This window comes from Mustela erminea, chromosome 17 (assembly GCF_009829155.1).
Source record: "Mustela erminea isolate mMusErm1 chromosome 17, mMusErm1.Pri, whole genome shotgun sequence".
NCBI lineage: Eukaryota > Metazoa > Chordata > Mammalia > Carnivora > Mustelidae > Mustela > Mustela erminea.
The window spans coordinates 46,873,520-47,009,754 of NC_045630.1; the positions used below are offsets into that span (position 1 = coordinate 46,873,520).

General features: G+C 36.5%; 2 protein-coding genes across 3 annotated transcripts; one reads left to right on the top strand and one right to left on the bottom strand.

Annotated features, from left to right (window-relative positions):
- Window positions 1-26,575: 26,575 nt before the first annotated feature.
- Window positions 26,576-28,364, top strand: LOC116576098 (syntenin-1). Its single transcript, XM_032317910.1, has one exon. The coding sequence runs from the start codon at window positions 26,727-26,729 to the stop codon at window positions 27,621-27,623; it is 897 nt and encodes a 298-aa protein (XP_032173801.1). The 5' UTR covers window positions 26,576-26,726; the 3' UTR covers window positions 27,624-28,364.
- Window positions 28,365-43,443: 15,079 nt separating this feature from the next.
- LOC116576095 (complement factor H-related protein 4-like) lies at window positions 43,444-97,931 on the bottom strand. 2 transcript variants are annotated; one of them, XM_032317908.1, is made up of 6 exons: window positions 97,744-97,931; window positions 68,549-68,743; window positions 52,636-52,818; window positions 49,821-49,994; window positions 44,500-44,682; window positions 43,444-43,834 (listed from the first exon to the last, which is right to left on the bottom strand). In XM_032317908.1, exons 1-6 carry the CDS (start codon window positions 97,823-97,825, stop codon window positions 43,638-43,640), a joined length of 1,014 nt encoding a protein of 337 aa, XP_032173799.1. In that variant the 5' UTR covers window positions 97,826-97,931; the 3' UTR covers window positions 43,444-43,637. The 2 variants fall into 2 exon arrangements, with proteins under 2 accessions (XP_032173799.1, XP_032173800.1); XM_032317909.1 differs by lacking the exon at window positions 68,549-68,743 and having other exon boundaries at window positions 97,744-97,929.
- Window positions 97,932-136,235: the final 38,304 nt, after the last annotated feature.

Below are 136,235 nucleotides of genomic sequence, written 5' to 3' on the forward strand. Positions count from 1 at the left end.
TCAGTAGAATCCTCCTTGGGTACTTTATTTGACTCTATTATATTCTTGCTTTTGCAGTTTCAGATGAAAATTCGGCCATAATTCTTACCCTTGTTCCTCTGATAGATAAGGTGATTTTCTCTATATAGTCTTTAACATTTTGTGTTTGTTGTGTCTTTGGTTGTCTGATGTTTGAATACAATAAGCTTAGGAGTACTTTTTGGAAGTTGTTCTGCTTGGTGTTATCTAAAGTCTCTGGTTTGGTCCCCAATTTTAATTTTTGAAAATCCTTGGCCATTATTATTTCAAGTATTTCTTCCGTTTCTTTCTATGTTTCTTCTCCTTCTGATATTCTAATTACACATATTTGACACCTTTCAAAATTTTCCTGTATTTCCCAGAGGTTCTTTTCTACTTAACTGTTAATATGATTTTCTCTTTGAATATTAGTTTGGAAAGTTTCTGTTGACCTATTTCCCACTCACTGGTTCTTTCCTTGGCCATGTTCAGTCTAGTGAAGAGAACACCAAAGGCATTTTTTTTTTTCATTTCAGTTACTATGTTTCTGATTTCTAATGTTTCCTTTAGATTCTTTCTCAGAATCTTTATCCCTTCATTCCCATATGTTTTTGCATGTTGCCTATTTTTTTCCCATTGAAGCTCTTAACATTTAACATTAAAAAAAAAAATGTTTGACAGCCTCCCAATCTCTGACCTGGAGGAGCTGAGAGCTGAGGACCCCACTCCTCACTGTACCCTCTGAGAAAAGCAGTCAATCCCTTCTGTCTCCCAGAAGAGACAGAAGGTGTCCAGCTTCTATGTCCAGCTGTGCTCTGAGCTCACCCAGCCTGAATGTGAGTCTCCCCGGATCTGCTGTGTGCTGTAGATCATGGTTGAGGGCAACCCCAGTTTATGGCATCCCTGAGCTGAGACTCCACTCCTCAGCTCATTCTTTGTGACAGGTTTTCTTGCTCCAATACCTAGATATCTGCAGCACTCAGGTACTTGTGGTCTTTCTGTGACCCTGAGGGTCTTGAGGCCACACTGTCCCAGTGAGGGTTTCATCCCTCTGCTAAGCCACTGAAACATTATCCCTCATGGAAGCAGATTTCTACAAGCTCTGATTTTTTGCACCCTGCTCTCTCTTGCTGGCAGCTGGCTGATGGAGGCTCCCTCTCCCCACTACCTTCCTGTAAATCACCTCAGATTAATTTCTCCACTGGTGTACCTTCCAGGAAGTGCTCATTTTTATGTTCCTAGAGTTGCTGCTATTCTTTTCTTCCATCTCGTATTAAGTTTGCAGGTGTTCAGAATGGTTTTATAACAATCTAGCTGAATTTCTGGGACCAGACAAAATTTAGGTCTCCTACTCCTCTGCCACCTTGGATCTCTTACTTTACGGCCTTTAATGTTGTGTATATAAACAATATTTACTAAAATATATTTTGTTTTGTCCCTGAGGAATAGGTAGAAAATTAACTGAGGCGTCTATAGTACATACGTGTAAATTGATTTTAAACATAGTTCTTCATTTATATTCATAATATTTAGGAAAATTAATTCTCTTACTTTATAATTTTAAATAATTATTTCCTTTTATAATATGGATTAAAATATTTTTTCCTATAATTAATAATCTCAATTACTTAATTATATGTATTAATGTGTTAGGAAATAGTATAGGTAAAAGCATGAACTGCTACATTAGTTCAATTTCATTTCTTCCTAGAACTCAATTAGAATTATCAGAAAGGGGGAGGAGTCAAGATGGCGGAGAAGTAGCAGGCTGAGACTACTTCAGCTAGCAGGAGATCCACTAGATAGCTTATCTAAAGATTGCAAACACCTACAAGTCCAAAGGCAGATTGAAGAGAATAAGAACAGCAATTCTAGAAACAGAAAATCAACCGCTTTCTGAAAGGTAGGACTGGTGGAGAAGTGAATCCAAGGCGATAGGAAGAGGGGCTGGGGCAGGGAGGGGCTGGCTCCTGGCAAGCGGCGGAGCAACGGAGCACAAAATCAGGACTTTTAAAAGTCTGTTCCGCTGAAGGACATTGCTCCAGAGGCTAAACCGGGGTGAAGCCCACGCAGGGTCAGCATGGCCTCAGGTCCCGCAGGGTCACAGAAGGATCGGGGGTGTCTGAGTGTCGCAGAGCTTGCGGGTATTGGAACGGGGAAACTGGCTACAGAGACAGAGCCGACAGTGAGCTCAGAGCTCGGGGTTACCTTGAACCGGTCACAGGCTTGGTGAGCTCGGAATGCGGCCAGAGGCCATGGAGACCAGAGTAATTGGGCGCTATTCTCTGAGTGTGCACTGAGGAGTGGGGCCCCGGGCTTTTGGCTCCTCTGGCCCAGAGACCAGGAGGCCGCCATTTTCATTCCCGCCCTCTGGAACTCTATGGAAAGTGCTCAGGGAACAAAAGCTTCTGAAAGCAAACCCGAGCAGATTACTCAGCCCGGCCCCTGGTAAGGGTGGTGCAATTCCGCCTGGGGCAAAGACACTTGAGAATCACTACACCAGGCCCCTCCCCCAGAAGATCAACAAGAAATCCAGCCAGGACCAAGTTCACCTACCAAGAAGTGCAGTTTCAATACCAAGGAGAGCAGCGGAATTCCAGAGGAGGAGAAAGCAAAGCATGGAACTCATGGCTTTCTCCCCGTGATTCTTTAGTCTTGCAGTTAATTTAATTTTTTTTCTTTTTCAATTTTTTTTCTCTTCTTCTGCTAATTTTTTTTAACTTTTACCCTTTTATTTTTTAAGGTTTTTTAACTAGTTTATCTAATATATATATATATATATATATATATATATATATATATATATTCCTTTTTTATACTTTTTCTTTATTCATTTTCTTTTAATTGCTTCTTTTCTTTATTTCTTTTTTTTTCCTTCTGAACCTCTTTTTATTCCCTTTCTCCCCCCTCACCATTTGGGATCTCTTCTGATTTGGTTAAAGCATATTTTCCTGGGGTCTTTGCCACCCTCTTAGTGTTTTACTTGCTCCTTCATATACTCTTATCTGGACAAAATGACAAGATGGAAAAACTCACCACAAAAAAAAAAAAAGAATAAGAGGCAGTACCGTAGCCTAGGGACCTAATCAATACAGACATTGGTAATATGTCAAGGTTCTAGCTGGGCTCGAAAAAGGCATGAAGATATTAGAGAAGCCTTCTTGGGAGATATAAAAGCCCTTTCTGGAAAAATAAAAGAAATAAATTCTAACCAAGTTGAAATAAAAAAAAAAAGCTATTAATGAGGTGCAGTCAAAAATGGAGGCTCTCACTGCTAGGATGAATGAGGCAGAAGAAAGAATTAGCAATATAGAAGACAAAATGACAGAGAATAAGGAAGCTGAGCAAAAGAGGGACAAACAACTACTGGACCATGAGGGGAGAATTCGAGAGATAAGTGACACCATAAGACGAAACAACATTAGAATAATTGGGATTCCAGAAGAAGAAGAAAGAGAGGGGAGCAGACGGTATACTGGAGAGAATTATTGGAGAGAATTTCCCCAATATGGCAAAGGGAACGAGCATCAAAATTCAGGAGGCTCAGAGAACGTCCCTCAAAATCAATAAGAATAGGCCCACATCCCGTCACCTAATAGTAAAATTTACAAGTCTTCGTGATAAAGAGAAAATCCTGAAAGCAGCCCAGGGAAAAAAGTCTGTAACATACAATGGTAAAAATATTAGATTGGCAGCTGACTTATCCACAGAGACCTGGCAGGCCAGAAAGAGCTGACATGATATATTCAGAGCACTAAACGAGAAAAACATGCAGCTAAGAATACTATATCCAGCTAGGCTATCATTGAAAATAGAAGGAGAGATTAAAAGCTTCCAGGACAAAAAAAAAAAAACAAAACTGAAAGAATTTGCAAACACCAAACCAGCTCTACAGGAAATATTGAAAGGGGTCCTCTAACTAAAGAGAGAGCCTAAAAGTAGTGGGTCAGAAAGGAATGAGACAATATACAGTAACAGTCACCTTACAGGCAATACAATGGCACTAAATTCATATCTCTCAATAGTTACCCTGAATGATAATGGGCTAAATGCCCAAATCAAAAGACACAGGGTATCAGAATGGACAAAAAAACAAAGCCCATCTATATGTTGCCTACAACGAACTTATTTTAAACCCAAAGACACCTCCAGATTTAAAGTGAGGGGGTAGAAAAGAATTTACCATGCTAATGGACATCAGAAGGAAGCAGGAGTGGCAATCCTTATATCAGATCAATTAGATTTTAAGCCAAAGACTATAATAAGAGAAGAGGAAGGACACCATATCATACTCAAAGGATCTGTCCAACAAGAAGATCTAACAATTTTAAATATCTATGCCCCCAATGTGGGAGCAGCCAACTATATAAACCAATTAATAACAAAATCCAAGAAACACATCAACAATAATAGTAGGGGACTTTAACACTCCCCTCACTAAAATGGACAGATCATCCAAGCAAAAGATCAACAAGGAAATAAAGGCCTTAAATGACACACCACATGGACATCACAGATATATTCAGAACATTTCATCCCAAAGCAACAGAATACACATTCTTCTCTAGTGCACATGGAACATTCTCCAGAATAGATCACATCCTTGGTCCTAAATCAGGTCTCAACTGGTATCAAAAGATTGGGATCATTCCCTACATATTTTCAGACCACAATGCTCTGAAGCTAGAACTCAATCACAAGAGGAAATTTGGAAAGAATATAAATACATGGAAACTAAACAGCATCCTTCTAAAGGATGAATGGGTCAACCAGGAAATTAAAGAAGAATTGAAAAAATTCATGGAAACAATGATAATGAAAACACAATGGTTCAAAATCTGTGGAACACAACAAAGGCAGTCCTGAGAGGAAAATATATAGCGGTACAAGCCTTTCTCAAGAAACAAGAAAGGTCTCAGGTACACAACCTAACCCTACACCTAAAGGAGCTGGAGAAAGAACAAGAAAGAAACCCTAAGCCCAGCAGGAGAAGAGAAATCATAAAGATCAGAGCAGAAATCAATGAAATAGAAACCAAAAAAACAATAGAACAAATCAATGAAACTAGGAGCTGGTTCTTTGAAAGAATTAATAAGATTGATAACCCCCTGGCCAGGCTTATCAAAAAGAAAAGAGAAAGGACCCAAATAAATAAAATCATGAATGAAAGTGGAGAGATCACAACTAAAACAAAAAAAAAAATACAAACAATTATAAGAACATACTATGAGCAACTCTACGCCAACAAATTTGACAATCTGGAAGAAATGGATGCATTCCTAGAGACATATAAACTACCACAACTGAACCAGGAAGAAATAGAAAGCCTGAACAGACCCATAGTAAGTAAGGAGAATGAAAGTCATCAAAAATCTCCAAACAAACAAAAGTCCAGGGCCAGATGGCTTCGCGGGGGAATTCTACCAAACATTTAAAGAAGAACTAATTCCTATTCTCCTGAAACTGTTCCAAAAAATAGAAATGGAAGGAAAACTTCCAAAATCATTTTATGAGGCCAGCATCACCTTGATCCCAAAACCAGACAAGGATCCCATCAAAAAAGAGAGCTATAGACCAATATCCTTGATGAACACAGATGCGAAAATTCTCACCAAAATACTAGCCAATAGGATTCAACAGTCCATCAGATCCTAGAGGAGAACATAGGCAGTAATCTCTTCGATATCAGCCACAGCAACTTCTTTCAAGATATGTCTCCAAAGGCAAAGGAAACAAAGGCGAAGATGAACTTTTGGGACTTCATCAAAATCAAAAGCTTCTGCACAGCAAGGAAACAGTCAAGAAAACAAAGAGGCAACTCACAGAATGGGAGAAGATATTTGCAAATGACAGTACAGACAAAAGGTTGATATCCAGGATCTATAATGAACTCCTCAAACTCAACACACACAAAACAGACAATAATATCAAAAGAAGATATGAACAGACACTTCTCCAATGAAGACATACAAATGACTATCAGACACATGAAAAAATGTTCATCATCACTAGCCATCAGGGAGATTCAAATTAAAACTACATTGAGATATCACCTTATACCAGTTAGAATGGCCAAAATTAGGAAGCCAGGAAACAACATGTGTTGGAGGGGATGTGGAGAAAGGGGAACCCTCTTCCACTGTTGGTGGGAATGCAAGTTGGTGCAGCCTCTTTGGAGAACAGCGTGGAGATTCCTCAAGAAATTAAATATAGAACTTCCCTATGACCCTGCCATTGCACTAAAGGTATTTACCCCAAAGATACAGATGTTGTGAAAAGAAGGGCCATCTGTACCCCATTGTTTATAGCAGCAATGACCACGGTTGCCAAACTGTGGAAAGAACCAAGATGCCCTTCAACGGACGAATGGATAAGGAAGATGTGATCCATATACACTATGGAGTATTATGCTTCCATCAGAAAAGGCGAATACTCAACTTTTGTAGCAACATGGATGGGACTGGAAGAGATTATGCTGAGTGAAATAAGTCAAGCAGAGAGAGTCAATTATCATATGGTTTCACTTATTTGTGGAGAATAACAAATAGCATGGAGGACATGGGGAGATAGAGAAGAGAAGGGAGTTGGGGGAAATTGGAAGGGGAGGTGAATCATGAGAGACTATGGACTCTGAAAAACAATCTGAGGGTTTTGAAGGGGCGGGGGTTGGAGGTTGGGGTACCAGGTGGTGGGTATTGGAGAGGGCACAGACTGCATGGAGCACTGGGTGTGGTGCAAAAATAATGAATACTGTTATGCTGAAAATAAAAAATAAGTTTAAAAAAAAAAAAGGATCAATCACCACAAACAAGTGGGATTTATTCCAGGGCTGCAAGGTTGGCTCAACATCCGCAAATCAAGCAATGTGATACAACACATCAATAAAAGAAAGAACAAGAACCATATGATACTCTCAATAGATGCTGAAAAAGCATTTGACAAAATACAGCATCCCAACCTCATCAAAACTCTTCAAACTGTCAGGATAGAGGGCACATACCTCAATATTATCAAAGCCATCTATGAAAAACCCACCGCAAATATCATTCTCAATGCAGAAAAACTGAAAGCTTTTCCGGTAAGGTCAGGAACACAGCACGGATGTCCATTGTCACCACTGCTATTCAACATAGTACTAGAAGTCCTAGCCTCAGCAATCAGACAACAAAAGGAAATTAAAGGCATCCAAATCGGCAAAGAAGAAGTCAAATTATCACTCTTCGCAGATGATATGATACTATATGTGGAAAACCCAAAAGACTCCACTCCAAAACTGCTAGAACTTGTACAGGAATTCAGTAAAGTGTCAGGATATAAAATCAATGCACAGAAATCAGTTGCATTTCTCTACACCAACAGCAAGACAGAAGAAAGAGAAATTAAGGAGTCAATCCTATTTCCAATTGCACCCCAAACCATAAGATACCTAGGAATAAACCTAACCAAAGAGGCACAGAATCTATACTCAGAAAAGTATAAAGGACTCATGAAAGAAATTGAGGAAGACACAAAGAAATGGAAAAATGTTCCATGCTCCTGGATGGGAAGAATAAATATTGTGAAAATGTCTATGCTACCTAAAGCAATCTACACATTTAATGCAATTCATATCAAAGTACCATCCATCTTTTTCAAAGAAATGGAACAAATAATCCTAAAATTTATATGGAACCAGAAAAGACCTCGACTAGCCAAAGGAATATTGAAAAAGAAAGCCAAAGTTGGTGGCATCACAATTCCGGACTTCAAGCTCTATTACAAAGCTGTCATAATCAAGACAGCATGGTACTGGCACAAAAACAGACACATAGATCAATGGAACAGAATAGAGAGGCCAGAAATAGACCCTCAACTCTATGGTTAACTAATCCTCGACAAAGCAGGAAAGAATGTCCAATGGAAAAAACCCAGCCTCTTCAATAAATGGTGCTGGGAAAATTGGACAGCCACATGCAGAAAAATGAAATTGGACCATTTCCTTACACCACACACAAAAATAGACTCAAAATGGATGAAGGACCTCAATGTGCGAAAGGAATCCATCAAAATCCTTGAGGAGAACACAGGCAGCAACCTCTTCGACCTTAGCCGCAGCATCTTCCTAGGAACATCAGCAAAGGCAAGGGAAGCAAGGGCAAAAATGAACTATTGGGACTTTATCAAGATCAAAAGCTTTTGCACAGCAAAGGAAACAGTTAACAAAATCAAAAGACAACTGACAGAATGGGAGAAGATATTTGCAAATGACATATCAGATAAAGGGCTAGTGTCCATAATCTATAAATAATTTAGCAAACTCAAAACCCAAAAAACAAATAATCCAATCAAGAAATGGGCAGAAGATTGGAACAGACATTTCTGCAAAGAAGACATCCAGATGGCCAACAGACACATGAAAAAGTGCTCCATATCACTCGGCATCAGGGAAACACAAATCAAAACCACAATGAGATATCACCTCACACCAGTCAGAATGGCTAAAATTAACAAGTCAGGAAATGACAGATGCTGGCGAGGATACGGAGAAAGGGGAACCCTCCTACACTGTTGGTGGGAATGCAAGCTGGTGCAACCACTCTGGAAAACAACACGGAAGTTCCTTAAAATGTTGAAAATAGAACTACCCTATGACCCAGCAATAGCACTACTGTGTATTTATCCTAAAGATACAAACGTAGTGATCCGAAGGGGCACGTGCACCCGAATGTTTATAGCAGCAATGTCTACAATAGCGAAACTATGGAAAGAACCTAGATGTCCATCAGCAGATGAATGGATAAAGAAGATGTGGTATATAAACACAATGGAATACTACACAGCCATCAAAAGAAATGAAATCTTGCCATTTGCGATGACGTGGATGGAACTAGAGGGTATCATGCTTAGCGAAATAAGTCAATCGGAGAAAGACAACTATTATATGATCTCCCTGATACGAGGAAGTGGTGATGCAACATGGAAGGTTAAGGGGGTAGGAGAAGAATAAATGAAACAAGATGGGATTGGGAGGGAGACAAACCATAAGTGACTCTTAATCTCATAAAACAAATTGAGGGTTGCTGGGGGGAGGGGGTTTGGGAGAAGGGGGGTGGGGTTATGGACATTGGGGAGGGTATGTGCTATGGTGAGTGCTGTGAAGTGTGTAAACCTGGCGATTCACAGACCTATATCCCTGGGGGGTAAAAATATATTATATGTTTATAAAAAATAAAAAATTAAAAAGAAAAAGAATTCATCAGAAAGAAGTAGACTGGACAATGTTTGTGGATTTTTCTGACCTGAATATTTGGTCTGAGTGTTAAAGGAAAGAGGCTGAAAAGATACAATTTGCATGAGAAAGGGAATATGATTATATTTCAAACCTCTTTTAAATATATTTGCATGATGATTTTAATTGATCATTAATATTCTGAGTATACAAAATTTATAGTAATTTCTCAATTAAATTTTAATTTTCAATAGTTATTATTTTGCTTTATTCTCCCCTTATTATATTATGAAAATCATCACCTTTTAACCTCTAGTGAATTTCAGCTTCAAACTTCCTTTGCCTTTTTTTATAGTGTGGCGTGAACAGGTGAACTAGGTTCACAGTTCAGACCCAATCTGAGATTCAATTTTTAATGTTACAAATTAAAGAAACAGTTATGTGGTTGATTCAATATTCTGAAAGGAATAGGAGTGGAGGCATTTGGTTTTCGAGGGCAGCAGTGGTCCTGAGTCAAATATCTAGCCCTGTTCTGACACATTAGACAGCATACTGGAAAGTGTCCTAGTGAAGACCAAGAACAAATATCTACACTAAAAGAAAAGCACATTCCTAGATATAGATGGTTTCAAATTCATCACTCCATGTTTCTCCTACTTATAAAACTTTTACATTCTTGTTCTAAAGCAATGTGGGTAATAGCTGGATATTTTAATACAGGAGTCCTTTTCTATTTCCTCACCTAAAGAAAAAACAGTATCAGTTAAAGTGCTGAGTGTTCTGTTTTGTATTGTTTTTAGTCTCAGCTGACCACATGGTATAATACCAAGGTGCTTTCTGTTTGCAAGAGATAACCATTAAATAAAATCAATTTTATAAATTTACCTTTGAGAACCTGATTTTAGAGACCTCATCACAGGGTTTTTTTTTACTCCATTAGAACACATTTTAATCCAGAGAATTTTTAGTCTAATGTTTAGAGCACTAGATACAGGGCAGTTCTTTTACTTACAGATAGTTAATGGAAGTCCTCTCAGCCAGGGGAGAGGAGAGGAAAGGAAGAGCAAGGTAGAAGATGAGTATAAGGAGATAATTGGAAATCTCAGAGATATTTCTGCTCCACTTTTCTCCTAAAACTTTGGAAGAAAACACCTTTCAATGGGTGCTTTTTTTTTTTTTTTTAAAGATTTTATTTATTTATTTGACAGAGAGAAATCACAAGTAGACGGAGAGGCAGGCAGAGAGAGAGAGAGGGAAGCAGGCTCCCTGCTGAGCAGAGAGCCCGATGCGGGGCTCGATCCCAGGACCCCGAGATCACGACCTGAGCTGAAGGCAGTGGCTTAACCCACTGAGCTACCCAGGCGCCCTCAATGGGTGCTTTACAGTAAAGATCACACTGTGGCATTTTAGAAAGAAAAGAAACCCCAAACAGTACCACCTTTTTTCTCATGTGTGTGATGGAGAATTATCCAAGTTTTCAAGAGGGAGATTGTTCTCAACAGCTGTTTTTACACCCAGTGAGCCCCGGGAGTAGGATCAGGTAAGTATAAAATGGGAATTCCTCTCAATATGATGGCCTTAGAAGGCGCATAACTGGAAATTTCTGCAAAGAGGTCAATTTGGCTGCAGGAGAGTGCTTATAAATACAGAAGTAACAGACTAGGGACAAAAGGAGGATGAAAAGTATATATATATATATATATATATGCTTAATAAATGTATACAAAAGGGCACATGTATATTGGAAGCCTCTTTACTTATATTATGAAATCTATATATGTATATTGACAAGGACACGTATTATGGTTCCCCCGTTACAATCTCATGGATCTATCTCTGCCCTGCATATACATGATTATAATATATTCTTCCATTGTTTACTGTTTAATGTCTGCTCCCTTTTTATAAGAAAACATGCTCTCTGTGTGCAAGACCCAGGCTGGTTTTATTCATTTATCACCACAAATGAGTGTCTGACACATAGTAAGAGTTCCAAAATATTTTCCACAACTTTGACTGAATGAATAACTTGAAGAAATTTTAAAAGCTTTGAAGTTACCAACATTCAGAAGAAACCACAATATTTTTTGGACAGTATCAAGAATATAATTATATGGAAATGCTGAGGTTTTAATGATCTTTGAAAGGCTAATGATAGATAATGCTACATACATTCTATAGAAAAGAAAACAAATATACTAACAGTTTTAATGCTGTTGAATTACAACCATATTTTCACAATTATTAGTATTTTTTACAAGATTTTATTTATTTATTTGACAGAGAGAGAGACACACAGCGAAAGAGGGAACAGAAGCAAAGGGAGAGGCAGAGGGAGAAGCAGGCTACCCCCGAGCAGGGAGCCTAACGTGGGGCTTGATCCCAGGACCCTGGTATCGTGACCTGAGCTGAAGGCAGATGTTTAATGACTGAGCCACCCAGGAGCCCCCAAAATTATTTTTAAAGGCCTGAATGCATGTGCCAAAATGGTAGGAGTCGTTTATTTTAATCTGTGGAGTAATGGGGATTATTTTCTTATGCATTAATACTTGTGTAAATTCCAGTAGAGTCAGCAGATATTGGTACTCAAAAGAAGGAAAAAAATAGAATATAAACACTAAATTTTATTTTGTCATTTACGGTTGTTCATAAAATTGAATAACTTCTTGCTCAGAATTCAGCTTTAACTCTGTATAAATGCATGGAATGGCCAGCAATCCCTGCACCCACTGATGGAAGATTATTCCTGACTTTGCTGTGAAAGACAGGAGGAGGGGGGTCAACAGTCAGAGACAAAGACCCTTTCCTCTTCTTTGCTCCCACCTTACTCATGCTTCTGGATAATCACAAATCTTTATTACTCTGTTTCTCAAGCAAGTGATGTGTAGCAAGGGGTCTTAAAGAAAACAGAAGAGTCTGATTACGGAAAGACACAAGGTGGGGTTCACTTGTTCTATGCTGCTAACCATAGCTTTAGGGGACAATGCATACATCTCTTGGATCACATGGCAGCTGTCTGGGCTAAGAAAGCTGCAGGGAAGGCAACTTCCTGCAGGCATCCTCAGGTAGAGGGGTTGCCAGGCCTGACATTCAAAAGGCCTATGCCCTTCTCTGGAACTGTCCATCTCCTGCAGCAGCCTCCGTGTTACATTTTAGTAAGCCAGGTACTATGGATGATTTCATACTCTACATTAACCCCAACAATAAATATGTATTTTACAGCCCCTACACATAAATCCGCATACCCAGCAGAAGGTTAAAAATCCCCTTTACTAAAAACTTTTGATGAGGAAGCAGAAGGATAGCTGAGGGCAAAGCAGAAGTTGGCATGCTACACTCCCCCCCTCCCTTTCCATGTGATGTGTGTGACATTCCTCAGGCATTCCAGGCTGCCCTAAGGGAAAAACAAATGGTTTCCAGAAATCACTGTGATAAAGATCACTGTCTCACAGGACTGGAGTCTCCCTCAGTTTGCAAATGTCTTCGTGACTTACAAGGAAAAAGTTTTCTTATCAAAAGCCAAACTTCCAGAGACCCATAGGTTTCCCAGAGCCCAAACATCACCCTCCCCTCCAAGAAATTGAGGGAGGCTGAGGCAGAAGATTTACAATAAGATGTAAATCTTATTTACATTTTACATTATGAAGGAAATGTAAATAAGGTTTACATTTTACATTACATGTTCAATTTATTTTGAACCTAAAGCCCATGGACAAGGATGTGTGATAGGAGGAATGTAACATCCTCTGGAAAACTCCCAACTCTTTTCATGTTAGTGCCTCATTAGAGGGAAAAAAAAGCCTTGGCTTGACAATCACTAGGCCTCCAGCATCCCAAAAGTCATAAGACATAGGACAGCCCTTCTGGACAACTCCTTTGTCCTCACCTCCCCAATTCCCAAGTATATAATTAGCCACACCTCACAGCAGCAGCTCTTTCTGCCCACGGGTCCTGTCCCTGTGCCTTAAGAAAACCATGATTTTGCACAAAAGATGTCTCAAGAATTCTTTCTTGGTTGTCGGCTCCAGACCTCACCCCACTAAACCTTACCAATATTCCAAACCTTCATCCCTTTCATATTCTTAGATATAATTGTCTATTTCCTTAGGTCATGTCTGGTATATAGTTATTAAAGTTTCTGTTACAATAAAACATTGGAATATTTTTATCTTAAATCAGTCATTAATTCATGCTTATTGTTATTTGACTACTATTAATTGTATTTTACTGTTAGCTAGAGAACATTACCACAATGGGAAAAAACAAAGACAAAAATGTCTTACCTTATGGAAACTATGGTCTAGTTGTGGGCATATTATTAAACAAATGAATAGGCATGTACATGTGTTGGATGTGTTAGGTGTTGTGAAGAGAAAACACAGCAGGGAAGATGGATAGGGTGTATATGTCTTTGTGTGTTGGAATCACGGTTTGAAAACTAAGTGGAAAAGAAAAAACTCATCAAATGGTCATATAGGAATCAAAGAAATTTTATATCATACCTCCAATCTGTTCTTCATAGAAATCCCATAGTAAACTTTGTGAAAATTACTTTTATTAATCCGGCAACCCATCAAAGGTAAAATTATAGCCTTACCTCCAATGCTTACAAATTTTGTCTATGTTATTTATTCAAGTTTCTCACATAGCCTGTCCTCTGGGTCCAGCCAGGCTGACTCTTGTGTCTTATGTTCATTCTAAATGTAAATTCTGCTCAGAAATTTCTTTATCTAACTGCCTTATTGTAGATTGTTTTCCAATGATTGTGACCCATTATTTTTATAGGAATGACATCAGGAAAACATTACAATCCTAGTCATTTCATATAAGAATTTTTAAAATAAAATTTAAAAATTACTCAGTCATATTTTAAAAAATCATGAAAGCACTGTATGGAGTTGCGGTAGGCATAATGTATGGAAACATGAAATGGTGCAGAAAGGCTATGAGAATCATAAAAGGTATGAAGAAAGTTTTATGTGAGGATCAATTGAGAATATTAGAAAGTTTGGAGATAAAAATTTCATGAAGACCAGAGATTATTGACAGAGTGATTTCTGGTCTCTTAAAATCCTAATCATTAACATATGCTCTTTATGTTGTGTGAGGTCTAGATAGACAGAAATGATATTTATGTACATAATCACATATACAACTAATTTCAAGAAATGGAGTGAAGATTTATGTCATAGGGAATGACATTTACTTTTCATAAAATATATCTTGCGACCATGCTTTATCACAGCTGGAGAATCCCCTTTTGTCCGACTGACATATAGTGATATATTTCTACATAAGAATGAATAAATTAATGTAGATGTTCATCTTCAGGATCATTTTTTTAAAGATTGCATCTTCAATAGTTCATGGGTCACAGATAGACTAAGGAACCTGTTGAAAGTCAGGGTTTTCCAAGAAGCCTAGTTGCATTTTATAGCACTTCAAATAGCAGTAAACAAAACATCTTGTCCAAATAATTTCTACTTTTCTTCATGAATTAGCTAGTCATGTCAGTTCCATCTAGCATGCAAAATAAGACATTTGTGACTTTAAACAAAGGACAATTATTGGGAATACATAAAAAAAATCTAGTGATTAGCAATTTATTGGATTAGGGTATGAGTAATTTTATTTCTAATGACAATTAGAGCAAGGTTAAAGGTTTGTGCACTTGTCAGTAGATCAGTTAGTACCAAGATGATATCTGCGGCATTCTTTTCATACTAAGTGAGAATCATGCAACTATTATATTTGCTAGAGTCATAAGGGCAGGAAACTAACACCTCTGCACTCGAGAGGTTTCAGTGAACAAGCTTGTTCTGACCTCTCTCTGGTAACTAAAATAGAAACCTTTAGATGCCTGGAAGGGCTGAACTCTCACTGGAAGCACCGTCTTTTGCTCACATCCTCGTTCAGACTCGGCAATCTGTACAACCTCAGCTGTCTTTGCTGGATCTTTGAACAAGATAGCTGATGCTACCTGAATAAGTGACAGGATTCGGGATGTTTTCCTTTCAAAGAATAATAAGATTTTTGCCAAGGATGATGGTTTGAAGACATTTTCAAAGATCAAAGGACTAAACTCATTTTTCTAAGTTAAAATTTATCAAGACCTAACACTTTAGTAAAGTTATGTGACCAATTCATAGATTAATTACACATAGTCTAGTGCTGACAGTGTAACTTGTTTCTATAAAATGAGTTTTTTTTTTAGAGATGGAAGAATCAGTCAATTTGGCTAATTCAGCATTACAAATAGAATGATTGCTGAATATTTGATTTTATTCTGTTCTTATGATGAAAGTAGGAAGTCTGATCTAACTGCACTTATTAATAGAGTTTTCTGCTTTGGGATCATTTCTTGGTCCGACAATCTCCAGCCTTTTTCACACATGTCATATATACCTGCTCAGGATGTACATTCAGGGACAGTAACAAGAAGACTGTTGAGAGAGTGTGACATGCTGAAACAACTGGAGATATAGTGGTGGCCAAATGATTGGCAGATGATGTCAACTCAATGGACTGGAGAATTAGAGCAGTTGTGCATGTCCATTGTTACTTTGAGACCCTAACACGTGCTCCTTCTTGAAGAGCTCCTGTTGCTGAGACATAGCTGCCTGCAGAACCATCTGTGTGCTTATTGAATCTTATTTAAGATTCATATATAGATTTATTTTAAAAATCTACTTTGGCCCATAAATTTGCTTTGCTTGTAAACATATTGTACCAATACAGCTGATATTTTAAAACCACTCAAGAGAAACAATTTGTTTTAAAAAAGAAAATGCTTTCAAATGACATTTCCATATTGACCTAGAAATATTTTTTTCATAGGGACTGTTTTATTCTAATAGTTTCAAAGGCTTATATTCTAGTAACTCACATTATGTTTCTGTTTCTTAATAAACATTGATTTCTTTACAGATTCATAGGAACCTAAAATATGGAGTGTGTGTGTGTGTCTGTGTGTGTGAAGGGATGTAGGCACATAATCTTTAAGACTAGGAACCATCCAAAGAAAATATATAAAAAACACTAGGAGAGCGAGTCGGGTTTGCCATCTTCGTTCGCTTGGCATCAGATACCAAAACTTGACAAAAACTCCTTCTATATGTAGTTTTAAGTATACAGTTATTACAATAAAATATTTTTAGAACTAAGTTTAGATAGAATAATAATGGGATAAATAACCGTACTATTTGTCTTCACTGAACAAAATGTTTTTATAAGGGTGACCTATTATTTGCACTTAAAATTCATATAGATTTTTATGTTTTGTCCTTGTGAAACAAAGATAATGAAAAGAAATATACCAGATTTATTTTTCTATACTCTATTACTTTAATAAGAAATTGGTGAGCATGCAACAACTTGATTTTTGTTTTTAAAAATGGATTTCAGAGTTCTGAGATTCATTTTAAGTTTTCTAAATGTAATGATGTCAAAACACTCAGCTTTTCATTTTCCCTTTTGATCACAGAGGAACTCTTGTAACTAGAGTTTTCTAATATTTGAAGTTTAACTAAGGAATGAATATTGATGTTAAGATTTGCTTTCTCTTTTGGACAAGCTAAATAGCCTCTAGCTTGCAAATGGGTACTAACCTGGAAAATATAGAATTATTTGAATTTTCCGTGAACGTTTTTTAATATCAAGGGCACAAATATTTCAGAAAGGATGATTTATATAGCAAAATAATTCATAGTATTTAATTTTTTAGAAGATTTTATTTATTTGAGAAAGAGTGTGAGCTAGCTGGTGGGAGTCGGGGATGGGGCAGAGGAGGAGGGAGAGGAGGAAGGAGAGAGACCCTTGAAGAGACTCCATGCAAGTGTGGAGCCCAACGTAGGGTTCAGTCTCATGACTCTGAGATCACGACCTGAGCCAAACCAAGAGTTCCATGATTAACCCACTGAGCCACCCATGTGCCCCAAAGATTGATTTATTTATTTGAGAGAGAGAGAGATAGAGAGAGAGAGGGAGAGAGAAGTGGGGGAAGGGGCCATAAGATTTAATCTTTTTTAGAAAAAGTAAATTCTTAGAGGCACATTTTCTGTAGGGATCCATCATGCATTGCTTTAGGTTTGACAGCATTATAACGAGTATGTTGAGAGCACCATTTGTTTTTTTAATCATAACCAGTTTTATTTATGTATGTATTTAGAGAGAGAGAGAGAGAACTGGTGGGAGTGTGGGGGGAGGGGCTGAGGGAGAGAGAGAATCCCAAGCAGGCTCTATGCCCAGCTCCATGGAGTCCCACAAAGGGCTTAAACTCAGGACCCTAAGATCATTACCTGAGGTGAAAATAAGAGTCAGAGTCTTAACTGACCGAGCCAACCAGGTGTCCCAATCATAGCCAGGCTTTGAAGCCATATCATATGGAGAGTCACAGGAGGCTGAACCTCGTATTAGGTTTGAGGCCTGCAAGCTGAAGAAGCAAAAGATGAGGCAGGCAGGTGGAAGGCAGTTGAGAGTCTTATAGGGGCTCACAGTAAGTCTTGACTATTCTTATTTATTTTAGGATTTTATTTATTTATTTGACAAAGAGAGAGCATAAGCAGGGGCAGCAGCAGAAGGAGAAACAGGCTCTCTGGTGAGCAAGGAGCTAGATATGGGGCTCAATCCCAGGACCCTGGGGCCATGACCTGAGCCGAAAGTATAAGCTTAACCCACTGAGCCGCCCAGGTGTCCCTTATTTTTATTTTAATATGACAACAAGAAATTTAGGTTCTCCTAAAAATGTTACAAAACAAAAACAAAAACAGAGACTATCTTTGGGAATGACCTCATACAAAGCACCCAGTGGATATTGTCCTGAGGTTAATAGAGGCGAAAAGAATACATCCAGGAATGGATGAGCGCCAATATACAAATTTCAAGAGCCTCCTTTCGTAGCCCTATTCCACCTGCACCACTGAGAAGACACAATTCAATATGTATCTACTCTGAGTTGTCAATTTGCCAAGCCCATGTGATGAAAGCACTTGAGGAAGTTTAGAACGAGGCTGGGTCTACATGACGGCAGTGATTGAAATGACTGCAGCGTCTGCTCTTCCCAGATTGGATCGGGAAACTCACTCAAGGGCTGGAACCTCAAGGTCCATAACTCGGGCACTTTTATTTGGATCTCACACTGTAAACAGACCAATTAGAATTGTGCTTTGGCCAATTCAGTGGCTGGTAAGTTCATGAAAGGAAATTTATCATGAAAGGGAATTTTTGATATTTGAGAGCAGGTGTAATTCATTAGGACATTTCAATTGTCAGACAAAGGTTAACTTTGAATGGCATGATCTGAAGGGACAAAAATTTCAATAAAAAAAAGTTTAATAAATGTATACTTTTCTTCAGTATTTGCCAAAGGTAAACTGTCCTTTTCTCAGGAAGATTAAGCAATTCCCCTCTTCTCTAAATAAATTCATTCTTGGCTCAGTGTGATCTTTTGTAGAACTTTGTAGTTCGGGACTTTTTTCAATTTGTTATGCCACTAAGCTGAAGTCTGAGTGTGTTAGTAAATGAACACACACATTTCTCATTTCCTCAACAGCTGTTGAATATGCATTTGGAAACAAAAACAATGTTTTTGTATGTGATGGTGTCTTAGGAGGGAGAATGTAAATCCCCGGTGTGAAGAGAAGGAAAGCTGTGACAGGATTTCTAAGTAGGAAGTAATTAGGAAAAGTTGAGAAGATTTTGAAAAATAACAAAAAACCTCAAGATTCTTTAGAGGTATGCACATGCATTTTGGGATTTTTGTTGTTGTTGTTTTTCAACTTTATATTTCATGTAAGTAAAAAGGTGAAATGGAACTTAAGGATTCATGGTAATGAAGATTTTTAGATTTCTTGAATTAGACAAAAATATTACATTTTAAAACAAGAGCTAATATTAAAAGAGAAAAAGAATTATCACATGTTCTTTGTAAGGTATGACTGACCTTATGCAATATGTGTATCTAAGTGTTGTATGTGTGCATACAATTTTCTGTCTATACTCATTATTTTGCCTATTTATTTTAAAATTTGCACATCATAAGCTTTACCCAGAGGAGTTAAGCTTACTTTAAAACTGTTTAACAAGGAAATTACCATATAAAATCTGAAGAAGTTAATTTCAGAAATTATCTTTAAGAAAATGGAAAGAATATTGAAATAATCCTGGAAATAAGTACTGATCCATATGCCTAAGACCAATAAGATATCAGTGTGTGGTGAATGAAATTGGGTTGTAACATGAATGAGTGATAGATTTAATGAAAAAGGTACAATTCTCTATGATTCATTTACATTATTATTATTCTTTGATAATTAATGGATATTTTAAAATGATTTAGGCTAAATGGACACCTTGAGGTCACTGGGATATCTGTGTGTTCCCAATGAAAATTTTTTAAAAATTTTGTAAAGTTAGAAATAGGAAAGTCTAAGGATAGAGATTAGAAACGCAAATACATGCTTATATTTCCTTCAAATTCATTACCCTTTAAAAAAGTAAAGTTGCCATATCTTATAATAAAAATAATATGAGTATTGTTCCTGAAGCTCAAGTCTGGCTCAGCACATAATGGTAAGTAGCGATGCCAGTGGTCTGGGCTTCCTGAAAGCCTGTGCTGCCACAGATACTGAGTACGCGAATGTCTTATTGATGGAGGAAAATGTCAAGGAAACAAAGGATAGTGAAAATGAGGAAACTGGACTAACATACTTAAGAGTTTTGTAAATAATAAATGTAGGGGGGCCACGATGGGTCAGCCGGTTAAGTATCTGACTCCTGATTTCATCTCAGGACATGCTCTCAGAGTCGTGAGGTCAAGGGCCATGGAGGGCTCTGTGCTCAGTGAGAAGTCTGCTTGAGAGTCTCTCCCTCTCTCTCTGCCCCTCACCCCTACTCATGCTCGCTTGCTCTCTTAAATAAATAAATAAATAAATAAATAAATAAATATTTGAAAAAAACCCAGGTAAATGAAGAAACTAAAATTTATTTTATAATGGGACCAAGACTAGATAGGAAACATGACCTCATGGACTTTGGGGAAGAGAGTATTTGTGTAAGAGTTGAGAATTGAACACAAGCCATGACTCTACTAATTATAGGTATGAGTGTGAATAAATTATAAAATATTTTTCAGCCTCCTATTTTTCATTGAGAAGAAAATGGGGATAGACTTATCAACCTGACTTCATTGGTTTATAATATCATAATGAGGAAGATTAAATATACTTTTTGTGACAGAGTGGTGTGATAGAAATGAGCTTAGTCGTTAATGCCCGGCTTCCCTATTTTATTAATTATGCAACCGTGCACAGGTTGTTTTTTCTCTATGTGATCAGTTTTGCTATATGTAAAGTAGGTGAACTATAACAACTATCCTTAAGAATTGTCAGCATCTTGGAAGCAGTGAATCCACCACCTCAGACATGCACCTTACATCTAGATTTAAGTGTATGTTACTTGATAAGATTCCTTCTTGACAAGGTGACAAGATGAAGTTGCTTCTCAAGAACTAAAAATATTCTCGGGCGCCTGGGTGGCTCAGTGGGTTAAGCCGCTGTCTTTGGCTCAGGTCATGATCTCAGGGTCCTGAGATCGAGTCCCGCATTGGGCTCTCTGCTCAGCAGGGAGCCTGCTTCCTCCTCTCTCTCTGCCTGCCTGCCTCTCTGCCTACTTGTGATCTCTCTCTCTGTCAAATAAATAAATAAAATCTTTAAAAAAAAAAGAACTAAAAATATTCTCAAGCATAGTAACTTTTTTTTTGGCTGTAAAAGACATTTATTCAATCAGATGTGCCAGAACACAGCTCAGGGTAACATCTAAAAAGTGACTTGAGAAACCAAGATGCTGCCGAGGCAATTTCTTGGCCAGAAATGTTTGGCTGCTTCTTGTTTTAAATTCTTTCATTTTGCATTTCGGAAATTGACTTTTTTTTTTTTTTTTTTACAAGTAAACATCTAGTAAGTTTTATTTTTTAAACAAATTTAGCCTAGGAAATACAAACTCCCATCGTTGCATTCTCTGACATCTTTTTTTAAAAATTTTTTAATTTTATAAACATATATTTTTATCCCCAGGGGTACAGGTCTGTGAATCACCAGGTTTACACACTTCACAGCACTCACCAAAGCACATACCCTCCCCAATGTCCATAATCCCACCCCCTTCTCCCAAACCCCCTTCCCCCAGCAACCCTCAGTTTGTTTTGTGAGATTAAGAGTCACTTATGGTTTGTCTCCCTCCCAATCCCATCTTGTTTCATTTATTCTTCTCCTACCCACTTAAGCCCCCATGTTGCATCACCACTTCCTCATATCAGGGAGATCATATGATAGTTGTCTTTCTCTGCTTGACTTATTTCGTTAAGCATGATACGCTCTAGTTCCATCCATGTTGTCACAAATAGCAAGATTTCATTTCTTTTGATGGCTGCATAGTATTCCATTGTGTATATATACCACATCTTCTTGATCCATTCATCTGTTGATGGACATCTAGGTTCTTTCCATAGTTTGGCTATTGTGGACATTGCTGCTATAAACATTCGGGTGCACGTGCCCCTTTGGATCACTACGTTTGTATCTTTAGGGTAAATACCCAATAGTGCAATTGCTGGGTCATAGGGCAGTTCTATTTTCAACATTTTGAGGAACCTCCATGCTGTTTTCCAGAGTGGCTGCACCAGCTTGCATTCCCACCAACAGTGTAGGAGGGTTCCCCTTTCTCCGCATCCTCGCCAGCATCTGTCATTTCCTGACTTGTTGATTTTAGCCATTCTGACTGGTGTGAGGTGATATCTCATTGTGGTTTTGATTTGTATTTCCCTGATGCCGAGTGATATGGAGCACTTTTTCATGTGTCTGTTGGCCATCTGGATGTCTTCTTTGCAGAAATGTCTGTTCATGTCCTCTGCCCATTTCTTGATTGGATTATTTGTTCTTTGGGTGTTGAGTTTGCTAAGTTCTTTATAGATTCTGGACACTAGTCCTTTATCTGATATGTCGTTTGCAAATATCTTCTCCCATTCTGTCAGTTAACTGTTTCCTTTGCTGTGCAAAAGCTTTTGATCTTGATGAAATCCCAATAGTTCATTTTTGCCCTTGCTTCCCTTGCCTTTGGCGTTGTTCCTAGGAAGATGTTGCTGCGGTTGAGGTCAAAGAGGTTGCTGCCTGTGTTCTCCTCAAGGATTTTGATGGATTCCTTTCGCACATTGAGGTCCTTCATCCATTTTGAGTCTATTTTTGTGTGTGGTGTAAGGAAATGGTCCAATTTCATTTTTCTGCATGTGGCTGTCCAATTTTCCCAGCACCATTTATTGAAGAGGCTGTCTTTTTTCCATTGGACATTCTTTCCTGCTTTGTCGAAGATTAGTTGACCATAGAGTTGAGGGTCTATTTCTGGCCTCTCTATTCTGTTCCATTGATCTATGTGTCTGTTTTTGTGCCAGTACCATGCTGTCTTGATTATGACAGCTTTGTAATAGAGCTTGAAGTCCGGAATTGTGATGCCACCAACTTTGGCTTTCTTTTTCAATATCCCTGTGGCTATTCGAGGTCTTTTCTGGTTCCATATAAATTTTAGAATTATTTGTTCCATTTCTTTGAAAAAGATGGATGGTACTTTGATAGGAATTGCATTAAATGTGTAGATTGCTTTAGGCAGCATAGACATTTTTACAATATTTATTCTTCCAATCCAGGAGCATGGAACATTTTTCCATTTCTTTGTGTCTTCCTCAATTTCTTTCATGAGTACTTTATAGTTTTCTGAGTATAGATTCTGTGCCTCTTTGGTTACGTTTATTCCTAGGTATCTTATGGTTTTGGGTGCAATTGTAAATGGGATTGACTCCTTAATTTCTCTTTCTTCTGTCTTGTTGTTGGTGTAGAGAAATGCAACTGATTTCTGTGCGTTGATTTTATATCCTGACACTTTACTGAATTCCTGTATAAGTTCTAGCAGTTTTGGAGTGGAGTCTTTTGGGTTTTCCACATAGAGTATCATATCATCTGCGAAGAGTGATAATTTGACTTCTTCTTTGCCGATTTGGATGCCTTTAATTTCCTTTTGTTGTCTGATTGCTGAGGCTAGGACCTCTAGTACTATGTTGAATAGCAGTGGTGATAATGGACATCCGTGCCGTGTTCCTGACCTTAGCGGAAAAGCTTTCAGTTTTTCTCCATTGAGAATGATATTTGCGGTGGGTTTTTCATAGATGGCTTTGATGATATTGAGGTATGTGCCCTCTATCCCTACACTTTGAAGAGTTTTGATCAGGAAGGGATGCTGTACTTTGTCAAATGCTTTTTCAGCATCTATTGAGAGTATCATATGGTTCTTGTTCTTTCTTTTATTGATGTGTTGTATCACATTGACTGATTTGTGGATGTTGAACCAACCTTGCAGCCCTGGAATAAATCCCACTTGGTCGTGGTGAATAATCCTTTTAATGTACTGTTGAATCCTATTGGCTAGTATTTTGTTGAGTATTTTCGCATCTGTGTTCATCAAGGATATTGGTCTATAGCTCTCTTTTTTGATGGGATCCTTGTCTGGTTTTGGGATCAAGGTGATGCTGGCCTTGAAAAATGAGTTTGGAAGTTTTCCTTCCATTTCTATTTTTTGGAACAGTTTCAGGAGAATAGGAATTAGTTCTTCTTTAAATGTTTGGTAGAATTCCCCCAGGAAGCCGTCTGGCCCTGGGCTTTTGTTTGTTTGGAGATTTTTAATGACTGTTTCAATCTCCTTACTGGTTATGGGTCTGTTCAGGCTTTCTATTTCTTCCTGGTTCAGTTGTGGTAGTTTATATGTTTCTAGGAATGCATCCATTTCTTCCAGATTGTCAAATTTATTAGCGTAGAGTTGCTCATAGTATGTTCTTATAATAGTTTGTATTTCTTTGGTGTTAGTTGTGATCTCTCCTCTTTCATTCATGATTTTATTTATTTGGGTCCTTTCTCTTTTCTTTTTGATAAGTCGGGGTTTATCAATCTTATTAATTCTTTCAATGAACCAGCTCCTAGTTTCGTTGATTTGTTCTATTGTTTTTTTGGTTTCTATTTCATTGATTTCTGCTCTGATCTTTATGATTTCTCTTCTCCTGCTGGGCTTAGGGTTTCTTTCTTGTTCTTTCTCCAGCTCCTTTAGGTGGAGGGTTAGGTTGTGTACCTGAGACCTTTCTTGTTTCTTGAGAAAGGCTTGTACCGCTATATATTTTCCCTCAAGACTGCCTTTGTTGTGTCCCACAGATTTTGAACCGTTGTATTTTCATTATCATTTGTTTCCATGATTTTTTTCAATTCTTCTTTAATTTCCCGGTTGACCCATTCATTCTTTAGAAGGATGCTGTTTAGTCTCCATGTATTTGGGTTCTTTCCAAACTTCCTTTTGTGGTTGAGTTCTAGCTTTAGAGCATTGTGGTCTGAAAATATGCAGGGAATGATCCCAATTATTTGATACCGGTTGAGTCCTGATTTAGGACCGAGGATGCGATCTATTCTGGAGAATGTTCCATGTGCACTAGAGAAGAATGTGTATTCTGTTGCTTTGGGATGAAAAGTTCTGAATATATCTGTGATGTCCATCTGGTCCAGTGTGTCGGTTAAGGCCTTTATTTCCTTGCTGATCTTTTGCTTGGATGATCTGTCCATTTTAGTGAGGGGAGTGTTAAAGTCCCCTACTATTATTGTATTATTGTTGATGTGTTTCTTTGATTTTGTTATTAATTGGTTTATATAGTTGGCTGCTCCCACGTTGGGGGCATAGATATTTTACATTGTTAAATCTTCTTGTTGGACAGACCCTTTGAGTATGATATAGTGTCCTTCCTCATCTCTTATTATAGTCTTTGGATTAAAATCTAATTGATCTGATATAAGGATTGCCACTCCTGCTTTCTTCTGATATCCATTAGCATGGTAAATTCTTTTCCACCCCCTCACTTTAAATCTGGAGGTGTCTTTGGGCTTAAAATGAGTTTCTTGGAGGCAACATATAGATGGGTTTTGTTTTTTTATCCATTCTGATAGCCTGTGTCTTTTGACAGGGGCATTTAGCCCATTAACATTCAGGGTAACTATTGAGAGATATGAATTTAGTGCCATTGTATTGCCTGTAAGGTGACTGTTACTGTATATGGTCTCTGTTCCTTTCTGATCTACCACTTGTAGGCTCTCTCTTTGCTTAGAGGACCCCTTTCAATATTTCCTGTAGAGCTGGTTTGGTGTTTGCAAATTCTTTCAGTTTTTGTTTGTCCTGGAAGCTTTTAATCTCTCCTTCTATTTTCAATGATAGCCTAGCTGGATATAGTATTCTTGGCTGCATGTTTTTCTCGTTTAGTGCTCTGAATATATCATGCCAGCTCTTTCTGGCCTACCAGGTCTCTGTGGATAAGTCAGCTGCCAGTCTAATATTTTTACCATTGTATGTTACAGACTTCTTTTCCCGGGCTGCTCTCAGGATTTTCTCTTTGTCACTGAGACTTGTAAATTTTACTATTAGGTGACGGGGTGTGGCCCTATTCTTATTGATTTTGAGGGGTGTTCTCTGAGCCTCCTGAATTTTGATGCTCATTCCCTTTGCCATTTTGGGGAAATTCTCCCCAATAATTCTCTCCAGTATACCTTCTGCTCCCCTCTCTCTTTCTTCTTCTTCTGGAATCCCAATTATTCTAATGTTGTTTCATCTTATGGTGTCACTTATCTCTCGAATTCTCCCCTCGTGGTCCGGTAGCTGTTTGTCCCTCTTTTGCTCAGCTTCTTTATTCTCTGTCATTTGGTCTTCTATATCACTAATTCTTTCTTCTGCCTCATTTATCCTAGCAGTGAGAGCCTCCATTTTTGATTGCACCTCATTAATAGCTTTTTTGATTTCAACTTGGTTAGATTTTAGTTCTTTTATTTCTCCAGAAAGGGCTTTTATATCTCTCGAGAGGGTTTCTCTAATATCTTCCATTCCTTTTTCGAGCCCGGCTAGAACCTTGAGAATTGTCATTCTGAACTCTAGATCTGACATATTACCAATGTCTGTATTGATTAGGTCCCTAGCCTTCGGTACTGCCTCTTGTTCTTTTTTTTGTGTTGAATTTTTCTGTCTTGTCATTTTGTCCAGATAAGAGTATATGAAGGAGCAAGTAAAATACTAAAAGGGTGGCAACAACCCCAGGAAAATATGCTTTAACTAAATTAGAAAAGATCCCAAATCGTGCGGGGGGAGAAAGGGGATAAAAAGAGGTTCAAAAAGGAAGAAAGAAAAAAAAAAGAAAAAAGAAAAAAAAAGAAAAGAAAAGAATTAAAAAAATATAAATAAGAAAAATATACAAAAGAAAAAATATATATATTAGATAAACTAGTTAAAAAACGTTAAAAAAGGGAAGGCGGGGGCGGCACCGTGACGCGCCTCGCGGGCGGTCCTCGGGCGCGCGCTTCTCTTCTCTCTTCGGGTCTCGGAAGTCTGTGCCAGTTACCGGAGGCGGCGGGGCGGCAACGGCGGCGAGCGGGTCCTTGTGGCCTAGAAAAATCCTGCAAAAATGTCTCTGTACCCATCTCTTGAAGACCTGAAGGTAGACAAAGTTATTCAGGCTCAAACTGCCTTTTCTGCAAACCCTGGCAACCCAGCAATTTTGTCTGAAGCTTCTGCTCCCATCTCTCAAGATGGAAATCTGTATCCTAAATTGTATCCGGAGCTCTCCCAGTACATGGGCCTGAGTTTAAATGAAGAAGAAATCCGTGCAAATATGGCCGTGGTCCCTGGAGCACCAGTTCAGGGGCAGTTGGTGGCAAGACCTTCTAGTATGAACTATATGGTGGCTCCTGTAACTGGTAATGATGTTGGAATTCGTAGAGCAGAAATTAAGCAAGGGATTCGTGAAGTCATTTTGTGTAAGGATCAAGATGGAAAAATTGGGCTCAGGCTTAAATCAATAGATAATGGCATATTTGTTCAGCTGGTCCAGGCAAATTCTCCAGCCTCATTGGTTGGTCTGAGATTTGGGGACCAAGTACTCCAGATCAATGGAGAAAACTGTGCAGGCTGGAGCTCTGATAAAGCACACAAGGTACTCAAACAGGCTTTTGGAGAGAAGATTACTATGACTGTTCGTGACAGGCCCTTTGAACGGACAGTTACCATGCATAAGGATAGTACTGGACATGTTGGCTTTATCTTTAAAAATGGAAAGATAACATCCATAGTGAAAGATAGTTCTGCAGCCAGAAATGGTCTTCTCACAGAACATAACATCTGTGAAGTCAATGGGCAGAATGTCATTGGGCTGAAGGATTCTCAAATTGCAGACATACTGTCAACATCTGAGACTGTAGTTACTATTACAATCATGCCTGCTTTTATCTTTGAACATATTATTAAACGGATGGCACCAAGCATTATGAAAAGCCTGATGGATCATACCATTCCTGAGGTTTAAAAGTCATGGCACAATGGAAACTTCACTGAACTCCAGTTTACTTCTTGGGCAACTTAACTTTATATTATGCACATGAAGCTTTCTAGGAGCCAGAGAGCATATGCTGCATGAAGACCTTTCTATCTTACATTATGGCTGGGAATCATACTGTTCTGATTGGATATCTTGTTCACACTTCAAGATCATTGTAGCCTTATCCTGGTTTTACTGATGTGAAACTTTGGACAGATTTTAACTGATTTTCATAGAGTAGTTTCTCTACTGGAAACCCGATGCTTTTACAAGCCATTATGATTAGAATGACTGATACAGGCTTAGCTCTGTGTTAGAACCAGTCACCTTTATCTTACATATCAAGTAGTGCTGTTCATATTACTTTAGTTCTATGGTATAATTGCATTTTTAATGTGTAACCATAGTACATGTAGAATGACTGCTTTTGATGTTTTTTTTTAGTTCTGTGTGTGTGTGTGTGCGTGTAAAATACCAATTAAGTACACTGGTTTCATTCCATGTAAGCATTATACAGTGTATGTAGGTTGCTAGAGATTGTGTTGATCATCATTTAATTAGAACTACCTTTACTTAATATGCTTCAACTATCGCCTTAACTGTGTTAAGCATCTAGAATAAAAGCCAAAATATAACTATTGCTGCCTTTCTAAAACCCAAAATGCAGTTCTGTGTTAAACTGAAATGTACACTAGCCCAGAACAATGTAATGGTACATACTGAGCTATAGCATAGCTGCTTAGTTGCATTTGAGATTTTCTAGTCAGTTGTGTAATGGAAATTTCTTTCTTCTAAAACTTACTGGTATTACTTTCTGAGAAATGATTCACTATATATTAAATGTAAAAATTCTTGGGGCGCCTGGGTGGCTCAGTGGGTTAAACCTCTGCCTTCGGCTCAGGTCATGATCTCAGGGTCCTGGGATCGAGCCCCACATCGGGCTCTCTGCTCATCAGGGAGCCTGCTTTCCCTCTCTCTCTGCCTGCCTCTCTCCCTACTTGTGATCTGTCAAATAAATAAATAAAATCTTTAAAAAAAAAAAATAAAAAAAAAAAATAAAAAAAAAATAAATAAAAATTCTTATAACAAAAAAAAAAAAAAAAAAAAAAAACGTTAAAAAAGAAAAAGGTAAATGTTAAAAAAAATTTAACCAGAAGGTGAGAAAAAAAAACAAAAAATGAAAAAGAAAAAATTAAATTAACTGCAAGACTAAAAAAAATCACAGGGAAAAAGCCATGAGTTCCGTGCTTTGCTTTCTCCTCCTCTGGAATTCTGCTGCTCTCCTTGGTATTGAAACCGCACTCCTTGGTAGGTGAACTTGGTCTCAGCTGGATTTCTTGTTGATCTTCTGGGGGAGGGGCCTGTTGTAGTGATTCTCAAGTGTCTTTGCCCCAGGCGGAATTGCACCGCCCTTATCAGGGGCAGGGGTGAGTAATCCGCTAGGGTTTGCTTTCAGGAGCTTTTGTTCCCTGAGCGCTTTCCGTAGAGTTCCAGAGGATGGGAATACAAATGGCGGCCTCCTGGTCTCTGGCCCGGAGGAGCCAAGAGCCCAGGGCCGCACTCCTCAGTGCGCCCTCAGAGAACAGCGCCCAGTTACTCCCGTCTGCCTGACCTCCGGCCGCGCTCCGAGCTCACCGAGCCTGCGACCGGTTCAAGGTAACTCCGAGCTGTGAGCTTACTGTCGGCTCTGTCTCTGTAGCCGCTTTCCCGTTCCAATACCCGCAAGCTCTGTGACACTCAGACACCCCCGATCCTTCTGTGACCCTGCGGGACCTGAGGCCACACTGACCCCGCATGGGCTTCACCCCGGTTTAGCCTCTGGAGTGATGTCCCTCGGTGGAAGAGACTTTTAAAAGTCCTGATTTTGTGCGCCGTTGCTCCGCCGCTTGCCGGGAGCCAGCCCCTCCCCCCGGGGTCTGTCTTCCCGTCGCTTTGGATTCACTTCTCCACCGGTCCTACCTTTCAGAAAGCGGTTGTTTTTCTGTTTCCAGAATTGCTGTTCTTCTTCTCTTCGATCAGCCGATGGATTTTCAGGTGTTTGCAATCTTTAGATAAGCTATCTACCTGATCTCCAGCTAGCTAAAGTAGTCTCAGCCTGCTACTTCTCCGCCATCTTGACTCCTCCCCCCGCATAGTAACCTTTTTTGAATAACAATTTTTCCTTAGTTTTTTTAAATTTCCTGATTGCCTAAGAGTTGAACTTGAGCTATAACACATATTACAGGAAGTAATAGAAGGGTAAGTAAAAGAAGGGTAGGTAAAGGGTAAGTAATAGAAGGGTAAGTAAAAGAACATCTCTTCAAATAGATATTCTAAACTTTTTTCTTGGTACTGAAATCAGCACATGGTGACTTCGCTTTCATCATGTAAATGAATGAATCTCACAAAAAATTGTCATAATTTTAGAAATAATGTGTCCACTAGCTGAATTTATTTTATTGGGTGTGTGTTCTTTGGGGTTTTGTTGGGGAGTGGCAGGTGCAGAGAGAGAGGGAGCGTGAGACTCAAACAGATTCTGCCTGAGCACAGAGCCCAACACGGGACTCAAAATCACGACCCTGAGATCATGACCCGAGCCGAAACCAAGTGTGCGACACTTAACCAACTAAGGAACCCAGGCGTCCCTTGGATGGGTGAGTCTTTTTTTTTTTTTTTTAAAGATTTTATTTATTTATTTGACAGAGAGAGATCACAAGTAGGCAGAGAGGCAGGCAGAGAGAGAGAGGGGGAAGCAGGCTTCCCGAGTAGCAGAGAGCCCGATGCGGGGCTCTATCCCAGAACCCTGAGATCATGACCTGAGCCGAAGGCAGAGGCTTAACGCACTGAGCCACCCAGGTGCCCTGGTGAGTTTTAATCATGTAATAAATCTGGAGATAGATACTCCAAGATTGGTACTGTGGTTCTGTCAGAAGTTCCAATCTTTTGCTGTTCTCAGTAAGCTGGCTCTGGTAGTCAAACTTGGGTTTGTCAGGAACTGTGAGGTCTGATACTTCACCGTGCTTGCAAAATAAGTACAGTGGACCTTTGAACATTTAAACTGTGTGGGTCCACTTAAATATGGATTTTTTTCAGTAAATACAATACAGTACTGTAAATATAGTTTCTCGTCCATATGGTTTTTTAATAACATTCTTTTCTCTAGCTTGATTATGAGAATACAGTATCACATACAAAACATGGGTTAATTCTGTTTATGTTATCAGTAAGTCTTTTGGTCAACAGTAGGCTATTAGTAGTTCAGTTTTGGGGGAGAGTCCAAAGTTGTATGTGGAATTTTGACTGCGTGGGTGTCAGTGCCCCAGCCCCCTGCATTGGTCAGGGGTTAACTATAGTTACCCTGCCACAGCTCCCAGCTGCTGGCAGAAGACACTGAACTCCTGGATCAGAGAGAGAGGACTTTTTTGGTCTTAGCATAGCAGGTGGCATGAACTTTATGTTCACACTGGTTCTCTCTGTCCTGCAGACCCTCAGGATCTCTCTAGGGTAGCTTGGACGGATGCTCTGCACACACTCAGGTTGTGTCACAGCTGAGTAACTCCAAGGTAGGAAATCCCAAATCTTAAAAGTCGACTGTCAGCAAACATGCCCAACCTTCATACTGGAGGAGGGCATTGGCTTTGTTATCTGAGTTAGAAAACAAATATGCCCTCTTGTCCAAGGGAAATATTGTTTCTAAGTTTCAAAACTGTTTGCCATGCAAACATTCTTGAACAAATAATCCAAAACGAAAGCTGTCCCGGTAGGAATGTAAACACCATGAGAATCGGCTCCTAATGGTCTGGTGTTGGAAGAGGGCTACCTTAGCTCCAAAATCATGTCTTCACACAGGTCTGTTCAAGGCAGAGAGGACAGAGCAATGTAAAAAGAGCCTTTTTTCCTGTACTTTTTTTTTTTCCTATTAGCAATGCTAGTCTTTCTTGGGGAGATACCAGGAAATTTTTATTAAGACTCCTTGACCAGAACTGGATCACATATTTACTTCTAGACCAAAACCTGTCAAGTAGGAAGGAATTTCTATGTTGGATTTAGCTCAACTGAGATGCATCCTTTACAACTGGATATAAGGCCTTCTTCCACTGGGAACTTGCTGCCAAGGAAGAAGGGAAGATAACTCTTGGGCAATAATGATAATAATAAGTGGAATACAGTAACATTTACCATGAGCCAGACATTGGTCTGAGGACTTATATTACAATACATTAATTAATGTTGTACCCATAACATATGTTATGTTATACCCATAACAGTGTCATAAGGTAGATTTTATTTTATTCTCATTCTACATGTGAGGAAACTGAGACATTCATAACTTACAAAGTCATGCAGGTAGTATGTGGTGAGGCTTGGATTTAAACTTTAGTAAGTATATAGTACAGCAGAGTTAACAGTAGTCACCAGGCTGTCCATTATATCCCCAGAACTTATTCATCTCAAAACTGGAGGTTTATGCCCTTTGACCATTTTCATCCTTTCTCCCCATGTGACTAGTGGCTATCGTCTCAGAGAATGGAGACAGAACAAATCTATAATTACAGAAAATTCTATGGGCAGCACTGCCCTCAATCCCGCCTGCATATTGGTGTCTCCTTTTCTTCCCCTTTTCAGGAACAAGAAAGAGAAAATAGAAAAGTGAATAGAACTACTAGCATTTAGAAAGAGAAAAGTATTTTTCTAATGTCACATACTTAAGTCAACTAGCATTGAGGCAAGTTAGATGCATTTGTTTATGCCAGAAGTTCAACAGAATACATTTGTTATACATGAATATTCATGACAGTATTTTGGGGCAGAGAATATTGTCTAATGTTTAAGAAATTATGTTGTGAAGTCACGCTTCTTATTAGTAGTCTACCTCAAAACAGATTAAGGAATATTTGTTATCATCTTTTTCTTCAAAGATATTACAGGGATATGATACTTTTAAGTATGTATTGTTATGAGAATAAGGAAATAAAGCTTATAACACAATTTCTTGCACATCTGAAATGCTTACTGAATCACAGAGAGATATTTATGAAAACAGGTTATAAATGATGAGCAGATAGATGATACCATGATTTCGTTACACAGCTCTAATTTCCTTATGCCTGCTTTAAATTCTGAGAAATATTCACAGATTTAATATGAAATTTATTAAAGGTGGCTTTCCTTGAGTATTCTGAACATTCTGTATTTGATGCTATTTCTACATTTCACTTAATAAAAGCAATTACTGAATGAAAAAGCTGCAAAGACCCAAAGGTAAGCAGTTACTCTCAGTGAGCTATTAGTATATGAACAGAAGTCATGTTCATTTATGAACTTTAGTATTACACGTATTAAACATATATACTTTACTTTAGTATTACTTTAGTATTACACGTATTAAACACTGCAGGGATAGGATCTATAATCCTCTATCTCTTCATAGAATAATGAGGATTTTTAAAAAATATTTGGTTTGTTATGAAAATAAAAAAATTGTCTGGTTACACTTTGTGGCTTGGAAAGTTTGACTTCCTGAATATTTAAAGATGCCCACAGTCGGAAGGGTGTGATTTTGGTTATAAGGGTATTGTTTTCATCAGAAAAACCTATAAAGGCATTGTGCTTGAAGAAACTCTTGTTTTTATTATAATGAAGAGCATATTTTACTTAAAACTAAGAAGACCATGAAAGGGAATTAAGAACCATCATTACATAAAATGAATAAAGATCACTAACCTATTTATTTACTTCTATGTACTCAAAATGGCAATATTTTCAGATGTTAAATATTTCAGAGATCCTTTTTGAGATCATTCTTTGATCATTGTGGAAATGAAAGTTGAGAGGATGTTTCAAGTTAATTTTTCATTCATATATATGAACAAAAATAGGTTAGCAAAAAGCTGTTTTTCTCCAAAATCCAGCTATATAAGTGATGACTTCTTGCTCAATGTATATAATTGCCTATTCATATGTTTTGCAAATTTTCTACTGAACTTTTCCTTATTGATATATAGTGCTTTTTATACATTAGGCATGTTTACCTTTTTATATGTAATGTGAATTCTAATTTTGTTCAGTTGTTCTGTCTTTTGCCTTTGGTTACCATGATTGGGGAGGGGGATGTTTAACCACACATTCTTTTTTTTTTTTTTTTTTTAAAGATTTTATTTATTTATTTGACAGAGAGAGATCACAAGTAGATGGAGAGGCAGGTAGAGAGAGAGAGAGAGAGAGAGAAGCAGGCTCCCTGCTGAGCAGAGAGCCCGATGCAGGACTCGATCCCAGGACCCTGAGATCATGACCTGAGCCGAAGGCAGTGGCTTAACCCACTGAGCCACCCAGGTGCCCCTTAACCACACATTCTTATTTATATCAACTAAAAAGAAATATTTTATTGAGTAAAGTTGAAACAACATTTTCTTCTATTCTTTTGCTGGAGATTATATATATATATATATAATATAATATATATATATATGAATATATATAATATGAATATATATATATACATATATATGAATATATGTATCTTTAACTGATTTGAATTTATTTTAGTGTGTAATGTATCAATTGAACCCCATTATTTTTCAAATAACTACCCAGTTTTTCACAACACCATTGATTTTAAAATTCCAAGACTTTTTAATATATTTGAAATGCTACCTCTAGGATATAGTACATTTCTTCTTCTTCTTCTTCCTTTTTTAAAGATGTACTTATTTTAGAGAGAGAGAGAGAGAGTGAATAAACAGGCAGGGCAGAGGGAGAGAGAGAATTTCAAGCAGATCCCATGCTAAGCACAGAACCTGACGATAGGCTCAGTCTCAGAACCCAGAGATCACCATGGGATATAGTAAATTTATGTACAGATTTGGTCTATTTCTGAAAATTTATTTTGTTGGTCTGTGTATCCAGAAGTTATTAACTTAATTCTAAATTGAGTTTTGTTTTTAATAGGCCTAATCTAATCACTCTTGTCATCATTGTCACTCTTCTTTCCAAAGTTTTCTTGGGTATTTATGCCTATTTGTTTTTCCCATATAGCCTGTCCATGACACCTTTATGAAGCTGTATTTCTATGGTATATATTTCCATGTATTTCATTTTATGTTTGTGTTTGTGATTAAGAATGTTGAAAATATTTTCTCACATAGATTTTTCTCAACTTTTGTTTTTTTCTAAGCTTTTATTTTTATAGAAAATATAAATAAGGCCTTCTTTTACCTTTTATCTTCAATTGGTCATTGTATGTATTGATGAAGGCTATTGATGTCTGTATTTTAATTTCACTCCACACCACTAATGAATTACCTTGTCATCTGTAGAATCTTTCCACTGAAGTCTAGTGGAATCGCTGGGCTTAAACCATATCATCTGCAGATGCTGCTGCCCCTCGGAACAATTTGTTACTTAAACTGTAACCCCTGGAGGATTTTACTAGTTGCCAAGCACATTTAGATATGGCCTTAAGAAATACATATACTGACAACAGGTCTTTGGGGAGAAGGACGGTGTACGACCGTGAAGCTGGGCAGCTGGGGATGCCCGGCTCGCTCAGGGCAGAACGCAGCCTGCTTCAGGGAAGCCCAGCACCTGGGAACGCCCCGTCAGCTCAGGGTGGAACAAAAACCGCCTGCTTCCCTTTTTCGAGATCGCTCCTTTCTCTTCCCAGAAGTGCTCGTTGTTAGTTAGATGAGTCCTTTGAATGTGCTTAGTTAACTATAAACTTTATCCTCCTTCTTGCTTGTGTGCAAGACGGGATTAACGTTTGACCTTCATCAGTCCTTCTGTTAGCTATTGTTTTCTATCCAATAAAAGTGAGACTGTAGAGTTGCTCGTGGCAGCCGTCCTTTTCGACGGTTGTTCCCTGCTCCCAGTCTTTTCCAGCTGACTTGTTTGTGCCTAATTCTTCTCTCGTCGCCAACTGGGAGCGGCATGCAAATATTGGTATTTTTAGTGTTCTCTTTCTGATGTTTATGCTTCTAATTTCTCTCTTTTGACCAGTTACATGAGTGAGAACATCTAGTGCTGTGTTAGACAGTAGAGCTGACTATAGGACTTCCATCTTATTGACTTAGCAATAAAGCTTTCAGTATTAGCCCATATATACAATGCTTACTTTTCATATATATATGATACACATAATAGATATATCTAGGTGTACATATATGCATACATATGTATTTCATATTTCTATATGCATTTTATGTATGTGTGTACAATACATACCCGTACACACACAGACACACACATTTTTCCTGCTAATAATGTCTAGAAAATAACCACAAAAATCTATATTAGCAAACACTAAACCATTGCTCCTTGGGGTATTATGTGTACATGTATTTGTGTGTGTGTGTGTGTGTGTGTGTATAGAGACATACCTCACATATAATCTTAATTCCTAAAGCATTTCGTCCTGGTAGATTATACTTGCTTTGTTTTATAGAGAAAAAAGTAGGTTTAGAAGTGTTAAGTGACCACCCCAATAACAGTACCAGAGTCGACATTCAAAACCTACATAACGGGCATAGAGCCTGTGTCTTGTACTACACGGTGCTGCCCCTGCTGTCTCCATCCCATGGTCCGCTCCCTACAATTGCTGAGAAAGACAAGGCAGAGCAGCACCTTGGACTCCAGCAGGGGATGTGCGCATATGGACGAATCTAATTTTTCACTGCTCTGTGTGTGTACGTGCCCTGGAATGATGGTGAAAAAGCCCAAGATATTAATTTTAGGGTTACAAGTAGATTTTAGCCAGTAGGTGAAACTGCAGATACGGAAATGGCAAATAACAGGGATCATGGTTATAAGCATTTGTAAGTTATGTTAGTGAATTCCTCATCAATTTCTATTAAGGTCAGTGTTTTTTTTTAAAACCAGTAATTATTATTGTAGACATTACTTAAAAATAAACTCTTAAAAATGTATATTTCTTATTTATCAATAACACAAATAATTCTGCAAATGAGAAAGCTGACTTGGGACAAAGTACCAAGTAACAGGAAGTGTTGATTATTTTATCTTGTCTTTTCTCATTAAACCCACAGATTCTCTGGTAAGATATATTAGTGTGTAGAGTTTGCAAGATACACTGGCTGTGCGCCTTCACGCTTCTTTCATTGGACAGCATTTTATCCCTTTTTTTTTTCTATTTTCTTTCTGTTCATAGGTCAACCCAAATTTCTTCAAAGAAACTTTCCTTCATCTCTCAAGTTTTGAAATTCTCCCCATTTCATTCTCTCTCATAGCCCTCTTTGTGGCATATATAATACTTTTGCTAGAAATATTAATTTCATAGAATTTGTTTAATATCCATACCCCCAGATAAAATGTAAGCTTCATGAGGGCAGGGATTCTGTCTGCTTAGTTCACCATGTATCCTCAGCTCTAAGCAAAGTCCAGGCAGAGAAGGCAAGCAAGTAATGCCTCCATGAGTGGACATGAAAACGAACAGGTGGGTGGATGAGCACAAAGTCTTTCTCACACCATTACAACACGTCATTCATTGAGTGGTCGTGTCTGATTTTATGGGACGGGCAGCCTCAGACTCTGCTGTGGAGCTACTTCGTTCTCAGGAGTCAGGCAGGAGTCTGGCATGTTTGAGTCTTTCTTCATAAATTAATATTCACTGAAGTTGATAATGATAAGTTGATAATGATAATCAAAAATGACTGATTTGTGATTCGGATCTCCTGGTGATTTAATGTCTCAGAGGTCAGCTTTGGTTGTGGCAAAGTAAACAGCCCATTCTCCCATGTCACCTTTGATTTTAATTGGAGTGGAGGTACTTGTGGCCAAACTGATTCCAGATCATATTGGAGGGTTATCAGCTCATAGCACCTCCAGCTAGTCTTCCTGGGCAATTCTATTTACTCGTAAATTAATTTTCTAGATAGTCTCATAACTCAGTCATTCCTTCTTTTCTCCCTTCTTTCAATTCTTTTTTAAATTTGGCTGGATTGGGAACCCAATTCTAGCTTTTAGTGTTTTCTATAAAGGATATTTGCAAAAGCAGTTTTTCCACCATTTTGTTTAAATAAATATATATACATATGTATATATAATATTTATATATTTACATATTCACATATGTGTGTGTGTATTATATATATATGGATGTTATTTATTTATTGGAGAGACAGAGGGAACCCAATGCAGGATTCAATCCCAGGACCCTGGAATCATGACAGGAGCCCAAGGAAGACAGTCAAATGACTGAGCCACACAGGCGTCCCTAAATACAGTATATTTAATATATGTTATCATTAATGATTATAACTGTTACAAAATACAATGGTTACATTTAATCTGTGTTTTCACACAGCAAGGTTCTTGTGTTTTTCTGGTTCTCAGCTTTTTGATTGTCCCATTTCTTTCTCCTTCCTGGGCTCCACTAGCTCTATCTTATCCTCTAATCTTTTCCACAGAATGCAGACTGATACAACTAACTTCTTACCAGACAGATCATTCTCTCAAATAAAATTTTCAAAATATTTGGAGAGGACCATATATGCAAGTATTATTTTAACCTTGACACAAGGATTCCTGATTCCCAAAACAAGCAAGTTAAGATTTAGGCTTGTGAGAGACATCTAAAAGGGGGGCTGGGTGGAGTCATAGAATATCCATGCAAAATTAAAACAGGAAAATAAAAAACGTGGATGATTAGGTTCTTTGACTGACAACTAACTGAGTGGGAAGCAGCTTCATTTCCCAGAATTGGCCTGAATACCATTAAAAGTTTATCTTGAAATTATTTGAATATTTTATCAGAAACGCTAAATTTTTCCAATGTTATGAATTATATTTCAAGCAAAAAAGGAACTACATATTTGGGACACCATTTATTCTTCAGAAATCTTCATTTTCTTCTGTAGACACCCCAAATACAATGTTTTATAATTTAATTCATCATTTTGTCCCATTCACCAAGTCAAATCTATACCAAATGTGTTTCCATTAAAGGTTGTAGCTCATCATTCATCGGGACATACACAGTTGAAATCTCAGAATCATTCTAGACAATTTTTTGTTCCTTTGTCTTCGACACCTGTATTATGGCCATGCCTGTCACCTCACATGTTAATTTTATTTAACGCATTCACTTCACTCTGACCACTTTGGCTGTCCCCAGGCTCTCTTCCCATATCTGCTAGGTGGGAGCAGCAGCCTCGTAGATGGTTGTGGTAACTCCTGCACATCTATCCTCTAAACTGCAGCCAGAGCAACCTTGCACATCTGAAATCTGACCCCTGCACCCTTGCTTGTAACCACCCAGTGATATTGCCATGATCCACAAAATGAAGCCCATGTTTCCTTAAAAAGCTTCAGAAGATTCACAAAATCCTATCTACCTCTCCTATATCTAGTTTCTTTTAGTTTCATGTTTTACGATCTCTACGAATGTAGTAGCTTCTGCTACCTAACCAGTTACCAAAGTTGGTGCATAAAACAGCAGAGACTGACTGTCTATGGGTCAGGAACCTGGGTCCTCTGGTCAACTTGTCACAAGATTGAAATCGAGGTGTTGGTTGGCCTGTGTGTTTCTTCTGCAGGTCGGTGTCCTCTCTCAAGCTCACAGGGCTGCTGACAGTATTCAGTTCCTTGCAGTGGTAGAACTGAGGTCTCATTCTCTTGCTGGCTCGTGGCCGGGGATGGCTCTGACCTCTTTCAGGCTCTTCTCAGTACCCTCCCCAGGGACCTCCTCCACATGTCCTCTCACACCTCAGTCTCTCTTCAGGATGGCTCTGGATCCTGCTAAGGGCTTTTCTGGTTAGTCAGACATGCCCAGATGAACTCAAAATCAATTGACTAATAACCTCATCATAGCACTGATATCTCATCATGTTTACATTTCTTTCTGGAACTAAGAGAATAAAGTGAAAATGTTAGAGAGGTCGTCTTAGAATAAAAGTAGATAGCAGTACAAGTCTTTCTCAAGAAACAAGAAAGTTCTCAAATACACAACATAACCCTACACCTAAAGGAGTCAGAGAAAGAGCAGCAAATAAAGCCTAAACCCAGCAGGAGAAGAAAAATAATAATCAGAGCAGAAATAAATGAAATAGAAACCAAAAGAACAGCAGAACAAATCAATGAAAGTAGGAGCTAGATTTTTGGAAGAATTTATAAAATTGATAAGCCCCTGGCCAGACTTATTAAAAAGAAAAGAGAAAGGACACAAATTAATAAAATCATGAATGAAAGAAGAGTAATTACAATCAACACCAAAGAAATAACAAACAAATACAGAAATAAATTATAAGCAACTATACGCCAGCAAATTTGACAATCTGGAAGAAATTGATGCATTGCTGGAGACATATAAATTATCAAAACTGAACCAGGAAAAAATAGAAAAACTGAACAGACCGATAACCAGTAAGGAGATTGAAGCAGTCATCAAAAATCTCCCAACAAACAAGAGCCAGGACCAGATGGCTTCCCAGGGGTATTCTACCACACATTTAAAGAATTAATTCCTATTCTCCTGAAACTCTTCCAAAAAATAGAAATGGAAGGAAAACTTGCAAACTCATTTTATGAGGCCAGCATTACCTGATCCAAAACCAGACAAAGACCCCATCAAAAAGGAGAATTACAGTTACTATATCCTTGATGAACACAGATGCAAAAATTCTCACCAAAATACTAAGCCAATAGGATTCAACAGTACATTAAAATGATAATTCACCATGACCAAGTGGGATTTATTCCTGGGCTGCAAGTTTGGTTCAACATCTGCAAATCAATGAATGTGATACAATACATTAATAAAAGAAAGAACAAGAACCATATGATACTCTCAATAGATGCTGAAAAAGCGTCTGACAAAGGACAGTATCCTCTCTTGATTAAAACTCTTCAAAGTGTAAGGACAGAGGGTACATACCTCAATACCATCAAAGCCATCTATGAAAAACCCACAGTGAATATCATTCTCAATGGGGAAAAACTGAGAGCTTTTTCCCTAAGGTCAGGAATATGGCAGAGATGTTATCATCACTGCTATTATATTCTTCTCCATTATCACCACTGCCCTTCAACATAGTACTAGAAGTTCTAGCCCTGGCAATCAGACAACAGAAACAACAAAATTTATTTTGTTGCATCCGAATCAACAAAGAAAAGTCAAACTCTCACTCTTTGCAGATGATATGACACTTTATGTGAAAAACCCAAAAGACTCCACTCCAAAACTGCTAGAACTCCTTCCGGAATTCAGTAAACTATCAGGATATAAAATCAATGCACATAAATCAGGTGCGTATGTATACAACAACAGCAAGATAGAAGAAACAGAAATTAAGGAGTCAGTCCCATTTACAATTTAACTCAAAACCCTAAGATACCTAGAAATAAACCTAACCAAAGAGGCAAAGAATCTGTACTCAGAAAACTAGAGAATATTCATGAAAGAAATTGAGGAAGACACAAAGAATTGGAAAAACATTCCATGTTCATGGATTTGAAGAACAAATATTGTGAAAATGTCTATGCTACCTAAAGAAATCTACACATTTAAGGCAATCCCTATCAAAATACTATCCATTTTTTTCAATGAAATGGAACAAATAATCCTAAAATTTATATGGAACCAGAAAAGATCCCGAGCAGTTAGAGGAATGTTGAAAAAGAAAGCCAAAGTTGGTGACATTACAATTCCAGACTTCAAGCTCTATTACAAAGCTGTAATCATTAAGACACTCTGGTACTGGCACAAAAACAGAGACATAGATCAATGGAACAGATAGAGATCTCAGAAATAGACCCTGAACTCTATGGTCAACTAATCTTTGATAAAGCAGGAAAGAATGTCCAATGGAAAAAAGACAGTCTCTTCAACAAATGGTGTTGGGAAAATTGGACAGTCACATGCAGAAAAAATGAAACTAGACCACTTCCTTAAACCACACACAAAAATAGACTCAAAATGGATGAAAGACTTAATGTGAGACAGGAATTCATCAAAATCATTGAGGAGAACATAGGCAGCAACCTCATTGACCTCATGTGCAGCAACTTCTTCCTAGAAACTTCACCAAAGGCAAGGGAAGCAAGGGCAAAAATGAACTATCAGGAGTTTATCAAGATCAAAAGCTTTTGCACAGCAAATGAAACAGTCAACAAAACCAAAAGACATCTGACAGAATGGGAAAAGATATTTGCAAATGACATATCAGACAAAGGGTTAGTATACAAAATTTATAAAGAACTTGTCAAATCCAACACTCAAAGAACAAGTAATCCAATCAAGAAATGGGCATAAGATATAAACAGATATTTCTACAAAGAAGACATTCAGATGGCCAACAGACACATGAGGAAGTACTCCACATTACTCAGCATCAGAGAGATAGAATTCAAAACCGCAATGAGATACCACCTCACACCAGTCAGAATGGCTAAAATTAATAATCGGGAAACAGCAGATGTTGGAGAGGATGTGGAGAAAGGGGAACCCTCCTACTATTGGTGGGATGCAAGCTGGTGCAGCCACTCTGGAAAACAGTATGCAGGTTCCTTAAAAGGTTGAAAATAGAGCTATCCTATAACCCTACAATTGGACCACTGGGTATTTACCCTAAAGATACAAATGTAGTGATCTGAAGGGGCACATAAACCTGAATGTTTATAGCAACAATGTCCACAATAGCCAAACTATGGAAAGAAACTAGATGTCCATCAACAAATGAATAGATAAAGAAGAAGTGGGGTGTGTGTGTGTGTGTGTATGTATTTTTTATATATATATATATATATTATATATATATATATAAAATATATATATATATATTTATATAATGGAATACTATGCAGCCATCAACCCCCCCTGAAATCTCGCCATTTGCAGTGTTATGGATGGAAATAGAGGGTATTATGCTGCATGAAATAAGTGAATCAGAGAAAGACAATTATCATATGATCTCTCTGATATGAGGAATTTGAGAGGCAGGGCAGGGGGTTTGGGGGATAGGGAAGGGAAAAATGAAACAAGATGGGATTGGCAGGGAGAGAAATCATAAGAGACTCTTAATCACAAAACAAACTGAGGGTTGCTGGGATAGGGTGGTTAGGTTATGGACATTGGGGAAAGTATATGCTATGGTGAGTGCTGTGAAATGTGTAAGCCTGAGGATTCACAGACCTGTAATCCTGGGGCAAATAATATATTGTATGTTAATAGAAATAATTTTAAAATAGTTTAAAAAGCACTGTGTGTGTGTGCATGTGTGTGTGTATGTGTGTTTATACTTGATATTGGATTTCCTTTTGTCACTTTTCATGTTGTAGAATGACAGTTATGTACCCGATTAAATTTTAATTTCTCTTTATGATTTGTTTGAATTTTTATGTGTGCTAGATAGGCATCTTGTAGAAAATCTTACCTTTCATCATTTTTGATATATTTATCTATATTTATCTACTAATCAGATTACTAACATAGGAATGGCACAGTCATTCTTTTAGGTGTTCTTTGTTAAATTTTTTAAATTTATTTTCAGCATAAAAGTATTCATTGTTTTTTGCACTACACCCAGTGCTCCATGCAATCCATGCCCTCTCCAATGCCCACCACCTGGTTCCCCCTACCTCCCACCCCCTGCCCCTTCAAAACCCTCAGATTGTTTTTGAAGTGAAATTATTTCAACTATTTTAAAGGTGGAAAAAAGCATTTTCTCCCATTTTCTCTGAAATGGAGAGTCTCAGGCAGCCCCAGAAGTTTTAGAAGAAGCTTTGAGAAAGTTAGAGGGAAAGATGAATAGAAGTAGGCACTGGAGTGATTGAATCTAATTTCTTGCAAAGCATTTTGGTTGGCCAAATTTCAATGAGGTAATTTTAATAAGTGATTTATTCATCTCTCTGATAATCATTACATCATCCACATAATATTTAATACAAATTCTGATTTATGAATATAAATGAGTTACACAATACTTGACAAAATAAACTGAGAATTGATTGATGATGAAAAATTCTGAGTAAATGTACTTATTTTAATTTTAAGACTGCTTCTTAACCATTGTTTTATCCACATTCAGGATATGTCACTTTCCCATCCTGACAGGTGGCTCGGAATGTATGCGCTGGTGTCTTTCTACGATATCCACGGAGACATTCAAATTCAATAACATCCCCTGTTCTAGTATAAATTTTTGTCTTATGAGACCATCGTAATTGTATATTATGTGTTCTCAAGATGTTCTCTGATACTGTACAGGCCTCTGAAGATTGAAAAAAGAAAGAACATAAAACACTGAGTAGTAAACAAATATTTTCCTCAGATTTTCAGACTTTCATGTGGCATCTTCTACACTAGTTCAGGGCTTCGTTTTCAAAACCTTTTCCAGAACAATCCCTCGAAAATCCATCATGTCGATTTAAATCATTTAAAATAATTAATGATATAAAATGAGGTACTATGTTATAGCTATGAAAATTAAATGTTACAATCGAAGATTCATAATGTCAATTTTTAAAAATTTTATTTATTTATTTGAGAGAGAGAAAATGAGAGAGGGAGCATGAGAGGAGAGAGGGTCAGAGGGAGAAGCAGACTCCCCATGGAGCTGGGAGCAGGATGCAGGACTCGACCCCAGCACTCTGGGATCATGACCTAGCTAAAGGCAGTTGCTTAACCAACTGAGTCACCCAGGTGCCCTCATAATGTCAATTTTAATATGAATAAATCCAGAGTCCTTTTGTTAAAGATCTTTTGTTCCTTGAACAAGAGTTTTCATTTCCAACTTTACTTCTTTACACATTAATATTTGGTAGTCAAGCATTCAATAAATGGTTGTTTTTAGGGAAGAGTCTAATAATAACAGTAAAGCATCTTACTGCATTATACTGATTTTCCCAGGATCCCCAAGAATACTGAAATATTTACCTAAGCATTTTGGTGGTGGTGACCACTGTCCATTTCTGCATGTTATGGTCCTGTGTCCCTGAAGTACATAGAAGGACTGGCATATGTACTCTACTGATGATCCTGGAGCATATGATAATAACGTGAATGAGGTAATGTCTCCATTGTCAATACGTGGAGGAGGCCCACATTTTTCTCCAGAACCTAAAAAAATATATATTTATTTGATTTATTGAAAGACCAAAGAAAAACAGGTTAAAATAAAGCAAATAAAAATATAGCACAATATGCAATATCAAGACTTGTGATTTCTGCTGACAGAAATGATTCATTGAAAAAATTTTATTTTATTTTTTAAAGATTTTTATGTATTTATTGAGAGAGAGAGAGAGAAAGAGTGAGTCAGGGAGAGAGAGAGAAAGAGAACGAGCGCATAAGCCAAGGGAGAGGCAGAGGGAGAAGCGGAGTCCCTGCTGGGGAGGGAGCCTGACATGGGGTTCCATCTCAGGATGTTGGGATCATGACCTGAGTTAAAGGCAGGTGCTTAAACAACTAAGCCACCCACATGCCCCACTGAAGACATTTTAATCACTTAAGCTGAGAATCACACTTTTATCCCCCATGAAAGTATACATAAAGCAATAACAAAAGCTAAATAAATTTGAATATAGAATATAAATGACTCACTTTGAAAATAGATTGAAAACAAAACCAAAACAACTTTAAAAAATATGGACTGAAAATTTCCCAGTTGGGCACAAGGTATAAGCATTCATACTGAAAAAGCGAAACAGGACAAACCCAAAGAAATTCATGCCAACATAACACCATAATCAAACTGAGGAAAAGTAAAGGGAAAGAAAAATTCTCAAAAGCAGCTAAATAGAAATTATGCAAACATATAATGTAAAAAGAATTCAAACATCAGTGGGCTTCTCACCTGTGACCATCAAGCCAGAAGAAGTGACTTTTTTTTAATTTCTTTTTTTAAAAATTTATTTTTTATTTTCAGTATAACAGTATTCATTATTTTTGCACCACACCCAGTGCTCCATGCAATCCGTGCCCTCTATAATACCCACCACCTGGTACCCCGACCTCCCACCCCCCGCCCCTTCAAAACCCTCAGATTGTTTTTCAGAGTCCATAGTCATTTTTTAAGTGCTAGAAGACAAGAACAGTCAACCTCAAATGCTATATCCTGTGTTACTATCCTTTGGGGTTTAAGGGAGAGCAGAAGATATTCTGAGACAAAGGAAAACAGCATTTAACTCCAGTATATCTGTTTTTGAAGAATTGGTAAAAGAATTCTTCAAATATCAGGGAAAAGATAACAGAGCAAGGACTGAGACTTCATGAAGGAAGAAAAAACAAGGGACTGAAAAAACAGGGGTAAATATAATGAACTCTCTTTTTCCTGAGGAGTTTGTTAGGTTTGGTGTTTGTGCAAATTATATCATTTGATACGGTGCTCCATATATGTAGAAGAAATACTTCAGACATTTATGTTTGAATGGTGGGGATCGTATGGGCACCTGGGAGGCTCAGTCAATTGGTTAAGTGTCCACTCTTGACTTTAGCTCAGGTCATGGTTTCAGGGTTGTGAGATTGAGCACTGTGTCAGGCTTTGAGCTGGGTGTTGAGTCTACTTAAGATTTTCTCTCTTGTTCTCCCACTGTCACTTCACTCCCTCTCTCTGTCTCTCTTTATCTCTCAATAGATAAACAATAAATAAAATAAAATGAGATAAAATGTGGGGAGAGTAAATGGACCTAAGCGGAAGTAAGCTTTCCTCATTTCACTTGAAGTAGTAAAATGTCAAAACCAGGGGTAGAAGTGACTAGCTATGTATGTGCATCTTAATACCTTGAGCAACCATGGATAAAGTTATTAAAAGAGATATGCTCCAAAACATAAAAGACATATCAAAATAAAATTATTTTAGAATGTTCCCCAAATCCCAGAGATGGCAAAAAGGAAAGAAAGAAAGAAAGAAAGAAAGAAAGAAAGAAAGAAAGAAAGAAAGAAAGAAATGGGAGTGAGAAACAGAGGAAAGTAATGCAAGGAATATAACAAAATGCCTGACACAGCCCCTAAGCTATCAATACTTACTTAAAGTGTAAATGGTTTAAATTCTTCAGCTAAAAGACTGAAAGTGGCAGAGTGGACACATAAACAAGAGGAGACTATATGGCAACTAAAAGAAACTAACTTCAACATGAAAACATAGGTGGGCTCAAAGTAAAAGACTGGAAAATACATATTCCAGGCAAAAGTTGATTTGAAAAAGAAGTGGCTGTATCTCCAATATTGGCTCCTCTTATTTCCACATATCCTGGTGGTGCACAAGGAAGCCATTAAAAAAAAAAAAGTGAAACAATGATTCCATGTATCATTAACTCTGAAATTTCATTTTATGTACTGGTTGCCATATTTGGCAGTATAATTTGAAAATAAATGACAACACAGGAACTACAATCATAACACAGAGAAGGTGCACAAATGCTTTCTAAAACCACTACTCTGATGTGCGTCCAGCTGGCAACCTGAGCAAGAACTTGAAACTAAAAATGTCAGTATAAAATCAGCTGTAGCAGCTTCCTTTTAGACACATCTCCTGAGGCAAGGGAAACAAAGGCACAAATAAACTATTGGGACTACATCAAAATAAAAAGCTTCTGCACAGTGAAGGAAATAATAAAGCCAGAAGGTAGCCTACAGAACAGGAAAAGATATTTGAAAATGACATTTCTGATAAAGGGTTAGTATCCAAAATATGGAAAAAACTTATAAAACTCAGACCCAAAAAATGAATAACCCAATTAAAAATGGGAAGAAGTCATGAACAGAAATTCTTCCAAGAAGACTACAGATGGCCAACATACATGAAAAGATGGGCGCCTGGGTGGCTCAGTGGGTTGGGCCGCTGCCTTCGGCTCGGGTCATGATCTCAGGGTCCTGGGATCGAGGCCCGCATCGGGCTCTCTGCTCAGCGGGGAGCCTGCTTCCCTCTCTGTCTCTCTGCTTGCCTCTCCATCTACTTGTTATTTCTCTCTGTCAAATAAATAAATAAATCTTTAAAAAAAAAAAAAAAAAGAAAAGATGCTCAATATCACTCATCAAAACCACAATGAGATACCACCTCACACTTGTGAAAATGACTAAAATAATTTAAAAAAAAAAAAAACAGGAGAAACAACAGGTGCTGGTAAGTATGTGGAGAGAGGGGAAACCCTCTTGCACCATTGGTGGGAATGCAAACTGGTGCAGCCACTCTGGAGAGCAGTATGGAGACTCCTCAAAATATTAAAAGTGGAGCTACCTTATGAACCAGCAATTGCACCACTAGATATTTACCCAAAACATACAAAAATACTAATTCAAAGGGATACTTGCACCGTGATATTTATAGCAGCATTATTTACAATAGCCAAGATATGGAAGCAGCCCAAATGTCCACTGATAGATGAATGGATAAAGAAATGGCAGTATATAAATTACTCAGCCTTAAAAACAAATGAAAGCTTGTCAGTTGCAATGACATGGTTGGAGCTAGAGACTATAATGCTAAGTAAAATCAATCAGACAAAAGCAAATACCATATGATTTCACTCACATGTGGAATTTTAAAAAATGAGCAAAGGGGAAAAAGGAGAGAGGCAAACGAGAAAACAGACCCTTAATTATAGAGAACAAACTGATAGTTACCAGAGGAGAAGTGAGTGAAAGGGTAGGTGAAATAGGTGAAGGGGATTAAGGAGAGCTCTTGAATGAGCACTGGTTGTTGTATGGAATTATTTAAACACTATACTGCATACCTGAAACTAAAATTACATGGTATGTTGACTAACTGGAATTTATATGAAAACTTAAAAAAAAATAAAAAAAAATCATGGAAACAAATGACAAAGAAAAAAACAACTGTTCAAAATCTTTGGGATGCAGCAAAGATGGTCCTAAAAGAAAGCATATAGAAAGCATATAGCAATATAAGCCTTTGTCAAGAAACAAAAAAGGTCTCAAATATACAATTTAACCCTACACCTGAAGGAGCTGGAGAAAGAAAACAAAGAAAGACTAAACCCAGCAGTAGAAGAGAAATAAAGATCAGAGCAGAAATCAATGAAGCAGAAACTAAAAGAACAGTAGAACAGGTCAAGGAAATTAGTAGCTGGTTTTTTGAAGGAATTAAGAAGATTGACAAACCCTTGACAGATTATCAAACAGAAAAGAAAGGATCAAAAATAAATAAAATCATGAATGAAAGAGGATCGCACCCAACACCAAAAAAATACAAGCAATTATAAGAACATATTATGAGCAACTATATGCCAACAAATTAGACAATTTGGAAGAAATGGATATATTCCTAGAGACGTATGAACTACCAAAACTGAACCAGGAAGAAATAGAAAACATTGAACAGACCCATAACCAGCAAGGAAATGGAAACAGTAATCAAAAATCTCTCAACAAAGAAGGATCCAGGGCCAGATAGCTTCCCAGGGGAATTCTACCAAACAGCTTCAATTTATAAAACTCTCTCACAGCTTGAGTAGAATTTGCTCACCCTGATATTTCCCAAACTGTTTTGTTGTCAGAGTTTTGCACATACTGTTCCCTTGGCATGGAGCAATCTAAATCTACTCAAATTTCCACAGATTCAAATTCTACTCTTAGTCCTAGAAAATAGTGATTTGTAAACATGAAAGAGATTCATATAATAGTACACAGAGCTTGTCAAAGTCAGAAAATAAAGAGCTTTTCCAACCTGAAGAAATTAAAACTCAAGGGGCACCTGGGTAGCTCAGTGGGTTAAGCCTCTGCCTTCAGCTCAGGCCATGATCTCAGGGTCCTAGTATTGAGTCCCTATTGGCTTCTCTGCTCAGCAGGGAGCATGCTCCACTCCCCCACCTGCCTCTATACCTACTTGTGATCTCTCTCTGTCAAATAAATAAACAAAGTCTTTAAAAAAAAGAAGGAAATTAACACTCAAGGTAGAAGGTGTAAAAGCAGAAACTCAGGAGCAAAATAACTGAGGAAATTGTTAAAAACTATAATTTTGGTCTTCTTACACTATACACTAAAAGAACTCCATTTAAAATAATATGAAAGACTGCATTTGGATTAAGAAACACAATTAAAATTTATTTACAAATCTATCATGTATATGGCCCATAGGAAATATTAATATACTGTCTTAAAGATAAATTATTTTCTTTGGGCTGTAAAAATCTTAAAAATGACTTTAATGCAAATTTGTTTAAAATGGAACATTTGAAATACATTTTGTTAATTTTGTTAATCCTGAAAAAAAGAATACCTGGGAAAAAAGCACTTACCATAACATTCTGGTTTATAAGACCAACCATCATTACCACACACTACAGAACCTGTGTGCCCATCTCTGCTTTCAAATCCATCATGGCATTCATAGTCCAACGTGTCATTGACTTTAAACCATGTGCTATTACTTTTGATTGTGGCGTTCTCCAATACTGGCATGTCACAAGATTCTAAAGCATAATAGAATCGAAGATTTCATTTCATTTTTTTTTAAATTTTTTATTTTTTATAAACATATATTTTTATCCCCAGGGGTACAGGTCTGTGAATCATCAGGTTTACACACTTCACAGCACTCACCAAAGCACATACCCTCCCCAATGTCCATAATCCCACCCCCTTCTCCCAAACCCCCTCCCCCCAGCAACCCTCAGTTTGTAATATTACTTAGTGGACAATGTAACTAAGTCTTATCCCAAGATGGTAAAAAAAGCTTTCTCAATTAGTATGTGCTAGTGTATTAAGTATCATATTAAAAGAATCTAAGAATAACAGTGATAAATCATTGTCCTGAAAGAAGTTACTCAAAGTGAAAAACTATTTTTCTACACAGCATTTTCCTTAGCACTTAAACACTCTGGAAAACCTATTCCTTTTTTGTGTTTTTAGAGATTTCCAGATTTTTATTTCTGGAACTGTACACCAGGTATTAAAGTACAATACAAAACAATGCTCAAAAAATCAGTTTTTATGTACAAATATTAAGATCAAAGTAACAACAGCAACTTCCTCTGGAACGTCTGATACTAAAACTTGTGATTATCACTAATTAATCTCATACTCAGGTATGTATGTAATCTCATATTAAGGGTACTTATTTCAAACGTGGGCAATTGGAATTACCGGTCACCTAAGAGGAATTTTATTACCTACCATATTTAACACTAGAACTAATAGTTTCCTCCTTTTAGTGAAAAGATTAAGAACTTTTTTAAAAACACGGTAATGTCAATATTTTTATAAATTTTTTTAGTTTCCACTTGTAAACAATGTGCTTTGAAACTCTGGGCAAACAATCTCCTTGGTGATCAGGTTTACTCATTAATTTACACTTAAAGTTGAAAAATTTATTCAACAAAGACTTTGATTGAATTAAATATCACTGTGCTCTATTAGATATCACATTCTCATATATTTGAATGGAGAGATAACTATTGTTTATAATTTGTTAAAAGGAAGGAAAGTATTAAAAGTCTCAATTTTGCCAGCACAATACTAGAATCATGTTAATAAAGGTTTAAGTAATTCACCATGAATGTTGTACTGTAGCTAGGTACTTTAAAACCTTAAAAAAGAAAGCAAAACTATACTAGCAAAAAGAGAGAATGAAAGAGATTTCCTCTTCCATAATTAGAATGTTTAAATGGTTAGCTGCATACAATTTCGTATAAAATGAGTTTGATAAGGGAGAAGTTTTATCATTTTTTTCTATGGCTAGTGCTCATAGTAAGCATGGAAATTAGAAAAAAAATAAGGACGTGAAAGCAGTCGAAATGGATATTTAAATATCCACTTTACTTAAAGTGAATATGCTAAATATCAGTTCAAAGTATCATTGTGGGAAGTTGGAAGGGGAGGTCAACCATGAGAGACTATGGACTCTGAAAAACAATCTGAGGGTTTTGAAGGGGCGGGGGGTGGGAGGTCGGGGTACCAGGTGGTGGGTATTATAGAGGGCACAGATTGCATGGAGCACTGGGTGTGGTGCAAAAATAATGAATACTGTTATGCTGAAAATAAATTAAAAATAAATTTTAAAAATAAAATTTAAAAAAGTATCATTGTGTAGCTTTGAAGTATAAGATAAACTTGAGAAAATTAATCTTAGAAAATATTCAGGGACACCTGGGTGGCTCAGTGTGTTAAGCCTCTGCCTTTGGCTCAGGTCATGATCTCAGGGTCCTGGGATTGGGCCCGAAGTTGGGCTCTCTGCGCAGTAGGGAGCCTGCTTCTCCCCTTTCTCTGCCTGCCTCTCTTCCTACTTGTGATCTTTCTCTGTCAAATAAATAAAATCTTAAAAAAAAAAAAGAAAATTTTCATAAATATCTAGGGAAGTCTTTCAACACAGTTGCATTTGGTACTATATAGAAGCATTTCCATCTCCACTGCATAGATGTTTATGAAGATTTCCTAAAGGAGAGGATATTTTAGAGGTGGACATACCCTGGATTATCAAACATATAAGTTCTGCAGGTCAACTTAAATTATGCACTGTGGACCCAGATCTTCACTTAAAAGCATAACTTTTGTGTCTAGGAACAAAGACTCTGACATAAGAGTTTAATCACCTAAAAACAGGTACAATTGGCACAAAGATGTCAGCCAAAACTAAATGAGTTTGAAGAGAATAGACATAAGTCTCCCTATGTAGTTTCCAAATCACAGGATGTTTTATTTTAATTATTAATCAATTAGTTAATTCACAGGATGTTTTAAAGTGGAAGAAAACTTGAACTGAAACATAGACTGATATTCCACCCTGTAAGTGATTAATCTTAAAAAAAATTAAAAAAAATTTTAAAAATTAAAATTTTTTAATTAAAAAATTAAAAAATCAAAAAAATTTTATAGAGGGCACGGATTGCATGGAGCACGGGGTGTGGTGCAAAAATAATGAATACTGTTATGCTGGAAATTAAAAAATAATAAAATTAAATTAAAAAAAAAATTTTGTAAAAAAATTACATATTTTTTCATTTATCTTTTTAAATGGGAACCATGTCAGCCCTTGCCCACAGAGAAGAATTAAGTTAAAGTAAATTTTTGCATAACAATCATCAGGATAATGAATATGAACATAAAATTACTTACTAATACATGTGGGTTGAGGTGACCATCCACTTTCCAGACATGTAATTGATCCTGAAGTTTTACCATCTGGTGTTACATATCCTGATTTACACTGATATTGTGTTTCATTATTCAAGGGATATGCAAATTTATATTCAGAAAAAAATCCATTTTCAATTGCTATCTCTGATTTTAAACATCTTTCTGAAAGGGGGAAAGTATAAGGAAAAGAAAGCATATAAATAAACATCTCTATGAAGACTTAGGTAATATAACAATATAAAAAATAAGGAGTCATTTATAAATGAAAGCCTAGAAAACCTGAATCACCCAAATTCTTGTGATAGAGAAAATAAGCCATGAGATATTAAATCAGGATAGTTCATTAAAATTTCTTTTGGAATAAAGAAGCAATATTTAAAATATCCAGAATCCCTTCTAGGAAATTATTAGAAATTTGTTTTGTTGATCTGGAATCCTACAGCATGCCAGAATTACACTGGCAACGGATCCCTTCCAGGTACTTGTTTTAAATACTGTGTCCTCAGGATCTCTTTAGCAACCCCAGCATTCAGTTAACTAATTGGGGTATCTCAGATCAGGTGATGATCTCAGAGAATCTGCCACCAAAGCTACTACAACTCTGAGAATTTGAAATGTTTGTCATCATAACCTGGTGCTTAAAACCATACAGATACAAGGAGTTTGATGAATGTGACACAGATTAGCACATTACATTAATTGATTTTCCAAGACTAAAATGATGATTTTATGAATTTTATGATTTTATTTTAACATTTTTATGAATAATCAAATAATATAACAATAAAAAAATAAAAAGTCATTTATAAATGAAAATCCAGAAAATCCGAATCACCAAAATTCTTGTGACAGAGAAAATAAGCTATGAGTTTCCATAGATATTAAATCAGGATTGTTCATTAAAATTTTTTTTTGGAATAAAGAAGCAAAATTTAAAATACTCAGAATCCCTTCTAGGAAATTATTAGAAATTTGTTTGTCTAATGGATCTGGAATCCTACAGCATGCCAGAATTACACTGGCAACAGATCCTTTCCAGACACTTGTTTTAAATATTGTGTACTCAGGATCTCTTTAGCAACCCCAGCATTCGGTTAACTAATTGGAATATTTCAGATCAGGTGATGATCTCAGAGAATCTGCCACCATAACTACTACAACTCTGATAATTTGAAATGCTTTTCACCAAAACTGGGTGCTTAAAACCATACGGATACATGGAGTTTGATGAATATGACACATTCATTTATCTTCTTAGACCAAAACGATGATCCTCAAATTAAATATAACTTCACTTGAAACAATAAAGAAGACTTCTGTCAGTTATCCAGTCTCTTCACAAATTCATCTTTATTTATTGTCTCACCCATGAATAAAGAAGAAATCAAAGGAGAAAACATGAAGTATGTATATTTTCACGGTTTTATTTTATTTCACAATTTTATCTCATAATTTAATTCCTTCACTTGGAGCACCTAGTAGATAGGACATGGGATACATGCAATATTAAACACTATATGGAATTAAAAGTATATAATCTTAAAAAAAAAAGACATTAAAGCAGCACCTGGGTGGCTCTCATGGTCAGATCAGGTCTTGATCTTGGGGCTGTGAGCTCCATGTTGGGCATAGAGCCTACTGAAGGAATGAATGAATTAAAAAATAAATAATAAAATAATAGACATTAAGCCCTTTGCATGGAATGACTGGGTGTGGTGAAAAAATAATGAATACTGTTTTTCTGAAAATAAATAAATTGAAAAAATAAAACAATTTATTTAAAAAAATTAAATAAAATTTTGTGAGATGATACTAAAGTAGTGCTGAGAGGGAAATTTTTACCACTATACAGCTATGGTAGAAAAGAGTAGACTGCATATTGACTCATTGTTTCTGCTTTAAGAAATTAGAAAAAAAAAAGCCAAGAGAACCCAACATGCATATAAATTTGAAAATACAGCCTGTTATTAGGGAGATGGTGGAATAGAGTGTTTTTTTTTTTTTTTATTCTCCATTTGATTCATTTCTGCTCTAATCTTTATTATTGCTTCCCTTCTAACTTTGGGCTTGGTTTGTTTTTATACTTCTTGAGGCATAAAGTTGGGTTGTTTATATATGAACTTCTATTTTAATGGAGGCATTTGTCACTAAAAATTGCCCTCTTCCCACTGCTTTTGCAGCATCTCTGAATTTTGTTACATTGTGTTTTTGTTTTCATTTGTCTCAAGAGATTTAAAAAAAATTCTCTTGCACTTTCTCCTATGATCACATTGTTTGAGAGTGTGCTGTTTTCTTTCCATGTATTTGTGAGTTTTCCCCTTCTGTTACTGATTTCTAGTTTTACTCTTCTGTGGTTGGAAAAGATACTGTATAGAATCTTTCACGTGCAGTTGAGGAGAATGGACCCTTCCACTGTTGGGTGGCAAATTCCATATATATCTATTAGGTCCATTTTGTTTGTATTGTTATTCAAATCTAGGGCTTCTTTCTTGAATTTCTGTCTGGGTGTGCTATCCATTATTCAAATTGGGGTATTGAAGTCTCCTATTTTTATTGTGTTGCTATCAACTTCTTCTCTTTAGATCTGTCAATATTTGCTTTATATATAGGAGTTCCAATGTTGGATCCACATATGTTGAGGATTGCTACATCTTCCTCTTGAATTGACTCCTTTATTATTATATAATGACCTTCTGTCTCTTAAGAGACAGTTTGAGACATAAAGTTAATTTTTAATTTTACTGATAAAAGTATAGACACTCCAATATTCTTTGGTTGCCATTCACATGAAATATCTGTTTACATTTCTTCACTTTTAGCCTATTGTGTCTTTAAATCTAAAGTGAGTTCTTGTTTTTTACCTGTTCAGGTACTGTATGCTTTTTAATAGGTAAGTTTAATCCATTTACATTAAAGGAATTATTGACAGGTGAACACTCACTATTCAAATTTGGCTAATTATCTTCTGTTTTCTGATTTTTTTTCAATCTTTTCCACTTTTGATGACTTCCTTTGTTATTTGAGTATGTTTTATAGTTATACTTTCATTCTTATTTCCTCATCTTTTGTACTGTATTAATGGTTTTCTTTACTACTTCATTGATGTATAATTGACAAAATTCTATATATTAAGTATACAATGAGATGACTTGGTACACATATACACTTGGAAAAAAATTAAAATTGCATTAGTCACCTCACATAATTACTTATTTTTGTGGGTGGAATGGTTAATATCTACTCTCTAAGCAAATTTCAGCTATACAACACATTATTACTAACCATAGTCATCAGACTGTATGTTAGATCTTCTCCATCTTATAACTGAAGGCTTACACCTTGGACCACTGTCTCCTCATTTCCCCCATCTGCAAGCCACTGGTATTTACTATTTTACTCTCTGCTTTATGAATTTGACTTTTTCTTTTTTTCTTTTGATTTTATATATAAGTTAGACTTGAAGTTTAATCATTATTTGTCTACATGTTGTAAATAGCAAAATTTTACTTTCTCTCATGGTATTCCATTGAAAAAAATGTATATATTTATCACATCTTCCTTATCCTTTCATCCATAAATATTTAGTTTTTTTCTGTATGTTGGTTATTGTGAATGAAGCTGTAATGAACACGAAGGAGCAGATATTTCTTCAAGATACTAATTTCATTTTCTTCAGATATATACCCAGCGATGAGATTACTGTATCATACTGTAGTTCAATTAACTTTCTGAGGAATTTCCACACTGTTTTCCATATGCCTATAACAAATTACATTCCCACTGAAAGTATACAAGTGTTCCCTTTACTTCACATTCTCAACATTTGTTATCTCTTGTCTTTTTGATAAAAGCCATTTTAACAGGTATGAGATAAATAGTTCATGGTGGTTCTGATCTCATATGCCTGACGATTAGTGATTTTGAGTACCAATTGGCCATTTGCATGTATTCTTCAGAAAAATGTTTACTTAAATGTTTGCTCATTTTTATTTGGCTTGGGTTTTTTTTTTTGCTCTAGAGTTGTATATATATAATACAACTTATACACACATATATATGTAATACATATATATATAATATGTATGTGTATGTGTGTATGTATATATAGGCATATATATGTATATGTATATAATGTATATATATATTTCCCTCATCAGGTTTATGGCTTACAAATATTTTTTCCCATTCCATAGGTTACCTTTTTATTCTGTTGTTTTGCTAAGTAGAAGTTTTTCATTTGATACATTTACTTATTTCAGCTTTTGCTGTCATATCCAACAAATATCTTTGCCTGGACCAGTGCCAAGAAGATATTTCCCTGTGTATCTTCTAGGACTTCCATGGTTTCAAGTCAAATTTGAGTCTTTAATTCATCTAGAGCTAATTTTTGTCAGTGGTTTATTATAGTGTTTCTTTTTCTTTTTCTTTTTCTTTATTTTGCTTGTGGATATCCAACTTTTCTCTTTCCTGAAGACACTAATTTCTTCATGTGTATTTTGGCTACCTTATCAAATTTTAATTAAGGATATGCATGTGAGCTTAATTATGGCTCCTAATTTTGTTCCTGCCAGTTGATCTGCCAATATGATATTGTTTTCATTTTAATCACTCTATATTAGTTTGGAACCAAGAAGCACGATGGCACCAGCTTTGCTCTTCTTTCTCAAGATTGATTTGGCTACTTGGGAGTCTTTGGTTCCATAATTTTAGGATTGTTTATTCTATTTCTGCAAAAAGTGCTAGCAGGATCCTGACAGGAATTGTATCTGTTGGGCAGTATGCACACTTTAATGATATTAATTCTTCCAATCCATGAACATGGACTATCTTTCCATTTATTTATATCTTCTTCAATTTATTTTATTCTTTTATTATTGTTTTCAGGATACAAGTCTTTCATCTCTTTGGATAGATTTATTCTGCATCTATCTTATTACTTTTGATGCTATTGTAAATGGTACTGTTTTTTAAATTTCTCTTTTTATAGTTCATTATTCATTACACAACAGATTTTTGTGTATTGATTTTGTACCCTGCAACTTTGCTAAATTCATTTATGAATTATAACAGGGTTTTGCTTTGTTTTCTTTTCTTTTTTTTTCACACAGAGATAATTTTACTTATTTTTTTTATTTGGGTACCTATAATTTCCCTTTGTTCGACAGTGGTGAAAGTGAGTATCCTTGTCTTTTTCCTGATCCTTGAGGAAAAGCTTCCAGCTTTTCACAATTAAATATAATCTTAGTTATAGGCTTCTTATTTATGGCCTTTATTATGTTAAGGTACATTTCTTCAATACCAAATTGCTGAGATATCATAAATGGATTGTGATCTGTGTCAAATGTTTTTCCTCTATCTATTGGGATGATTATATGATTTTTACATTTTGTATTGTTAATTGGGTTTATCATATTATTGATTTGCTTATGTTGAACCAATCTTGAGGCCCATGGATAAACCCAACTCATTATGATGTATGAATCTTTTAATAAGCTGTTGAATCACTTTGCAAATACTTTTTGAGCATTTCTGCTATGTTTATCAGCAATACTGGCTTATAATTTCTTTTTCTTGTAGTGTCCTTGTCTAGTTTTGAAACTAACATTCATGCTAATCTTGTAAAGTGGTATTAGAAGCCCCCGCCCTCAAATTCTTGGAATGGTTTGAGTAGAATTGGTATTAATTATTCTTTAAATGAAAATGAAAGTTTCTGGTCCCAGACTTTTCTTTGCAGAGTTTTTTTTTTAAAGATTTTATTTATTTATTTGGGAGAAAGAAAGGGAGCATCAGTGGAAGGGGAGGAGAGGCAGAAGGAGAGGGAAAAGCAGACTCCCTGCTAAGCAGGGAGCCCCGCATTGGGATCAATCCCAAAATCCTGAGATTGTAACCTGAGCTGAAGGCACCACTTAACTCACTGAGCCATCCAGGCGCCCCTCTTTGCAGACATATTTTAAAGATTTTGTTTATTTATTTATTAGAGAGAGAGAGAGAGAGCATAAGCAGGCAGAATGGCAGGCAGATAGATGCAGAGAGAGAGAAGCAGGCTCCCTACTAAGCAAGGAGCCCAATGTGGGTCTTGATCCCAGAACCCTGGGATCACGACATGAGCTGAATACTTGCAGCTTAACCGACTGAGCCACCCAGACATCCCTGCAGAGATATTTTAAATTAATGATTCAGTCTTGTTCCTTGTTATTAGTTTGTTCAGATTTCTTAATTTCTTAATGATTTTGTTTTGGCAAGTTTTGAATTTCTAGGAATTTATTCATTTCTTTATTCATTTATTGGTGTGTAATTGGTTATGATTTTCTCTTATGAACGTTTGTATTTTTGTGGCATCAATTGAATGTTTCCACTTTCTTTCCTCATTTTGTTTCTTTTATGTTCTTTTTTCTTAGGTTAGCAGCTTTAGGTTTGTCAATTTTGTTTATCTTTTCAAAAAAGGTAGGTATTAACTTTGTTGATTTTTTGGGTCTTTCTTTCACATATTTCTTCTCTGATTTCTGTTTTTTCCTTGCTTCTTCTAATTTTAAACTTTATTCCTTTTCTAGTTTTTTTGATATATAAATTTGGTTGTATATTTGAAATCATTTCTTTCTCTAAGTGTAGGCATTTATCACTATAAAATCTCTCATAAAACTGCCTTCGTACGTGAGGTATTTTTTTCTCTCTTGCTGCTTTCAAAATTCTCTGTCTTGGTTTATGCAGTTTTATTGTAAGGTGTCTTAGAGATGATTTCTTTGGGTTAAATCTGCTTGGGAACTTATGAGCTTCTTGATATGATAGTCCATATCTATTCCTGGATTGATAAATTCTCAGCCATTATTTCTTTAAGTAAACTTTCTGCCCCATTCTCCACCTCTTCTCCTTTTGGGACTTCCACAATGCCTAAAATGTTTCCTCTCATAGCCTCCTAAATTCATATGGGCTCTCTCTACTCTTTAATTCTTCTTTCTTTGTTCTCCTCTGACTAGGAAATTTCACATGACCTCTCTTCTACTTCACAGATTCTTTCTTCTACTTTATAAAGTCTGCTGTTGATGCTCTCTGTTGTATTTTTCTTTTCATTTATTGTATTCATCAGTTCCAGAATTTCTGTTTGGTTCCTTTTATGATTCTACCTCATTGTTTTCCTGACTCCTTTGAATTCTCTTTTTTATGTTTTCTTATAGCCCACTGAGCTTCCATAAAACTACTGTTTTGAATTCTTTATCAGGAAAAAATCATAGACCTTCATTATTTGAGGGTACATTTTTGGAATATTATTGTGTTCTTCGTTAGTGTCATGTTTCTTTGATTTCTCATGTTCCTTAAAGTCTTGCATTGCTGCCTTCATCTTTGAAGAAGCTCGCATGTTCTCTAGTCTTTCCTGACTGACCTTGGGAGAGAAATACATTCTATCACACCTGTAAGGGATTCTGAGGCATTTTAAAGAACTTTTATATGGATATATCTGCTCCCTATGTTTTACTACAACTTGGGAGGGAAATCTTAGATTGTATGCCTTCTTTTAAACCTGCATAGCCAGCTTCCAGTTTTCTGGCTCTAATGCTGAATGCTCAAGTATGTGCTTTCTAGCACTCCTGTGGGTCAGTTAGGCTTTCTAGGTATGCTCACTAGCCATCTAAAAACTGCTGCATTCCCTACCTTTGGGGTGTACACAAGGTACTGACCAATGGATAGCAGTGTGTGGAATGTTGTGGGTACCATTAGTTGAGCAGGATCGGTAGGCCAGTCATCTCCAGTGGTTAGTGCCAAGTAGTTAGTAGGATCTTTGTCCCTTGATGACCTCTGAGGCTTGATTGTTGTGCTCCAAGCTTTCCCCAATTCCTTAAGTCATGAAGATCACCTGAGTATTCTGGATGTGGTGAGAAAGAAATGGGCCTTTTGGTCAGAGACCCACACAGGTGAGGAAGCAGACTCTAACTCACACACTCTTCCCTCCAGTGGAGAAGTTGCAGGCTGAGTGGGTCTCTCCTGGCACTGAACCATGCCACTTTGGGGGAGGAGTGACTCAGATCATTAAAACTGTTCCTCTCATCCCCTTCAAAGCACCCACTGTTGGATCTTCTTGCTCTAACAGTGTGCTGAATCTTCTGTTAGATTCCCAGATTCCCAGAAAGAAGCTCTTGTCTGTGGGTTATTGTTAAAATTGGTGTTCTTTGCCAGGAAGAATAGAAACTTGTATTCTCCCATGTTGCTGATGTCACTCTATTTTTTCTAGATTAAATATGTGTATGTGTGTGTTCAAGTTCTTATTTTTTATTTTATTATTTTACTTTTTTAAGATTTTATTTTATTTTTTTAATTTTTAAGTTTTTATTTTAATACCACTTGGTTAACATACAGTGTTATATTAGTTTCAGGAGTATGATATAGTGATTCCACAATTCCATACAACACCCAGTGCTCATCATGACAAGTGCAATTCTTAATCCCATCCACTATTTCAGCCATCCCCCTGGCCCTGCCACCTCTCTCCCCTCTAGTAACTATCACATTGTTGTTTAGAGTCATTTTTTTCTTTTTTTTGTTTTGTTTTGTTCTGTTTGGGGTTTGTATCTCTCTCTCACTTTCCCCCCTTTGCTCATATGTTTTGTTTCTTAAATTCCACATATGAGTGAGATCATATGGTATTTGTCTTTCTCTGACTTATTTCACTTGGCATTATACTCTTTAGATTCATCCATCTTGTTACAAATGATAAGACGCCATTCTTCTTTTATGGCTGAGTAATATTCTGTTTTATATCATCTCTTCTTTTTCCATTCATCAATCAATAGACACTAGGCTGCTTCCATATCTTGGCTATTCTATATAATGCTTCTATAATGATCCATGCACCCCTATAAATGTAGGGGTGCATGAATCCCTTTGAGTAAGTGTTTTTCTTCTTTGAGTATATACTGGGGAGTGTAATTGCTGGGTCATATGGAAATTCTACTTTTAACTTTTTGAGGACACTCCATACTGTTTTCCAGAGTAGTTGCACCAGTTTGCATTCCCACCAACAGTGCAAGTGGGTTCTCCTTTCTCCACATCCTTGTCAATACCTATTGTTTCCTGTGTTGTTGCTTTTAGTCATTCTGACAGGTGTGAGGTGATATAGCATTGTAGTTTTGATTTGTATTTCCGTGATGATAAGTGATGATGAGTATTTTTTCATAGGTCTGTTGGCCATCTGTGTCTCTCTGGAGAAGGTCTTTTCATGTTTTCTGCCCATTTTTAAATTGGATTATTTGATTTTTGATGTTGAGTTTTATAAGTTCTTTCTATATTTTGGATACTAACCCCTTACCAGGCATGTTTTTGCAAATATCTTCTCCCATTCCATAAGTTGCCCTTTAGTATTGTTAGTTGTTTCCTTTGCTGTGCAGAAGCTTTTTATTTTGATGTAGTCCCAATAGGATCTTCCCCCACCCCTCCCTTCTTTTTTTACTTTTGTTTCCTTTGTCTCAGGGATCTGTCTAGAAACTTGCTGTGGCTGATGTCAGAGAAGTTCCTGCTTGTGCTCTCCTCTAGGATTTTTACTATTTCAGGTCTCACAGTTAGGTACTTCATCCATTTTGAATTTATTTTTGAATATGACATAAGAATGTGGTCCAGGGGCACCTGGGTGGCTCAGTGGGTTAAAGAATGTGGTCCAGTTTCATTCTTTTGCATGTTGCTGTCCAGTTTTTGCAACACTTTTGGCTTAAGGGACTTTTTCCTATTGGATTTTGTTTCCATCTTTGTCATAGATTATCTGACCATATAATTGTGGGTTTGTTTCTGGGTTTTCCATTCTGTTCTATTGATCTATGTGTCTATTTTTGTGCCAGTATCATATTGTCTTGATCACTACAGCTTTGTAATATAACTTGAAGTCTGGAATTGTGATGCCTCCTGTTTCTTTTTCAACCTTGCTTTGGCTATTTAGGGTCTTTTGTGGCTCCACAGAAATTTTAGGATTGTTCGTTCTAGTTCTGTGAATAATGCTGTTGGTATTTTGATAGGGATTTTGTTGAATGTGTAGATTAGTTTGAGTGGTGTAGACATTTTAACAATATTTGCTCTCCCAATCCATGAGCAAGGAGTGCCTTTCCATTTCTTTGTGCCATCGTCAATTTCTTTCATCAGTATTTTATAGTTGTCAGAGGGCAAATCCTTTACCTCTGTGTTTAGTCTTACTCTTGGGTATTTTATTATCTTTGGTGCAATTATAAATGGGGCAGTTTTCTTAATTTTTCTTTCTGCTGCTTCATTACTGCTGTATAGAGAGGCAATAGATTTCTGTACTTTGATTTTGTAACTTAAAACTTACTGAACTCATTGATCAGTTCTAGCAGATTTTGATGGAGTCTTTTGGATTTCTATGTAGAATACCATCTCATCGGCAAATAGTGACAATTCTACTTTTTCTTTACTGATTTGGATGTATTTGATTTCTTTTTGTTTTCTGATTGCTGTGGCTGGGACTTCCAGTACTATGTTGAAGAAAAGTGGTGTGACATCCTTGTTTTGTTCCTGACCTTAAGGGGAAAGGACTCAATTTTTCCCCATTATGGGTAACGTTAGATTTTTTCATATGTGGCCCTCATTATGTTGAAGTATGTTCCATCTAACCTTAATTTGTTGAGGGCTTTCATCATGAATCGAAGTTGTACTTTGTCAAATCTTTTTTCAGCATCTGTTGAAGTGATCATATAGTCCTTGCCTTTCTTTTACTGATATGCTGTATCATGTTGGTTGATCTTTGAATATTGATTCACCCTTGAAACCCAGGAATAAATTCCACTTGATTGTGGTGAGTATTTTTTTTAAAAATGTATGTTGGATTCAGTTAGTATCTTGTTATGGATTTTTGTGTCTATGTGTCATTTTTCTGTCTGTTGTGTCATCAGAAATTTTGACCAGCGGTACTCTTTTTTTGTGGAATCTTTACCTGGTTTTGTTACCAGGGTAGTGCTGGCCTCATAAAATGGATTCAGAAACCTTCCTTCCTTTTTCTTTTCTTTTTTTTTTTTGAATAGTTTGAGAAGAATAGGTATTAATTCTCCCTTAAATGATTGGTAGAGGGGTGCCTAGGTGGTTCAGTCAGGTAAGGGTCTGACTATTAATTTCTGCTCAAGTTGTGATCTCAGAGTCATGAGCTGAAGCCCTATGTCAGTCTCTGTACTCAGAAGGGTGTCTGCTTGGATTCTCTCTCTGTCCTTCTTTCTTCTCCTGCTTCCCTCCCACCCCACCCAAAATAAATAAATCTTAAAAAAATATTTGGTAGAGTTCATCTGTGAAGCCATCTGATCTTGGACTTTTATTTATTGGGTTTTTTGATTACTGACTCATTTTTTTTTTCCTGTTAATTGGTCAGTTCAATTTTTATGTTTCTTCCTGTTTCTGTTTTGGTAGGTTTATGTGTAAGAATTTATCCATTTCTTCTAGATTGTCCAATTTGTTGGCATGCAGTTTTCAGAATATTCTCTTATAATTCTTTGTGTTTTTGTGGTGTTGGCTGTTATTTCTCCTCTCTTATTTGTGATTTTACTTTTTTGGATCCTTTTCCTTTTTGATAAAACTGACTAGGGGTTTATCAAATCTATTAATTTTTTCCAAGGAAGACTTCCTGGTTTCATTTATCTGTTCTATAGTTTTCTAGTTTCTGTATCTTTATTTCTGCTCTAATCTTTATTATTTCCTTCCTTCTCCTGGTTTTAGGTTTTGTTTCTTGTTGTTTTTCCAACTCCTTTAGGTATAAGCTTAGGTTGTTTAGTTGGCACTTTTCTTGCTTTTTGAGCTAGGCTCTATGGCTATAAACTTCCCCCTTGGGACTGATTTTGCTGAATCACATAGTTTTTGAACTGTGTTTTTATTTTCATTTATTTCCATGAATGTTCACATTTCTTCTTTTATTTCCTCTTGACCCATTCATTGTTTAGCAGCCGGTTACTTTACCTTCATGTATTTGTGGTCTTTTGGATTTTTTTCTTGGTGTTAATTTCTAGTTTTATTGTATTGTGTTCTGAAAAGATGCATGGTATGGCTTTGATATTTTTTAATCTGTTGAAGCTTGTTTTGTGGCTTAATATGTGCTTTATTCTATGTGCACTTTAAAAGAGTGTGTATTCTGATGTTTTATGATAGAATATTCTGACTGTATAAACAGTGTGTCATTCAAAGCCATTCTTTCCTTGTTGATTTTCTATTTATATGATCTGTCCAGTGATGTAAGTGCGATGTTAAAGTTCCTATTATTATTGTATTATTATTCGTTAGTTCTTTTATGTTTGTTATTAAAAACTTTTTGTTGTTGTTGTTGTTGTTTTGTTTTGTTTTTGTTTTTAAATTTGGGAGCTCCCATGGTGCTTCCATAAATATTTACCATTGTTACATCTTCTTGTTGGACCATAACCTTTATTATTATATGTTGCCCTTCCTTGTGTTTTGTTACAGTCTTTGTTTCAACATATATTTGTCCAAAATAAGCATTTATAACCCCGGTCTCCTTTGACACTCATTTGCATGATAAATATTCTCCATCTCCTCACATTCAGTCTTCAGGTGACTTTTGTTCCAAAATGAATTTTGTAGGCAGCATACAGATGGGTCTTGTTTTATATATTCTGACAACTTATTTCTTTTGATTAGAACATTTAGTACATTTTCATTCAAGTCATTATTGATAGATATGTATTTATTAGCACTTTATTACCTGTTTTGTGATTGTTTTTGAAGATTTTCTCTGATCCTTTTTTGTCTTTCTCTCCTTTATGGTTTGCTGGTTTTCTTTAGTGACATATTGGGTTTCTTTCCCTTTATTATTTGTATATTTATTAGTGGTTTATGATTTGCAGTTACCATTGGGTTTGTATATAACATCTTCTGCATGTAGCAATTCATATTAAGTTGATGGTCATTTAAGTTTGAACCCATTCTTACTCTTCTTTTTCCCAGGTATATGGAGTCATATTTTATACCCTTTTATTCTGTGAATCCCTTGACTGCTTTTTTTTACATAAATATACGTTTTTAGTGCTTTATGTTTGGTGCATTTGTACTGTCACTTTTGGTCTCTTCTCACTCAGTGTCCCCTTTAATATCTCTTGCAGGGCTGGTTTAGTGGTCATGAAATCCATTAATTTTTGATTGTCTGGGAAACTCTTTGTTTTTCCTTCTATTCTCATTAATAGACCTTCTGGATAGAATATTCTTGGCTGCAGATTTTTCCCATTCAGCACTTTGAATTTATCATGCCACTCTCTTCTGATTTAGAAAATTGTGCTGAAATTCCCCTGGTAGCCTTATGGCTTTTTCCTTATATGTTACTGTCTTTTTGTTTGTTTGTTTCTGTCTTGCTGCTTTAAAAATTGTGTATATATCACTATGTTTTGCCAATGTAATTATGATATCTTGGTATGGTTCTGCTTTTGTTGATTTTGGGGAGTTATCTATGCCTCCTGGGTCTGGATATCTGCTTCTTCCCCTAGATTAGGAACGTTTTCTGCTATTATTTCTTCAAATATATTTTCTGCCCCACTTTCCCTTTCTGTTTCTTCTGAGCTTCCTATAATGTGTATGTTGTTGTATTTGATGGGGTCATTGAGTTCCCTTTGTCTTTTCTCATTTTGCCTAATTATTTTTTCTCTCTTTTGTTGTGCTTACTTTCTGTTACTCTGTCTTCTAGGTCATTAATTCTTTCCTCTACTTCTACCAGCATACTGTTCATTCCAATTGTGTTTCTCATTTTGTTTATTGAGCCCTTGATCTCTGATATGTTATTCTTTATCTCTGAGTTAAAGGTCTCATTCAGGTCTTCGATTTTTTTCACAAGTCCAGTGAGTGTCGTTATAATCATTACCTTAAATTATCTATCAGGCATATTGTTAATATATATTTTACTTACATCTCTGGCTGTGGTTTTGTATTGTCCTTTCACTTGGGGCAAATTCTTCTGTTTTCTCATTTTGTCTAAATTTCTGTGCATGCTTCTTTGTTCAGAAAGTCAGCTTCTTCTCCTATTCTTGAGAGTAATGGACTTATGCAGAAGAGGTTCTATAGTGCCTTGCAATGTTGTGGCCCCTGTGTCCCAGGGCCTGGCACATTAGGGAGTTCTCCAGTATGTGCTGTATGCACACCACTGTTGTGTCTTGACTGCTTTATCCTTCAGGTCAGTCAAGTGTAGAGGCCCTCTTTGCCTGTGGTGGTCAGTATTTGGTCTCTGGCCTATGGTGAGTTTTAACTATGTGTCTGTGAACTGAGACCTCTTATGACCATTCCTGGAATCAAGGGTCCCCAAAATTCCAGGTTGGGAGATGTGGTGGGGGAAGCAGTTTGGGTTGGTCTTCTGGGGGAGGAGGCTGGCTGCTCAGGGACTGAGGGAAGTATGACTGGAAGTGTGTTTCCATTGGAACACAGGGAGGTGGGACTTGGTGTGAGCAAGTTAGGTAGTGAACACTGGCCTGGACTGGTACCCACAGGTGGCTCTGTGTTTATGCTGAAGGGTCGGGGGTGTAGAGAAGGCACCTGCCAGTTCCTTTGTTCCCTAAGGGATCTCTGGGGAAACTGCCTTTCCGCAATAAACTCCTCACTGTGTGCCCTGGGTGCTCTTCATATTGCTCTTTCCAGCTATATGTTCTCAGGCTGTTTGGTTGCCTTTTCTCCAAGTCCCAATGCCCTTTGAACTGTCCCAGAGCCACTGACCTTTAAAATCCTAGTCTTTAAACCCCACTGGTTATAGGAATTATGAAATTTGGGCTCTCTCACTTTCTAAGACAATTGCCACAGTGATGCATTTCCCCATGTGCTCCCTTGTGTGTTTATCTGTCCCTTGCCTTCCTGTCTGACCATGGCTTTCTCCCCACCTCAGTGGCCATGCTGAGGCCACACTTTCAAACTGTGTCTCTGTACATCTTACTTCTTCAATGTGATCTCTCCATGACCTTTAGTTGTCAAATTTATTCTGTCAGTCTTCAGGCCAATTTCTGGGGAGTTTAGGATGATCTGATGCTTATCCCAGTGTATTCACGACAAGGCAAGCTTAGGTTCCTCCTACTCCGCTGCCATCTTTTTCCCTCCACTTCTGGTGTCACTCTATTATTATAGGTTTCTTCTTTGTCTTTCTTTTACTGTTTTCTTGACTAATACCTATCAGTAAACATTTATTTTGCTATATATGTATCAATAAATGTGTATATCTATTCATACATACTTGGAAAAAATAAGGATGAGTATATGCATTGGCAGAAATCAGAAAGTTGATATAAACATTTTGCTACAGTTAATAAATTGTGGGTTATAAAACCATAAATATACTGGGAGGTTTATGAGAGGAATGCATTTAGGAGGAGGGAACCAGTCATTCTCTGTACATGTCATTATAGTCTGCTCATCTTGAAGACTGTAACCAGAATTGCATTGAACTCTCACAGATTCACCTTGGGAATATTTTTCTGCATACCTTGGATAATCTCCGTTTTTCAAATAATTGAAAATACATTGTCCTAAAAATCATAAAACCCATAAAAACATATAAAATAATAAGTTGAATACTATTTGTACAATATTTAAGCTATAACATCTAAGTATCCAAAAATAACATGCAGCTCAAGAAAAACTAAAGCTACTACCAAATGTGTAAAAAGATAAAATCAATATTTGATATTATTTATCTTCATTTTTTATAATTAAAATGCGTATGAATGATACTGGTGTTTTTGAAAAGCTTCTATCTTTATCTGTAAAGTGATTTTTATGAAGAGCTCCTTATAAAAAGAAAAACGTGTATGAGCCTTTTTGCTCATAAAACTCATCCTTTGGCCTTATTTTGTCATACAAGGCTTAATGGTACTCACTTATTTGAAAGTACTCTACTATTTGAAATATTTACAGATACACAATTGGAAAAAGGTTTACTTACTCTGGCATGGTTCTGCTGGGTCCCATCCTTTCTGTGTGCAAGTAATGTATCCCCGACTATGGTTTGAAGGAGTCACAAAATTGGTGTCACAGGTATAGTAAAAATATGCCCCTAACTCTGCTGGAAAGGGTGATCTATACATATACCTAATATGTAACTGTCCATGTTTTATTTCTGGAACATCACAGCTCTTCGCTGGCAATACAAAGAAAAGAAAAATGAACAGTATAAATAATGTTTTACCTTAATTAAAAAATCAAATTAGAAATTAATTGTTTCATTTCTTAAGGAATCTCCATGCTGTTTTCCAAAGTGGCTGCACCAATTTGCATTCCCATCAACAGTGTAAAATGGTTCCCGTTTCTCTACATTCTAACACTTGTTGTCTACTGGGTACTTACCCCAAAGATAGAGATGTAGTGAAAAGAAGGGTTATCTGTACCCCAATGTTCATAGCAGCAATGGCCACAGTTGCCAAACTGTGGAAAGAGCCAAGATGCCCTTCCACAGATGAATGGATAAAGAAGATATGGTCCATACATGCAATGGAATGTTATGCCTCCATCAGAAAAGATGAATACCCAACTTTTGTATCAAGAAGGCTGGGAATGGAGGAGATCATGCTGATGAAATAAGTCAAGCAGAGAGAGTCAATTATCATATGGTCTCACTTACTTGTGGAGCACAAGGAATAACATGGAGGACATTGGGAGTAGGAGAGGAGAAGGGGGTTGGGAGAAATCGGAGGGGGATATGAACCATGAGAGACTGCGGACTCTGAGAAACAAACTGAGGGTTTTGGAGGGGTGGGGGTTGGGAGGTCGGGTGAACCAGGTGGTGGGTATTATGGAGGGCATGTATTGCATGGAGCACTGGGTGTGGTGCATAAACAATGAATCTTGGAACACTGAAAAAATAAAGTTTAAATTAAAAAAAAATCTCTCGAAACAAACTGAGGGCTGCTGGGAGGTGGGGGGTTGGGATACGGTAGCTGGATTATAGACACTGGGGAGGATTTGTGCTATGGTGAGTGCTGTGAAATGTGTAAGCCTGATAATTCACAGACCTGTACCCCTGGGGCAAATGATACATTATATGTTAATAAAAAAACTTATGATGTACTAAAAAAATATATATGAATTTCATGTAAATATAAAAATAAATAAAAAATTAAAAAAGAATTGTTTCATTGGTGAATTATATCCTCTTATTAGTATAATTTCACTCATGGCCACAGGATTTCTAGGACAAGAAAAGTTGCAAAATTCAGATGACAGGGATATGTGATGAAGTTATTGTTAATGAAGTTAAAATTATATCTTGTGGGTGATACAATATATAATTGTAGAAGGACTCTTTTTTTTAAATATTTTTTTAAGATTTTATTTGTTTGACAGACAGAGATCACAAGCAGGCAGAGAGAGGAGGAAGCAGGCTTCCCACTGAGCCCAGAGTCCAACGTGTGTCTCAATCCCAGGACCCTGGGATCTCGACCTGAGCTGAAGGCAGAAGCTTTAACCCACTGAGCCACCCAGGTGCCCCTGTGGGAAGACTCTTGAGGAATAAGACAGTACAGACCTATTTAATGAATTCTCCTTGAGTATGTATATCCTAGCCCTGATTGATTAAATGAGCATCTTGGCTGAGAGATTTTATTGCTCAGATCATCTGCATCTTCTTTTCCTTTCTTTTCTATTCTCAACAGAAATCAGAGCCCTGCCATTCTTCTCAACCAACTCAATGTAGGGAGATAGTGGGATTTTTTTTTTTTTGTAGATTAACATTCATTAACTTATTTTTCTGTTTATTGTAAATTGTATAAGACCTATAGAGAAAGATAAAGATTTTCCTTTTGCCACATTATACAGAAAAATAATGCCTGAAACTAGTCATTGAGGCAAATTTTTCTCTTTATTTAATCAGAGAAATCAACTAAGAATTGTCCTTTCTTTCTTTTTTTTAGAGATTTTATTTATTTTTTTGACAGAGAAATATCACAAGTAGGCAGAGAGGTAGGTGGAGAGAGGGAGAGAGAGAGAGAGAGAGAGAAGCAGGCTCCCCGCTGAGCAAAGAGCCTGATGCAGAGCTTCATCCCAGGACCCTGAGATCATGACCTGGGCCAAAGGCAGAGGATTAACCCACTGAGCCATCCAGGCACCCCAAGAATATTTCTTAATATCTAAATAGTTAATTAAGATTATGGCAAACATTCGATTATTACTAATCTTAATTGGTGAATGAGATATTTTAAAATATGTCATACATATGTCATAACATATATAACATATATCATACACATGAAGTATTTTAAAATGTCATACAGAACATATCATATTATATGGGGTATATTTGACCTGTATATTACATATATACCATATATGATGTGACATATACGTCATAGAATGTATATATCATGTATGTGAAGTGTTTAAAATGTCCTAATTATGTAATATGTCATATATACCTTATGTAGGAGATACTTTCAAATATGTCATATATCATAATATGTATATTTTAGGATAAAAGTGAATATTTGATGCCACTATAGTTTGATTCTTTTTAAACACTAAAATGTCCTTTATAATTGAGGTATAATATAATTGTATTTTATTGAGTTATTCTTATTTATTGAATATTTCTGATGTATATGTTCAAGTGTTCTGTTGTTTATAAGATTTTATATATAATATTTTATAGAAAAATTTTCCCTTTTTGTTGAATGATTTAGACTTAATCTAGTACTTTTAACACCAGAGTAATATTAGTTTTTTATCCATAAAATGATTTGATTGCAAGGAATCTTGTGCAACACATGAGCAAAATTTCCAACACACACACACACACACACACACGTATTCATTATCATCTCTGTATGTTTAAGTTCACATCCATTTTCTTTTTTGCTTGATTAGAGAAATTTTCCAGTAGATTCTGCAGACTTATTAATTGGATTATATGCTTTGAATCCTTGCATATACTAATGTTTTTCTTTAATAAAGATTTTTTTAAATGATTTTTTTTATTTGGATCTCCCTGATATGAGGAGATGCAGCGTGGGGGGTTAGGGGGATAGGAAAAGAATAAATGAAACAAGATGGGATCAGAAGGGATACAAACCATAAGAAACTCTCAATGTCACAAAACAAACTGAAAGTGGCCCTAGAGAGGGGGTTGGGAGAGGGTGGTGGGGTTATGGACATTGGGGACAGTATGTGATATGGTGAGTGCTGTGAAGTGTGTAAACCTGGCGATTCAGAGACCTTACCCCGGGGCTAATAATATATTATATGTTTATAAAAAATTTAAAAAATTAAAAAAAAAGATTTTATTTATTTGAGAGAGAAAATGTGAGCACAAAGGAGGGTGGATGGACAGAAAGACGAGCAGACTCCCCGCTGAGCAGGAACCAGGGATCATGACCTGAGCCAAAGGCAGAGGGTTAAACAACTGAGCGATCCAGGTGCCCCTTTAATAAAGATTTGTAAGGGATACCTTCTCTAGGTATAGATTTTTGATGTATAGTGCACAGCTCTCATTGATAGATTTCCCTGGCCCTCTTTTTAAGCTTCCAGTGTTGAGATTAATATGCTCATTTACTCTTAGTTCTTTTTAAGCAACCTTCTAAGGTTTATTTTTTTCCTTAGTAATTTTTCTCTATACCCTTGAATGAATTTCATTGTGATACATTAAGATGTGTGTTATTTAACAATAGTTCTTCCCTGGGAAAGCTTCAGTCTTTGGATTTACATTCTTTAATTAGAGAATTCAATTAAATTAGCTGTGAAATTGTAAAGGAGAGATTTGAATCCTGGTGGTCTGATTTCAGAACAACTATGGTTATCTACCGATTATGGTGTTTCAAAGGATATCAGTTAAAGAAAACTCTTGATGAGATTTCTTCTCAAAAGGTATACAAAGGGGATAAAATTATAAGTAAGTATTATTATTATGACAGGCTTGAACCCCTTTACTATCTTCCTCTTTCATCTGGGCACTCTTAAATATGTTTTTATACTCTAACAAGATCATCTCTGAAGCAAATATAATATGTCACATACGGTCTGATCAGCACTGAGACTGGCAAGACTTAGAACAGCCTCATTCTACTTTAGACTTCTATCAGTGCAGGTTGTGGTCTCATAGTACTGGTGGCTCTGTCATAGTTTTGACTCAAACTAATCTCAAAATTGATTAAAACATTCGTTATTTTTTTAAATAGTCTCCACACCCAGCATGGGGCCCAGTGTGGGGTTTGAATTCATGACCCTGAGATCAAGTCCTGAGCTGAAATGATAAGTCAGATTCTTATCATGTCCCCCAGACATGCCAAATATTCACTAATTTTAAAATATTTCTCGTCTGTTTGTACTTGTACAGCTGATTCCTCTAACCTAAGCCCAGGATCTTATAGTTATCACTACTAAATATCATATTATTAGGTTCAACCGAGCACATAGGATTCTTTTTGAAGAATGAATCTGTGCTAAAGCAGATTCACAATCATTATGCCAAGTAGCTCCACTCGTGAATTTGTACTGTTTCTCCTAAACCAATTAAGCTAAATGATAACAGAAATGAGTAACTAAATAGGCCTGGGAACATCTGGAACCCCAGTTTTAAGACTGGCACCTGAACAGACAAATCCCCAAAACATCTATCTTTGGAAACCAATGGGGCTTGTGTCCATAAGACCACAGGCTACAGCCAACTGAGAAATAGCTCTTAAAGGGTCCACATGCATGATATTACCCAGCCCATGGCCCCACATAAGGGAAGCCCTCTAAAAAGGGCCCAGACTTTCTGTCAAAGAGACTTTTTTGACTATTTCAAAGCACTGGACTTAGGGGCAAGCATTTAATTTGATACACATCTGGGGGCTTACTAAAACTCTCTTCAAAGACAGAGGCCAGCAGTCACCTTCTTCACGCTCCCCCTCTGCCTCATTCCAGCTCACTGGTATCTCCTATAAAGGAGCTTGTATCCACTTTAGACACCCTCCCCTGATTTTTTACAGCTGCCACACAGTAGACATCTTTGATCACATGGTTGTGGTGGCCAGTGGGTCCTGTAATATTGTAACAAATAAAGAGAGTTCTTAAGAAGACACTACCCCGAGGGCACAGGAGAGAGTCACAGACTGAAGTAGCTGTCTTTCTGTGCAAAAGGCCTATTAGACTAATCTCCACTGCCAGGGCTTGAGGAGCAGACTTCTCATTAAACAGCTGAGGGGCAACTATAATTCTCTGCAAAGTCCTTGGTGGATAGGCACTATCTTCAGGTCCTCCTCCTCCTGCTGCACTCCAGAGCACTGGTAATTCCTAGAGGGAAGTTCATACAAGGATCTGGTGCCCCAGTTGTTACATCTGGTGCACTGGATTTTGTGGCTACCACCCAAGGGACATTACCTGATCTGATGGCCAGTGGGGCTTGCATTCATAGGTTCCACAGAATCCTAACAAATGGAGACAGTTCATGGCTGGCTACCATCCCTTGAATACCCTGTAGGTACAGACTGAACTATGATCTCAGTCATCCTACAAAAGAGGTCTGTTAGATTTTCCTGATGTTTCAGCTTGAGGGGCAGGCTTCTGGTTTGGCACACAACTAGGGGCCTACTTAGGTGTTCTCTGGGGATAGAGGCCAGTGGATGGGGAACAATCTTTATAAATGAGGTCTGAGAGGTATGTTCTAAATAAACTAAGGGCCAACCATACTCCTCTCCAGAGATTGCAAGACATCACTCCTCTCTCTTTGGTGCACTCCAGAGTGCTGGTATCTCTTAGCAAGGAACTCATACACCCATTTAGTGTCCAGTTTTTGCATCTGGTGCTCTGGTTTTTGTGACTGTTGCCCAGGAATTGGCCCTTGACTGCCTGTCCATGGTGGTCTGTAGGTTTTGTATTCATGAGTTCAAAAAGATGGTGGCAGAGAAAGAAACAGTTCTTAAATAGCTAACACTCCCTTGCTCAGTTAAGAAGAAAGAGACAGAAATGCCCATCTCCCAGTCTTCCCTGAAAGAGGTGCATTCGCATATTTTAAAAATTGCTGCCTGAGAACCTGGCTTCTAACCAGCCTAAATGTAGGTGCTGACTGAGCTCTTCCCTTTTGGGGCACTGCTTGGCTCATGGCACACTCTGAAATACTGGGAGCCACTGAAAATATAGTAGGGTGACTAGACAATCACAAGGATTGAGAGAGAACCAAAAGCCACAGCAGGGTTAAACAGTAATGATCACCTCTTAAGTGAGGTTATTCCTTCAAGACTAGGAGAGGTGCCTTTTTTATCCAATGGATAGAAACCAACACAGAGAGTCAAGGAAATGAAGAAACAGAGGAATATATTCAAGGTGAAACAACAAGATAACACCTCAGGAAAAGCCTTTAATAAAATGAAAATAAATGATTTATATGAAAAAGAGTCAAAGTAATGGTTATAAAGATGCTCACTAAGCTTGGAAGAAAAATGGATAATCATAGTGAGAATTTCAACAAAGGGAAGATATAAGAAAGTACCAAACAGAAATCATAGAGCTGATGAATACAATAATCATATTGAAAAAATACAGTGAAAAGTTTCAGAAGCAGACTAAAGGAAACAGAAGAACGTATTAGTACACTTAAAGACAGAAAAGTGGAACTCACCACTGTGCAAAAGAATAAAGATGGGAACTGATGGGACAACATTAGCAGACCCACACTCACAGTATAGGAGTTCAGAAGAGAAGAGAAAGGGGCAGAAAACGTATTTGAAGAAATAGGGACTGAACATTTTCCTAACTTGGGAAGGAAAGAGACACACAGATCCAAGAAACCTATAGAGTTGCGAATAAGATGAACTCAAAGAAACCCACACCAATGCACATTATAGTTAAACTGTCCGAAGTTAAAGAGAGGGAGAGAATCTCAAAGGCAGCAAGAAAAGAAACAACTTGACACTTAGATTAAAATGTTTATAAGACAAAAAAAAATGTTTATAAGACAAGCAAAAGCTAAAGAATTTAGTCACCACTAGACCAGCATTATAAGAACTCTAAAGGGAATTCTTTAAATTATATATATATATATTTCTTGAAATGAATGATAAGACAAATATTTTAAATAATATTTTGTGAGATGATACTGAAGTAGCAATGAGAGAGAAATTTTACTATTATATATCTATAATAGAAAAGAATAGACTTCATATTGACTCATTTTTCCCCTTAAGAAATTAAAAAAAGAAAAGAAACACAACATGTGCATAAATTTGAAGAAAAACAGTTTTTAGGGAGATGGTAGAATAGGGTGTTTTATTATTCTCTATTTGATTTATTTCTGCTTTAATCTTTATTATTGCTTCTCTTCTAACTGGTTTGTTTCTCTAGTTCCTTGAGGTGTAAAGTTAGGTTGTTTATATAAGATCTTCTATTTTAATGGGGCATTTGTCACTAAAAATTTCCCTCTTTCCCCTGCTTTTGCAGCATCTCTGAGTTTTGTTACATTGTGTTTTTGTTTTCATTTGTCTCAAGAGATTTAAAAAAAATTCTTTTGCACTTTCTCCTATGGCCCCATTGTTTGAGAGTGTGCTGTTTTCTTTCCATGTATTTGTGAATTTTCCCATTCTTTTTGCTGTTACTGATTTCTAGTTTTACTCCTTTGTGTTTGGAAAAGATACTGTATAGAATCTTTCATGTGCAGTTGAGGAGAATGTACTCTTCCACTGTTCCTGGAAAATTCCATATATATCTGTTATGTCCATTTTGTTTGTATTGTTCAAATCTAGAGCTTTCTCGAATTTCTGTCTGGGTGTTCTATCCATTATTCAAAATGGGGTATTAAAGTCTGCTAATGTTATTGTGTTGCTATCAATTTCTCCTTTTTAGATATGTCAATATTTACTTAGGAGTTCCAATGTTGGACCCACATAAGTTGAGAATTGCTACATCTTCCTCTTGAATTGACCCTTTTATTATTATATAAGACCTTCTGTGTCTTGAGAAATAGTTTTAGACATAAAGCCAATTTTTTATCTGATAGAAGTATAGCCCTTCCAATACTCTTTGGCATAGCCCCTCCAATGGCAACCCCTCTTTGGTTGCCATTCCCATGAAGTATCTTTTTCCATTCCTTTACTTTTAGCCTATTGTGTCTTTAAATCTAAAGCGAGTACTTGTTTGTTTTACTCATTCAGGTACTATATTCCTTTTGACATGTAAGTTTATTCCACTTACATTTAAAGGAATTATTTACAGTTGAACATTCTCTATTAAACTTGGGTAATTGTTTTCTATTTTGCGATTTTTTTAAAATCTCTTCCACTTTTGATGACTTCCTTTGGTATTCGATTATATTTTATATTTATTCACTTTGATTCTTACCTTTTGTACATCTATTAAGTGCTTGCTTCAGCAGCACATATACTAAAATTGTACATCTATTAATGGTTTTCTTTCCTACTTAATAAAGTATAATTGACAAAATTCTTTATATAAAATGTACAATGAGATGATTTGGTACACATATACATTTAGAAATGATTTTCAAAGTTGATTATTCAGCTCATAATTACTTTTATTGTAGGTGGATGCTTAAGAACTACTCTCTTAGCAAATTTCAGCTATACAATATATTACCAACTATAGTCATCATGTTGTACTTCAGATCTTCAGAATTATTCATCTTATAATCGAAGGCTTAAAGCCATGGACCATCATTTCTACATTCCCTTCATTTGCAAGCCACTGATAATTACCATCCTACTCTGCTTCTGTGAATTTGACCTTTTCTTTTTTTTTTAAATTTTATATACAAGTTAAATCATGAAATATTTGTCTGTGACTTATCATGTCTAACATAATGTCTATCCATTCACCCATCAATGGACAGAAAAGTGTCGTTTCCATATATTGGCTATTGTGAATAAAGCGATAATGAACATGAGGGTGCATATTTCTTCAAGATACTGATTTCGTTTCCTTCAGATATATACCAGAAATGGGATTGTTGCATCTTACAGTAGTTCTATAAACTTTCTGAGAACTTCTAAACTGCTTTCCACATGCACATAACAAATTACATCCCCATCCAATTATCCAAGTATGCCTTTTACTCCATATTGCCACCAACACTCGTTATCTCTTGTCTTTTTGATAAAAGCCATTTTAACAGGTGATAGTTCATTTTGGTTTTCATTTGAATATGTCTGATGATTAGTGATTTTGATTACCAATTGGGCATTTGCATGTATTCTTCAAAAAATATTCTAAGTTCTGAAGAAAAAACAATAAATTTTAAAAGACACAAGGTACTTGTTCTCAAGTATTTCCACTCTACTAGGAAAGTTTGTTATTAAATAAGTAATTAAAGAGATATATGATATGCATTACATTAGATAAATTATACTTAGAAAAAGAAAACATGGCAAGATGATACAAACTTGAATGGGAACATTCCAGATATGATGGAATAGGATGGAACAGATTATCATTCCTAATGCAAATTGGAAATTTGTGTGTGTACGTGAATGTTGAAAGGAACTGGGTATTGTTGGAAAAAAAGGATTAAATGAACTAAACCTAAGTGAAAAGGGCCTGTTTTATGCAAACATATTGTTTTTAACCATTAATTACCTGATAGTGTTTGCCAACGCAGGATATGGATTGAAGATCAGGCTTTGCCTGAATGTGCGACTGTGATGACGAAAAGAACTAGACAAATTTTGGAGGAATGTCTAACATGAAAAATTCTGAAACCCTGCAGAATAAGGGTGCTTTCCTGAAACCTAAGTAGTTTCTTAAGAGTGGAGTGGAAGTTTCTATTGTCTCTTAGAAAAAGAGTTGCTTCTTTTTTAATCACATTTTTTTTTGCTTCTTTATGTGTCTTTTTAATTTTTTTATCCAAAACCATACATTTCACATGAAATAAACATAATAATGTTTATTTTATTAACCACCTATTGACAAGTTTTTTTCTCTTTCTTCATCTAACCAAGAAGTGAACTCAGATAGGTCTGAGTTGAACTTCTATTTTGAGTTGGTCCACTTCTGGTTTCAAAAGTCTCAAGATAGAGACCTAATTGGTTTTTTATCAAGAACCTGGTTGGCCTCTCTTCCTCCATTCCAGAACACTCTGAGAGATTCATTCAGCTTTTCTGATGTTTTGACCTCTCCCCCTAAGTCTCACTCTGAGTGACTTTCATTTCCTGACTTGTTGATTTTAGCCATTCTGACTGGTGTGAGGTGATATCTCATTGTGGTTTTGATTTGTATTTCCCTGATGCCGAGTGATATGGAGCACTTTTTCATGTGTCTGTTGGCCATCTGGATGTCTTCTTTGCAGAAATGTCTGTTCATGTCCTCTGCTTTCAAAGATAGCAACTGTCTTGATGGTGATACAGTTGCATATTTGAAACAAGATCCTTCTTGTTTCTAAGAGACCTCCCCTTCCAATTTCCCCCAACTCCCTTCTCCTCTCTATCTCCCCATGTCCTCCATGCTATTTGTTATGCTCCACAAATAAGCGAAACCATAAGATAATTGACTCTCTCTGCTTGACTTATTTCACTCAGCATAATCTCCTCCAGTTCCGTCTATGTTGCTACAAAAGTTGGGTATTCATCCTTTCTGATGGAGGCATAATACTCCATAGTGTATATGGACCACATTTTCCTTATCCATTCGTCCGTGGAAGGGCATCTTGGTTCTTTCCACAGTTTGGCAACCGTGGCCATTGCTGCTCTAAACATTGGGGTACAGATGGCCCTTCTTTTCACAACATCTGTATCTTTGGGGTAAATACCCAGTAGTGCAATTGCAGGGTCATAGGGAAGTTCTATTTTAATTTCTTGAGGAATCTCCACACTGTTTTCCAAAGAGGAGGTGAATCATGAGAGACTATGGACTCTGAAAAACAATCTGAGGGGTTTGAAGTGGCAGGGGGGGTGGGAGGTTGGGGTACCAGGTGCTGGGTATTATAGAGGGCATGGATTGCATGGAGCACTGGGTGTGGTGAAAAAATAATGAATACTGTTTTTCTGAAAATAAATAAATTAATTTAATAAAAAAATAAAATTAAATAAAAAAAGGAGTATGATTCATACTAAAAGTTTTAGCAAAGATTTTTATGAGCTTGTTCCAAATATTTTCTCCAATTAAATTACCTTTCTCCTATTGTCCTTTTGCTTAATTGACACAACCATTTTATAGCTAAAAATTATAGTAATTATGACAATTTAAAAATTTATTCTTTTCACTGTGCTGGAACTTTTGGGAGGGGGGTCTCACAATCTGTTAATTGTTTCTTGCTTTGCTATAAGCTGTAGAATGTTTCTTTTTTCCCCCTACCATCTAGTGTTTTCAAGGAACCAAAATAAATCTGATAGTTCACTGCAAAAAAAAAAATCATGTTTTATACTACAAATACAAAATGAGTATCTGAAGTAAGCATGCATTGGATGGCCTTAAGAACCATTTGGATTTAACAGAACCCAAAAGTATTAAATCTGAGACTTAATGTAGAAATAACTGAAATGAATGCAGAAAGATAAAAGTGTACAAAACAGCAATAGCGAAAGAGTATAAGCAATATATGAGGCAGAGTCAAGTGATATGTATGTCTAATTAAAATTCCAACGCTAGAGAAAAGACAGAAACATTTGAAGAAAGAATACCTCAAAGATTTCAAAAATTGCTGAAAAAAAGATCAACTCTCAGATTCAAAAGCTAAGAAAAAAAAAACAGAAGCATAAATACAAAGAAAAGATACACAGAGGCTTTGCTGAAATCCAAAGATAAAGGCAAAATCTTAAAAGCAGGCTAAGAAAAGAACACATTTCTTTTAGGAGAACAATAAAAATAACAGTATGTTTGTGACAATAACAACTGAGGCATGAAGTCAATGTGCTGCCATTTCTAAAGTGTTGATAAATAAATGGATCAGAAAACTCTGACCCCAGAGAAAACATACTTCAAAATAAAGGAGATTAGAAACACATTCTCAAACAAACCAGAAGCAGAGAGAATTCAACAGTAGCAGACAGACACCACAAAAAAACCCACTAAAGCTCACTAGGCTGAAGGAATATGATCCCATAAATAAACAAAAAAGGGTAATATTAAATGAGCAGAACTGAAGAAAATAAATATATGGATTAATAAAATGAGTACTGAAAAATAATAAAAAATGTGCTAGATATATTTTAACAGAATTTAAAAACCTCTATGGACTTAAAATTGATAACAATGTCCTGTAGTGCTTGCAAAAAGTTCAGGAGTATAACACATAGAAATAATAATAAAAATGTCAAGAGACAACAGATAAACTTAAACTGTTTTAATACTTACATAGTTTAGAATGTAGTGAAAGTATTGATTAAGAGTGGACTCTAATGATTTGAGCATGTTTGTTGTAAAACATTAAGAGCTATATAACTAATAGAAATGATATAGTGAGGTAGTAAAGAATATTTGATTAATATTTTTGAAAGGCAGGAAAGGAGGAATAGAAGAAAAAAGAGGTGACAGAAAACAATAAATAGCAGTATGTTAGACCAGAACCTAACTGTATCAGTAATTACAATAAAATTAAATGGATTCTCCATTCCAATTAAAGTATAAGCACTGACTGGACAAAAACAAAATAAAACTGAAGTATGTGCTGATTACTTTTGATAAAACGGGACCCAGCCACCCCATGGCTTAGGTGGTTATGTGTCTGATTCCTGGATTCAGCTCAGGACCTAATCTCATGGCTCCTAGGATTGGAGCACCTTGCTGGGCCTCCTGCTCAGCAGGAGTCTGCTTGGATATGTGCTTCCTCTGCCTCTTCCCCTGCTCATGCTCTGTCTCTCTCTTTCTCAAATAAATAAATAAATAAATAAATAAATAAATCTTTAAAAAACAGGAATGACAAGTTGAAAGTAAATGATGAAAATTAATATGCTATGAAAATATTAGCCAAAGAAGATAGGGTTCATATATTAATATCAGGCAAATAATAATTTAAGGCAGAAAGTATTGCTAGATAAAAGAAGGCTAGTTCACAATAATAAAAGAACTTCTTGAACAGAAAGATGAAATAATTCTAAATGTGTATGAATGTTTAGAATGATTGCTGGAGTTGGCTCATACCAATTGATAGGAGATAATTGAAAAACACCTCTTCCCAATGCAGTATTCAGTGATGTCACATTGATAACTTGAAATTGACCTTATCACGAGTATTTACACATTGAGTATTGGAAAATTCTACAAATCAAGACTCTTTCTTTTTTCTGAATAGTTGATTGTTATATATTTGCCAGAATACCACTGTACATAAACCTAATAATATGTCTTCAAGATATAAAGGAGTCAGAGAAGTGAACAAATCCATCCTCATAGCTTGAGATTTAAATACACTTCTCCAAATATTTGATAGACAAGCAGATAGACAAATAAGGATATAGAATATATGAATACTATTTTATTGAGAGAAAGAGAGAGAGAGAGAGAATGGATGGAGTGGGGAGGGAAGTGGGAGAGGGAGAGAGAGAGAATCTTAAGCAAGCTGCACACTCAGCATGGACTCTGATGTGGAACTTGATCTTATGACCCTGATACCATGTCCTGAGCTGAAATCAAGAGTCAGATGCTCAACCAATAGAGCCACCCAGGAACCCCAAATATATGAACATTATTAACTAAATCAACCTTTTATATCATGATAGAATGCAACCTTCAACAGGTTCAGATACCTATTTATTCTAAGTATGCAATTTGGAATATTCACCAAAATAGTCTATAAGCAAGGCTCCACAAATTTCAAAATATTAAAGTCTTTCTAAGTGCACACCTTGACACTAGACATTGTTAACAGAAAATAACTGGAAAAATCTCAAAGTGTTGAAGCTAAACAACACTTCTAAATCACTCATGGGTTAAGAAGAAATCCCAGTACATATTAGAAAATAATTTGAAATAAACAATAATGAAAATATGATATATATCAAAATCTGTAGAATAATACTAAAGCAGAATTCCTAAACTATACATCTGGGAGCCCTGTCCACAAAAGCCCTGTACTGTGACCTCAGGTAGTGCAGGAAGGGGTCTGACTCTGGACAGATTTTAGTCCTTCCCCTGAGTGGGTAGAAGTGGTAATCATTCAGGAGGCAGGGTATCGCTATTACCAGGAGATTTCAAAAATCTCGAGTCCTGGGGTGTCTGGCTGGTTCAGTTTGTAAAGCATGAGACTCTTGATCTCGGGGTTGTCAGTTTGAGCCCTACATTGTATGTAGAGATTACTTAGAAAATAAAATCTTTAGAACAAAACAAAACAAACCTCAACAGTCCCATAAGAAAAATACGTAAAAAAAAACCCAAAAAACAAAACCCTCTAGCATTATTTTGTAGAACTGGTTTATTTCCCCAGCCACTTCCACAAAACATGCAAGGAGAAACAACCTTGCTATTAATACAAAACAAAAACAAAAACAAAAACAAACAGACAAAAAAACCTAGGGGGAAAAAAAAGATAATGGTGAAGGATCTAAACAAGTATTTCTCCAAAGAGAAAATGCAAGTGATCTGTAAACTGAAGAAAAAGTACTCAAACTGAAAATGAAAATGAAAATCATAATAAACCATGAACAAAGCAAGAAGACACTGGCAAAAATTTGGAAAGTCTAAAAATTCCACTATTTGGAAATAATGTGGAGCATTAGGAACTGCTGGTCCAAAGGAAAATGGGAACCAGCACAAAAGGAAAAAGTTTAGCAACTTGTAGTGAAGTTGAAAATATGCGTTGGTTATTACTTAGCAGTTTTAGTCCTAGGAATATGGCAATAAGAAACTAACACACATGCCAATCAGACTTCATGTGTGGTGATATTTATAGAATATGATTATTCAATAGTCAAAAATGGAAACAACTTTACAGTATCTATCAATAGTTGAGTGGATAAAAAATTATGATGTATTTGTGCAAAGGAATAGCATACCAATGCTATAAAATGACATGAAGATATAAATTAATAATCACATGAACTAAAAAGACACATAAGTACATTATTATTATAGGAAGATTTCATCTACATAAAATTTTAGAACAAACATATATATTAGGGATGTGTCCATAGGCTGTGAAGCTATTAAAGAAGAACAAAAGTGTAATTACCAGAAGTATTAAGAAAATGTTCTCTTCTAGAGGAAAGTTAGGGCTACTGACATAATAGAAAGCCACTGGGATTTTCTGGGATACTGGGAATGTTCTATTTGTTGATATGGGTGATATGTTATATTTGTAACACAGGACCTTCATATTTTATTCACTCTTACATCTTATATCTCACAATAAATGTATTAAAGTAACAGAATCTGCATATAGAGTATGATTCTTATTTTGCAAAAATTAATTGACATATAAAGAGATCACAGGATGTTAATAGGAAGCTCATGCCTACTGAGTATAACTGCTAATATTTTTAATACTGCCTGCTGTTTAATTTGGGTATAAGTACCCTTGCTACTACAATGATGACAGGAAGAGCTAAGATGGCAGGGTGGTAGGAAGACCCTAGGCTTGCCTCATCCCTTACACACAGCTGGAGAAATATCAAGTCATTCTGAACACCCACCAAATTGACCTGCGTATTGATAAACTGCACAACTAGGGAGAGAAGGGGCCACATCAGGGAAGGTAGGAGGTGCGGAGACTGGATTTAGGGGGGAAATGGATCACAGGTACTGTGGAGGGGAGCCCTGGTCATGGAGAGAGGCAGGAGAAAGAAAGAGGGAATGAGAGGGAGAGGAGTACACAGGGGAGTGCACAAAAAAAACACATCCCCAAAGACACTGACTGGGAAGATGAGAGGGGCTGATTTTTGTGAGTTTTTACAACCAGTGGGTTCAAAGACTAGAGTTTTAGAAGTCTGCAGCATGGCCAGTGCTGAGCCCTGAAGGCCCTGCAGTGTTCCTGTGGAGAAGGAGGGAAGATAGCCTGGGAGCAGAAGATGCAGTCTGAGGATCCCCTGGGATGTCCTGGGAGAGACTGTTCCCTCCTCTTGAAGCACATCTGGGAGAGATGTCATTCATTGTCTCTCTGGGAGAAAAAAGAACTGACAGGCACCATTTCCTAAGACATCTGCTGAGGGCAGCTAACCCAAACACTGGTTCTTTGACAGATTTTTCTCCAAACTACCATAGCCTCGTGCTTTGGTGTGACTGCCCTTTTGGGATAAACCTGCATCAGTTCCAACATGGTGAGACCTTCCTGCAGAGGACCAGCACTGGTCTGCACCATGCCAGGTTTCTAAAGTTTTGAGTTCTAAAACTCAGCTGGCTTGCCTGAGATAGAACACAGGTGGGCAAGCAGATGGCCCAGATACAGTCAGGTTTAAAGCAGGATCTGAGGGACATCTGGAACACATAAGGGGAGACTGTTTCCTCTTTTGTGAGGGCTTCCCAGACAGCAGTGGGCTTGAGCTCCCCTTTCCAGGGACAAGAGAGAGGGCTGGCAGCATTTCCTGCCTCTGTGTTCTTTCTTTTGGGATGAAATTCCAGTCCTGACATTTTGTCTAAGAAGAAGCATCTGACAAAGTATAGTATACATTCTTGATGAAAACCCTCAACAAAGTAAGGACACAGGGAAAGTATCACAACATCACAAGTCTGAATATGAAAAAGCCACAGCTAATATAATTCTCAATGGGGCAAAACTGAGAGCTTTTCCTCTACCAGCAGGAACAAGAGAGCAATGTCCATTCTCACCATTCTTATTCAACATAGTACTAGAATCATAGATTTCAGCAATCAGACAACAAAAAGAAATAAAATTTCCCATTCAAATTGGGAAGGAAGAAGTAAAACTTTCACTATTTGCAGGTGACATGGTACTCCATGTGGAAATCTCTTAAGACTCCACTAAAAAATTGCTAGAAATGATACATGATTCAGCGAAGTTGTAGGATACAAAGTCAACATACAGAAATCTCTTGCATTTCAATATGCTCATAATGAAGTAGCAGAAAGAGAAATCAAAGAATTGATTCCATTTATAATTGCACCAAAACCCATCTCATACCTGAGAATAAATCTAACCAAAGAGGTAAAATATCTGTACTCTGAAAACTATAGAACACTGATGAAAGAACCTGAAGATGACACAAAAAATTGGAAAAACATTCCATGCTCATGGATCAGAAAAACAAATACTGTAATGATGTCTATACTATCCAAAGCAGTCTACACATTGAAATCAATCTCTATCAAAATACCACCAGCATTTTTCACAGAGCTAGAACAACCTATCTAAAATCCATGGAACCACAAAAGACTGCCCCACCCGGCATAAAGCCAAAGGAATTTGCTTTTGAAAAAGCAAAGCAAAGCTGGAGATATCATGATTCCGGACTCCAAGCTATATTACAAACCTGGGGTCATCCAAACAGGTTAGTACTGGTACAAAAACAGATACATAGATCAATCAATGGAATAAAAGAAAACCCAGAAATGGACCCACAACTGTAAGGTCAACTAATTTTTGACAAAGCAGAAGAGAATATCCAATGGAAAAAAGATAGTCTATTCAACAAATGGTGTTGGGAACACTGGACAGCCACATGCAAAATAGTGAACCTGGACCACTTTATTACACCATACACAAAAATAAATTCAAAATGGATGAAAGACCTAAATGTGAGACAGAAAACCTCTAAAATCCTAGAGAACACACGCGGCAAATTCTTCCTAGACACATATCTAGAAGCAAGGGAAACAAAAGAAAAAAAATGAAATATTGGGACTTCATCAGATTAAAAACTTCTGCACAGTGAAGGAAACAATCAACAGAACTAAAACGCAACCTTCAGAATGGGAAAAGGTATTTGCAAATAACATCTCTGATAAAGGGTTACTATCCAAAATATATAAAGAGTTTATCAAACTCAACACCCAAGGAACAAGTAATCCAATCAAGAAATGGGCGGAAGGGGCACCTGGGTGGCTCAGAGGGTTAAGCCTCTGCCTTCGGCTCTGGTCATGATCTCGGGGTCCTGGGATCCAGTCCCTCATCAGGCTCCTGCTCGGCAGGGAGCCTGCTTCCTCCTCTTTCTCTCTTTCTCTGACTATTTGTGATCTCTGTCGGTCAAATTAAAAAAAAGGGGGGGGGCAAAAAAAATGAATAGTCATTTTCCCAAAGAAGATATACTGATGGCTACCACACACTTAAAAAAATGATCAACATCACTTGTCATCAGGGAAATACAATTCAAAACCACAATGAGATATTACCTCACACCTGTTGGAATGGCTAAAATTAACAATACAGGAAACAATGTTGTTGGAGAGGATGTGGAGAAAGGGGAGCCCTCCTACACTGTTGGTGGGAATGCAAGCTGGTGCAGCCACTGTGGATAACAGTATGGAGGTTCCTCAAGACATTAAAAATAGAACTTCCCTACAACCCAGCAACTGCACTACAGGTTATTTATGCCCCAAATACAGATGTAGTGAAAAGAAGGGGCACCTGCACACCAATGTTCATAGCAGCAATGTCCACAATAGTCAAACTGTGGAAGAAGCAGAGACGTCCTTCAACAGATGAATGGATGAAGAAGATGTGGTTTATATATGCATGGAATAATACTCAGCTGTCAGAAAGGATGTATACTCGCTATTTCCATAGACATAGATGGAACTGCAGGGTATCACCTGCAGGAAGTAAATAAGTGAAAATAAGTAAAAGTGAATAAGTAAATCAGAGAAAGACAAATATCATATAGTTTCATTCATATGTGGAACATAAGGAATAGCGCAGAGGACCATAGCAGAAGGGAGGGAAAACTGAATGGGAAAGAGTCAGAGAGGGAAACAAACCATGAGAGGCTCTTGACTCTGGGAAACAAATTGGGGGTTACAGAAGGCAGGTGGGGGGATGGGGTACCTGGATGATGGGCGTTAAGGAGGGCATGTGATGTGATGATCATTGGCTGGTATATGCAACTGATGAATCGTTGAACACTAATGATGTACTATAGTTTGGCTAATTGAATTTAAATTAAAAAATTAAAAAGTGAAATTCAATGATTCTTATCACCATACATATTTATTATTACTTTAATTGCTAAACTCCTTTCTTTACTTGGTTTTATGACAATCATTTAACAGTCCATTCTAGAATTTCTTTTTAAAAGGCAAGGGGCAAATAACCAATGGAGCTGAATCCTATCATGGAGTATATTCATTATGAAAATGTTTAACATTTCATTCAAGTTCCATATAAAATTGTACTTTTGTGTATTAAATAACACTGGTGTTGGATTTCATATATAGTCATTTTTCCTTGCAGTTTTAGCAAATTTTTAGCACATTTATATTAGGGAATTTTTAAGAAATGATTCCATAGTATAGTTTTGATTGTTTAGAATTTAAGTGAACATACTTTTCTCCACTATGATGCCCTATCATAAAACAATACAAACCCCAACTTCCCTCATTTCTACCCCCCCACCAAAAGCCAGATTCTTTTGGTAGTTGTTAGTTTTATGTTTAGTGTTCATGTTTTCATATGAAAATTTTATGCTTCGTTACAGGCTAACAGTTTAGAAATTCAGATCCACCTCATGGCATAAAGATTACTGGAAAAATAAATTAGCTAAATTTCAAATATGTTCCTATATTGTGCATACAGAAATAGTTTTCACTAGTATATTAACATTTTGATAGAATTAGTTCCTATCCTACTAAGTTAATGCAAGGGAAGAGTAATAAAGTTTTTTAATCAATTAATTTACTCAACTTAAATTATTACTATTTTTTAAGGATTTATTTATTTGCTAGAGAGACCACAGGAGCACAAGCTTGGATGGCGTGGGGAGGAGGAGAGATGGGGAAGGGGGAAGGGCTGAAGAAGAGAAGGACAGAGTGTTAACCTACTCTATGTTGGGCTCTGAACCCCACAGAGGGCTTGATCTCAGGACCCTGAGATGATGACCTGAGTCTAAACCAAGAGCAAAGTGCTTAATTGGCTGCGCCACCCAGGTTCATCTCAATTATTTTTTAAAAAGTAAAGAATCTACCAAAGGAATAATCCATCCACAAAGCAGCAATCAATACACAAACACATACACACAGGGTCAGCCTATTAGCTAGCCTGAGCCAAACGCATTCCCTCTTGGTTATATTTCAATATAATTCTTGATTTTTCAACTTTATTAACCACTTTAGCAACCAGATATAATAGACAAGGACATATCTCTTTGACGTCATCTTCCTACCACCTTCTCCTGTTATGTATGTTTACTAAAGAGGAAGAGTTCTCCTATCGATTACCCTTTTTACTTCCAGTGATTCTCAAGAATTTCCATGAATTTTAAATGGCAGCTCTTGACTGTAAGAAAACGGTATCACCACCCCCTACTCCATTTGTCCATCCTTCTACTGCCATCTCCAGAATCTTAGTTCTGATTATGATCCTTTGCCACCTTGACTGGGAAACAGCCTGCTAACCAGTCTCCAAGCCTCCATCCTCCCATTCTCCACAGGGCTACACAGGAGTTACTGCAAAATTGGTCACACCACTCCTGTGTTTAAAATTCTTTGGTGACTTTCCCTTTAACGTGTAAGACATTCAAACTCCTTACTCTGCCCTGGGAACCCCCTGTCTGACTCTTCCATTCTCTCTGACATCATCTTGTCTCCTCTACCATGTACCCATTGCACCAAAGTCTCCCTGGTTTGTTCATGTTTTGTCCAACATCTCAAATGTATTTTTTTTCCTGTAGGTCTTTTGGTTGTTTTCTCTTCTGCAACATGTGCACCGGAGAATTTGGTGGTTGCCTTTGTCTCATCTTTCAGGTTCTGCTCAAATATTATTTCCTCAAAGTGACCGACTTCAGGCCAGCCCAGCTAAAGGCTCTTACCCCACTACCCCGTCTCTGTTGTTTTCCCTCAGCCCCTACTTTACTTCCTTCCCAACATAGTTCACGATTCATAATTATCATTCATAATCCTTTTACAAGGATTTCAACTATCCTGCCATCAAAATGTAGGCTCCCTGAGAAGAACGACCATCTCCATCCTCTTTTATAGAAGGAACAATTCTCAGTAATACTCAGATCCTCTAACCTCAAATTCACCTCCTGTCTGCTTTGGTTCTAATCTTCAACACGCTGAGCATTATCAGCTCATGTCATAACAAAATATTTCGATGATTCATATCTTGTGTTCTAACAGGAATTAGGCATATCTTACAAAACATGACTTTTACTTGTTTGAATTGACCAAAAAAAGCAAACTTTACTTAAACTACATTCTCCAAAATTTTTTTAATTAGACAAAAAGAGTAATTTCAGCCCATGCAGTCAAATAATTGGCATGAATTGACAGCTACCACTATTGTTTAAATTAAGTTGGCAGTTTTAAGTAGGTAACATAAACATATTTCAAAGGCATACAAACATTTTCAGGGAAGACTTAGCTGATGACTATTTTTTTTTTATAGTATCTCTCTTCTTAAGTTCTAAGTTAATGAGTGAACTAAACTTTCTATTGTCTTATGTACTATTTATGTTTAAACAACAAATATTTCAACTTATGCGTTTGTGTAGACACTTAAATTTGTAAAAAAAAATTATAAAATTATCTAGGTGAACTATTTATTCTCTTGGCCTGATTTTGTAATTTAAAATTATTCTCTCCATAAATAAGAGGGTGAATAGTTTTGGTTATTGGATAAGACTAGGATTCATTTTGCTTCTATTTGAGGGACATAGTTATAAATGATTGCTTCAAGTTAAAAACAAGTATCCTCTTAATCTCACAAAACAAACTGAGGGTTGCTGGGGGGAGGGGGTTTGGGAGAAGGGGGTGGGATTATGGACATTGGGGAGGGTATGTGCTTTGGTGAGTGCTGTGAAGTGTGTAAACCTGGTGATTCACAGACCTGTACCCCTGGGGATAAAAATATATGTTTATAAAAAATAAAAAATTAATTTAAAAAAGAAAACAAGTATCCTTGATAATTTAATAATCATCATTAATTTAATATTTCAAATTTCAAATTATAAAGGGCTATTATTAACATAAAACAGAGAGCTAATTACTTGTTTTTAAATCAGTGTATCTTTAAACTGTTATTTGATAAGCAGTCTTAATCAAATGAAATAAATCATGATAAATTATATATTTGAGAAAACCTTAATGAGATGTGTACCAGGTTGCTTTGGTAGACTAAAGTTGTTCTCTTCATACAATTACTCTGTTTTTCTAAAATAATTTGGGGGACAAAAAACAGGAGATACTATCTTTCAGCTAGTCTAAGTTTAAATTTAGTAGATATTAAAATATATTATTAAGAAAACTAAAAATCAAATTAGAAAAAAATAAAGCAAATGGGCAAAATGGAAATAGCAAAAGTAGATATTTTATATTAAAAATTTTCCCCAACTTCTTATTGGTATATATGCATATTGGTTATTGTGCATATATATATGATCCAATTAGCTTTTTAAAAGAAAACATATTCAAAGTATTTTGTAAATAATATGAGAATAATTAAAGGTATTTGACCAATAATATATATATCCATAAAAAAGAAAACATCAATTGTAATGAAGGTTTTATGTTTTATTTTAATTTGAGTTTATTTATTTATTTATTTTGGGTGGGGAGCACACTTGTTTGCACATATGAGAGAGGTGAAGGGTTGGGGGAGGGGCAGAGGGAGCAGAGCATCTCAGCCCCTCTGTACTGACTGCAGAGCACTATTCAGAGCTCAATCCCCTGACCCTGAGATCATGTCCTGAACTGAAATCAAGAGGTAGTTTCTCAACTGACTGAGCCACTCAGGTGTCCACAAATGAAGTTCAAAAAATTAACTCTAGAAAAAGAGAGATTATTAATTATTGCATTATTAAAGCATTTGAAGAAATAAAATATTTTTAAAACTTGGAAGTATGATTATACAATTTCTTCTTGAAATTTTAACAGTGTAAATACCATGAAGATAATTCCAGGGTTATGAAAAGCAAATGGGAGAACAGATAATAGCTAAAAGAAATCAGGCAGAAAACAAATATGTGAGAATGAGGGCTGAAACAAGCTACACTCAGGGCACAGCTTGACTACATCACTGAAATCAAGTTTCGTGGGATGTGTAGTGTTTGGATCACGAAAATCTAATGTCAATTATTGTTCAAGCCAAAATGGTATCTTCCTAAAACAGTCTATACTGACTGGATGTTGTAAAATGGCTCTGGGTCAGAGGGTGACACTAACTGAGGACCTTTGAAAACTCTAGCAGGAATGATTTGGCATCTGAATAATTCTCATGACAATCTTGAAGAATAAGTATTGAAAAAGAAAAAGAAGAAAAACAACACACACTATACCCAGTTACACCTGCAGCACTTGTGGAAATGCCATTGATGGAGGATTTAGAAATGTGGGGGCTCAATCCTCCATTTTTGCAGATCTACTGTTAGACTTTTGTACACCTTGATGTTTCTTCAGTCTTAAATGTCCTCCTTCCTATCATCCTTATCTGGTTAACTCCTATTCAACCTGCAAAGCCTACCCAAGATGCCATTGTGATTTACCTCTCCATTCAGGCTCTCACAAATCAACTCCTCAACCCTATCCCACTCCATCCTCTCATTGCTATTTGGGTTTCTTGCCTCCTCTAAGTGATCCTATAGTCTTTCTTTTGCTTATCTCCATCACAATACCTTATATGATAAAATACAGTATATTAATAAAATACAACAACCATTCTTTTTGTTTTCCTTACAAAAAGTGGTCTTTTGGAAAATGCTGGTCACGGGGCCTGGCACTTAACAGTCACTCAAAAAATGATCACTGGATGAATAAAAAAAAGAAACAAGAAAATGAGTGGATGACTAGAGAATTCTCAAGGAGCCTTTCCATTACATCTGCAGATTGTAGACAATGTCAGGAAAGAGCATAGTGGATGGTAGCAAATGTAATAGATAAGACTTGGGAACAAACGTTTAGTGATCTTAAAGCTCTACTGCATGAATTCAAGAAACTCTGATATCTGTAATTCCATTGTATATCTTGTCCACATGTCCTAAATTTTAATTTATAATTCTGAAGTCAGGGATGATTTTAGTTAAGTTCAAAAAATAAAAACTTTTGAGAGTCTGTGAAGTGAACATTTCAGTAACCACTTTTCTGTCTATTAAATTTTTGGTCAACAAGGTTTGAGAAACTTGTTGCGCTGAGTGAAAATGTCAAAGCAAATAGTTTTCTAAGAAATATTTTTACCCCTTCCCTTCTGTTATTTTTGTGATTTTTTTTGTTCTACTACATTAATTTCTCTGAGCCATTTTTATAATGTTTCCTTAAAATTTTCAACTGAATTTTAACACTTCCTCTCACCCCCAATTACTTCATGTCCCTTTTACGCGCCATATTCTGAAAACAGTTAAAGATGTTAAATGGATTATTTGTTCTTTGGGTGTCGAGTTTGCTAAGTTCTTTATAGATTCTGGACACTAGTCCTTTATCTGATATGTCATTTGCAAATATCTTCTCACATTCTGTCAGTTGTCTTTTGATTTTGTTAACTCTTTCCTTTGCTGTGCAAAAGCTTTTGATCTTGATGAAATCCCAATAGTTCATTTTTGCCCTTGCTTCCCTTGCCTTTTGCGTTGTTCCTAGGACAAATAATCCAATCAAGAATTGGGCAGAGGACATGAACAGACATTTCTGCAAAGAAGACATCCAGATGGCCAACAGACACATGAAAAAGTGCTCCATATCACTCGGCATCAGGGAAATACAAATCAAAACCACAATGAGATATCACCTCACACCAGTCAGAATGGCTAAAATCATCAAGTCAGGAAATGACAGATGCTGGCGAGGATGCGGAGAAAGGGGAACCCTCCTACACTGTTGGTGGGAATGCAAGCTGGTGCAGCCACTCTGGAAAACAGCATGGAGGTTCCTCAAAATGTTGAAAATAGAACTGCCCTATGACCCAGCAACTGCACTATTGGGTATTTACCCTAAGGATACAAACGTAGTGATCCAAAGGGGCACATGCACCCGAATGTTTATAGCAGCAATGTCCACAATAGCCAAACTATGGAAAGAACCTAGATGTCCATCAACAGATGAATGGATCAAGAAGATGTGGTATATATACACAATGGAATACTATGCAGCCATCAAAAGAAATGAAATCTTGCCATTTGCGACAACATGGATGGAACTAGAGCGTATCATGCTTAGCGAAATAAGTCAAGCAGAGAAAGACAACTATCATATGATCTCCCTGATATGAGGAAGTGGTGATGCAACATGGGGGCTTAAGTGGGTAGGAGAAGAATAAATGAAACAAGATGGGATTGGGAGGGAGACAAACCATAAGTGACTCTTAATCTCACAAAACAAACTGAGGGTTGCTGGGGGGAGGGGGTTTGGGAGAAGGGGGTGGGATTATGGACATTGGGGAGGGTATGTGCTTTGGTGAGTGCTGTGAAGTGTGTAAACCTGGTGATTCACAGACCTGTACCCCTGGGGATAAAAATATATGTTTATAAAAAATAAAAAATTAATTAAAAAAAAAAGATGTTAAATGGGTAAGGTGAGCACAGGAGAGATCAGCTGGCAAGAATCTCACAGGCCTGGGCAGGTGGGGGATGGTGTGTGGGGTGAGGAGGGGGAGGCATTGCTGGGAAGAAGGAAAAGTGCAAAGACTGTCCTACAATCAGGGATTGAGCAAAGAAAAGTGGATCGATTTAGATTTTGGCTCAAGCCCTAGCAATCAAAGGTCGAAAATGAAGACTTTTACTAATTTGTTGTCATTTGGGAACTTACTTCTGGCTAAGAATAATTTCAGCGATACTCAATAATTCAGTTGTAGTTGAACATTACATGCAGGCAGAAGAGTAGAATGCGCGTTCTCTGGACATGTGTACCCTTAAAATAAACAGGGTTTGCTTCAGCTGACCTCCCCCTCTCATGACATTCTGGGGCATCTGCTCTGACCCTTCTCATGGGGCTCTCCTGCTCGGATCTCCCCTCCTCAGGAATACCCCACGTGCCAGACTTGCTTAGTCCAGTTCTTCACCCTCATCTTCCCTTTCTACCTTTCCTCACTAAAATGCTCCAGAGAAGTTATCCACTTAGGATAATTCACAATGAATTGCAGTGAGTAACACTAGCTTTCACTCTTCTAAAGTATTTGTTCAGAGTATTTGTCATTCCACATAAACTTCAGGTTTGTTCAATCTGGTGATCTCATATTTTTGAAGAAGACAGAATATTGAAGGCAGTTGGGTCAATGCACTTTAAGTCACATCATAAAGGTAAGGACCACACAACTATCTCTGAAAATGGGGGGTTCTGGTGAAGGGAGAAGGAGAAAACTTATTAAGATATTGGAATTGAGACATAGATTTTTTGATTAGAAACCTCTACCTCAAGTTGTCTGGGGATGGGATAACCATGTATCACATTCACATATAACCTCATAAAAGAAGATAGTTTAGAATTAATTCTTATGACTTAAAAGGTCAATTATTTTTTCCTTTTTAGGGTTAACTCAAATTTGAAACCATATATAAAGTTCCTTTTCCTCCTCTTCTGATTGAAGAGAATCATCTAGCTTTGATCTATATTTTAAGTCCTTAATTAAAGAAGTTTTTTGCCCTTTAAACTTCCAGAATTAGATAACACATATATATCTCCATACAAAATAGCCTGTGTATACTTGAACATGTTTCAACAAGTTTTCATTTATTCACATTTATGAGCCAGATAGTTCTGGGCTGTGGCTAATTTCAAAGAGTATGTGTTATGTTTAAGAGGCTATTATTCTCAACTCTGTCCTGTAAATCTGACCAGATTCTTAGCAGCCTGTGGGGACTCCTGCAAACATGATGTTTTATAAGGAAGCAATTATACAAATGGCAATGGGAATGCAGAGAGCCTATCACATTAAAAAGGTACTAGTTGGTCTCTGAGAAACTTGGGCCAATAAATTCTTGCTATTGTCTGTTATTCCTCTTTACTGGTGAGTAGCATTTTTTGAGGAATGTTCAGTTTTAAACAGACCAGAGGCCATTTATAAAAGCTAAAATGCCAAGCTCCTTTGAATAAAGCAGATTGTGATAGTATTCAGGCCAGTATTCAACTAGAAGAAACCTATATGACAATTAAACACATTTTGATGAAAGATAAAATATAGATAAAATGAGTCAGCTAGAATCAATTATGTAAGTAAGGAGTTTAAATCGCTATGATTTAATTTTTATTACATATTTCACAGCATCAAATTTAATTCCAATTCCACTTTGTAAACTCTTAAACCATTTAATTAAACTTGGCTTCAATTCTTGAGTTTTAAATATGAACTACAAATAAAACAAATCTTCTTTATGTGACAAATGATATCTACATAAAGCCTCAGCAAACAATATGTAAATGTTGAGACACTGAAAGTATTCCTGTTAAAGAAAAGACAAAACAAAACAAAACAAAAAAAATACAAAAAAAAAACTTGGGTAAATAAAAAGGTGTTTATGGGTCCCTGGGTGGCTCAGTTGGTTAAGTAAGCATCTCCCCTTGGCTCAGGTCATGATCCCAAGGTCCTGGGACTGAGTCCCACATTGGGCTCCTACTTAGTAGGGAGTCTGCTTCTCCCTCTCCCTCTGTCTGTTGGTCCCCCTGCCTGTGCGCTCTCTGTCAAATAAATAAATAAAATCTTAAAAAAAATAAAAAGATATTTGGTATGATTGGTAACATTAACAGTGTCCTGGAAGTCTTTGCCAATACAATATGTTACTTTTGAGTACTAACTGTAAAATTTATGTGTGCAGAGGAACGATGGAATACCTAGTTGAAAAGGTGACTAGATTTAAGGTTTCCAAGGTAAAAGTCAAGCAGTGGTATATTAGAATGCAAAACTGAAAAAAGGCTCTACCCTTGAAAAAAATTAAACACATTTGAATAAACCTTACAAAAATGATTAAAGGATATAATTAAAGCGATATCTACCTTTATTTTCTAGATTGAAAGATGCTCAGGGAGAGAGATTTTCTGTTATTTGCTAATATTTCTCAATGCTTAGAGGCTGACATGAAGTAAGGGTTCAGTCAAAACTTGTTGACTTAGTGAAAAGTTTTGGAAATTGATGAATGATAGGTAACTAATTTGGTTTAAAAATGTCAGTCAAATATTATCACATAACTTAGTTACCTATTCTGAATTAGAAACCAAATTTCTTCCAAAGAAACTTTTTAATCTATTGAGAAGGAGGTTAGAATTAAATTTAATTATAAATCTAGTAATTATCTTACTGATACCAGAAAAAAAAAAACTTCTACATCCATATTCACTTCTCCTATAGACTGATCTTCTAGAATATATCTCAAATACACCACAGGAAGAAACCCTTTTGAATAATTCAGTGTTACAAACATTGCATGTTCAACTTTTTCAAATTTATGTGTTATTTTCATTCTAATGATACAAGTAATGCTTGCTTCACTGCAAGACTTCTAAGGCTGTGGCAATATCAATTGTAAATGATACATGGATTTTTCTTTAGAGAGAGTTAACAACAATCTCCAAAATAAATTCCATCATCACATGATTTCACAGTTTCTATTGTCTAATTTCTGTTCTCATTCTATGTATGTTCATATGCTTCATAATACCTTCACCCAAAACATTTTGGTGAAAATTCGAAGCAGAAAAAATTATGATAATTTCAAGGGAAATTATTATGATAATTAGTTTTCAAAATGTTTATTAAAACATTTTTTGAGGGGTACCTGGGTGCTTGAGATGGTTAAGTGTCTGCCTTTGGCTTAGGTCATGATCTCCTGGTCCTGGGATGGTGCCCCAGCCTGTGTGTGTCGGGTAGGGGGGAGTTCCAGCTCAGCGGAGAGTCTGCTTCTCCCTTTCCCTCTGCCAATTCCCCTCCTTGTCCTCTCTCTCTCTGTTTCTCTCTCGCAAATGAATAAATACGATCTTAAAAAAAACAATTTTGAGTTTTTACATTAAATAAAATTATGATAATCATATCATTTAAATAAGCTACTTACAATTTTTTAAACTTAGCAATGTCAAAAGCCACTCACACACACATGAAGCTAGAGAACAGTAATTAAATCACATTTTCTAGACCGAATTCCTATTACCACCGTGAAAAGCATATTAGCAAGTGTTTTATAATGTAGGAAAAAGTCTCCCTTTTCTTACTCTTACCTTCTGAAACACGAACAGTCCACAATATAAGCCAAATGATCTCCCCTGGAAATCTCATTCTGAGGATCTTTGAGGGGAACATTTGATAGCTGACAGTGTTCACACGATGTCAAGTTCTCTTCCTCTACGAAATGTGATTAGCACAGGAAAGCACTTGCTCAAAAGGAAATTGAAACACAACTCAGGAATTAAAGGGAGTAGCAGATGCTCCGCCCCTCAGAAATTTTGCAAGGTAGAAGAAAAAAATTAACCCCAAACCCCAGCAGTGTCAGAGTTTGAATCCGATTCTCCCTGCATTCCCACTGAATGTTAATGCTGTGACTTGCTTTTCATTTGTTTCATAAACCCTGGCATGCTCTCTGCTGGAACACGTTCAAGTTCTTGGAATGTGCAAAGCAGTAACTGCTGACATCCTCTGGATTTCATAAACCCTCAAAAGATGAAAGAAGAGAAACTCTTGGTGGGGGGATGGGTGAGCCTGGTGGTGGGTAGAAAGGAGGGCACCTATTGCATGGAGCACGGGTGTGGTGCATGAACAATGAATCTTGGACACTGAAAAAATAAAATAATATTGAAAAAAATCATTTCTAGAACTGGAGTGAGTCAATGTTTTCAAAATAAGACCCAGACCAGTGTGAGCAAACTTTGCCTAGAATGTAGTGCTGGCCTGCTTTTCCCACAATCCAGGAAATTATTCCTTTTGGGGTTTCTTAAATATGTGTGTGAAGCAACAGGATCACTCTCCTTGGTCATAACTGCATTTAATAATTCAAAAATCAAGAAATTTGAACACTGAGTTTTTAAACCTTTTATTGAAACAGAATATGCATAAGGAGCATATAAACAAGTGGGTTGGTGAATATTGAGATGGTTGAGATAAAGACAGCTCTGTATGAATTATGCTTGATTCATTTTTCCAAATATATTCATAAAAAGTCCAACTGACAAAGGTAGCCTGCTTTTGAACTGGAAGTTTTTCAGAGGGTTCAAATCACAAAGTCATGCTGAGTTCACTGACATGTCTAAGAGAAAACAATTCTGGGTCATTAAGACCCCTTGCATGTTCATTGTTCTAGCTATAGGAGAACATTTCCTTGTAAAGGTCACAGGATATACATTTGCAATGAAAAAAGAAAAGAGAATGTTTGGAGGTTAAGAAGAAACGATATTTTTAAAATTTTAAAAAAGAACAAATTTTCAATTTTTTTTCCTACTTGGTTAGCATATTTTGTGAGCTATTTAAGGATTCTTTGCCTAATCCTAAGGTACAATGACACTTTCCTCTAAAAGCATTTTTTTCTCTCTCACATTTAAGACTTCATTTGACTTCTATGTATGGTATAATGAAGTGCGACAGATACATTTTTAAAATATGGCGATCCAATTCTTCTGGCACTGTTTACTGAAAATATCATCTCTTTCCTAGGACACTGCTTTATTCTGACTTTCATCATAAATCAGACAACTGGATATGTGAGAGTCCATTTCCTTATCTCTTCTCTAGGCTTAGTGAATTCACACAATATTTACAAGTCTCACTTTAATTTTTAAAATAACAAATAAAAAATAAGAAAATAAAATTTCTGAGGAAGTGTCAGTTTCTGGGAACTGGAGATTTTCTAGTTATCTTTTAAGTTGATTTCTTATAAGGACAATACTGTATGATTTCACTTATATGAAGAATTTTAAAAATGTAACAGATGAACATAGGTGGAGAAAAGAGTGAGGAAAACCATAAAACAGACTTGTAACTATAGAGAATAAACTGAGGGTGGTTAGAGGGGTGGTGGGCAGGTGGATGGTTTAAGGGTGATGAGTATGAAGGAGAGCACCTGTGATTTGCACTGGGTTTATTATGTAAGTGTTCTTGTTTAATTTTGTTGTGATCTAAAGATGTACTCTCAATAATTCTATTCTTTCAAAATCTGACTATATTAATATCCAAAATGTATAAAGAACTTCTCAAACTCAACAACTCAAAATGAATAATTCAATTAAAAAACGTGCAGAAGGCATGAATAGGTACTTCTCTGAGGAAGACATGTTGATGGCCAACAGACAAATGAAAAGATGGTCAACATCACTTATCATCAGGGAAATACACATCAAAACCACAATGAGATGTCACCTTACACCTGTAAAATGGCTAAAGTCAACAACACAAGAAGTAACTGATGTTGACAAGAATACAGAGAAAGGGGAACTCTCTTGCCCTATCAGTGGGAATGCAAAGTAGTACAGCCACTCTGGAAAACAGTACGGAGGTTCCTCATGATGTTAAAAATAGAGCTGCCCTACCACCCAGCAATTGCACTACTGGCCCAAAGATATAGAGGAAGTGAAAAGACTGGGTGCCTTCACCCCAGTATTCATAGTAGCAATGTCCACAATGGCCAAACTGTGAGAGGAGCTGAGATGTTCTTCAACAGATGAATGGATACGGAACAGATGGTTCAGATAAAATGGAATATTACTCTGCCATCAGAAAGGGTGACTACCTACCATTCCCATCAACATGGCTTGAACTGGAGAGTATTATGCTAAGTGAAATAAGTCAATCAGAGAAAGACATTATCATATGGTTTCACTCATATAAGGAACATAAAGAATAGTGCAGACTATAGGAGAAGGGAGGGAGAACTCTTTTTTTTTGCCCCCAGCATCTTTGCCTTTTAATATAAGATTTGTTTTCATCATTTCTGAGTGTAACACATTTCTTCTAAAAATATAGGAAGAAATCAGAGAGGACAAACCTAGAGAGATTCTTGACTCTGGGAAACAAATTGTGGGTTGCCAAAGCGGCAGATCGGATAACTGGATGATAGGCATTAAGGAAAGCGTGTGATCTAATGAGCACTGGGTTAATATGCAACTAATGAATTGTTGAACACTACATCAAAAACTATTGATGTACTATATGGTGGCTAATTGAACAAAAACAAACAAACAAACAAACAAACAAAAGATCTGTGAGCAAAGTCTCTTGTTTGGCCCTGCAATGACACTGTTTCAACTTTCCAAGCTCTACTTATCTAATGATAATTGCTGGTTAATGATTAATTTTTATGTGTCAGGTGCTGTATTAAATGTATTATCTGCTTTCATCCCCTTATAAACCTTGTAGGAGAGCTCTATCATTCTCTTTTTGCACATAAGTGAAAATGAATTTCAGAGTGAATTAAGTAGATTCCTCAGTAGACTAAGCCAACAGACTTGAAAACAAGTTTTCATATTTGAAGATTTAACACTAGGGTAACCATTTTTCTGATTCCAAGTATATACACAGCAGTGTCCTCTTAGCCATAGTTTCAGTTTCCCATGGTCACCCTCAGTCCAGAAGCAGTTGATCCTCCTTCTGACAGGTTGTCAGAAGGTCAATAGTAGCCTAATGTTAGATCACAATGTCTGCATCATTCACCTCACTTCATCTCACCATATAGGCATTTTATCATCTCACATCATCACAAGGATCATGGTGAGTACAGTGCTGTAACATGTTTTGAGAGAGAGAGGGAGACCACATTCACATATTTTTTATCACAGTATAGTGCTATAATTATTCTATTATGGTTTGTTATTGTTGTTAATCTCTTATTATGCCTAATTTTCAAACTAAACTTTATCATAGAGATATATGTATGGATTTTAAGAAAAAAAATCATACATATAGGGTCCAGTACTGTTGGGGAACTAACTGCAAACTGACATGGTCCTTCACTCAAGGGAATCTTGCCAAGGGCTACCTCCTGCAATCCCTGCAGTTCACTCACTACTTGATTTGGCTCACATGATCGGTCTGGGTCATGCTGACACAGACCTTGAGCACCTCTGTAAATATGCTTGAGAAAACTCTGTTTTGAAGCAAGGTGGTGATGTGGGACTTGTGGTCCTCCAACCTCAAGCTCCTTGATAAACATTCTTGTTATTGAATTATAAAATAAAGTCTCTTATGCTTGTGGGGGCTTCACTGGGTCATCTGCCCATGGAGACCTCCCGATCCCAGCTTTCTGTCTCTTGTTTTTCTTAATTTCCCACTGTTCTCTGTCAGTCTTCCCTGCGACTTCTTGCGGTGACATGGACTTCTTCTACGTGACACAATACTATCTGTAATTTTAGGATTCCACTGGGAATCTTGGAATGTAACCCCTACAGATAAATGGGGCTACCCTATTCCAAAACTTTATCAATTTTTGCTCTGGACTGAGGAAACTCTTAGAATTAATCTTTTCCTTGTCTCTAATGAAGATTTATGGAACACAATTAAATCTTTTGTGTAATGATACTATGCCGTATTTGGTAGAATACAATTTCTTTTTGTAAGTTATCTCTTTCTAGAAATATCTATTAAATATGTACTGCAAGAGGGAAGTGATCATTCTTGGGGAAAATAAAATAAGTCTTAACTATGGTGTGCAGTAAGTTGAAAGTAAGTGGTTAATAACCCAGTTAATATAACCCATTAAGTCAGCTTATATGTCATCATTTAAATGAAATTCAAACATAAAATGATACCTGAGAGTGTCTGTTTGGTTCAGTATTGACATGTATTTAAAAATCAAAGGGAATAATACATATGTAAAAGTCGCTGAGTACATGACCGAGTTTTGGTAGATTAGATATAAGGTTCTATTTATATCATAAAAATGTGGTTGCTATCCGTTGCACGTTAAAGTTTATACTCTGTTAAGAAATCCTGTTAATTAGAAATTAAACATCATGCTATAATATTTCTAATGTCACTAGCAAATCAACAAAAATCCAATTGATTATAAAACAGATTTCTTTTCTTCTGGTATTCTTCGAGAATAAAATTCCATTCACAAAGTATTTCTCAAAAGTTAATTTATAGTAATCATCTCCAAAATTTAATTTGTAGAAATATCATAATTTATTTTTTTAATTTTTTAAAGATCTTATTTATTTGAAAGAGAGAGATCACAACTAGGCAGAGAGGCAGGCAGAGAGAGAGGAGGAAGCAGGCTCCCTGCTGAGCAGAGAGCCCAATGCGGGTCTCAATCCCAGGACCCTGAGATCATGACCTGAGTCGAAGGCAGAGGCTTAACCCACTGAGCCACCCAGGTGCCCTGAAATACCATAATTTAAAAACCAACCCATAGCACAGTTTCAATAAACAAAAAGATGGGATATATTTTCAATTCCTTCGGCTCCTCCTTAACGGTATTCTAGGTTTTATTTTTTATTTATTTATTTTTTTTAGGTTTTATTTTTCTCTGTAAAGAAATAATCAGAAATAAATTGAAATGATCAGAAATAAATTTGAGTGCCAAGGTTATGACGATCCCTTTAGATTGTATATAAAAATCAATTTTTTAATTGTTCATAGATTAAAATTGTCATTTCCTGAAGGGTGTAATTCTGGGGTCTTATATTTGAAAAATAGTTGAACTGCTGAAAAAAATAGTCAAACCATCCTTGTCTCATTTGTTATCTTTAGTCCTGTTATCTTCAGTTGTGGTGTAAACTGAGACTTACTGCAATGTTCTGTTTCATGTGCCATGAGGGTAAGAATGACTGTTCTGCTACTGACATCTTGACGTGGTTACAGCATTTAATTTTAAAAAGGCATTAATACTGGCTATACCCAGACAGCCTTATGATAAGTCTTGCTGGCGGGGAGATGAGAGGGGTGTGGGTTAATTGGGTGATGGGCATTAAGGAGGGGACCTGCAATGATGAGCACTGGATGTAACAAGTAAGTGATGAAACACTAAGTTTTATTCCTGAAACCCATACTACAGCATATGTTAGCTAACATGAATTTAAATAAAAATTGAAAAAAAAGATTATGTAAACAATAACTTTCTCTTGTTCCTAGAAACAGTGGTCAAAGTTAGCTGAGGTCTGTGCTTCATGAAAAAAATGGCTGCTACTAGTTTGGATATAATCTCTCTACCAGCAGTACCCATCTGATGGCAAACACAGTACAGGATTCAGGGTTAGTGGAGCCAAATAGAAGAATTCTTTTATTCTTTATGTTGTTTTAAGATTGAACTACATATTGACCTTAGGAACAAGAAATGAAATGGTATCCTGATTCTTTGCTCATAGAACTGGCTGCAAAGAAAACCTGAATCAGAGTACACAGCAGGGAAAGGAAAGAAAGAGAGTCAAAAGAAATATGTCTTACTTCATTATGAATTTAACTGTGAAAATCGATTACGCATTACTGGCCAAAATAAATTTAGGATCAAAATTTCTCAAATGAGAATAAATCTGTGAAGTTACAGATGCTATGAATTTTTATGTTAAAACCGTTTCAAATTGTTGTTCAAGAATGTCATCCTAATTCCTAACCCCCCAATAGCACATTAAAACATGCTGTTAAGGATTTTGCTAACCTTGCAAAATTGTTTAATATATAAATTTTAAATAATTATTCTAAGTGAAAAGTATAATTTAATTTTGTTTTGATGACTTCAAAAATTCTGAAATTATTTTATGAAATTAATTTCTTCACCACTCACATACATCCCAGCTACTCATAATTTTGGTTTCTGTCTCTCATCTGAAACAGTTCTCTTGGAGTGCTCCCAGTAAGCTTCCTAATCATTTATTTAGTCCTTTTCAGTGTATTTTTTTTTTTTAGGGCTACTACAATAGATTACCACAAACTGGATGGTTTAGAACAGAAATTTGTTTTCTCACAGTTCTAGAGGTCAGAAGTCTGAGGTGAAGGTGTTGGCAGGGCCTCACCATTTCCAGAGATACTAGAGAGTAGCTTTCTATGCCCTTCCTAGCTTCTGATGGTTGTTGTCATCCTTGTAGTTCCTTGTTTTGCAGGTGCATCACTCCAATCTCTGCCTCCATTGTCATGTGGCCTTCCTCCGCATGTGTGGTCTCCATGTTTCTGTGTCTAAATCTCCCTCTTTCTTTTATAAGAACACCAGTCACTGATTATGGACCCTAATCTAGTGTGACCTAATCTTACCTCAATCATATCTGCAAAGATCCTATTTCCAAATAAAGTCACATTCAAATTTATGGAAAGTAGGGCTCGAACATACTATTTTGGGGGACATAATTCAACCAACAATACTCAATCTTATTAAAATTCCCCATAACCTCTTTGATGCCTTTGACATTATTTTTTTCTTTGAAATTCCCTCTTCTTGTCTTTCATGATACTCAATTTTTCTTGTTCTTAATCTTAAACTTTGTTCAGTTATGTCTTCTTGATTGTTTCATTTTCTAGTTAGTGTTTCCATGTGGCATTCCTATATGGTTGTCTTTAGTTCTTTGTTTTCCATAGTCTCAATCTCCATGCATTAATAAGGACATACTGGTAACTACATGTACTTATGTTAGCTGGATGATGACATGAACAGAAAAATAATCATAGTTCTACTTGGGAACTTGTGGTAAAACAGAGGGACAGAGGTAAACATACCACTAAGTGTAACACTGAGTAGAAAAGGAACATAAATCATGTAACAGGAAGACTTCAAAATAGGGAAGATACTCTAACTGAATTTTGAAAAAAATGAGTGCTCAACAGGCTAATTTTCATGAACTTCTACTCCATTTTTTTTTCTTGGTGGAAAGATTTTAATTATGAAGTACATTTTTTAAATCGATATAAGAATATCCATATTGTCAATTCTCTTTGTGCTAACATTTAATAGACTTTCTTTAGAATAATTTCCAACTTAAAGAAATGTTGCGAATATAGTGCACAGAATCCCTGGATAACTGTATTCAGCTTCCCCTGTGGTTAACGTTTTGCATTACTATGGTACATTTGTCATGACTAATGAAACAAGAGCGATACACTGTAATTAACTAAGCTCCATGTTTTACTCCAATTTTCTTAGTATTTTATCTAACATCCATTTCTTTACCAAAATTCCACCAATAGTATCACATCACGTTACATTTAGTCATTATGTCTTCTTTGTTTCCTTGACAATTTGTTCAGCTATTTTGAGGTGGCCCTCAGTTGGAGCTTTTCTGAAGTTCTTCTTCATTTTATTGAGGTTATGTGTTTTTGGAGGAGGATCACAGAATGAAAGTGTTGTTCTCATTACTTCTTATCAAAGTTGCATATTATCAACATGACATCATTGATGATGTTAACCTGAGTTACCTAGATGAAGTGGTGTTTGTTGGGAATTCAGAATTAAACTCCACCACTCTATGGGGAATATTTACATAAATTACTTACAATTCATCAGTATGGAAATTCATTTCTTTACTTCCCGTTTATATACTCGGTCACTTATGAACATTTGTATGGATTTCTAGATGTTTGGTTTATACTTCAAGTGATAACCTTATATGCCAATCTAAAAACAAGAAATCAGTTCAAGAAGCAAAGCTTTTACCTGGGACCAAAGAATTGCAATTTGGGTTACATCGATTTAGGTAGAAACTCAGTGTACTGATTAGAGAAGGTGGACTTAGGAATTTTATGGGAAAAAAAGAAGATTAGGCAAGTTGTTTTGAAAAGAGTTCATTGGTGCTGAGAAGCAGGGCTATATTTGTACTTTCTTGATTGGTCAGGCAAAGTGATCACTAGGCAAAAGTTCAATTTTATCAATCTTCTCAAACAGGGTGTTTGATTTCCTGCTGACTTTGTGGAATGCTGGTATTTCAGACCAATTCAAAGATTCAGAAATTTTACATGCAAGGCATTTCCACTGAAATGGCTTCTCTGACTGCATTTCAAAATGGCTCTACTTATGTCTTATGTACATGACTGCTACATTATTTATTGTCTCAAATCCAACTTTGTCCATTTTGAGCTCTTTTAGGTGACTTCTGTGTACTTTTGATATGTCCCTGTAATTTTGATTTTTTTTTAGCACTTCCTTATTTTCTAACCCTGCAAGATGTCTCAGGATCATCTTGCACATTTCTTGCCCCAGACCTAGAATCAGCCATTTCTCTGGGAGTCCTGGGTCCTTTTATTGAGGGCAATATTAGAAACAAAGATTCAGAGGCTGACGTGCTTGTTGTTACTGGGGTTCTTGCTTCTAGGCTCTCTCAGGCTGCAGAGCTAAGAAATTAAACACTAGTCTGTGTATATACACATATTTCCATATCTCTCTGTATGTACATGTTCAGACCAATGGCTCTGACTCTAACCCGATATTAGATCACTCTGTCTTCCTCCTTGCTTATCTGTAAGCTCCCTTTCTAACACTAAGAAGATTGGCTCCTACCATTTGACACTGACTTCCTTTTGTTTAATTCCAGTATACATGTATAGTATTTTCAGATTCATCTATCCACACCCACATGAGAAATAATTTCACCAACTATAGTACTCCTTATGTACAGCTCCTTTGTCTTTAGTCTTACAGTCCCAATAATTTCAGAAGTTATTTAGACAGGATCCTTTTTCCCTCCCTCTTCTGTGACATTATATCATGCATTTATAATACAGTTTATTTGTTTTGTTACATTTTGCATTCCATCATGAGATCCTTCAACCTCAATTGTTTTCTAAAACTTTGAGTATATGAATTTTTACTTTTTGTGCTGTAAAGTTTCTTGAGTTTTGATAAATGTGTAATGTCATGTATCTACCACCCTAGTACCATACAAAATTTTACTGCCCCAGAAAAAAATCTCTTGTACTTCACCTAATCAAATTGTGAATTTTCAGCTCATTAACTTTTATTACATGACTCCCTTATTCTCCAGGAAATTTCTTACTGTCTTGGCTAATTGCCCTGAATTACCACTCTTCTGGACTGTTATGATAGAGGCTGGAAGAAGAGGGGAATATAGCAGGGAAAAATTCACTTCGTTAAGAAATCCTAGGTCTTAAAAAAAAAAAAAAAAAAGAAATCCTAGGTCTGCAAAATTACTTTTTTTAAGTTCTATTTCTTAATGCCTCGATGGGCTTTTTCAATGAAACAAACCTGTCTAGATCTTAACACATGTATAATAAACTTGCTATTATATCTGCATTTTACACACATGATTTGTTTATCTTAAATAATTTTGTTTGTCACAACATTAATATAATAGTGGCAATGAAACAAATCTGTCTAGATCTTAACACATGTATAATAAACTTGCTATTATATCTGCATTTTACACACATGATTTGTTTATCTTAAATAATTTTGTTTGCAACATTAATATAATAGTGGCTAAAGTGTCATATCTGACATCACAAAAATTCTTTCAATGTTTCATCATTAAAGAGCAAATTTTCATCTATTGCTACTTTATCAGTTTCTTAAATAAGAGAAATGACTGTAAATTATGCCAAATACCTTTTCATATTGTATGACAATATCAGGTGAGCTTTCTCTTTTGGTTATAGTAATAGTAATAGTAAAGAGACTCCCCAGACTGAGACATCAATAACTGGTATTATATTAGTGTTAAACTAATAGGCATCTAGAACCTTACATATATAAAACAAAACTCTTAATTCATCATCCACCAAAAAAGCCCACTTTAGCCTTAGTCTTCCCATCTTAATGAATGTTAATCAGTTGCTCAAGGCCAAATTCAAAGGGCCATCTTCAATTTCTCATTTTCTTTCTATACCACAGCTGATGCATCATAAGACATATTTATCCTATCCCCAATTATATTCCCAATTCAGCCCTTTTCACCCCTATGCTTCTTCATTTTCCTCCACAGTGCATATATGTCTACATACATAAATCTCCACTATATTTATTGATATATTGGAAACATTGGCCTGTTTGGGTGCTTTTTCTCTGTAATGCCTATTCATTAGTTTACCCAGTTAAAAAAATAAGTTGTATGTCTCTTCTATTACTGATTTGTAGGAATTCTTAATAAGATGAAAACATGTTACTAATTTCTTTTACCTCTGTGCTTTTTAATATTACATGTTTTTGGAGTCCTTTGCTCAATAGAAATTTTAATTTTATTAAATACAATCAATATTTATTAAATACAATCTATGTTTGTAGGTGATTTCCACCTACAAATATAGATTAGGACATTTTGTTTGTACATGAAGTGATTTTTTAGACTGAAAGCACAGTGATTCTCTATTTTCTTGTAAAAGTTTCAAAATATTCATTTATGTTTATGTCTATCTAAAACTATGTTTCTATAGATAATGTGGAATCAAATACAATGTGATTTTTTTCCAATATAGATAACCAATTTTCCTAGCATAATTTATATACTAGATGTTCTTTTAACATTGATGGCCAATGTCACTTTCATTATGTCATATTTTCATACATAAATGGTCATATGCAGGACACCAAATTTTAGTCCATTGAGTAGTTTTTGTCTTCCTACTGGCAATACCATAGTTATTTAACTATCACAACTTTCTGATAGATCTTGATATTAGATAAAAGACTTTCTCCAAAGGGGAACCCTCCTACACTATTGGTGGGAATGCAAGCTGGTGCAACCACTCTGGAAAACAGCATGGAGGTTCCTCAAAAAGTTGAAAATAGAGCTACCTTATGACCCAGCAATTGCACTACTGGGTATTTACCCTAAAGATACAAATGTAGTGATCTGAAGGGGCACATGCACCTGAATGTTTATAGCAGCAATGTCCATAAAAGCCAACTATGGAAAGAACCTAGAAGTCCATCAACAGATGAATGGATAAAGAGGAAGTGGTATATATATATATATATATATATATATATATATATATGATGCAGCCATCAAAAGAAATGAAATCTTGCCATTTGCGATGATGTGAATGGAACTAGAGGGTATTATGCTTAGTGAAATAAGTCAATCAGAGAAAGACAACTATCATATGATCTCCCTGATATGAGGAAGTGGAGATGCAACATGGGGGCTTTGGGGGGTAGGAAAAGAATAAATAAAACAAGATGGGATGGGGGGGAGACAAACCATAAGAGACTCTTACTGTCACAAAATAAACTGAGGGTGACCTGGGGGAGGGGGGGAGGGAGAGGATGGTGGGGTTATGGACATTGGGGATGGTATGTGATATGGTGAGTTCTGAGAAGTGTGTAAACCTGGTGATTCACAGACCTGTACCCCTGGGGTTAATAATACATTATATGTTTATAAAAAAATTAATGAATTAGAAAAAAAAGAATTTTTCTATTTTATTCTAGAATATTCTAGAATCTTTGCTCCCTCAATAATTTTGAATCTCCTTGAGTCAGTAAGGACATTTAGTGAAACCACACTTAATGTGTATCTCAATTTACATTTTTTTTCATTTCCATAAATATGGTATAATTCCTTTTGGCTTTCTTTAAATTCTTCTAAAAAATTTAATAATTTTATTTACACAGGTCTTCAGCCACTTTTCTTACATTTATGCATTGCTAATTTATGTAATTTTAAAAATAACATTTTCTAAATATCTCTGCTACATTGCCACAGATTTTAAAAAAATATTTAGTTTTAACTTAAGTTTAATTAATTAACATAAAATGTACTTGTTTCAGGGTTACAGGTCTGGTGACTTGTCAGTCTTATAGAATACCCTGTAACTGTCCCTCAGAACAATGTACTGCTTAAAATATAGCCTATGAGAAATTATACTAGTTACAAGCATGCTTACAGATAGCCTTAAGAAAAACATGTATTGGCAAGAGGCCTCTGGGGGAGAGGATGATATACGTCCTTGAAACCAAGCAGCTGGGGATGTCCGGCTTGCTCAGAGCTGAATGCTGCCTGCTTCATTTTTCCGTTATCGCCCCTTCCCTGGAGAGCATCAGCCGTTAGTCAGGCAATCCTTTCATTTAAGCTTGCTCACTATAGGTCATGTACTACATAACCAGACATATTTGGTCTTTCTTTGTATGTATTTACAAGACTCATGGTCAATGTGTAATCTACTTTGGCTTTGTTGATTGTTATTCACTTTCTAATAAATATGAGACTGAGAAGTTGTTTGGGGAGACAGTCTTTTTTACTGTTGTCCCCTGCTCCCATTCTCTTGCAGCTGACTTTGTGCCTCATTCTTCTCCCATGCACCATCAGGAGGTGGCAATACCTAGTGATCATTACTACACATACCCTACCCAATGTCCATCACCCAGTTACTATAAACCTCCACCCTAACCCCTCCAGCAACTCAGTTTGTTTTTTTTTAATTAAATTTATTTATTTTCAGCATAACAGTATTTATTATTTTTGCACCACACCCAGTGCTCCATGCAATCTGTGCCCTCTATAATACCCACCACCTGGTACCCCAACTTCCCACCCCCCCACCACTTCATTCCCCTCAGTTTGTTTTTCAGAGTCCATAGTCTCTCATGGTTCACCTCCCCTTCCAATTTCCCCCAACTCCCTTCTCCTGTCTAACTTCCCTTGTCCTCCATGATATTTGTTATGCTCCACAAATAAGTGAAACCATATGATAATTGAATCTCTCTGTTGACTTATTTCACTCAACATAATCTCTTCCAGTCCCGTCCATGTTGCTACAAAAGTTGGGTATTTGTCCTTTCTGATGGAGGCATAATACTCCATAGTGTATATGGATCACATCTTCCTTATCTATTCATCCATTGAAGGGCATCTTGGTTCTTTCCACAGTTTGGCGACCATGGTCATTGCTGCTCTAAACACTGGGGTACAGATGGCCCTTCTTTTCACTACATCTGTATTTTTGGGTAAATATCCAGTAGTGCAATTGCAGGGTCATAGGAAACTTCTATTTTTAATTTCTTGAGGAATCTCCACACTGTTCTCCAAAGAGGCTGCACCAACTTGCATTCCCACCAACAGTGTAAGAGGGTTCCCCTTTCTCCACATCCCCTCCAACACATGTTGTTTCCTGTCTTGCTAATTTTGGCCATTCTAACTGGTATAAGGTGATATCTCAATGTGGTTTTAATTTGAATCTCCCTGCTGGCTAGTGATGATGAACATTTTTTCATGTGTCTGATAGCCATTTGTATGTTTGCTCCTCTTTTACATTGAAGAAGGTTTCATATATTTCTTGTTTTTGTTTTATGATTTTTCTACCATTAATGGGTGTTAAATTTTATCACTTTTTTCTTCACTTATTCAGTTAATTGCAGAGTTTCCTCCTCTTAATCTGCTATATATTTATAAATTCTAAAAAAGCTATAATATGAACATAACCTTAAATTACTGGAATATATTCAAATTATGCATTTTGTGTTAATTTTGATTTATATTGCTGAGCTGGTTTTTTTTTCCATTTGTTTTCACAATTGACATCAGTCTATAATATCTCCTTCTTATAATACCCAGACCTAAAGTAGATAATAAGTTATAGTATCTTTTTAAAGTGACTCTTGGAGTTGTCCTGTGTTTTGTATTTTCTGGGAAACTTTATATAAAATTTGAAATATCTATTCCTTGATAGCAGGGTATAATTTGGACTAAAATCATCTGGACCTTGGGATGTCTGGGTGGCTCAGTCGGTTAAGCCTCTGTCTTCAGCTCAGATCATGATCTCAGTGTCCTGGATATATGTCTCACTTTGGACTCCTTGCTCAGTGGGGAACCTGTTTACCTCTCTGCCTGCCACTCCCATAGCTTGTGTTCTCCCTCTGACAAATAAACAAATAAATAAATAAAATCTTTGAAAATTAAACAAAATGTTCTAGATCTAGAATATATTTTCCATATTGGTTGAGTTTTAATTGCAGATTCAAGTATCCTACTAGTTATTGGGCTATTGTGGCTTCCTTTTGATTCATGATTCAGTTTTATCAATTTTGTTTATTTTTGCAAATATCCTGCCAGAAATGTTTATATATTACTGTCATCATGAGTTGTAGCTATAACTATAGTGATGTTCCTTTTTTTTGTTGTTCTCAACATTGCATGTGTGTTCTTTTTTTATTTGATCAATATTGTCAGAATGTTAATTATACTCATCTTTACCAAAAAAACAACTTTGTCTTTTAAGGCAAATGTTTATTTCAGTATAATTTGTAGTCAGTAAAATTAATGCTATTTTAGTGTATGGTTCAATGAATTTTGGGAAACGGTGTCATATAACTACCACTACAATCAAGATAGAATATTTCCATCACCAAACGTGTTCCTTAGTGTCCTTTTATGTTCCATATCCTTTCATTTCCATTATTTCTCAAATATTAATTTATTACTGTCCTTATAGCTTTCTTTTTACCTAAATTTCCTATAAATAAAATTATAACATATATAGTCATATGTTTCGAGTTTTTTTCATTTAGAAAAGTGATTTCGTGATTCATCCGTGGTATTGAAACCATGCCCTACAGAGTTAAGGTGGTTAAAACTAGCAGAAAGTTTAAAGTTATTTTTCAGAAAACTGTTTTCCCCTAATCAGCTATTGTGTTTTTCAGGCCCCACTAACACATTCACTAGCTATCTCCACAGAAGCCTGGATTCAGAGTCACTGATATGATTCCAGCCTATGAACAAGCAAGGCTTGCATTCCTTATCCAAGATAATGAGTCCAAGACTCCAACCAGTTTACACCTGCTCTCAGAGCAGGCCTATAACAACTTCTCTTTGTCCTATGATAACCTCCTGATGTCAGAGGCCAAATTTTGTCTCCTTCTGGTGTTAAGTCTCCATCTGAAAAAAAAACATGAGATGTATGTTACATCCATATTTGCCCAATGCGCGTGCTCTATCTTCTCTCATGATTAGTCCTAAGTTTCCCTGCCCCTTTTCATCAATATGTATGCAATCTCCTGCCCTGAATTTCCCCCTTTTAAAACCAGCTCCTTAACCTGGAACTTCAGAGGTGATCTGTGGATGTTCTTTAGCTGTTTCCCAGGTTGCTGGCCTCCTGAGTAAACCAACCTTTCCTTTCCAACCAACACTTGTCTCTTGAGTATTGACTTTTCAGAGGTGAGCAGCAGAGCTCCAGTTTTAGAAACAATGTTGCACAGACCAGTGGTCCATTTGTTTTTATTGCTGAGTAGCATTCAGGTGTATAGATACATCACAGTGTGTTTTTCACTTACCAGTTGACAAACATTTAGGTTATTTTCTGCTTCTGGAGATTATTCATAAAGCTCTTATAATCACGTGTATACAGGTCTTCATATGGACATAAAAATCTCTTTTTCTTGGGTAAATACCTCAGGGTGGAATTGTTGGTTCCTATCATAAGAGTTTAATTATGTTTATAAGAATCTGCTAAATTGTTTTCCAAAATGGCTGTAGAGTTATGAAAGTACTAGTTGCTCTACCTCCATATCCATTTTGATATTATCAGTCAGGTATAAGTTCAAGTTCTAAACAGGTTTGTCAATTTAAATTAAACCTCAATGAAAAAATAACATTTGAGCAAGGCTTGAAGGAGGGATAAAAATTCATGCATATGTCTGTGCAAAAAAAAAAAACAAAAAAAACAAAAAACAGGATGTACTCTGAAGCAGGAATGTGGAGGAAGACAGCAGTAAGATTATTTATTTATATATTTATTTATTTATTCATTTTTGGAAGAAAGAGAGAGAGTGAATGATGAAGGGGGGGTGCAGAGGGAGAAGCAGACTCTCTGCTGAGTAGGGAGCCTGATGGGGGACTCAAACCCAGGACTCTAGATCATGACCTGAGCCCAAGGCAGATGCTTAACCATTGATCCACCCAGCTAGTTGAGATATGGTTGGATTCTTGATACAATTTTAAGGTAAGCATAACTCAAATTCCTAGTCAAGGAGATATAGTGAGTTATTGGAAAATAGGAGTCAAAAATGCTCTATAGGCTTTTGGCCTAAGCAACTGAAAAGTTGGATTTATCCTTAAACAACAACCATAACAACAACCCTTATATTTAGAAACTTTAGAATCACTGACGACCTTGACCAAAACAATTTTTGCTGGTACAGAAAGAGTAAAATCTTCGAATGGGGTTAAAACAGTGCAGCAATAACATTGATACAGTCCATGATTTTTGCTATAAATAGGACATAAATACCTATGTAAAACTTGAGGTAGGGAGACATGAAGATAACATTTACTTTTGTTTCTTCTTTTCATAATATTGAGGAGATAAAATACAAGCTGGTAGGGAGGACCCAGTATATCATAGAACATAGTCAAATAAAAGTGATGCTTCTAATGGACAGACCAGATGGAATTGACTCCACAAAGAGAAGGACTGGCTCTAGGTATGTGTAGAGGCAGTTTATAGTCAAAGGTGAGAAGGAAGAAAACAGGAAATAAGGGTGTTAATGGCTGCATAAGATAGATGCAATGGTGGAAATGTGGATATTTTTGTTTGTTGCTTCAGTTTTTTTCAAAGAAATAGAAGCATGGGCCCTAGCTCAGATTAAAGATAAGGCAGAAGAAATTGGACATTTGAAAGAGAAAGTGGAACTTTGAAATAGTTGTCTAAAAATATGGAAATGCACATGTACTCTGGAAAGGTATGATTTTAGGGCAGCATTAAGTACTCAGTTAAAGTTGTGGCTGTGAATTCAAAGTCAGACCAGTCACCACCATTGACAGTGTGTGTGTGTGTGTGTGTGTGTGTGTGTGTGTGTGTGTGTGTGTATGTTTCAGCTTCATGGGGGTGAAATCCCAGTTGATTATCTTCCTTAAGGATAAGGGGGCCAGCACTATTTATAGAAAGGCAGCTTCTTGTAACATAAGTGGGGTCTACAATCATGGATAGTTCTCTCTTTAAGCAGGTAATTCTGTTCTAGTGGCCAATTTACTCATTCATTCCCATGTGACTAAATAATAAAATGTAAAAATAAAATAAATAAAATAATAAAACCACACTGCCTCAGTCATTGTATCCTGGTAGGGTGAGTCCCCCCAGTGAAGTCCCGGGAATGTACTCTTTCATAGGCCTTACAGATTTAGCTTGTCAAGGTTCATTTTTTTTTTAATTTTTAAAAAATTTTTAATTTTTAATAAACAAATAATATATTTTTATCCCCCGGGGTACAGGTCTGTGAATTGCCAGGATTACACACTTCAAGGTTCATTTTTGATGAGAAATTAGTCTGGCTGGTCCTAAAGGTTCATCTGCTTCCCCACTGAGATCACAAAGCAGAGAGCTGACTGAGCTGGAGCAAGACATTCTGTGGACTATCAAAACTTTTGACTTCTTGATATTTTCATGCTGTTCTAGGGTTTTTGAGGTGCAGACGATGGTCCTTCAGATACACACTGTTAGTGTTTCTCCTGGGTTCTGAGATTCCTTGACACATTTATTTAGAGAAAGATGTTCTTTAGTCCCTCTTAGGCTAACCTACAAATATGGAGCATGCAGTGAGAGTTGGGCTTGTTCTTCTTCAAGGAATCTCAACTGAGCAGTCCTCTCTCTTTTGGAGTCTATAATCGACTTATGTTGTGAGGCAGTGAAAATTCAGGAGAATTCTTGTGATCCCTACTTCTCTGCTTGCAAATCTACTCCCAGCCCCCAATAAATCCCATGCTATATACATACTGTAAGGACTAATGGTATTTGTCTGTGACTCCCTTGTTTGATGTTAAGACATGGGACACGCTCTACTTCTCCTGGTGCTATGTGTTTTTGGAAACAGGAGTTTAAATTGAAGTTTTCCAACCTTGAGACAATGACAGGTCATTGGAAGACCAGTTATCAGGTAGCCAGTAATCAAGACTGGGCAGGGTGTCCACCAATCCTGGACTTTCAGAGAAATTGCTGAGAATTCTATTCAGGGCTTAGGAGGAGGTAGGACAGACATAGAGTTGGCTAACTCGGCACCTAGCAAGACTTTGGAACTGCCTGATGCAGGCCCCAGGGAGAATGGAAAAGAGCAGAAGAGTTTGTTAGCCTCTAAAATCCCCAAAGCAAACAAGTCATTTGAAAAAGGACTGGATTTGTACAAAAAGAAAACCCCAGCTTTTAGACGGCTGATAGTAGAGCTGAGTCCATGTTCTTTGGGATCTGGAGAAAAACTGTAGAAAGGTAAATGCTCTGTGGCTGAAGGCCAACAAAATGATGAAATAAGAGACAAGTGGATCCATAGCAGCCTAGCAGTAGGTTGGTGCCAAAGCCTGGACTACCCCTCAAAGAATTAAAAGAGGAAATAAGTGGGAAATAGGAAATAGGAAATAAGACTTGATCCCCTACTTTTCTCCCAGGGGAAGACTTCAAACGTTCTTGAATTTATAGAAGCCAGATTTGACATGGTTATTATATTGGATTTTGTGTCTCGACTTTACTTCCTGTTTTGTCAGCCTGTATAGCTGATTAAGTAAATAAGAAAAACACATTTTATTTTTACCTTCACTTCTTACTCTGAATTTTTTTTTATATCTGTAGATCCTAGCTTCTGATCTATATTATTTTTCTTTTGCCTAAGGAAAATCTTTCAACATGTCTTATAAAGCATGTCTATCAGTGATGAAATCCCTCAATTGTTGTTTCATTGAGAAAATTATTTCCTTTTCACTCTTGAAAGTCAATTTTGCTGGATATAGACCTCTAGATCAGTAGAATGCTCCTTGAGTACTTTATTTCACTCTATTATATTCTTGCTTTTGTAGTTTTGGATGAAAATTTGGCCATAATTCTTATCCTTGTTCCTCTGATAGATAAGGTGATTTTCTCTATATAGTCTTTAACATTTTGTGTGTGTTGAGTCTTTGGTTTTCTGATGTTTGAATGTGATAAGCTTAGGAGTACTTTTTGGAAGTTGTTCTGCTTGGTGTTATCTAAAGTTCCTGAATTTGGTGCCAATTTTAATTTTTGAAAATTCTTGGCTTTTTTTATTTCAAGTATTTCTTCAGTTTCTTTCTATGTTTCTTCTCCTTCTGATATTCTAATTACACATACTTGACACCTTTCAAAATTTGCTGTAGTTCCCAGAGGTTCTGTTCTACTTAACTGTTATTATGATTTTCTCTTTGAATATTAGTTTGGAAAGTTTCTGTTGACCTATTTCCCACTCACTGGTTCTTTCCTTGGCCGTGTTCAGTCTAGTGAGGAGAACACCAAAGGCATTTTTTTCATTTCAGTTACTATGTTTCTGATTTCTTTTGTTGTTGCTGTTTTTTAAAGATTTTGTTTATTTGACACAGAGAAAGAGATCACAAGTAGGCAGAGAGGCAGGCAGAGAGAGAGTAAGAGAAGCAGGCTCCCTGCTGAGCAGAGAGCCTGATGTGGGGCTCAATCCCAGGACCCTTAACCCACTGAGCCACCCAGGTGCCCTATGTTTCTGATTTCTAACGTTCCTTTAGATTCTTTCTCAGAATCTTTTATCCCTTCATTCCCATCTGTTTTTGCATGTTGCGTATTTTTTTCCCATTGAAGCTCTTAACATTTAACATTAAAAAAAATGCTTGGCAGCCTCCCAATCTCTGACCTAGAGGAGCTGAGAGCTCAGGACCCCACTCCTCACTGCACCCTCTGAGAAAAGCAGTCAATCCCTTCTGTCTCCCTGTGTCCAGCTGCGCTCTGAGCTCACCCAGCCTGAATGTGAGTCTCCCTGGATCTGCTGCAGATCATGGTTGATGGCAACCCCAATTTATGGCATCCCGGAGCTGAGACCCCACTCCTCAGCTCATTCTTTGTGACAGGTTTTCTTGCTCTGATACATGGAGATCTGCAGCACTCAGGCACCTGTGGTCTTTCTGTATTCCTGAGGGTCCTGAGACCACACTGTCCCAGTGAGGGTTCCATCCCTCTGCTAAGCCACTGGAACATCATCCCTCATGGAAGCAGATTTCTAAAAGCTCTGATTTTTTGCAACCCTGCTCTCTCTTGCTGGCAGCTGGCTGACAGAAGCTCCCTCTCCTGCTGTCTTCCTGTATATCATCTCGGATTAATTTCTCTGCAGGCTGTACCTTCCAGGAAGTGCTCGTTTTTATGTTCCTAGAGTTTCTGCTATTCTTTTCTTCCATCTCGTATTAAGTTTGCAGGTGTTCAGAATGGTTTTATAACAATCTAGCTGCATTTCTGGGACCAGACAAAATTTAGGTCTCCTACTCCTCTGCCATCTTGGATCTCTTACTTTACGGCCTTTAATGTTGTATATATAAACAATATTTACTAAAATATGTTTTGTCTTGTCCCTGAGGAATAGCTAGAAAATTGACTGAGGCGTCTATAGTACGTATGTGTAAATTGATTTTAAACATAGTTATTCATTTATATTCATAATATTTAGGGAAATTAATTTTCTTACTTTACAACTTTAAATAATTATTTCCTATTATAATCTGGATTAAAAATATTTTTTCCTATAATTAATAATCTCAATGACTTAATTATATGTATTAATGTGTTAGGAAATAGTATAGGTAAAAGCATGAACTGCTACATTAGTTCAATTTCATTTCTTCCTAGAACTCAATTAGAATTCATCAGAAAGAAATAGACTGGACAATGTTTGTGGATTTTCCTGACCTGAATATTTGGTCTGAGTGTTAAAGGAAAGAGGCTGAAAACATACAATTTGCATGAGAAAGAGAATATAATTATATTTCAAACCTCTTTAAAAATATATTTGCATGATGATTTTAATTGATCATTAATATTCTATGAGTATACAAAATCTACAGTAATTTCTCAATTAAATTTTAATTTTTAATAGGCATTATTTTGCCTTATTCTCCCCTTATTATATTATGAAAATCATCACCTTTTAACCTATAGTGAATTTCAGCTTCAAACTTCCTTTCTCTTTTTTTATAGTGTGGTGTGAACAGGTGAACTACGCCCACAGGTCAGATCCAATCTGAGATTCAATTTTTAATGTTACAAATTAAAGAAACAGTTATGTGGTTGATTCAATATTCTGGAAGGAATAGAAGTGGAGGCATTTGGCTTTTGAGGGCAGCAGTGGTCCTGAGTCAAATATCTAGCCCTGTTCTGACACATTAGACAGCATACTGGAAAGTGTCCTAGTGAAGACCAAGAACAAATATCTACACTAAAAGAAAAGCACATTCCTAGATATAGAAGGATTCAAATTCATCACTCCATGTTTCTCCTACTTATAAAACTTTTACATTCTTGTTCTAAAGCAATGGGGTAATAGCTGGATATTTTAATACAGGAGTCCTCTTCTATTTCCTCACCTAAAGAGAAAACAGTATCAGTTAAAGTGCTGAGTGTTCTGTTTGTATTGTTTTAGTCCCAGTTGACCACATGGTATGATACCAAGGTGCTTTCTGTTTGCCAGAGCTAATCATTAAATAAAATGAATTTTATAAATTTACCTTTGAGAACCTGATTTCAGAGACCTCATCACAGGGTCTTTTTTTACTCTGTTAGAACACATTTTAATCTAGAGAATTTTTATTCTAATGTTTAGAGCACTAGATACAGGGCAGTTTTTTTACTTACAGATAGTTAATGGAAGTCCTCTCAGCCAGGGGAGAGGAGGGGAAAGGAAGAGCAAGGTAGAAGATGAGTATAAGGAGATAATTGGAAATCTCAGAGATATTTCTGCTCCACTTTTCTCCTAAAACTTTGGAAGAAAACAACTTTCAATGGGTGCTTTACAGTATAGTAAAGATCTCATTGTGGCATTTTAGAAAGAAAAGGAACCCCAAATAGCACCACCTTGTTTCTCATGTGTGTGATGGAGAATATCCAAGTTTTCAAGAGGGAGATTGTTCTGAACAGCTGTTTTTACACCCAATGAGCCCTGGGAGTAGGATCAGGTAAGTATAAAATGGGAATTCCTCTCAATATGATGGCCTTAGAAGGCGCACAACTGGAAATTTCTGTAAAGAGGCCAATTTGGCTGCAGGAGAGTGCTTACAGATATGGAAGTAACAGACTAGGGATGAAAGGAGGATGACAAATGTATATATATATATAATATATGTAATATATTATATATTATACACACACACACACTTAATAAGTGTATAAAAAAGGGCACATGATCTGCCTAAGCTGAAGGCAAATGCTTAATGACTGAGCCACCCAGGCGCCCCCAAAATTATTTTTAATGGCCTGAATGCATGTGCCAAAATGGTAGGAGTGGTTTATTTTAATCTGTGGAGTAATGTAGGATTATTTTCTTATGTATTAATACTTGTGTAAGTTCCAGTGCAGTTAGCATATATTGTTACTCAACAGAAGGAAAAAAAAAAAACAGAGTATAAACACTAAATTTTATTTTGTCATTTACAGTTGTTCATAATATGAAATTGAATAACTTCTTGCTCAGAATTCAGCTTTAACTCTGTATAAATGCACGGAATGGCCAGCAATCCCTGTACCCACCGATGGAAGATTATTCCCGACTTTGCTGTGAGAGACAGGAGGCAGGGGGTCAACAGTCAGAGACAAAGACCCTTTGCTCTTCTTTGCTCCCACCTTTACCCATGCTTCTGCATAATCACAAATCTTTATTACTCTGTTTCTCAAGCAAGTGATGTGTAGCAAGGGGTCTTACAGAAAACAGAAGAGTCTGATTATGGAAAGACACAAGGTGGGGTTCACTTGTTCTATGCTGCTAAACATAGCTTTAGGGGACAATGCATACATCTCTTAGATCACATGGCAGCTCAAGAATTCTTTCTTGGTTGTCGGTTGCAGACCTCACCCCACTAAACCTTACCAATATTCTAAAACTGCATCACTTTCATATTCTTAGATATAGTTGTCTATTTCCTTAGGTCATATCTGGTATATAGTTACTACAGTTTCTTTTACAATAAAACATTGGAATATTTCTACCTTAAATCAGTCATTAATTCATGCTTATTGTTATTTGACTACTATTAATTGTATTTTACTGTTAGCTAGAGAACATTCTGGTTTCTGGGATTACCACAATGGGAAAAAACAAAGACAAAAATGTCTTACCTTATGGAAACTATGGTCTAGTTGAGGGCATATTATTAAACAAATGAATAGGTATGTATGTGTGTTGGATGTGATAGGAGTTGAGAAGAAAAAACACAGCAGGGAAGATGGATAGGGTGTATATGTCTTTGTGTGTTGCAGTCACGGTTTGAAAACTAAGTGGAAAAGAAAAAACTAATCAAATGGTCATATAGGAATCAAAGAAATTTTATATCATACCTCCAATCTGTTCTTCATAGAAATCCCATAGTAAACTTTGTGAAAATTACTTTTATTAATCCGGCAACCCATCAAAGGTAAAAATATAGTCTTGCCTCCAATGCTTACAAATTTTGTCTATGTTATTTATTCAAGTTTCTCACATAGCCTGTCCTCTGGGTCCAGCCAGACTGACTCTTGTGTCTTATGTTTATTCTAAATGTAAATTCTGCTCAGAAATTTCTTTATCTAACTGCATTATTGTAGATTGTTTTCCAATGATTGTGACCCATTATTTTTATAGGAATGATCAGGAAAACATTACAATCATAGTCATTTCATATAAGAATTTTTAAAATAAAATTTAAAAATTACTCAGTCATATTTAAAAAAAAATCATGAAAGCACTGTATGGAATTGCGGTAGGCATAATGTATGGAAACATGAAATGGTGCAGAAAAGACTATGAGAATCATAAAAGGTATGAAGAAAGTTTTATGTGAGGATCAATTGAGAATATTAAAAAGTTTGGAGATAAAAATTTCATGAAGACCAGAGATTATTGACAGAGTGATTTCAGGTCTCTTAAAATCCTAATCATAAACATATGCTCTTTATGTTGTGTGGGGTCTAGGTAGACAAAAATGGTATTTATGTACATAATCACATATACAACTAATTTCAAGAAATGGAGTGAAGATTTATGTCATAGGGAATGACTTACTTTTCATAAAATATATCTTGCGACCATGCTTTATCACAGTTGCAGAATCCCCTTTCGTCCGACTGATACATAGTGATCTATTTCTACATAAGAATGAATAAATTAATGTAGAGGTTCATCTTCAGGATCATTTTTATAAAGTTGCATCTTCAATAGTTCATGGGTCACAGATAGACTAAGGAATCTGTTGAAAGTCAGGGTTTCCCAAGAAACCTAGTTGCATTTTATAGCACTTCAAATAGCAGTAAACAAAACATCTTGTCCAAATAATTTCTACTGTTCTTCATGAATCAGCTAGTCATTTTTACATGTCAGTACCATCGAGCATGCAAAATAAGCCATTTGTGGCTTTAAACAAAGGACAATTATTGGGAATACATATAAAAAATCTAGTGATTAGCAATTTATTGGATTAGGGTATGAGTAATTTTATTTTATTTTTTTAAATCTTCCGATCCAAGAGCATGGAATGGTCTTCCATCATTTTGTGTCTTCTTCAATTTCTTTCATGAGTGTTCTGTAGTTCCTCGAGTACAGATCCTTTACCTCTCTGGTTAGGTTTATTCCCAGGTATCTTATGGTTCTTGGTGCTATAGTAAATGGAATCGATTCTCTAATTTCCCTTTCTGTATTTTCATTGTTAGTGTATAAGAAATCCACTGATTTCTGTACATTGACTTTGTATCCTGCCATGTTGCTGAATTGCTGTATGAGTTCTAGTAGTTTGTGGGTGGAGTCTTTTGGGTTTTCCATATAAAGAATCGTGTTATCTGCGAAGAGAGAGAGTTTGACTTCTCATTGCCACCCTGGACACCTTTTATTTCTCTTTGTTTTCTGATTGCTGTTGCTAGGACTTCTTGTTCTCTTGAACAAGAGAACTCTCTTGAACAAGAGTGGTGAGAGTGGGCATCCTTGTCGTGTTCCTGATCTCAATGGGAAGGCTGCAAGCTTTTTCCCATTGAGGATGATATTTGCTGTGGGTCTTTCATAGATAGATTTGATGAAGTTCAGGAATGTTCCCTCTATCCCTATACTTTGAAATGTTTTAATCAGGAACGGATGCTGGATTTTGTCCTATGCTTTTTCTGCATCGATTGAGAGGACCATGTGGTTCTTTTCTCTTTTCTTATTAATTTGTTCTATCACATCGATTGATTTGCGAATGTTGAACCATCCTTGTAGCCCAGGGATGAATCCCACCTGGTCATGGTGGATAATCTGTTTAATGTGCTGTTGGATCCTGTTTGCTAGGATCTTGTTGAGAATCTTAGCATCCATATTCATCAGTGATATTGGTCTGAAATTCTCCGTTTTGGTAGGGTCTTTGCCTGGTTTGGGGATCAGGGTAATGCTGGCTTCATAGAAAGAGTCTGGAAGTTTTAGTTCTGCTTCAATTTTTTGAAACAGTTTCAGGAGTATAGGTGTTATTTCTTCTTTGAAAGTTTGGTAGAATTCCCCAGGGAATCCGTCAAATCCTGGGCTCTTGTTTTCTGGGAGGTTTTTGATCGCCGCTTCAATCTCGTTACTAGATATCGGTCTATTCAAGTTGTCAATTTCTTCCTGGTTCAGTTTTGGGAGTTTATAGTTTTCCAGGAATGCATCCATTTCATCTAGGTTGCTTAGCTTATTGGCATATAACTTTTGATAATAACTTCTGATGGTTGTTTCTACTTCCTTGGTGTTAGTTGTGATCTCTCCCTTTTCATTCATAATTTTATGAATTTGGGCTTTCTCTCATTTCTTTTGGATTAGTGTGGCCAATAATTTATCGATCTTCTTGATTTTTTCAAAAAACTAGCTTCTAGTTTCATTGATACGTTCTACTGTATCTCTGGTTTCTACCTCATTGACCTCAGCTCTAATCTTATTTCCCTTCTTATGTGTGGAGTTGGTTTGATTTGTTGTTGATTCTCCAGTTCTTTAAGGTGTAGATACAGCTGCTGTGTTCTAGATTTTTCAATTTTTTTGAGGGAGGATTGGATGACTCTGTATTTCCCCCTTAGGACCGCCTTTGCTGTATCCCATAGGTTTTGGACCGAAGTGTCTTCATTCTCATTGGTTTCCATGAATTGTTTCAGGTCTTCTTTGATCCCCTGGTTGATCCAAGCATTCTTAAGCAAGGTGGTCTTTAGCTTCCAGGTGTTTGAGTTCCTTTGGAACTTTTCCTTGAGATTGAGCTCCAGTTTCAAAGCATTGTGATCTGAGAATATGCAGGGAATAATCTCAGTCTTTTGGTATCAGTTGAGTCCTGATTTGTGACCCAGTAAATCACTTTTTTAATTTATTTTCAGCATAACAGTATTCATTGTTTTTGTACCACACCCAGAGCTCCATGCAATCGTGCCCTCTATAATACCCACCACTTGGTTCCCCCAACCTCCCACCCCCCCCACCACATCAAATTCCTCAGACTGTTTTTCAGAGTCCATAGTCTCTCATGGTTCACCTCCCCTTCCAATTTCCCCCAACTCCCTTCTCCTAACTCCCCATGTTTTCCATGCTATTTGTTATGCTCCACAGATAAGTGAAACCATATGATAATTGACTCTCTTTGCTTGACTGATTTCACTCAGCATAATCTCTTCCAGTCCCGTCCATGTTGCTACAAAAGTTGGGTATTCGTCCTTTCTGATGGAGGCATAAAACTCCATAGTGTATATGGACCCCATCTTCCTTATCCATTCATCTGTTGAAGGGCATCTTGGTTCTTTCCACAGTTTGGCAACCGTGGCCATTGCTGCTATAAACATTGGGGTACAGATGGCCCTTCTTTTCACTACATCTGTATCTTTGGGGTAAATACCCAGTAGTGCAATGGCAGGTCATAGGGAAGCTCTATTTTTAATTTCTTGAGGAATCTCCACACTGTTCTCCAAAGAGGCTGCACCAACTTGCATTCCCACCAACAGTGTAAGAGGGTTCCCCTTTCTCCACATCCCCTCCAACACATGTTGTTTCCTGTCTTGCTAATTTTGGCCATTCTAACTGGTGAAAGGTGATATCTCAATGTGGTTTTGATTTGAATCTCCCTGATGGCTAGTGATGATGAACATTTTTTCATTTTTTCATGTGTCTGATAGCGATTTCTATGTCTTCGTTGGAGTAGTGTCTGTTCATATCTTCTGCCCATTTTTTGATATGATTGTCTGAGTTTGAGGAGTTCTTTATAGATCCTGGATATCAACCTTTTGTCTGTACTGTCATTTGCAAATATCTTCTCCCATTCCGTGGGTTGCCTCTTTGTTTTCTTGACTGTTTCCTTTGCTGTGCAGAAGCTTTTGATTTTGATGAAGTCCCAAAAGTTTATTTTGGCTTTTGTTTCCTTTGCCTCTGGAGACATATCTTTGAAGAAGTTGCTGTGGCTGATATTGAAGCTTGCAGCCTCCCGTTGAGATCAGGAACACGACAAGGATGCCCACTCTCACCACTCTTGTTCAACATAGTATTAGAAGTCCTAGCAACAGCAATCAGACAACAAGGAGAAATAAAAGGTGTCCGGGTTGGCAATGAGAAGTCAAACTCTCTCTCTTCGCAGATGACACAATTCTTTATATGGAAAACCCAAAAGACTCCACCCACAAACTACTAGAACTCATACAGCAATTCAGCAACATGGCAGGATACAAAGTCAATGTACAGAAATCAGTGGATTTCTTATACACTAACAATGAAAATACAGAAAGGGAAATTAGAGAATCGATTCCATTTACTATAGCACCAAGAACCATAAGATACCTGGGAATAAACCTAACCAGAGAGGTAAAAGATCTGTACTCGAGGAACTACAGAACACTCATGAAAGAAATTGAAGAAGATACAAAAAGATGGAAGACCATTCCATGCTCTTGGATTGGAAGAATAAACATTGTTAAAATGTCTATACTGCCTAGAGCAATCTATACTTTTAATGCCATTCTGATCAAAATTCCACCGGTATTCTTCAAAGAGCTGGAGCAAATAATCCAAAAATTTGTATGGAATCAGAAGAGACCCCAAATCACTAAGGAAATGTTGAAAAACAAAAATAAAACTGGGGGCATAATGTTACCTGATTTCAAGCTTTACTACAAAGCTGTGATCACCAAGACAGCATGGTACTGGCATAAAAAGAGACACATAGACCAGTGGAACAGAGTAGAGAGCCCAGATATGGACTCTCAACTCTATGGGCAAATAATCTTCGACAAAACAGGAAAAAATATAAAGTGGAAAAAAGACAGTTTCTTCAATAAATGGTGCTGGAAAAACTGGACAGCTATATGTAGAAGAATGAAACTTTACTATTCTCTTACCCCGTACACAAAGATAAACTCAAAATGGATAAAAGACCTCAACATGAGGCAGGAATCCATCAGAATCCTAGAGGAGAACATAGGCAGTAATCTCTTCGATATCAGCCACAGTAATTTTATTTCTAATGACAATTAGAGTGAGGTTAAAGGTTTGTGCACTTGTCAGTAGATCAGTTAGTACCAAAATGATATCTGTGTCATTCTTTTCATACTAAGTGAGAATCATGCAACTATTATATTTGCTAGAGTCATAAAAGCAGGAAATTAACACCTCTGTACTCAAGAGGTTTCAGGGAGCAAGCTTGTTCTGACCTCTTTCTGGTAACTAAAATAGAAACCTTTAGATGCCTGGAAGGGCCAAAATCTCCCTGGAAGCACCGTCTTTTGCTCACATCCTCGTTGAGACTTGGCAATCTGTACAACCTCAGCTGTCTTTGCTGGATCTTTGAACAAGATAGCTGATGCTACCTGAATAAGTGACAGGATTCGGGATGTTTCACTTTCAAAGAATAATAAGATTTTTGCCAAGGATGATGGTTTGAAGACATTTTCAAAGATCAAAGGACTAAACTCATTTTTCTAAATTAAAATTTATCAAGACCTAACACTTTAGTAAAGTTATGTGACCAATTCATAGATTATTTACACATAGTCTAGTGCTGACAGTGTAACTTGTTTCTATAAAATGAGTTTGTTTGTTTGTTTGTTTTAGAAATGAAAGAATTGGTCAATTTGGCTAATTCAGCATTACAAATAGAATGATTGCTGAATATTTGATTTTATTCTGTTCTTATGATGAAAGTAAAAAGTCTGATCTAACTGCATTTATTAATAGAGTTTTCTTTTCTGTTTTTGGATCCTTTCTAGGTCCGACAATCTCCAGCCTTTTTCACACATGTCATATACACCTGCTCAGGATGTACATTCAGGGACAGTAACATGAGGACTGTTGAGAGAGTGTGACATGCTGAAACAACTGGAGATATAGTGGTGGCCAAATGATTGGCAGATGGTGTCAACTCAATGGACTGGAGAATTAGAGCAGTTGTGCATGTCCGTTGTAACTTTGAGACCCTAACACATGCTCCTTCTTGAAGAGCTCCTGTTGCTGAGACATAACTGCCTGCAGAACCATCTGTGTGCTTATTGAAACTTATTTAAGATTCATATATAGATTTATTTTAAAAATCTCCTTTGGCCCATAAATTTGGTTTGCTTATAAACATATTGTACCAACACAGGTAATATTTTAAAACCACTCAAGAGAAACAATTTATTTTAAAAAAGAAAATGCTTTCAAATGACATTTCCATATTGACCCAGAAATATATATATATTTTTAAAGATTTTATTTATTTACTTGAGAGAGAGACAGTGAGAGAGCATGAACGGGGAGAAGGTCAGAGGGAGAAGCAGACCCCCCGCGGAGCTGGGAGCCCGATGCGGGACTCGATCCCGGGACTCCAGGATCATGACTTGAGCCGAAGGCAGTCGTCCAACCAACTGAGCCACCCAGGCGTCCCCAGAAATATTTTTTTATAGGGACTGTTTTATTCTAATAGTTTTAAAGGCTTATATTCCAGTAATTCACATTATGTTTATGTTTCTTATAAACATTGATTTCTTTACAGATTCTTAGGAACCTAAAGTGTGTGAGTGTGTGTGTGTGTGTGTGTGGTGTGTGTGTGTGTGTGTGTGTGTGTGTGTGTGTGTGTGAAGGGATGTAGGCACATAATCTTTAAGACTAGGAACCATACAAAGAAAATATACAAAAAAACTAGGGGAGTAAGTAGGGTTTGCCATCTTCGTTCACTTGGCATCAGATACCAAAACTTGACAAAACCTACTTCTATATACAGTTTTAAGTATACAGTTATTAAAATAAAGTATTTTTAGAACTAAGTTTAGATATAATAATAATGGGATAAATAATCGTACTATTTGTTTTCAAGCTCAATTATTCATATTACTGAACAAAATGTTTTTATAAGAGTGACCAATGATTTGCACTTAAAATTCATACAGATTTTTATGTTTTGTCCTTGTGAAACAAAGATAATGACAAGAAATATACCAGATTTAGTTTTCTATACTCTATTACTTTAATAAGAAATTGGTGAGCATGCAACAACTTCATTTTTGTTTCATAAAATGGATTTCAGAGTTCTCAGATTCATTTTAAGTTTTCTAAATGTAATGATGTCAAAACACTCAGCTTTTCATTTTCCATTTTGACCACAGAGGAACTCTTGTAATTAGAATTTTCTAATATTTGAAGTTTAACTAAGGAATGAATATCAATGTTAAGATTTGCTTTCTCTTTTAGACAAGCTAAACAGCCTCTAGTTTGCAAGTGGGTACTCACATGGAAAATATAGAATTATTCGAATTTTCCATGAACGTTTTTTAATATCAGAGGCACAAATATTTCAGAAAGGATGATTTATACGGCAAAATAATTCATATTATTTAATTGTTAGATTTTATTTATTTGAGAAAGAGTGTGAGCTAGCTGGTGGGAGTTGGGGATGGGGCAGAGGAGGAGGGAGAGGAGGAAGGAGAGAGACTCTTGAACAGACCCCATGCAAATGTGGAGCCCGATGTAGGGTTCAGTCTCACGACTCTGAGATCACGACCTGAGCCAAACCAAGAGTTCCATAAGATTTAATCGTTTTTAAAAAAGTAAAGTCTTAAGGCACATTTTCAGTAGGGATCCATCATGCATTGCTTTAGGTTTGACAGCAATATAATGAGTATGTTGAGAGCACCATTTGTTTTTTAATCATAACCAGTTTTACTTATGTATGTATTTACATATATATTTAGAGAGAGAGAGAGAACTGGTGGGAGTGTGGGGGGGAAGGGTTGAGGGAGAGAGAGAATCCCAAGCAGGCTCTATGCCCAGCTCCATGGAGCCCCACAAGGGGCTTAAACTCAGGACCTTAAGATCATGACCTGAGGTGAAAATAAGAGTCAGATTCTTAACTGACCGAGCCAACCAGGTGTCCCAATCATAGCCAGGTTTTGAAGCCATATCATATGGAGGGTCACAAGGAGGCTGAACCTTGTATTAGGTTTGAGGCCTGCAAACTGAAGAAGCAAAAGATGAGGCAGGCAGGTGGAAGGCAGTTGAGAGTCTTACAGGGGCTCACAGTAAGTCTTGACTATTCTTATTTATTTTAGGATTTTATTTATTTATTTGACAGAGAGAGAGCATATGCAGGGGCAGCAGCAGAAGGAGAAACAGTCTCTCTGGTGAGCAAGGAGCTAGATATGGGACTCAATCCCAGGACCCTGGGACCATGACCTGAGCTGAAGGTATAAGCTTAACTGACCGATCCACCCAGGTGTCCCATATTTTTATTTTAATATGAAAACAAAAAAATTAGGTTCTTCTGAATCTAAGGACCACTAAAAATGTTAAAAATCAAAAACAAAAACAGAGAATATCTTGGTGAATGACCTCATACAAAGCGCCCATTTGGATATTTTCCTGAGGTTAATAGATAGGAATAGAACACATCCAGGAATGGATGAGTGCCAATATACAAATTTCAAGGGCCTCCTTTCATAGCCCTGTTTCACCCGCACCACTGAGAAGACACAGTTCAATACTATAAATCTACTCTGAGTTGTCAATTTGCCAAGCCCATGTAATGAAAACACTTGAGTAAATTTAGAACGAGGCTGAATCTATATGATGGCAGTGATTGAAATGACTGCAGCTTCTGCTCTTCCCAGATTGGATTGGGAAACTCACTTAAAGGGCTGGAACCTCAAGGTCCATAACTTGGTCACTGTTACTTGGATCTCACACTGTAAACAGACCTATTGGAACTGTGCTTTGGCCAATTCAGTGGCTGGTAAGTTCATGAAAGGAAATTTATCATGAAAGGGAATTTTTAATATTTGAGAGCAGTTGAATTTCATTAGAAGGACATTTGAATTGTCAGACAGAGGTCAACTTTGAATGGCGTGATCTGAAGGGACAAAAAGTTCAATAAAAAAAAAAGTTTAATAAATGTATACTTTTCTTCAGTATTTGCCCAAGGTAAACTATCCTTTTCTCAGGAAGATTAAGCAATTCCCCTCTTCTCTAAATAAATCCATTCTTGGTCAGTGTGATCTTTTGTAGAACTTTGTAGTTCGGGACTTTTTTCAATTTGTTACACCACTAAGCTGAAGTCTGAGTGTGTTAGTAAATGAACACACATTTCTCATTTTCTCAACAGCTGTTGAGTATGCATTTGGAACCAAAAACAATATTTTCATTTGTGATGTTGTCTTAGGAGGGAGAATGTAAATCCCAGGTGTGTAGACAAGGAAAGCTGTGACAGGATTTCTAAGTAGGAAGTAATTAGGAAAAGTGGAGAGGATTTTGAAAAATAACAAAAAACCTCAAGATTCTTTAGAGGTATGCATATGCATCTTGGGATATTTTGTTGTTGTTTTCAAGTTTTATATTTCATGTCAGTAAAAAGGTGAAATGGAACGTAAAGATTCATGGTAATGAAGATTTTTAGATTTCTTAAATTAGACAAAAATATTACATTTTAAAACAAAAAAGCTAATGTTAAAAGAGAAAAAGAATTATCACATGTTCTTTGCAAGGTATGACTGACCTTATGCAATACGTGTATCTATGTCTTGTATGTGTGCATAGAATTTTCTGTCACTACTCATTATTTTGCCTTTTTACTTTCAAATTTGCACATCATAAGATTTACCCAGAGGAGTTAAGCTTAATATAAAACTTTTTAACAAGGAAATTACCATACAAAATCTGAAGAAGTTAATTTCACAAATTATCTTTAGGAAAAGGGAAAGAATATTGAAATAATCCTGGAAATAAGTCCTGATACATATGCCTAAAACCAATAAGGTATCAGTGTGTGGTGAATGAAATTGGGTTGTAACATGAATGAGTAGTAACTGATAGATTTAAAGAAAAAGGTACAATTCACTAGGATCATTTACATTATTATTATTATTATTTAATAATTAATAAATATTTTTAAATGATTTAGGCTAAATGGAAATCTTGAGGTCACTGGGATATCTGTGTGTTCCCAATGAAAATTTTAAAGATTGTGTAAAGTTAGAGATAGCAAAGTCTAAGGATAGAGTTTAGAAACACAAATACATGCTTATATTTCCTTCAAATTCATTACCCTTTAAAAAAGTAAAGTTGCCATATCTTATAATAAAAATAATATGAGTATTGTTCCTGAAGCTTAAGTCTGGCTCAGCACATAATGGTAAGTAGCGATGCCAGTGGTCTGGGCTCCCTGACAGCTTGTACTGCCACAGATAGTGAGATCCGCAAGGCCTTTTTGATGGAGGAAAATGTCAAGGAAACAAAGGATAGTGAAAATGAGGAAACTGGACTAACATACTTAAGAGTTTTGTCAATAATAAATATAGGTAGGCGGGGCCTTGGTGGGTCAGCCAGTTAAGTGCCTGACTCCTGATTTCATCTCAAGACATGCTCTCAGAGTCATAAGGTCAAGCCCCATGGAGGGCTCTGTGCTCAGTGAGAAGTCTGCTTGAGATTCTTTCCCTCTCTCTCTCTCTCTCTTCCCCTCACCCCTACTCACACTCGCTCTCTCACTTAAATATATATATATATATATATATATATATATATATATATATATATATATATAATTTTTTTAAGAAAAAAAAACCCAGGTAAATGAAGAACCTAAAATTTATTTTATAATGGGGCCAAGACTAGATAGGAAACATGACCTCATGGGCTCTGGGGAAGAGAGTATTTGTGTAAGAGTTGAGACTTGAACACTAGCCATGACTCTACTAATTATCAGTGTGAATGTGACAAATTAGCAAATATTTTTGAGGCTCCTATTTTTCATTGATAAGAAAATGGGGATAATTGGATTTAGCCTAACTTCATTGGTTTATAATATCATAATGAGGAAGATTAAATATACTTTTTGTGACAGAGTGGTGTAATAGAAATGAGCTTAGACTTCAATGCCTGGCTTCCCTATTTTATTAATTATGCAAACATGCACAGGTTGTTTTTTCTCTATGTCATCAGTTTTGTAATCTGTCAAGTAGGTGAACTATAACAACTATCCTTAAGGATTGTAGCATCTTGGAAGCAGTGAATCCACAATGTCAGACGTGCACCTTATGTCTAGATTTAAGTGTATGTTACTGGATAAGATTCCTTATCAACAAGGTGACAAGATGAGGAAGTTGTTTCTCAAGAACTAAAAATATTCTCAAGCATAGTAATCTTTTTTGATGTAACAAAATTTTTGATGTTTTATTTTTTATTTATTTTCAGCATAACAGTATTCATTATTTTTTTCACCACACCCAGTGCTCCATGCAATCCGTGCCCTCTATAATACCCACCACCTGGTACCCCAACCTCCCACCCCCCCCCCCCCGCCACTTCAAACCCCTCAGATTGTTTTTCAGAGTCCATAGTCTCTCATGGTTCACCTCCCCTTCCAATTTCCCCCAGCTCCCTTCTCCTCTCTAACTCCTCTTGTCCTCCATGCTATTTGTTATGCTCCACAAATATGTGAAACCATATGATAATTGACTCTCTTTGCTTGACTGATTTCACTCAGCATAATTTCTCCCAGTCCCGTCCATGTTGCTACAAAAGTTGGGTATTCGACCTTTCGGATGGAGGCATAATACTTCATAGTGTATATGGATGACATCTTCCTTATCCATTCATCCATTGAAGGGCATCTTGGTTCTTTCCACAGTTTGTCAACCGTGGCCATTGCTGCTATAAACATTGGGGTACAGATGGCCCTTCTTTTCACTACATCTGTATCTTTGGGGTAAATACCCAGTAGTGCAATTTCAGGGTCATAGGGAAGTTCTATTTTTAATTTCTTGAGAAGTCTCCACACTGTTTTCCAAAGGGGCTGCACCAACTTGCATTCCCAACAACAGTGGAAGAGGGTTCCCCTTTTTCCACATCCCCTCCAACACATGTTGTTTCCTGTCTTGCTAATTTTGGCCATTCTAACTGGTGAAAGGTGATATCTCAATGTGGTTTTGATTTGAATCTCCCTGATGGCTAGTGATGATGAACATATTTTCATGTGTCTGATAGCCATTTGTATGTCTTCATTGGAGTAGTGTCTGTTCATATCCTCTGCCCATTTTTTGATATGATTGCCTGTTTTCTGTGTGTTGAGTTTGAGGAGTTCATTATAGATCCTGGATATCATCCTTTTGTCTGTACTGACATTTGTCAATATCTTCTCCCATTCCGTGGCAGGATACAAAGTCAATGTACAGAAATCAGTGGATTTCTTATACACTAACAATGAAAATACAGAAAGGGAAATTAGAGAATCGATTCCATTTACTATAGCACCAAGAACCATAAGATACCTGGGAATAAACCTAACCAGAGAGGTAAAGGATCTGTACTCGAGGAACTACAGAACACTCATGAAAGAAATTGAAGAAGATACAAAAAGATGGAAGACCATTCCATGCTCTTGGATTGGAAGAATAAACATTGTTAAAATGTCTATACTGCCTAGAGCAATCTATACTTTTAATGCCATTCTGATCAAAATTCCACCGGTATTCTTCAAAGAGCTGGAGCAAATAATCCAAAATTTGTATGGAATCAGAAGAGACCCCAAATCACTAAGGAAATGTTGAAAAACAAAAATAAAACTGGGGGCATAATGTTACCTGATTTCAAGCTTTACTACAAAGCTGTGATCACCAGGACAGCATGGTACTGGCATAAAAAGAGACAAACAGACCAGTGGAACAGAGTAGAGAGCCCAGATATGGACCCTCAACTCTATGGTCAATTAATCTTTGACAAAACAGGAAAAAATATACAGTGGAATAAAGACAGTCTCTTCAATAAATGGTGCTGGGAAAATTGGACAGCTATATGTAGAAGAATGAAACTTGACCATTCTCAAACACCATACACAAAGATAAACTCAAAATGGATAAAAGACCTCAATGTGAGACAGGAATCCATCAGAATCCTAGAGGAGAATATAGGCAGTAACCTCTTCTATATCAGTCTCAGCGACTTCTTTCAAGATATGTCTCCAAAGGCAAAGGAAACAAAAGGGAAAATGAACTTTTGGGACTTCATCAAGATCAAAAGCTTCTGCACAGCAAAGGAAACAGTCAAGAAAACAAAGAGACAACCCATGGAATGGGAGAAGATAACAAATTTTTTTTAGATTTTTAAAAATTTCCTGATTGCCTAAGAGTTGAACTTGAGCTATAACACATATTACAGGAAGTATGAGAAGGGTAAATAAAAGAACATCTCTTCAAATAGATATTCTAAACTTTTTTCTTGGTACTCAAATCATGGTGACTTCACTTTCATCATGTAAATGAATGAGTCTCACAAAAAATTTTCATAACTTCAGATACATTGTGTTCACTATCTGAATATATTTTATTGGGTGTGTGTGCTTTAGGGGTTTGTTGGGGGGGGGAGGTGCAGAGGGAGAGGGAGTGTGCCTCTCAAACAGACTCCGCCTGAGCACAGAGCCCAACACGGGGCTCAAAATCACGACCCTGAGATCACGACCTGAGCCGAAACCAAGTGTGTGACCCTTAACCAACAAAGGAACCTAGATGCCCCTTGGGTGGGTATGTTTTAATCATGTACTAAATCTGGAGGTAGATACTCCAAGATTGGTACTTTGGTTCTGTCAGAAGTTCCAATCTTTTGCTGTGCTCAGCAAGCTGGCTCTTGTCGTCAAACTTGTGTTTGTCAGGAACTGTGAGGTCTGATACTTCACCCTGCTTGCAAAATAAGTACAGTGGACCTTTGAACGTTTAAACTGTGTGGGTCCACTTACATACGGATTTTTTTTCAGTAAATATAATACAGTACAGTAGTTTCTCTTCCATATGGTTTTTTAATAACATTCTTTTCTCTAGCTTGATTGTGAGAATACAATATCACATACAAAACATGGGTTAATTCTGTTTGTGTTATCAGTAAGTCTTTTTGGTCAACAGTAGGCTATTAGTAGTTCAGTTTTAGGAGAGTCCAAAGTTGTATGTGGATTTTGGGCTGCGTGGGTGTCAGTACACCAACCTCCTGCATTGTTCAAGGGTTAACTGTAGTTACCTCACCACAGCTCCCAGCTGCTGGCAGAAGACACTGAACTCCTGGATCAGAGACAGAGGAATTTATTGGTCTTAGCATAGCAGGTGGCATGAATTTGACTTTCACACTGGTTCTCTCTGTCCTGCAGACCCTCAGGGTCTCTCTAGAGAAGCTTGAACGGATGCTCCACACACACTCAGGTTGTGTCACAGCTGAGTAATCCCAAGGTAGGAAATCCCAAATTTTAAAAGTAGACCGGCAGCAAACATTTGTTTTACTTTGTTTAGAGGGCATTGGCTTTGTTTTCCGAGTCAGAAAACAAATATGCCCTCTTGTCCAAGGGAAATATTGTTTCCAAGTTTCAAAACTGTTTGCCATGCAAACATTCTTGAACAAATAATTCAAAATGAAAGCTGTCACAGTAGGAATAGAAACACCATGGAGAATCGGCTCCTAAGGGTCTGGTGTTAGAAGAGGGCT

Bases quoted from the DNA above. Each gene is read 5' to 3' on its own strand.
- LOC116576098 (XM_032317910.1), top strand. From the start codon at position 26,727: ATGTCTCTGTACCCATCTCTTGAAGACCTGAAGGTAGACAAAGTTATT.
- LOC116576095 (XM_032317908.1), bottom strand. From the start codon at position 97,825: ATGTTCCCCTCAAAGATCCTCAGAATGAGATTTCCAGGGGAGATCATT. The intron at 52,819-68,548 runs GTAAGTAAACCT...TCCCCCTTTCAG, and splicing joins CCCAGCAGAACCATGCCAGA to AAAGATGTTTAAAATCAGAG. The intron at 49,995-52,635 runs GTAAGTAATTTT...ATTATGCTTTAG, and splicing joins ACCTCAACCCACATGTATTA to AATCTTGTGACATGCCAGTA.